This window comes from Ornithorhynchus anatinus, chromosome 15, assembly GCF_004115215.2.
Source record: "Ornithorhynchus anatinus isolate Pmale09 chromosome 15, mOrnAna1.pri.v4, whole genome shotgun sequence".
Lineage (NCBI taxonomy): Eukaryota > Metazoa > Chordata > Mammalia > Monotremata > Ornithorhynchidae > Ornithorhynchus > Ornithorhynchus anatinus.
Genome location: NC_041742.1, coordinates 9,933,669 through 10,070,674, shown reverse-complemented (window position 1 = coordinate 10,070,674; position 137,006 = coordinate 9,933,669). Strand labels below are relative to the sequence as shown.

General features: G+C 49.9%; 3 protein-coding genes across 5 annotated transcripts; all 3 read right to left on the bottom strand.

The window, feature by feature from the left end:
• Window positions 1-5,578: 5,578 nt before the first annotated feature.
• Window positions 5,579-17,219, bottom strand: TVP23B (trans-golgi network vesicle protein 23 homolog B). 2 transcript variants are annotated; one of them, NM_001281861.1, is given in 7 exon segments: window positions 5,579-6,704; window positions 8,402-8,530; window positions 9,709-9,840; window positions 10,935-11,024; window positions 13,392-13,536; window positions 13,805-13,887; window positions 17,166-17,177. In NM_001281861.1, coding segments are annotated over 7 exon segments (621 nt in total). In that variant the 3' UTR covers window positions 5,579-6,674.
• Window positions 17,220-21,772: 4,553 nt separating this feature from the next.
• On the bottom strand, window positions 21,773-40,530 carry CDRT1 (CMT1A duplicated region transcript 1). Its single transcript, XM_029079905.2, has 13 exons — window positions 39,431-40,530; window positions 37,718-37,912; window positions 35,713-35,931; window positions 35,422-35,549; window positions 34,763-34,885; window positions 33,622-33,731; window positions 30,720-30,923; window positions 29,997-30,118; window positions 28,177-28,325; window positions 26,754-26,896; window positions 25,682-25,840; window positions 23,858-24,147; window positions 21,773-22,926 (listed from the first exon to the last, which is right to left on the bottom strand). Exons 1-13 carry the CDS (start codon window positions 39,963-39,965, stop codon window positions 22,073-22,075), a joined length of 3,231 nt encoding a protein of 1,076 aa, XP_028935738.1. The 5' UTR covers window positions 39,966-40,530; the 3' UTR covers window positions 21,773-22,072.
• Window positions 40,531-45,220: 4,690 nt separating this feature from the next.
• Window positions 45,221-136,389, bottom strand: LOC103170075 (meteorin-like protein). 2 transcript variants are annotated; one of them, XM_029079782.2, is made up of 9 exons: window positions 136,154-136,389; window positions 127,710-128,098; window positions 61,645-61,733; window positions 60,117-60,332; window positions 52,377-52,472; window positions 50,815-51,048; window positions 49,596-49,764; window positions 47,634-47,729; window positions 45,221-46,000 (listed from the first exon to the last, which is right to left on the bottom strand). In XM_029079782.2, exons 1-9 carry the CDS (start codon window positions 136,312-136,314, stop codon window positions 45,399-45,401), a joined length of 2,052 nt encoding a protein of 683 aa, XP_028935615.1. In that variant the 5' UTR covers window positions 136,315-136,389; the 3' UTR covers window positions 45,221-45,398. The 2 variants fall into 2 exon arrangements, with proteins under 2 accessions (XP_028935615.1, XP_028935616.1); XM_029079783.2 differs by lacking the exons at window positions 45,221-46,000; window positions 47,634-47,729; window positions 49,596-49,764; ... (2 more) ...; window positions 60,117-60,332; window positions 61,645-61,733 and adding exons at window positions 113,998-114,916; window positions 115,697-115,756 and having other exon boundaries at window positions 136,154-136,371.
• Window positions 136,390-137,006: the final 617 nt, after the last annotated feature.

Here is a 137,006-nt window from a genome sequence, read left to right as displayed (position 1 = left end):
TCATGCCATTACCCGACGGCAAAAGCTTCCATCACCCTCTAATCCCAAGCATCTGAGTTACTGCAGGAGTGAGTCATCCCGGCAGATTTTTTACTCAGATTTTACACAACACCCGCACCACCACCCTCCGCCCCTCTTCCGCCCCGCGACGAGGGCTACTGCTGACTTTTCCTTGGACTCTGCTCACAAGGATGAACTGTCCCTGAAATGGTTCAGAGCCCGTCCCACCTCTTTTCCCTCTGGGTCACCTTAGGGCTACCCAAGAGGAATGTGTTTCGGCCCAGGGGATGGTTTCGGGAGAAAGCCACATTTCAGCCCCAGTGACCCGCCTAACGCTCAGCTCCAGACGAGCGTCCCGTGAGCTGTGGCCGCGGAGACGTAACAGAGAGACGCGCGTGCTCGGATGAGACGGGGGACGTTAAGCCGCCGAGCCGTACACGGGAAGAGCTTAGACTTCTTTCTCTCTCGGCCTTGTGGTTTGTGTGTTTGTAGACATGGTATTTCCAGCCGTGGTTCTTCCCCTCCGGCTGGCGCTTTCTTTTCTTCTCCACTCGTGGTTCCTTCCAGAACTTTCTCCCCACCTACTTGGCTTCTGCTCCGCTCCTCACCGCGTCCCCTCCTTCGACAATTTCTGGGCGGTCTGCTGCTTCGGTCGGCTTCGTCGGCCTCTCTCTGACCTCCTCGATTAGGCCTTTCCATTTCCGCTACGGTCGTTTGGCTGTGGCGGGGTTGGAAGAGCGACGAAGGGGGTGGGAAGAAGCCGGGATGGCTGTGTTCACGGGGGTAATTCTTCACCTATCGAGTCACCTATCGATGAGAAGCGCCGTGCGTTAGTGGTTAGAACAGGGGCCTGGCCGTCAGAAGGACCTGGGTTCTAATCCCGGCTCCGCCTTTGTCTGCCAATGTCCCTCTGGACTGTAAACTCACTCAATAAATGCGACTGAAAGAATGCATGAATGCTGGGTGACCTTGTGCAAGTCACTTCACGTCTCTGGGCCTCAGTTCCCTCATCTGTAAAATGGAGATTACTACTGCGAACCCCATACGGGACAGAGACCGAGTCCAAACCTGATTAACTTGCATCTTCCCCAGCGTTTAGAATAGTGCCCGGTACATCGTACGCCCTTAACAAATACCATTAGAAACAAAAATAAATCAATTTTAAAAAATAACAAGAGAGGCTCTCAGGGGCTGGATAGATTTTGGCCAATCTGAGCCCTGAATTGCTGCATTAACCTATCACGTTCAAGGGAGGAATTCCAAGTTTCTAGGCAACAAAGCAAACGAGGCCTGGGGCTTATGTAACCGGTTTCTCTGTGGTCTCACGCTGCCTTCTGGTGGCACTAAAACTGAATTACTCCGAGAACGAAGAGAGTCCAAGCCGTCAGAAATAAATAATAATAATAATCACGGTATTTGTTAAGTGCTTTCCAGGTGGCAGCCACCTTACTAAGCGCTGGGGTAGATACAAGCGAATCGGGTTGGACGCAGTCCCTGTCCCATGTGGGGCTCACAGTCTCAATCTCCATGCTGCGGATGAGGGAACCGAGGCACAGAGATGTAGAGCGACTTGCCCAAGGTCACCCAGCAGACAAGTGGCAGAGCCGAGATTAGAGCCCATGACCTTCTGACTCCCAGGGCCGTGCTCTAACCGCTACGCCACGCTGCTTCTAATAAATAAATTATCTGAGACTAAGGTAATGAAAATGAAAAGAGTATCTCTGGCCATTTGGATATTTCATTCATTCAGTCGTATTTATGGAGCGCTTACCATGTGCAGAGCACTGTACTAAGCGCTTGGGAAGTACAATTCACTATCTGCATTCCAGTACGGTCATCTCAGACGGGACCGCTCAAGCTGGCCTCGTCAAGAAATACTAAATCTGCTGTCCTAGCTTGCCGACGCTAAGCGTTTGATTAATTTTGCGTCTCCAAGAGGTCTTCCCAGACTAAGCCCTCATTTGCCTCTACTCCAGTCAATCAGTGGTATGTATTGAACGCTTACTATGTGCAGAGCTCTGTACTGAGCGTTTGGGAGAGCACAATAAAACAGAATTAGCAGACACAATCCCTGCTCATAAGGAGCTTACAGTCTAATGATAACAATAATCGTGGTACTCGTTAAGTGCTTCCAATGTGCCAGGCACTGTTCTAAGCGCTGGGGTAGATACGAGATAATCAGGTTGGACCCACTACCTGCCCCACCCAGGGCTCACAGTCTTAATCCCCATTTTACTGGTGAGGGAATTTAGACACAGGGAAGTTAAATGGCTGGACCAAAGTCACAGAGGAGACAAGTGGGAAAGCCGGAATTAGAACCCAGACCCTTGCTCTTTCCACTAGACTACGCTACCACTGATTGATAAAGGAATCTTTGGGAAATCAATGTTCCTTTTTTTTTTTTACTGGCATCTCTTAAGCGCTTACTAAGTGCCAGGCACTCTTCTAAGCTCTGGGGTAGACGCAAGCTAATCAGGTTGGACACAGTCCCTGTCCCACATGGGCCTCAGGGTCTTAATTCCCATTTTATAGATGAGGGAACTGAGCCACGGAGAGGTGAAGTGACTTGCCCGAAGTAACACAGCAGGAAAGGGGCGGAGAGCCAGAATTAGAACCCAGGTCTTTCAGACTCGCAGGCCTCTCTTGCAGGCTCTGGGATTGAGCCTGAATTTCTGATCAAAGAACAGGAAACCAACTGCACACAAGGGAAGTGCTAAGGAAATGGTTACAGTTCTAACCCCGGGATGACCAGCTGGGCGAATGCGTGGCACTTAACATATTCTGCCCGAGACGGAGCTGGCCTAATCTTCTGCCAGCTGAAGGAAGCGCTGCCCGAAGGGAAGACGGCTGCTCCAGATCAAACACGTTTGAAGAATTGCCCAGGAAGCCGGAGTGATTTGGAGGCAATATGGAAGCTCTAAAATAGGAAATGAGTTCCCCAAACCAGGAAAGAGCCACTCCGAATGCTAGAGAGACCAAACAGCTTCTATGCTAAACCTGCAGAAGCATCTTAGAGGTAAATTCGTGGAAACTTTACAAATATGCAATTGAGGGTCACTGAAATGTTTACGAAGGTTATGAAGTGATTGGATTTCTTTGGATGGATTACTGGGCGTAATGGAGATAAGTTAAACACGGGGCCAACTGGGCTGCTTGATAATAACTGTGGTATTTAAGCGCTTACTAGGTGCCAGGCACTGTACTAAGCACTGGGATGGATACAAGCAAATGGGGTTGGACACACCACACAGATTTATCTGTAGCAAGCAATCAATCAACGGGATTTATTGAACGCTTGCTGTGTGCAGAGCACTGTTTTAAGCACTTGAGAGAGGACAAAACAACCTAATTGGCAGAAACATTCCCTGCCCAGTGAGTTTATGTACTTACAGGGCAGAGGGGGAAACAGATATTATCATATATCTAGATAGATAAATAAATTATGGAACTGGACATAAGTGCAGTGGGGCTGAAAGTGGGATGCTACAAGCTAAGTAAAAAACCAACAAGTTGGTATGTAGATCCGAGGATCAAGAGGAATGTTGCCTTTCAGCCATGACCAATGTATGGAATATCTGAGGTGGGAATTCAGTTTTTCAGTGTTTCTAGGTAAATTAAAAATACCCAGCAAAGGAACTTTTCATATTTGAATTGCCTTAAAACGACTCGATGCTGATGCCCATCAGCTTCGCTATCCCAACGTTTGCAGAAGCTGGTCGCTGCACTGGAAAAGAAAAACAAAGTCCAGGTTTAGCCGTGTTATTAATCATTTAATCTCACACTGGCCACGGTCGATTCGTCTTGAGCTTGGAATTCATTCATTCATTCATTCAATCGTATTTATTGAGTGCTGTGTGCAGACCACTGTACTAAGCGCTTGGAAATGAAAAGGGATTTGGATCAGCCAAAAGCCAAACTGAGCTTCCAGATCCAAGCCCAGTACCTGGACTGTTTTTTTAAAATATCATTCATTCCGTGTCTCTACGCTCATTATTATTGATAATAATATTTGAAGAGTGCTTGCAATGAGCAAAAAACATTGTATTAATCCCTGAGATAGATACTATCAGGGATAATCAGGTAATAATAATAATAATGTTGGTATTTGTTAAGCGCTTACTATGTGCAGAGCACTGTTCTAAGCGCTGGGGTAGATACAGGGTAATACACAGTCAGACACAGTCCCAGCCTTCCAGGGGGCTCACAGTTTGAGTGTGGGGAAAACTGGTATTTCATCCCCATTTTACAGATGAGGAAAGTGAGGCAAAGAGAAACTGGGTGAGTTGCCCGTGGCCAGACAGCAGGACACACTTAGGACAGTGCTCTGCACACAGTAAGCACTCAATAAATATCACTGAATGAATAAATGAGACTTAGGCACTTAACTTTATCGTTTTTACTACCTATCGGGAATTTATCTCTGCCTCCCCTGCTAGATTGTAAGCAATTTAAGAGAGGGGATCCAGTCCGCTCTACTGTACTCTTCCGACCATTCAGTACAGTGTTCTGCAGATAGTAGGTGCTCAATGGATACTCTTCATTGGCTAAGTTCATAAAACCTCATAAATGTCCTATTTTGGGTGTCCCCAACAGCTCAGCTCTGCGCATACTTTTGCTAGATGTTTGTTTGTTTCCGTCTGCTCCACTCACACGAATATTTTTCCAGGCGGCAAACCCAACCCCCCTCACCGAACACAAGGAGGGTCTGACGAGAACCATCTGGAAAATCCTTTATTAGATGCCCTACTGGAATCCCAGGGCAACAGAGGAAAAAGCGAGAAATGAAAGCCGGAGTGTTAGCATCTCTAGGCCGCGCGAGGACACGGACCCGAGGCAGTCGTGACCGGCTGCCCAGATTCAAAAGCGCTCCGTGGCAGCCGGGCTTCGATCCTTCCCAGACCGGAAGTTCTGGGAGCCCGAGGAGACTCTATTTTACAGCGGGATCGATGGCGTCCCTACCGCGTGCGGATGGCCGGGTTTCACCGAGCTCTTCGATCAGAGGGAGGACAGGATCCGGCCTGAGATGTTTATAATCCAATAGATGCTCAGCCCCGGTCCCGGAGATGAATTTTTGGCTCACGGATGGCGGTGGTTGGGGGCGGACTTCCAATCGCTCGCGTAATCAGGGGGTTCGAAGTGAAACGACTGAAGCCCCGGTGATAGTGCACATCTGAGTTCAGCTTTCGCTAAACATCGGGCCCGGGCACGAGTCGGGGTCGGGGAAGGGAAGGGCATGGGGGCTCTCTGGTGTTTTGTCTACATTTTCTAATTGTCTAATTGACAAAGAGACAGCTTTCCCCACCCCTACAAACTCCAGAAGAACCACCACTCTGCCGACAGACACCTTCCTCCGCTCCCTGACCCCCACCCAAAATGCCAGGGTTCCTGATCCAGTGACCACCAGGTTGGGGTGATATTCTGTGAATCAAGAGGCTTGCTGACTTGTTGGCAGGAACCGTGTCTACCGACTCTACTGTACCCTGAGCACCTAGTACAGCGCCCTGCACCCCATAAGCGCTCAGTAAATACCGTCGGCTGCCTGATTCGTCGTCAGTTGCCACCGCTCTAATAAGGACAGTTTGTCTGATTAGACCAAGCTTAATTTTATTTATAAATATATTTACAAAAGGATCTATTGTTCCAAAGAATCCTAAAAATTTACAGTGCCAGAGCTTATAGGTCAAAACAGTGGACAGTTTAAATATATTGCTTTATTATAAGAAACACCTGAAACCCAAACCTGTGATTTACAAGTCCCCATCATTCTCACGAACAGAAAATATAATTAAAATAAGACACGCCCTCCAAGCGTCTCGTATGTCAGACATTTAAGGGTTCATCCCTTAACATAAATATAACACCCTCCTGAACGGTTTGGAGATTACAGGCCCTTGAGACAACCAAATCTTGATCGGCCCCTTGGAGGGTGAGACGAGGAACGCGCAACTGAACTTCCCGTGTCATTCGCGGCTTCCGCTAGATCCGCGGGTCGTCCCAAAAGAGGATCGATATAGATAGCGAGAATTTGTTTGGCGCCCATGGGGTCTGTGGAGACCTCCAACTGCATTTTCCAAACACACTGTTGTCTACAGCAAGAAGTACTTTCGTGGGGTACGTGCGGTATTCAACTCCCCCGCGAGTGGAAAACCGGTCAGCCAGCCTTTAACGCCAGTTCTGGGTATTTGAAGAAAATTCCCCTCCTCTAAAGGAACTGGGATTCAAGGTGTTCTCTTAAGCTGACGGCCTGAAAAGGTTCTTTTTTCTAAGGTTACTTTTCCATCAAAAGGCCTTCAGGGCATACAATTGTATGTGAGTGAGCATATATTGCACATGAACACACCCTAACGTGGGCACATGTGTGCATTTACACACACCCACCCCCCCACACACACACATTTAAAAAATTAGATCAAGCAAAATTTGAGTCATTTCTATACTTCCACCACTAGAGCTCTTAAAGTCCAAATTTTCCAAAAACTAAAAATCTGCCGTGAAAAACAACCGAGGCCAACGCGCCTGTAGTTCTTTAAAACAACTTAAACTGGGAAATGGGAAGAAATCATACCCCCCGTCCGCCAAAAAAGCCCCACTACAGCCACCCGTACAGGTCCAGAAGAATCGGGGCAATCCCTTCGTTGTCGGCCAAAAGCGGATCCGTGCGCTTCCCTCGGTCTTCAAGATGTCTCGCTGTCTTGAGTCGTCTGCTGGGGATATGAAGCAGCATTAGAGAGGAGCGACCCAGTTCATTCCCAGCCAGCACTCATCCCTTCGGTCGTATTTATTTAGCGCCTACTACGTGCAGAGTACTGTAATAAGCACGTGGGAAAGCACGATACAACAATAGTGGCAACCCCGCCCACAACGAGCTTATAGAAGGGGGGACGACGCGAGTAAATAAAATGAGAGAGATGTACATAAGCGTTGTGGGGCTGGGGGGGGGGGGAACAAAGGGAGCAATTCAGGGTGACGCAGAAGGGAGACGAGAAAAAGTGGGGCTCAGTCTGGGATGCGCCTTCAATCAGGCTTTGAAGGGGGGGAGAGTAATTGTCGGATTAGAGGAGGGAGGGCATTCCAGGCCAGAGGCAGGACATGGGCTGGGGGTCGGCGGCGAGACGGAGGCACACTGAGAAGGCTAGCACCAGAAGACTGAAGTGCCTGCGCTGGGTTGTAGGAAGAAGAGAAACGAGGTGAGGTAGGCGGGGGCAAGGCGATCGAGTGCTTTCGTGGTTGCCAACAAAGAGAACTAGCTCGCATGGCCTGTTTAGCTTCCCTCAATCCGGCGGTTACCGTTACAGTGGGAAAACCTAAGTTGCAGGCAGCCCTATCTACCCGCCACCGACTGCCTGCCTGCTGGATACGTGTTTGGCACTCTGTCCCAGGTGAATTTTCCCAGATGTTTGGACTCCCGGGCCTGGCAGTCAGAGGGATGTGGGTTCTGATCCCGGCTGCGCCACTTGTCTGTGTGATCCTGGGCAAGTCGGTTCACTTCTCTAGGCCTCAATTCCCTCATCTGTCAAATGGGGATTGAGACTGTGAGCCCCATGAGGGACGGGGACTGTGTTCTCTCCAAATATCTTCTATCAAAGCCAGTGCTTAGTACAGTGCTTGGCACACAGTAAAGCACTTAACAAAGACCGCAGTGATGATGATGATAAAGTGTCCGTGCTGGTTCTGAAGCTTGCTCCATTTCCCAAACAGGCAATGGAAAGAATTGGAAACCTCTCCCAAAAACGCTACCCCCACACAGAACCAAAACTGGGTTCGGAGCTAAATTTTCCCCTTCAGCAAATACGGTGAAAACCGGTTTTTGATACGTGCGGTTTGCCGTCTGGAGGAAGGCGCCCGGAGCAGGGAGCCAGAAGAGCTGGTTTTCGTCCTTCCTCTGCCTCCGTCCCGCTGTCCTTCCTTGGGCGAAGGCACCACCTCTCTGGGCCCCATTTTCTCACGTGAGAAAGGGGCATGACACCACCACCCTCCTCTTTTCTTCAGAAATATTGAGACAATAAAATAAACTGATGGATCTCCGAGTGCCCAGGGAAAATAAAAGTGCGGTACCAATTCAGGGTACTATTATGATGCACTTCTATAGTGCCAGGTTCTCCTCATACTATTATTTTTTTTTTTAAAGTGGCTTTTGTTAAGAACTTCCTACGTGCCAGGCGCTGTACTAACACTGGCGTAGATACAAATTAACCAAGTTGGAGAGTCCATGCCCCACACAGTCTCCATCCCCATTTTACAGATGAGGGAACTGAGGCTGAGAGGTACGAAACCTCACACCTACAGAATTCTACACTATCGGGGCACTAGGTGGGCACCATCGAGACACCGGACGGGCCGAACCGAGGGCGGGATTCTCCGCTTCCAACCAGGAAGCCCTTCTGGGCGGAAACCGTCTTACTTGTCTCAGGAACTGCTTTCCGAGGTAAGTGGTGGCCACGCTGGTCAGGTTCTTTTTGCTGCCCACTTTACACCTCATGTAGCCGTACAGGTTGGCTCCCTGGAGGACCACCCCCATCACCACCACGGCCTGAGGAGGAAAACCGCACATCACCACAAAGAAAGGCCAACTCATCGCTCCACTGCCCCGCTGCTCCAAACCGGGCGACGAGGCCGGGCCCGCGGAAGCCAGGGCAGAAGAGACGCCGCACGGGCTCCCGTGGTTCCCCCGGGAGACGGTCCTGGTTCGGGGGCCTGGATCCAGAGTGGGGCCAGGGGGCCGGACAGGCACGAGGGAGAGGAGCTGAGGGCTTAGATGGCAGAGCAGCCCAATCAATCCATCCATCACTGCTGTTTACTGAGCGCTGTGTGCGGAGTACTTTACCAAGTGCTTGGGAGGGTACAACAGAGCTGGCAGACCCGTTCCCTGCCCACAAGATAAGCTCAGAACCGGGAGTGCCGACTTATTTTGAGCACGGGGCTGGACAGGGATTTACGAGTGGGGGATGATGAGGCAGGGAAGGGACAGGTTTCAAAGAGATAACGGGCCAGAGAGTCAAGCCGGGGGGCTTTTCGGCCTTGACTGGAAACTCTGGGGTCGTCTTTTTTGTCAATTCGGTAATATTAACTGAGCGCTTACTGTGGGCAGAGCAGTGTACTGCTTGGGAGAGGACAATATAACAATAAACAGACACATTCCCTGCCCACAACGATCTTAAAGTCTAGAGGGTGGGGAGACGGACGTTAATATAAAGAAATTAATTAAATTACAGATAAGTAAATAAGTGCTGTGGGGCTTAGAGGCGGAGGAGAACAAAGGGAGCAAGTCAGAGTGATGCGGAAGGGAGCGGGGGAAGAAGAAAGGGGGCGCTTAGTCAAGCCTCTTGGAGGAGATGGGCCTTCGATAATGCTCTGAAGGCGGGGAGTGTAACTGCCTGTCAGATTTGCAGAGGGAGGGCGTTCTGGGCCAGAGGCAGGACGTGGGCGAGGGGTCGGCGGTGAAACAGACGAGACGGAGGTACAGTGAGAAGGTTGGCGTTAGAGGAGCCAAGTGTGCGCGCTGGGTCGGAGTAGCAGAGTAGCCAGGTGAGGTAGGAGGGGGCAAGAGGATGGACTGCTTTAAAGCCAATGGTGAGAGTGAGACTCGGGATGGGAAAATTCGAAATTCCGGCTCGAAAAAGGTGCGGGGGGGGCCCGCCGACCCAAGCACCCCCAGGAGAGGGCCCGAAGCCCACACCAAGTCCAACCCGTCACCGCGTCGAAGCTCACCAGCCATTTCACTTTGAAGGAGAACAGGGCGCTGAAGGCGAACACCACCCACATGATGGGACAGGTGATCAGCCCTAGCCAAAAGATCCGGGACTCCGCTTCTGAGGCCTTCTTTTTCCCTTGGGCAGACACCTAAAAGAGAACTGGAATTCAACACTCTGTCTGGTGATCGCATTGTTTCGTGGGGGGCGAGGAGCCGCCATCGGGATGCGAGTGCAGAACTTGATCCGCCCTCGGACCCAGGATCCGGGGAACCGCATCCGCTTGATATACTGTTTACTGGGAATCTTCCAATGGAAACAGAGAGGCAGCGTGGGCCAGTGGCTAGAAACGGACCTGGGAGTTCTAATCCCGGCTCCATCACTTGTCTGCTGGGTGACCACGGACAGGCCACTCGACCTCTCTGGGCCTCAGTTAACTCATCTGTAAAACGGGGATTAAAACCGTGAGCCCCATGTGGGACAGGGACCGTCTCCGACCTGACTAGCTACCCTAGTGCTTAGAACAGCGCCTGACACATAGTAAAATACCATTTAAAAAAAAGAGAAATGATCTGACCCAGATCTCCACGGGACAAAGCTAAAGCTCACCGGAGCAGGCTCTAATCCACGACTGATGGCTTGGGAGCCCTGGCCGCTAGCCCCTACCCGCAATTCCGTTTCCCCCGTTTGCAAATACCATCACGTCTTTCTCCCACATTAGATCATCAGCTCCTAGAGAGGCGGGAGTGTCTCTCTTACTTCTGCTAAACTCATGCGAGCGTTTAGAACAGTGCACTGCACACAGTGGACGCCCAGTAAGTCCCATTACTTCTATTAACTAGGTGGCGGGGACAATATGCTCCTCACCTGATGCTCAATTCCAGCTACGGAAACAATATGGTCCAGTAGAAAGAGCACAAGCCTGGGAGTCGGAGGACATGGGTTCTAAGCCAGGCTCCACTGCTTGCTGGCTGTGTGACCTTGGTCAAGTTGCTTACCTTCTCTGAGACTCAGTTTACTCAACTGTAAATTGAGAATTCAATACCTACTTTCCCTCCCCTTAGACTTTCCCCTGTAGGGCCTGAGTATCTTGCATTTGCCCCAGTGTTTAGTCCAGTGCTCGGCCTAGGTTGCCCAGCTCTCCTGAAAGGATTCAGGCCTCTAAACCTTTGAACCCTCCCGGCCCCCTGCAGACCCTCCTCGAGCTCGACCAGTTTTACGAGAGGTTGGCGGAGCAGCTTTTACCTTCCGGGCTTCAAAAACCCAGTGGCTCTTTCCGTCGTCATCAACCTGGTTCCACCACCGCAAGCCGACCATCAGCCTTCCTGTAACGTTCTGGCAGGGTGGTAACGATCGGAGAAAAAAAGAGAGAGAAATCATCTGAACCACCGTCGGCCCAAATCTCCGGGGAAATAATCCAACAACTACAAACTCCTCTCCTCCCTGCCTGCCCAGCAGATGGTTCCTGGATGGGGTTGTCCCGGGGAGGGGGAGAAGGATCCTGCCGGGGCACCCGAAGATATTAATCAGGGTTCCCCCAATTTTTTACCTTTCTTCTCCATCTTTTCTTCCACTTCTCTCCCTCTAGTATCCAGGCTTTTGCCCACGTTCTTTGGATGTGTTTCTTAGTTATCCTCCGCTCCAAACCTAGCGTCCCACGGGCCTTACGGCATCATCCCACCAGGAGCCGAGGGCTGACCTTGCCACACCAAGGACGGAGGCGGAGGCCGGGGCCTCCGAGCTCCGCTCTCGGGGCTGGAGAATGGATGGCCTCGAACCCGACTCCCCGGAGGGAAGGGAAGCCCCTGCCTGCCGGCCGTCAGGACAACCCTACCCTCCGCACGACCAGAGAGTGCACAGAAGCAGCTTCGTGCACAGAAGCAGCTTCCCTCACAGCCCAAGTCAGGATGAGCCTTACGGGGAGAACTTTTTCCTCCCTCCCGGTGGAAATGGGACTCAGAGTGCTGTTTCCCTGGAGCTAAGACTGTTCCTTTTTCTGTAGGCGGGCCCCCTTGATGGCGAGCCCCCCCGAGGCCAGGGACGGGCGGGTGAAGGAGACTTCGGGGACTAGTCTCCGTTGGCACCACCCGCCCCATTTCCTCGCACTCTAGACTTCGGAGGCCCGTTGTCGGAAGGACGTTCCTTAGGTTTCCGTGGCGAGCTGCCCAAAACGCCCAGGGGGATCTCCCGTTAGGGAAGAACTGAGTGTGCCGCACTTCACTTTTGGGCGGCGCTTACTAAAGGCCGGCGTTAAGAGCTCTCCGGCTCAGACCGGCCCCACCAACAGCCTCGCTGCAGGGATCAGTGGGAGGTGGGTCTTTGGGGGCACCGGCCGACCCACAGACGGGCCTCGGTTGGCATCCCGGTGGGGCGAGAGGGTAGCTCCTCGGGGCCAGCCCCACGGCTCTAACCCACGGCGCGTGCGCCTTTCCCCGCGATGCACGGCACCGCCGCGTGCTTACCTCGCTCCCCCAGCGCACCAACTCGGCTAGAGCGTTGGTTAATTTGGAGAGTTCCCTTGAGGACAAGATGCAGCTGGGAAGCAGCGAAGAGAGGGCCCGGGAGTCAGAAGACCTGAGTTCTAATCCCATCTCTGCCACTTGCCTGCTGTGTGACCCTGACAAGTCACTTCACTTCTCTGGGCCTCAGTTATCTCATCTATAAAATGGGGATTCAAGCCCTCTCCCTCCGACTTAGTCTGCGAGGCCCTGGCGGGACAGGGACTGGGTCCAATCTGATTACTTTACAACTATCCAGGGTTTATGACGGTGTTCGACACACGGTAAATGCTTAACAAATACCATAAGTATGGTTATTATTAGTAGCTTTAATAATTATTATTGGCCCCAACCTAACATCCTCTTCTGAAGCGCTATTTGTCAAACACTGTTCTGAGCGCTGGGGTAGATAAAAGTTAATTAAGTTGGACGCAGTCCCTGTCCCGCATGGGACTCGGATTAAGTCCAAGGGTGGACAGGAAATACGTAGCGAGTTGCCCCAAGTCACAGAGCAGATAAGTGGCGGAGTCAGGATTAGAACCCGTGTCCTCTGACTCCCAGGCCCGTGCTCCGTCCGCTAGGCCACACCGCTTGAGCTCCACAGCCTCCAGATGTACAAAGGCACCGAATATTTCTCCCGCCTCACTCACCCAGGCAAAGACAAAGTGCCAGAATTATTACTGGGATTGCTTCTCCCCAAGGAAGGCAAGAGGACTGCTTGGCCAAATATCAAAAACTCATTTCTTTATATTACCCTCCGTCTCTCTCCCTTTACTCTGCAAGCTCCTTGTGGACGGAGAACATTCCTACCCACTCTGAAGCATTATGCTCTCAAGCGCTGAGTACAGTGCTCTGGACTGTCTCTGTTACCGATATGTACATTCCAAGCGCTTAGTGCAGTGCTCTGCACATAGTAAGCGCTCAGTAAATACTATTGAATGAACGAATGCTCTGCACACAGTTAGGAATCAATCGACACCGCTGAAGATGGTGAAATGAATCCCCAAACCCTCTGAACGCTAAACGCACCTTAATAATCACTTAATAATAATAGTAAGCGCTCCACACACGCCGTAATGATGATCTGTCATTTATTCCTTTTATTTATTTCATTTATTCCTATCAAAAAAGCCCCCCCCGCCGGCCGGTCCTCCCGGTCTAGTCATTCTCAAATTTATTTAAAAACGCAAGCAGTTGGGCTTACCTTCACGGCCCAGAAGTCGAACGATAACAACAAGATGATCGTCACCATGCAGGCAATAAAGCTGCTGCTCAGCAGTTCGCACAGGAGATAAACAATGATGGCACTCACTCGGAAGAACAAATGGAAAAATGAAGCCACTGGATGTCTGGAGGCGAGAGCACAAATCGAACCATGAAATTGCAAAGAGGAGAAACCCGGGGCGCTTCGGGGGTGACGGGTAAAAAAGTCATTCCGTTCTTTTAAAGCAAGGCCGAGTTCTTGAAACAGAACGGCGAGTGATCGTTTGGGGGACTAAACCGGTTTTTCTATCATTTGTGATTTTCAGGAAAGCACATTATCTCTGGAAATGACCAAAGCGTCTGCCCGTCTGGGGCCGAGCCGACCCGGGCTCCCAAATCCGCTTACGTTCTTACCTGATCTTTGACTTCTTCGGCCGCCGGGCCGCATCGTCGTCGGCATCGAACAGGGACACGTCTTCTGTGTCTTCGTTGCTGTCCTGGACCAAGAGGGAGATTGATCCATCACCCGGAGTAATGATGATGATAATAATAATAATAATAGTGAGGATGGTATAGTAAGCAGCGTGGCTCAGTGGAAAGAGCCTGGGCTTGGGAGCCAGAGGTCATGGGTTCGAATCCCGGCTCTGCCGCTTGTCAGCTGTGTGACTGTGGGCAAGTCACTTCACTTCTCTGTGCCTCAGTTCCCTCATTGTAAAATGGGGATTTACTGTGAGCCTCACGTGGGACAACCCGATTACCCTGTATCTCTCCCAGCGCTTAGAACAGTGCTCTGCACATAGTAAGCGCTTAACAAATACCAACATTATTATTATTATTATTATTATTATTAAGCACTTCCTATGTGTCAAGCACCGTTCTAAGTGCAGAGGGTAGACACAAGTTACCCACAAGGGGCTCGCGGTCTTCATTCCCATTTTGCAGACGAGGTAGCCGAGGTGCAGAGGAGTTAAGTGACTTGTCCAAGGTCACGCAGCAAAGTGGGGGAGCCGGGATCAGAACCCAGGTCCGTCTGACTCCCAGGCCCGTGCTCCAGCCACTGGGTCGTGCTGCTTCCCCAAATGCGACTCGATGTCACCCCAAAGCAAATACCATCATTATTCTTATTATTACTCACTTCCCTGTGCCTCGGTTCCCTCATCTGTAAATGGGGGATGAAGCCTGTGAGCCCCATGTAGAACAACTGATGACCTTGTATCCCCCCAGCGCTTAGAACAGTGCTTGACCCATAGTAAGGGCTTAACAAATACCATCATTATTACTATTTTTATTACCCAGGCCATGGCCTGCGTCCAGCCCGATCTGCTTCTCTCCCACCCAGCGCTTAAAACAGTGTTTGGCCCATAGTAAGCCCTTAAGAAATGCCATCATGATTCATATTATTATTCACTTCTCTGGGCCTCAGTTCCATCCTCTGTATAATGGGGATGAAGCCTGTGAGCCCCACGTAGGACAACCTGATGATCTTGTAACCCCCCAGCATTCAGAACAGTGCTTGGCCCATTGTAAGGACTTAAGAAATGCCATTATTATCATCATCATCCAGGCCAGGGCCTGTGTCCAGCCTGATCTGCTTGTCTCCCAGCGCTTAGAACAGTGCTTGACCCATTGTAAGCGCTTAATACTATCATTATTATTATTATTACTAACTTCTCTGTGCCTCAGTTCCCTCTTCTGTAAAATGGGAATGAAGCCTGTGAGCCCCACGTGGGACAACCTGAAGACCTTGAATCCCCCCAGCGCTTGGAACAGTGCTTGGCCCATAGTAAGTGCTTAACAAATACCAATATTATTATTATTACTCAGGGGAGGGCCTGCATCCAGCCCAATCTGCTTCTCTCCACCCCAACGCTTAGAACAGTGTTGACCCATTGTAAGCGCTTGATACTATTATTATTATTACTAACTTCTCTGTGCCTCAGTTCCCTCCTCTGTAAAATGGGGATGAAGCCTGTGAGCCCCACGAGAGACAACCTGATGACCCTGTATCCCCCCAGCACTTAGAACAGTGCTTGGCCCATAGTAAGCGCTTAACAGATACCAATATTATTATTATTATTACCCAGGCCAGGGCCTACGTCCAGCTCGATCTGCTTCTCTCCACCCCAATGCTTAGAACAGTGCTTGGCCCATTGCAAGCGCTTAACTAATACTATCATTATTATTATTAACTTCTCTGTGCCTCAGTTCCCTCCTCTGTAAATGGGGGGTGAAGCCGGTGAGCTCCACGTGGGACAACCTGATGACCTTGTAGCCCCCCAGCGCTTAGAACAGTGCTCTGCACATAATAAGGGCTTACCAAATACCATCATTATTATTATTTTTATTACGCAGGCCAGGGCCTGCGTCCAGCCCGATCCGCTTGTCTCCCAGCGCTTAGAACAGTGCTTGGCCCATAGTAAGGGCTTAACAAATACCATCATCATTATTATTCCCCAGGCCAGGGCCTGCATCCAGCCCGATCTGCTTCTCTCCCAGAGCTTAGAACAGTGCTTGACCCACAGTAAGCGCTTAATAAATACTACTATTACTATTATTATTTCCCAGACCAGGGCCCACATCCAGCCCGATCTGCTTCTCTCCCAGCGCTTAGACCAGTGCATGACCCATAGTAAGCGCTTAACAAATACTACTGTAATTATTATTATTATTCCCCAGGCCAGAGCCTACGTCCAGCTCGATCTGCTTCTCCACCCCGGCGCTTAGACCAGTGCTAGACCCATAGTAGGCGATTAACAAAAACTATTATCATTATTATTATTCCCCAGGCCAGGTCCTGCATCCAGTCTGATCTGCTTCTCTCCCAGCGCTTTGACCAGTGCCTGACCCATAGTAAGCGCTTAACAAATACCAATATTATTATTATTATTCCCCAGACCAGGGCCCACATCCAGCCCGATCTGCTTCTCTCCCAGCGCTTTGACCAGTGCATGACCCATAGTAAGCGCTTAACAAATACTACTGTAATTATTATTATTCCTCAGGCCAGAGCCTACGTCCAGCTTGATCTGCTTCTCCACCCCAGCGCTTAGACCAGTGCTTGACCCATAGTAAGCGATTAACAAATACTACTGTAATTATTATTATTATTTTTATTCCTCAGGCCAGAGCCTACGTCCAGCTCGATCTGCTTCTCCACCCCGGCGCTTAGACCAGTGCTAGACCCATAGTAGGCGATTAACAAAAACTATTATCATTATTATTATTCCCCAGGCCAGGTCCTGCATCCAGTCTGATCTGCTTCTCTCCCAGCGCTTAGACCAGTGCCTAACCCATAGTAAGCGCTTAACAAATACCAACATTATTATTATTATTATTCCCCAGGCCAGGGCCCGCGTCCAGCCCCATCTACTTCTCTGCCAGCTCTTAGACCAGGGCATGACCCATAGTAAGCGTTTAACAAAAACTATTATTATTATTATTCCCCAGGCCAGGGCCTACGTCCAGCCCCCATCTGCTTCTCTCCCAGCGCTTAGCCCAGTGCATGACCCATAGCAAGCGCCTAACAAAAACTACTATTAGTATTTTTTTTATTATTTTTATTCCCCAGGCTAAGGCCTGCGCCCAGCCCCATCTGCTTCTCCGCCCCACCCCCAGCAGAGCGCTTGGCCCGGAGTAAGCGCCGCACAGACACCGTAATGATGCTCTGTCCTTTATTTCTTTCATTTCTTTCATTTATTCCTATCAAAAAAATCCCCCCGGCGGCCGGTGCTCCCGGACCCCCTGCTGCTGCCCCCCCCTCCGCCCCCCGGCTCACCTGCCGCAACATGGCCGCGCCCTGACCCTTTCACTTCCGGGTCTCGCCACTTCCGGGTCGCGCCACTTCCGGGTCGCCCCCTCCGCGGCCCCGCCCCCTGGGGTGACGTCACGGGCCGGCGCGTAATGAGAACCGGCGTAATAGGTGAGGGGCGGCCCCGCCTCAGCCCTTCCAGCCTGTTGGTAGAGCGCTCGCTATGGACAGCGCCCCCTGCTGCTGCTACTCCTGATGATGATCATCATCATAATAAAATAAAAATAGATAGTGGTGTTTGCTAAGCGCGTACTATGGGCAAAGCACTGTTCTAAGCCCTGGGGGATACAAGGTGATCAGGTGATAAGAGTATAATGTGATAATAATCGAATCTATTATAATATTATATATTAATATTAATAATATATGTTGCTATTGTAATATCTATACTATAATCTATTATAACACTCTACTTAAATCATATTATAATAGATTAGAATATATTACATTATATTATTATCACATGATGATGATGATGATGATGTTGGTATTTGTTAAGCGCTTACTACGTGCCGAGCACTGTTCTAAATGCTGGGGGAGATACAGGGTCATCAGGTTGTCCCACGAGAGGCTCACGGTTGATCCCCATTTTACAGATGAGGTCACTGAGGCACAGAGAAGTGAAGTGACTTGCCCAGTCACACAGCTGACCAGTGGCAGAGCCGGAAGTCGAACCCATGACCTCTGATTCCGAAGCCCAGGCTCTTTCTACTGAGCCACGTTATATTATTATCACCTGATTATTATAATATAATATAATATAATAAATTAGATTATATTATATCATGATCACATTGTATTATTATATCATTAATATAATATAATCTATTATGTTATATCTCATTATATTACGTTATATCATATAATCTTTTATATTGTATTATATTACAATAATATAATAATAATGTTGGTGTTTGTGAAGCCCTTATTATGTGCCGAGCACTGCTCTAAGCACTGGGGGATACAAGGTGATCAGGTGATAATAATATAATGTGATAATGTGATAATATTTATAATATAATATATAATAATATAATAGTATAATATAACATAATAATGCGGGTATTGGTTAAGCCCTTACTATGTGCCGAGCACTGCTCTAAGCACTGGAGTAGATACAGGCTAATCAGGTTGCCCCACATGGGCCTTCCAGTTTTAATCCCCATTTGACAGATGATGTCACTGAGGCCCAGAGAAGTTAAAGCGACTTGCCCAAGGTCACACAGCTGACTAGCTGCAGAACCGGAATTAGAACCCATGACCACTGACTCACAAGCCTGCACTCTTTCCACTGAGCCACGCTGCTTCAATGGTGCTGGTATTTCTTAAGCCCTTACTATGTGCCAAGCACTGCTCTAAGCGCTGGGGTAGATACCAGGCCGGTTGACCCACATGGGGCGCACAGGCTTCATCCCCATTTTACAGATGAGGGAACTGAGGCCCAGAGAAGTGAATAATAATAAAATAAATAAACGGTGGTATTTGTTAAGCGCTTACTAGGGGCCATGCACTGTTCTAAACACTGGGGGGTACAAGGTGATCAAGTAGTGCCACACGGGGCTCCCAGTTTTAAACCCCATTTGACAGATGAGGTAACTGAGACACAGAGAAGTGAAGTGACTTGCCCAAAGTCACACAGCTGGCAAGCGGCAGAACCGGGATTAGAACTCATGACCTCTGACTCCCAAGCCCAGGCTCTTTCCACTGAGCCACGCGGTGCCAGGAACTGTTCTGAGTGCTGGGGCAGATACAGGCTATTCAGGTTGTCCCACGTAGGGCTCGCAGGCTTCATCCCCATTTGACAGATGAGGGAACTGAGGCCCAGAGAAGTTGATAATAATAATAACGTTGGTATTTGTTAAGCGCTTACAATGTGCTGAGCACTGTTCTAAGCACTGGGGTAGATACAGGATAATCAGGTTGTCCCACGTGGGGCTCTCAGTCTTCATCTCCATGATGCAAGGTAATCGGGTTACCCTACGTAGGGCTCACAGTCTTCACCCCCATTTTACAGATGAGGGAACTGAGGCACCGAGCAGTTAAATAATAATGTTGGTATTTGGTATTTGTTAAGCGCTTACTATGTGCAGAGCACTGTTCTAAGCGCTGGGATGGATACAGGATCATCAGGTTGTCCCACGTGAGCCTCACAGTCTTAATCCCCATTTTACAGATGAGGTCACTGAGGCACAGGGAAGTGACTTGCTCAAAGTCACACAGCTGACAGGTGGCGGAGCCGGGATTGGAACCCATGACCTTTGACTCCTAAGCCCGTGTTCTTTCCATTGAGGAGAGGCCCACCCAGTAAAAAACACATTCCCTGCCCACAGCGAGCTCACGGTCTAGAGGGGAGCACTGGGATAGACAGAAGAAAATCAGGTTGGCCACAGCGCTTGTCTTACGTAGGGCTCACGCTCTTCATCCCCCTCTGACAGATGAGGTGACCGAGGCCCAGAGAATCAGAATCATAAGGCCGGTCTCCGTTAATAATAATAATAATCTTGATTCTATTTATTGCCGTTGTTTTTGTCTGTCCGTCTCCCCCGATTAGACCGTAAGCCCGTCAGTGGGCGGGGACCGTCTCTGTTACCGATTTGTCCATTCCAAGCCCTTAGTCCGGTGCTCTGCACATAGTAAGCGCTCAATAAATACTATTGAATGAATGAATTAATAATGTTGGTATTTGTTAAGCGCTTACTATGTGCAGAGCACTGTTCTAAGCACTGGGGGAGATACAGGGTCATCAGGTTGTCCCACCTGAGGCTCACAGTCTTAATCGCCATTTTACAGATGAGGTCACTGAGGCCCAGAGAAGTGACTTGCCCAAAGTCACACAGCTGACAAGTGGCAGAGCTGGGATTCATTCATTCATTCATTCATTCATTCAATAGATTTATTGAGCGCTTACTATGTGCAGAGCACTGTACTAAGCGCTTGGAATGAACAAGTCGGCAACAGATAGAGACGGTCCCTGCCGTTCGACGGGCTCACGGTCTGATCGGGGGAGACGGACAGACGAGAACGATGGCAGTAAATGGAGTCGAGGGGAAGAACGTCTCGTAAAAACAATGGCGACTAAATAGAATCGAGGCGATGTACATTTCATTAACAAAATAAATAGGGTGACGAAAATAAATACAGTCGAGCGGACGAGTACGGTGCCGAGGGGAGGGGAAGGGAGAGGGGGAGGAGCAGAGGGAGATGGGGGGAAAAGAGGGTTAAGCTGCGGAGAGGGGAGGGGGGGCGGTAGAGGGAGTAGAGGGAGAAGGGGAGCTCAGTCTGGGAAGGCCTCTCGGAGGAGGTGAGTTTTAAGTAGGGTTCTGAAGAGGGGAAGAGAATCAGTTTGGCGGAGGTGAGGAGGGAGGACGTTCCGGGACCGCGGGAGGACGTGGGCCAGGGGTCGACGGCGGGATAGGCTCCCATGACCTCTGACTCCTAAGCCCGGGCTACTGAGGCACGCTGTTAAGCACGTACTATGCACGGCCTCCCAGGAGGCCCCACCTCCATCTGCAGTCGTTCCGGTCGTGGATCCAGAGAGTTTTCTCCGGGAAAATCCAGAAAGGTTCTCCCACCGCCCTGGTGTTTTTTGAGGAGTTTCCACTGGTGGTTGGTGGCCTGCCACTCGCTAGCCGCTGGCCAAGCTGGGAATGGAATGGGTAAGCAGCGTCGCTCAGTGGAAAGAGCCCGGGCTTGGGAGTCAGAGGTCACGGGTTCGACTCCCGGATCTGCCACTTGTCAGCCGTGTGACCGTGGGCAAGTCACTTAACTTCTCTGTGTCTCCGTTCCCTCATCTGTAAAATGGGGATGAAGACTGTGAGCGTCACCTGGGACAACCTGATTATCCTGTATCTCCCCCAGTGCTTAGAACAGTGCTCTGCACATAGTAAGCGCATAACAAATACCAACATTATTATTATAAGTGTGGCTCAGTGGAAAGAGCCTGGGCTTGGGAGTCAGAGGTCACGGGTTCGACTCCCGGCTCTGCCACTTGTCAGCTGTGTGACCGTGGGCAAGTCGCTTCACTTCTCCGTGCCTCAGTTCCCTCATCTGTAAAATGGGGATTTACTGTGAGCCTCACGTGGGACAACCTGATGACCCTGTATCTCCCCCGGCGCTTAGAACAGTGCTCTGCACATAGTAAGTGCTTAACAAATACGAACATTATTAGGCAACTAGTTTTACCACTATAAGCACTATTTCAATTACTATTTGCAACTACTCTTTCTAAATATGAGTAAAATCACTATCACTCTCATAAATACCCTCAGTATTACTCGTTCACTGTCTACAACTAATAGAAGCAAGAGGGTCTCGTGGGAGTCAGACGGGCCTGAGTCCTGATCCCGGCTCCGCCACCTGCCTGCTGTGCGCGACCTCGGGCAAACCACTTCTCTGTTCCTCAGCTACCTCACCTGTAAAATGGGGATGAAAACTGTGAGTCCCATCTGGGACGGGGGGGCTCGTATCGACGCCAGCGCTCAGAACGGTGCCTGACCCGTAGCTTAATAGACACCATGATCATTTACGACGTCTGCTCCCGTCGAGTGCCCGGAGAGGTCGAGCGGAGACAAAGCGTCGGAGTCCTGAGCGTTTATTTCCGAGGGCGGCTGGATGGCATAGCCGCCTCTGAGAACGTGGGGACGGCCGCCTTCCTACGGCGGGGAAAGAGCCCTTTGTCAGCGTCGAACGTGGCTCCCGTCTCCAGCTACCGCCCGCGTGGCCAGAGCTGGCCCTCAGACTCTAAGACGCTCCTCCTCGGGGCTCAGGTGCGAGGGGGCACATCTGAGCGGCGGTCAGGCCTCCCCTTCCCTAGAAATAAAAACCCCTCTCCCGTGCCTGCGGTCCCCCCACGACGGGCCAGGGCCGCCCCTAATTCAGATGAACAGATTGCGGCCGAGCTCCGGGGCAGCCGTCTTCCCCTCCTTGGTGAATCCGTCGATCGGCAGGCCCTTGATCTTCCGGAGCCATGAGATTCGGCGGGCCCTGTCCGGGTCCGCCGGGCCCTTGGGCATCATGGCCTGGAAGCTGGCCAGCTGGGAATCCCGGAGCTCCTCCTTCTCCCTGACGGTGAGCAGACGGAAGCCGCCGTCGACGCGGTAGGGGTCGGGCACGGTGAAGCGCGGCCTCTCCTTGGGGAGCGGGGCCGTCCCCCACGGGGTCCCGATGACCATGTGCTCGGGCTGGATGGCCCGGAGGCCAATGAGGCGGCCGATCAGACGCGCCTCGCCGTCCCTGGGGATGCCGACCCGCCCGAGCGGGCTGGGCTCGGCTCTCCTGGGGACGTTCTTCAGGCTGCCGCAGGACCTGGACCTCACGAGCACGGGCTCGGGGATGTGAGAGCGAACGTCGGGGCCCTGCAGGGAGTGCTTCACGTCGGGTCGCAGCTTCTGGATCTCAAATGGCATCGTGATCTTCTTCAACCCCCAGGTGAGGCTGATGTCCTCGGCCCGGCCCTCCGGGTCCCGCGGCTCGGGGGGCGGCGGGCCCCTGAAGGACGGCACCTTCCCGGGTCGGCCCCGGGGGAGGACGGCCGGCTCCCAGGCGCTCCGGACGTGGTCTCGGCCCAGCGCCTGGCTCCTGGCCTCGCTGGCCCCGTGGGCCCGCTGCAGGGCGCCGACCGTCAGGAGGAGCTGGTCCGGAGACACGGGCGGCCACGGGCCCCGTGTCTTTCCTCGCCGGAGAATCGCCTCGGCCGCCTCCACCGCTGGAAAGCGATAGGCTTCCGAGCCTGGTTTTCAAAAGAAGAAGGAGAATCAGAGGGATTGGGGTATTCGTTCGGAGCTCCCTGTGTATCCGGCCTCGGGCTCGGCGCTGGAGTACGTGGATACGAGCCGATCGGGTCGGGACCCACACGGTCTAAGTAGGAGAACGTGTATCGAATCCCCCTGAGGGAACTGAGGCCCAGAGTTAAGCGACCCGCCCGAGGTCACGCAGTAGACGAGTGGCGGAGCTGGGACTAGAATTCAGGTCTACCGACTCACAGCCCCGTTCTCTTTCCGCTCTTTCCGAGTGAGGGGAAAGCAAAAATCTCCCAGGTGTCTACAAAACATACGTTATCGTCCACAGGGAGCGAATAGAGGCTGGACGCTCCTCCGCTCGGACAAGCCTTCCCGCCTTCTACCGAGCCCAAGTGAAGATAGATAAGTCATCCCCGGGATAAACCACTTACGGTCCTAGAACATTTCGGTCCCTGCTCTTTATATATTTATTTATTTGTTTGGCATTTCATGAGCACTCACTATACACCAGGCACTGTTCTAAGCACCGGGGTAGGGACGAAGGAATCAGGTTGGACACAGTCCACGTCCCACCTGGGGCTCCCAGGTTTAATCGCCGATTTACAGATGAGGGAACTGAGGCACAGAGAAGTGACTTGCCCAAGGTCACACAGCAGACGAGCGACAGAGCCGGGTTTAGAACCCGGGCCCTTCTGACTCCCAAGGCTGTACTCTATCCAGTAGGCCACGCCGCTTCTCTTCGGCTCATCAGCTCAACTCGGGCGAAAGGACGTATATACTGACCCTGTGGTACGGTACTCTCCCAAACGCTCGGTCGGGCGCTCTGCGCACAGTGAGGGCTCAATAAATGCCACCGATCGATTAATTGACGGATCGGTCAGAGGGACGGTTCTGAGAGCGGCCGGACTTTCTGAGGGGTACCTGCGGGAGGCGATCGGCTCCTTGAGGAGAGAGGCAGGTGCAGGAAGGGAGCGGAGCGCTTCCTGGGAAAGTACTTTGCCTTGACTTGAATTTCTTCCGAAACTCTGCGCGAGGTGGGCTTCGTCTGCTTTTGACTCGGAGCCCCCTCGGGAAGAGAAGCCTGCTTGGGGGAATTGAAGGTTTTGGGTTTCCCGCTCTTGGTCATGATTTTCTGTTGGTCATTAGTGTAATCCCATTGCATGTTCTCAAACTGGAACATCAGGATGTTGCTGTCCGTGTTGATCACCATCCTAAGGCCAAAGAAACCCTTCAAAGTCGCCCCGCCAGGCCAGCTCACCCCCACCCTAGGCCAGGCAAGCCTCTTCGCCGCTCAGGACGACCTCCCTCTAGGCTAGAAGCTCCTTGTGGGCAGGGAGTCTACCAAACTCGCTCGCCGTGGCCTCTCCCAATCAACCAATCGGTCGTAAGTACCGAGCGCTTACTATGTGCAGAACACTATACTCAGCACTTGGGAGAGTACGACATAATAATAATAATAACAATAAGCACCGTTCTAAGCGCTGCGATAGATACAAGGCAATCAGGTTGTCCCACGCGGGGCTCACAGTCTTAATCCCCGTTTTCCAGATGAGGTAACTGAGGCTCAGAGAAGCGAAGCGACTTTGGTAGCCAAAGTCACCCAGCTCATAGGTGGTGGAGCCGGGATTAGAACCCAAGACCTCTGACTCCCAAGTCGAGGCTCTTGCCACTAAACCATGCTCTGATCCAGAAGGGCTGGCGGCCAAAAGCGGACAAAGAGGGGGCAGAGAGAAGGGGAGAGAATGAAGATGGGGAGAGGGGGAGGGCAAAGAGCGGAGGGAAAAAGGAGACAAATCAGAGGAAGAGAATAAAACGGTGGCATTTGTTAAGCACTTACTGTGTGCAAAACACTGTTCTAAGCGCTGGGGGATACAAGGTGATCACGTTGTCCCACGTGGGGCTCACAGTTTTAATCCCCATTTTACAGATGAGGTAACTGAGGCACAGAGAAGTTAAGTGACTTGCCCCAAGTCGCACAACTGGCAAGCGGCGGAGCCGGGATTAGAACCCACAACCTCTGACTCCTAAGCCCTGGCCCTTTCCACTGAGCCACGCTGCTTCTAGAGAAGGAAAGAGTAAAGAAGGGGAAACCCTCCCAAGCGCTTGGTACAGTTCTCTGCACAGTTGTGCTCAACGAGAAAGGAAAGGGAGAGGTGGGAAAGGGGGAAGGAACAAGGTGGGAGAGGGGAAGGTAGGTCTGGAGAGAACTTAGAAGCGCCTCCGTCTTCTCACGCGCTGAGCCCCCCGCCCAGGCCCAAACTGGGGGGCTCCCTCCGGAGCAGAGGGGCTCCCAGACCTAGATTTTTGGGGCCCTGCTGACCCAGCCAGCACCGGTGGGAAAGGGCCCACGAGAAAGCGTCGAGGCGGAGGAAGACACGGGGCTCCCTTTCAGCCACCCAGCTGGAAATGGGGTTCCGTGAGCCCCAACAGAGGACTCCGGAGAGGGGGAGGGAAAACCAGTACCCCAAAATCCACGGCCCTTCAGGGTATAGTGGGACGTCCGGTCACATCCATCACGGGGACCCCATCTGGCCGTTATTCTTGTATTGACGCTCCGCCGTGCCCGCCCCCAAGCACCCCATCTGCAAAACCTGCCTCTTTCAGGGGGAGCGGGAAGTCACCGGGGTTCCGTCTCTGCCCGAGCGTGTGACCCCCTTGACCCCGGGGCCGACTCCGCGCACGAGGAGAACTGTCCCAAACGAAACGCCATTCCGGTCGGCCCCGCCGGCTCCGGCCCCCACCCACCTGTTGCCTTCGATGTAGAAGGAGTTGGCAGGGTCGCCCCGGCTGTTGACTCTCATGATCTTCAGGCAGGCTCCGGTCAAGAAGTTAAAAATACGGATTTTCCCATCGGCGCAGCCGCTGATGACCCGGAGGTAGAGGAAAGCCACGTGGAGCACCTCCCTGCATTCATTCAATAGTATTTATTGAGCGCTTACTATGTACAGAGCACTGTACTAAGCACCTGGAGTGTACAGTTGAGCAACAGAGAGAGACAATCCCGGCCCAGTAACGGATGCAGCGAGCACAGTGACGGCAGGAAATGACTCTCGCCCGGAAAGCGGCTATATCGCCTCCACGGAAAGTGCCCAGCTGAGATGCCGGCAGCCCCCATCCCAACCGACCCCTCCACCCCACCCCCACGCCACCAGACTCGGGGAGGCCACCCCCTGCCTGGGACCTGCCCGAAGCAGCGTGACCGAGTGGATAGATCACGGGCCGCACGTCAGAAGGACCTGGGTTCTAATCCCCGTCCACCCCCTGTCTGCTGAGAGACCTTGGGGAAGTCACTTCCCTCCTCTGCCCCTCGGCTACCTCATCTGTAATATGGGGATGGAGACTATGAGACCCACCTGGGACGTGGACTGTGTCCAACCCGATTACCGCATATCTACCCCAGCCTGGCACGTAGTGAGCGCTTTTCAAATAGCATAAAAAGAAAAAATATATATATATACGTTTTGACCCGAGCAAGGGTCTTGAGCCCAGGGTCCTCTCCCAAGCACTGGGAGAGAGACAGCCCAATGTTTGGCACATAGTAAGTGCTTAACGTTTATTACTTCGATGATTACTATGATTATAAACACTTCTGCCATCCCACAGCTCAGGTTTTCTCTTCACCCCACAGCCCAAAGAGGATTCCCATTCCAAGAGAGGGAATGGTTTGGCCACAGAACTGGGCCAATAGGGGTTTCTCCTATTCTCCATCTGGCTTGGGGGGGGGGGTGTGTCACCTCTATCCTGGGTCACCTGACCCACCCCCCCAGGGTCACCGGCCTGTCCCGCCGCCTTTGCCAAGGGCCCAGCCGCCACCCACCTTGGATGCTTGAAAGCCGTCAAGCATCGCTGGTGTTTTCCCACCATGCTCCACCCCAAAACGTAGCCGTCCATGCTTCCCGACAGGAGATGCCACCGGTCAAAGCAGAGGCACTTCACTGATCCTTCGTGACCGTTCAGAGTCTGGAAAATAAAACAGTCATGCTTCGTCCGCACTTCCCCTCCTCTTCTTTTTTCTTAAATGCGTTTTATCGCTTTATATTTATGTCTGCCTCCCCATTTCGACTGCAAGCTCGTTGTGAGGAGGGAACGTTTCTACCCGCTCCGTTGAATTGTACTCTCTCAAGGGCTTTAGTGCAGTGCTTTGCACACAGTGAGCGCTCAATAAATACGATTGAATGAACGAATGGATATCGCCTCCCACTTCCTCTATTTGCCCTTCCTTCTGCGTCGCCTCTTACTTGGCTCTGCACCCCTGAAGCACTTGGATATTTATCTCACTCCCAATCCAAAAGCGTTTCGGTACCTAACCTTATTCTCTGCTGCTTTCCCTACCTGTAATTTATTTTAATGTCTTTCTCCCCCTTTTGGCCATAAGTTCCTAGTGGAAGGGATCTTGCCTTCCATCCCTATTGTCCTGTATTCTCCCAAGCGTTCAGTTCGGTGCCCGGCACACAGTAAGCGCTCAATAAATACCATCGATTGATTGATTCGGAGCCAGTCTTTAACGGGACTTTGCCCAGAGCCTGACTGTATGAAGCCACCGGCTGCAACAATCAAATCGCTCACTGGCCATGATTTACGGACATGGAGGAGATTCCAGTTTTAGAGATCACCTACCCCGGGCAAATCGAATGAAACGAAGCCGTAGGGCTGGAAGGGCGCCGTGTCTGCGGATGTGACTCTGGCCTTGGAGAGGATCGTGTGTCTGCCCGACAGAGGGTATTTTGGTCCCAGGAGTTCTGACGTCCTTCCCCTCCCCTCCCTTGCCCTACCGGGGCTGCAGGGGCATCGGGGGGGCTGCTTAGACCTTCAGCACCCCAGTTCTGGGTTGCCCAAGCGGTCCCCAGATCTGGACTTGGCTTCGGGATCGGTAACGCTTCCTCTTCCTCCTCCAAGCCCGCAGCCGCCAGCGTATCCGAGGACCAAAGGTCTTTTAGACTGAGAGGTGGGACCAGAGGCCAGGAAGCCCACCCTTTGGGCCGCGGGTTGTTGGCGGGGGCGGGGGGTCTCCCATCCCTCGGGCCAGGGGTTGTGGGTGGGGGCGTTCTCCGCGGGAACAGGGGAGACAACATCTCCTAACTCCCGGATCCTTAGTGGAGAAGGGATGGGAATTCACAAATCCTCACTCGGAAGAGTACACTATAACGGAGTCGGTAGACAAATTCCCTGCAAGCCCGCGCCCTCGGACCCGGAGAAAGCCTCAGCCCAGACGTGGAGCCGGGGCCGTGTCTTGACGATACCTTGACCAGGGTGTCGGAGTCGAAGTGCCACACGCTGACCTGTCCCTGTTCGCCGCCGCTGACGATGTAGGTGTCGTTGATTCTGGTGCACAGAATGGGATCTTTGTGTTTGAAGGTTCTCAGGCACTTCCCGCTGATTATGTCCCACACTGAGGGGAGACGGAGGGGAAATCCAAGCTCAGGTCTGCCCCTTCCACTCTCTCCTCCTCTTCCATCCCGTGGAGAGCCCCCGCGGGGATCCACGGGGCACCAAAAAACTCCAGGGGAGAGGTGGCCTTCCCAGACTAAGCCCCCCTTTTCCTCAGATCCCCTTCCCCTCCCCATCGCCCCGACTCGCTCCCTTTGCTCTCCTCCACCGTCCCCGCCCCACAGCACTTGTGTATATATGTACATATCTATAATTCTATTGATTTCTATTAATGCCTATTTACTTATTTTGATGTGTCTATATCTATAATTTAATTTATTTATATTGATGCTATTGATGTCTGTTTACTCGTTTCAATGTCTTTCTCCCCCCTTCTGTACTGTGAGCCCCATATGGGCAGGGATTGCCTCTCTTTGTTGCTGAATTGTGCTTTCCAAGCACTTATTACAGTGCTCTGCACATAGTAAGCACTCAATAAATACCAATGAATGAATGAATGAATGAATGGCATTCATGGGCTGAGGCCAAACCGGTGACCGACGTCACTTCTTATTCCCACCCAGGCTTTTTCCTCAGGTCAATGCGCTGAGAGATTTAAAGCCCCTCACGGTACAGGATCTTGTATCTACCCCACACTTAGACTGTGAGCATATTGTGGACAGGGAATGTGACTGTTCATTGTTGCGTTGTACTCTCCCAAGCACTTAGTACAGTGCTCTGCACACAGTAATCACCCAATAAAGATGACTGAATGAACTTAACACAGTGCTTGGCACATATTATTATTCCTATTAATGTCTGTCTCCCCTCCAAGCTCCTTAAGGGCAGGGAACGTCTCTGCCAATTCTGTGGTATTGTACTCTCCCCGAGCACTTAGTACAGTGCTCGGCACATAGTAAGTGCTCAGTAAATAGGATGGCTTGATTGATTCATCCGTTCAATTGTATTTTTTGAGCATTTACCACGTTCAAAGCGCTGTACTAAGCTCTTATTGATAATAGGTTCTTCGTAAATACCACGATTATTTTTACTGTTATTATTAATGCCAACCATTATGATCAAGAAGTGCCAAGGGAGCAGCAAGGTGTAGCGGAAAGAGGACAGACCTGGAAGTCAGGGAACCTGGATTCTAATGCCACTTCTGACACTTTGCCGGCTGTGTAACCTTAAGCAAGTCACTTAACTTCTCTGGGCTTCGGTTTCCTCATCTGTAAAATGTGGACTCAATACCTCACCTCCCTCCTACTTAGTCTGTGAGCCCCATGTGGGACAGTGATGGAGAATAATTTTGATATTTATTCAGCACTCATTATGTGCCGGGCACTCTACTAAGTGCTGGAATGGTTACAAGCAAATCAGGTTAGACGCAGTCATTGTCCCACGTGGGGCTCGCGGTCTTAATCCCTATCTGACAGATGAGGTAACTGAGGCACAGGGAAGTGAGGCGACTTCCCCAAGGCCACACAGCAGACAAGCGGCAGAGCCGGGATGAGAACCCGTGATCTTCTACCTCCCAGGTCCGTGCTCTATCCACTACACCGTGCTGCTTCCCGCAGGGGGAGGGTGGCGGAACCGGGATCAGGACCCGGGCCTCCAGGCTTCCAGCCCTGTGCTCTGTCCATTAGGCCACCCTGCCTTCCCGCAGAAGAGGTCCGAGTTGTCATATCCTGACCTTTCACCTGGCAGTCCTTTGATCCCGAAGCCAGTCTGTTTTCGAATAAATCCAAGGAAGTGATGGTTCCCGTGTGACCGTTAAAGATTCTAGTACAGGAACCAGTGACCATACTCCAGCACCTGGAGAATTAAAACCAACAGAAAATATTACATCTGTGATGGTCAGTTCCTCGGACTACCAGTAACGAGTAATCGGCACCCGATAAGCGCTTAACAAATACCATTATTATTATTATTATCATAATTATTACTAAGAGCCGCTTGGAAATCAGCACTCCGGCCAAGGCTTCATTCATTCATTCAATCGTATCTAAAATGGGCTAAAATGTGTGCAGAACACTGTACTAGGCGCTTGGGAGAGTGCAATACAACAATGAACGGTCACATTCCCTGCCCACCACGATTTTATAGTCCAGAGGCGGGGAGAGACACATCAGTACACATATATAAAATTGCAGGTATAAGAAAGTTATAGATATGATAAATGCAATTGCAGATATAATAAATAAAGTGACAGATATAATAAGTGAAATTACAGATATAATAAATCACAGATACAGTGAAAAATTACAGCTTTAATAATAATAAAATTACAGGTATGGTCAATAAAATTAGAGACAATAAATAAAATTGCAGATATAATAAATTAAATTGCAGATATCATAATAAAGAATTACAGATGTATCAATCAAAGAAAAGTCCACATTACAGGTTCACTGACCTAATACTCAAGTCGTAACTCCCACTCAGGACAAATGAGTCCTTCTCGCTGAGGATGAGGGCTCTGATGCTACCGGCGTGGCCTCGGAACACGGGTGGCGTCTCCTTCATCTGGAAGACGTCCAGCAGCCTGATCTTCCGATCCGTGGACCCCAAGGCCACCAGCTCTCCGCCGCAGTAGTGAATCACCCTGTTCTGCTCCCACCTGAGGCATCGAGGTAGGAGCGTGAGACGGCCTGCCTGGTTCAAGTCGGTCGGTAAACCGTGATGACGGACAGGATATTAGAACAATACAACAGAAGACACGTCCCCCGCCCTCAACTAGCCGACGGTCCAGAGGGGAAGGCGGACGTTAATATAAGCAAATAAAATGACGGATAAGGACGTCAAGTGCCGTGGGGCCGGGAAGGGGGATGAATGAAGGGAGCATGTCAGGGAGGCGCAGAAGGGGTGGGGGAAGAGGAGAAGAGGGCTTAGTCAGAGAAGACCTCTTGGAGGAGACGGGCCTTGGATGAGGCTTTGAAGCTGCGCTGGGGCTTCTGGAACTTTTAGCCCTAGAAATAGAGGTTATGGATTGGGAAATCCCGACAGATTCAATGCGCACCCTTCAAGTTCTTAACCTGGGAGTCTAAGTGGTCCAGGAACACCACCGGACTCCATCCTTCAAGGTGGGGGCCCAGTCACTGATCCCTTGTGGGATCGAGCAAGCTCCCAGGTCCTCCAGGACCTATATTGATGGACCGATCGATCGGCAGCTTGGCCACACAAGTTGCCCGGTAATTTTGCACTCAGTTGGCCATCGTGCGTGTTTTCACTCTGCATTTTGGCTCCGGCATTTTGACACCATCATTGGCCTCATTAGTAGCTATGGAAATACTAGCAGCGTGGCTCAGTGGAAAGAGCCTGGGTTTCGGAGTCAGAGATCATGAGTTCTACTCCCAGCTCTGCCACTTGTCAGTTGTGAGACTGTGGGCAAGTCACTTCACTTCTCTGTGCCTCAGTTACCTCATCCTTAAAATGGGGATAAACTGTGAGCCTCACGTGGGACAACCTGATTACCCTGTATCTACCCCAGCACTTAGAACAGTGCTCTGCACATAGTAAGCGCTTAACAAATGCTAACGTTATTATTATTAAATACACAGGGAAAGTAACGGATAAAGCGCCTGCCCTCAAGGAACTTACGAAGGAGATGGGCAGATGCAAACGGCCAAATATATAATAAGTAGAGCCAGACTAGAAATGTCAAAATGAGGGAATGAGGGAACCTTCTTTCAGAGAAGGGAACCCACTGGGGAGATGGCACACTGCGAGATGGGAAGGAATGGTTGTGAGCAAGTGCTCGTCAAAGGAACGGGTGAGCACTACAGCACGAGTTTTTGTTAATATGCAAGAAGGTGACCCTCCGTGTTATAGTAGAAATAGACACTAAAGACAGATGTTGGCTGCTTTATCAGACACGCTCGAGGGAACGAGGGTATTCCTGGAGCTCTCTGCAAGGATCTGGTCCGATCTAGTTTGGATAATACTTGGGCTTTTTCTGGTTTTTCGGTAAAGTCGTTTACATATATATAAATGTCATCATGACCAGGGACTCAGAGGTATTTATTGAGCACTTACTGTGTCTAGAGCACTGTTTTAAGTGCTTGGCAGAGTAATAATAATAATAATGTGGGTATTTGTTAAGCGCTTACTATGTGCCGAGTACTGTTCTGAGCGCTGGGATAGATACAGGGTAATCAGGTTGTCCCACACGAGGCTCACAGTCTTCATCCCCATTTTACAGATGAAGGAACTGAAGCATCGAGAAGTAAAGTGCCTTGCCCAAAGCCACACAGCTGACTGGTGGTAGAGCCGAGTACAGTACAACAGAGTAGGTAAGTACATTTCCTGCCCACAACAAGCTTATGGTCTAGAGGGGGAGACAGACATTACTCATGCCTAAATAATGACAATCATTATTATAAATAATTTATGCTATGTGGTTTATAGATAGGGGCATAAATGTGTAGATTATATCAGATTAGAGTATGCAAAGTTTTAGCACTGAAAGGTGCTAGACACAGTCTGTCATTATCACAGTCTCTATCTATCTATAATAATAATATTGGTATTTGTTAAGCGCCTACTATGTGCAGAGCACTGTTCTAAGCACTGGAGTATACAGGGTAATCAGGTTGTCCCACATGAGGCTCACAGTCTTCATCCCCATTTTACAGATGAGGGAACTGAGGCACAGAAAAGTGAAGTGACTTGCCCACAGTCACACAGCTGACAAGTTGCAGATCCAGGATTAGAACCCATGACCTCTGACTCCCAAGTCCCTGCTCTTTCCACTGAGCCACGCTGCTTCCCATGCTTCCATATCTATCTAATGTATGTAAGCTCTTTGTGGGCCGGGAATGTCACTGTTCATTGTTGTACTATCCCAAGCGATTAGTACGGTCTTCTGCACACAGTAAGCGCTCAATATAAATACCACTGATTGATTGATTGATTGCCAGGGAGCAAAGGAGATGCTTATCATCCCTAATCTACTCTTCTCCCTCTGGGCAGTGTTGCTTCACAAAGTTGGCGATGAAAATGAGAGGGGGCCGGGGCGGTTACTGAGACACTCCCCGAAGCGCTTGCGGCAGACTTGGCTCCACTTCCCACCAGACTGAAATCCCTGCCAAGCTCCGGGGTCGGGGGACGGCGGGGGAGAGATTTGCAGAGCTCCTCCCCACCATCCCAACCCCTCCACCGTGGCCGGCCACGTTCGTCATGCCGGAGGGAGCAGAGAAGACCCGTGTTAGGATCAGGTCTGTGGCCTGGGAGCAGGCGGAGACCGGGCCAGTTAAACCGCGTGAGTTTCTGAAGGCCCGGAAGTCCCGGGGTCGACAGCGCCCAGAGGACGGACGTACACGTCGGTCAAGATGCGAACGTTGTACGTGCCACAGAAGACGTTCCTCTCTTCCATCGGGATCATTTCTGTCTCCTGCCCGTAATAGGCCGCCTCCAGACCGTACTCGTTCTAGAAAAGAAAACAGTGGGCATCGAGAAAAGGCTCCCGGGCTTCGTTTGACCCACCTAGCCAGAGCCCTTCCTGGGCAATTCGGAGGAGGCAGTGACCCGCCTTCAGTCCCACGGATGGGGCCCCGGGGAATGGAGTTGAGAGCAACATTTTGGAATCTGGAATGGATTTGGGATCTCCACGGTGGAGCCTCCCAGGATGCCGTGCTCTTCTTCGGCAGCACCTTCATTGGCCTCATTTTTAGTACGTATGGAGCACAGACTGCTGGAACGGGAGCTTGGAAATACACAACGAAAGTAAGAGATAAAGCGCCTGCCCTCCAGGAACTTCCGAGGCAGATGGGCAGACGCAAATGGCCAAGTATATAACAAGAAGAGCCAGACTAGATATGATTAAACAAAATCAAAGGGCAGCAATTAACCAAATGAATTATGAATGAGCAAACATATACGTGTGCTAAGATGACGGTGGGATGACCGGATTGGTGGGCTGGGGTTTAATCAAGGAATTGTCCCAGAGGAAGAGGCTTTTTAAGAGGATTTGCAGGTGGGAGGGGATGTGGCTTGGTGCATTTGCAGGGGAGGATCAACAGTTGGTAGAATCGCAGATGTGAAACCGTTAGGTTAAGGTAGAAGAATCACAGCCTGGCGAAAAGGGCACGGGCCTGGGCGTCAGAGGACCCAGGTTCTAATCCCGCTCTGCTGCATGTCTGGGGAAGTCGCTTCACTTCTCTGTGCCTCAGTTACCTCGTGTATAAAATGCAGATTAAGTCTGTGAGTCCCAAGTGGGATACGGATCGGGTCCAATCTGATTATCTTGTATCTGCCTTAGCACTTAGTACAGTGCCCAGCACATAGTAAGTGCTTGACAAATACCATAAACAATAAATTACAGTTTGTGAGGTGTGAGAGGGTGACTTGGGGAGGTGAGGGAGAAGAGAGAGGAGAGGAAAGGGTGAGGCAGCTGGTGGAGACTCTCGAAACCCACAAGTTAAGAGTTCTGAAGAGGTCTGAGACTCAAACAACACCCACCTTGGTTCGAAATTTCCATTTGTGACCTTTGAATTTGATGATCTCCCCATCTTCAGTGACCTTGGGCACCGGAATGAGGTGCCAGCTGGCATAGGATGGATTTATTCCCCGAGGATAGGATCCCTGCAGGCGGAAAACCAAAGAGTATGGGCCAGGGACTCAGAGGACGTGGGTTCTAATCCCAGCTCCTCCATAGTAATAATAATAACTGTAGTATTTATTAAATGCTTACTAAGTGCCAAGAACTGCTCTAAGCGCTGGGGTAGATTCAAGGTAATCAGGTTGTCCCGCGTGGGGCTCACGGTTGAGGTAACTGGGGCACAGAGAAGTCAAGTGACTCGCCCAAGGCCGCACAGCGGACAAGTGGCGGAGCCAACGTCAGAACCCATGACCTTCCGCCTCCCAGGCCCGTGCTCTAGCCTCTACGCCATGCTCCATCTGTCTGCCGTGTGTCCCAGGGCAAGTCACTTCACTTTTCTGTGCTTCAGTTACCTCATCTGTAAAATGGGGATCAAGACCGTATCTACCCCAGCGCTTAGAACAGTGCTTGGCACATAGTAAGTGCTTAACAAATACCATAATATTAATAATAGTGGGGGACTAAGCACCGCGGAGAGTACGGCCCGTAGGCATTTCATTTGCAGCAACTCTTCCAATACCTGCAGCATGACAATCAAATCCTGAAGGGACTTCTGGGTCACGTGGTCCCGTTTGACTTGTCTGGCCAGCATGGCCCAGTGGCGGCTAACGTAGAAACATTTATTCAAGGAGCTTGGGTCCAGAAGGCCTAAGCGAAGACAAAGCAAATCAACTCTCCCCAGAGAAGCTATATCTTCCCCAACGCTTAGAACGGAGCTCGACGCCCTAGTAAGCGCTTAACCGCTGTTGTTATCATTAGTATCATCATCGTTATCAGTATTATCTTTCCAAAAGCCCGGAGAGGTCCTTACCTAAGATGTACTTGGAGAGATGGATGGGCAGGTAGCGGATAAAATCCTTGTACCGGAAAAATCCGGTTGACGACCAGCGAGAGGCGGTTCTTTTGGTGAAAGCCGGAAGGACCTTGGTCTTGGTTGCCATTTCATTCTCCGACGGCAGAACGGGCTCCCCGCAGAGGACCTTCTCCTCATTTAACCTCGAACTCAGCGTCTCCACCCTGGACTGGGTTTCTGGAGTTTCGAAAGAGATATCGTGACCGGAGGCCCCCGGCATGGCTTTTTCCACGCCGAAGCCCATTTGCCAGTGATGTGATGCCCGTGGAGTAGAGGCAGGCCTGGCCTCAGACAGTAGGCTAGTGAGGCCATTGCCTGGGGGCCCGCCGAGGGGAATGGGCCGGGGCCGTGGGGTGGTTATAGTCGATAGATCACGGGCCTGGGTTCTAATCCCGGCTCCTCCGCGTGCCTGCTGTGTGACCTTAGGCAGGTCACTTCCCTTCTCTGGTCCTCAGAGCCCTCATCTGGAAAATGGGGATTAAGAGTGTGAGCCTCATGTGGGACAGGGACTGTGTCCAACCTGATTAGTTTATATCTGCCCCAGTGCTTAGAACAGTGCTTGGCATATAGCAAGCACTTAACAATTACTGTTATTATTAGTATTGGATTTGAGAGCTCCCAGTACCTTGAAATTGGTATCTGGTGACCGGGGAACTGCAAAGACACCGGAGCAAGGGGTCAGAGATTGGACCCCAGATTGAGGGCTCTCCAGATTGGACCCAATATGACTTCAATACATTCTTCCAGACTGTGAGCTCCTTATGGGCAGGGAACGGGCCTACCAACTCTGTGGGATTGTACTCTTCCAAGAGCTTAGTACAGTGCTCTGCACAGAGCGAGTGCTCAATCAATACCAATGATTGATTCTGATCGGGCAATGGGATGACATAATGACACCGTACGTAATGGCGGAGGGGACAGCGAATTATTTTCCCCGTGGCAGGGTACCAAAGATCGAAAGCCGACCTCCGGTAGAGGCGTTGGCGAGAAGGGAGGAAAGGAAAGGAGAGTTGGCTTTAGGAAGACAGTTTGGGATCTCCACGTTTACATACGTATCCTTATACTCTATTTCCCCTATCTCTGGCCTGGAATGCCCTCCCTCCTCACATCCACCAAACTAGCACACTTCCGCAGCTTCAAAGCCCTCCTGAAAGCTCACCTCCTCCAGGAGGCCTTCTCGGACTGAGCCCCCCTTTTCCTCCGCTCCTCCTCCCCTCCCCATCGCCCCGACTCCTTCCCTCTGCTCTACCCTCCTCCCCGCCCCACAGCACTGTGTATATATGTACATATTTATTATCCTATTTATTTTATTAATGATGCGTATATGCCTATAATTCTATTCATTTATATTGATGCTATTGATGCCTGTTTACTTGTTTTGATGTCTGTCTCCCCCTTTCTAGACTGTGAGACAGTTGTTGGGTAGCAGTTGTCTCCATTTGTTGCTGAATTGTACTTTCTAAGCACCTAGTACAGTGCTCTGCCCGCAATAAGCGCTCAATAAATACAATTGAATAAATGAATGAATAATTTATTTTAATGTCTGTCTCCCCTTCCTGTCTGTAATCTTTTTGTGGACAGGGACTTCCAAGTCTTCGAACTCTATCCCTTTCCATTTTCCCAAGCGCTTAGTGTGGAATAAGCACTCATTAAATAGAATAAGCGCTCAATAAATATCACTGACGGATGGATCGATCCACATCTCTGTTACCGAGTATCTTTCCGGGACTACACCGGGAATGGAGGAGCGTCTGAACGCCCGGCATAATTTGGGCAAAGAATCGGAGTGGAAATTCCCGAGCAGTCCCACAAGGGACTGGGATATTCCTTGTGTGACCTCCCAAGGTGGTGGATGAAGGAGCTGCTGCATATTACTCGTTTCAGTTCACACTAAGCATTTAACAATCATTATTATTGGTTATTATTATTATTATCATCATCGTTATCTTCATCGCCAACTTACCAGGGTGTTTTATATCCGCCTCTTGGAAGATGTACTGAAGGAATGCTTGCTTCTCAGGGGAGACGGCGGAAGGAATGATCTGGGTTTCGGGGAAGGAAACCGAAGAGCTACTGGAAGACGACAAATTCTTTCTTCTCTCGGGGATTAATTTAATCTCACGTTTGGAGGTGTCAACTGGTACGTCGGCTGTGCGCTCTGAAAGAATCGGAGAGCTGTCAAGGATAAGGCGATGACTGATGGTGATGAACGAACGGCCTGGTTAAATCGATCATTTTTAGCAGTTTATCCTTTTTCCGAAGCATGGAACCCTAGCGGAATCCTATCCCTAGCCTACCCTTAAGTCCTAACGCTGGCAATCAAACAATCAATAGTATTTATCAATCAATCAGTTGGTGGTATTCATTGAGTGCTTACCCTGTGCTGAATGCCTGGGAGAGTACAAATATTGAGCGCTTTACTCTGTGCAGAGGACCATACTAAGCGCTTGAGAAAGTACAATACAACAGGGTTAGCAGACGCAATATCTGCCCACAACGAGTTTACAGTCTTAAAAAATGCTGAACGAGAACCATTATTACTATTATTAATATATTAATAGTATATACATTTATATTATAATATAATATATGGTTTAATTAATATAGACACTAAGCTCATTTTGGGCAGGGAAAGTGCCTGCCTGCTAATTCTGTTGCGTTGTACTCTCCCAAGTGCTTAGTACAGTGCTCTGCACTTAGCAAGTGTTCAATAAACACGATTGATTGAATGTAATGAACTTGAACTGCCAGGAAAGGATCTACTTAGAGGTGACTCGGAGGCAGGAGGAAATGGGAGATTGCAGAGAAGGGAAGAGGTCGAGGCGAGCATTAGGGTTGATTTGGAAAAGAGTCGCATGAAGATGGTAGTGTAAACTCATTGTGGGAAAGGAACGAGTCTAGCACTCTCTTATATTGTACTTTCCCAAGCGCTTAGTACAGTGCTCTGCACACGGTAAACCCTTAATAATAATTGATTGACGGATTGGTACTTGACGACATGAGTTTTCCAAGGCAGGGAGTATAAAATGATCCGAACCCCAACTCTCCCTCTAAATCCAGCCTTCCCCGGGGACACTCGACTTAGAAATTTTTGCTGCTGGTCAGTTAGGAGAGCTTCCTCCCAGAAAACCTTGAGTGAGGCTGTACTCCTGTGTTTAAAGAGCAGCAATTAACAATAATAATTTGTTGTCAAGGAGCCCATTGTAAAATCTACTAGAGTTCAGAGAGGACAACTGAGCCATTGTTCGCCCTCAGAAAAGCCTAAATAAAGAGCAGACTGTTGCTTTAGCGTGGCCCCTATTTTAGGTTCCTTGTTTCACGAAGTAAGACCTTGGCAGAAAGTCGGACCTGGGAGTCAAAGGGGCTGCGTTCTAATCCCATGCTCTATCATTCATTCATTCATTCAATCGTATTTATTAAGCGCTTACTGTGTGCAGAGCACTGTACTAAGCGCTTGGCAAAGTACAATACAGCTGTAAACGGTGACATTCACTGTCGACAGTGAGCTCACCGGCTAGGCCACGCCGTTCTCAGCACGTAGTGTATCGTGCTTAGTAAAGCGCTCGGGGGACAAGGCCAAAGAGTGAGAGCCTCAAGACGATAGGGGCCCCGAAAGACTTCCACCGCCACGTAAAGGACATCGGACGCGAAGGCAGACGTCTCCTCCGGTCCCTACCTGCTCTTGCCTTCTGCTCCGGGTCCACCAGCCTGGCCTGGTCCCTCAGCAGAGAGGCAGCGAAATTCAAGAGAGCCGGGCCGCACATCTGCAGAAGACAGATGGTGAAGTTGGCTTTGGTCCAGTAGGACTGCCGAGCGAACCACTTCCAGGTCGCCAGCTTCACGACCTCCAGCTTCTCCTTCTTCGGCTCGTGGCCCAGCCGGGAGCCGCGGACCTCCTCCTCCAGCCTGGGGCCCAGGTAGGCCCGGGCGTGCAGGAAGTCCTTCCCCTGCGAGGGGCCCAGGAGCGTCCACAAGGAGGTCAGCAGCTCGGGGCTCTTCAGCCGTTGGAAGATGCCACTCAGGAACTTCCTCCGGTGCCCTTCGGAGGACCTCTGGAACCACTCCTGGGTGACGAAGACTTTCCGGGCCAGCACGCACGACTGGCACTTCTCGCACACGGGCACCAGGTCGGTTTTCTTTCCGCAACGGAGGCCCGGGGCCAGGCTGAGCCGGAATTCCAGTCTCTCCGTGTCCAGGAAGGGCTCTTTCATGGTCTCGAGCGGGGCCGGTGGCTCTCCCGGAAGGTGAACCCCTGGAAGCCAGAGCCGTAAAAGTCAACGCCGTGAGCGTGGTCGCCTCCGGGCCAGGTGGGACTCTGCCATCCGTGGCGGTAGCCGCTGGGTCTCCTCGGGGGCACCGGATGTAGAATCCTCTTTATTGTTCTGAGTTCCTAGGAGACCTGAGCCTACCGTAAAACTCTTAGAACCTACCTGCTGGTGGCTGCTGAATATCTCGGTATAGCCGCGCAGAAGGTTTGGCCAACCGGGGTTCTGACCCCGGCTCTGCCCGGGGCCTACCGTCCGACCGTGGGCAAGTCACTTTACTCCTGTGCCTCACTTGCCTCGTCTCTAAAATGGGGATTCGATGCCCGTACCCCGTGCCCCCAGTTTAGATCACAAGCCCTGGGTGGGACGGAGACTGTGACCGGCTTGAAGGTCTTTTATCTGCCCCACTGCTTAACATCAGGATTGGCAAGGAGGAACCCTTTACAAAGCACCTCTATTATTAGTAGCAATAGCAGTGGGCCTTATAATAATAATAATTATAGTATTGGTTAAGCGCTTACTAAGAGCCAGGCACTGTATTAAGCGCCGGGGTGGATACATTCACTCATTCAATTCATTCACTAGTATTTATTGAGTACTTACTGCGTGCAGAGCACTGGACTAAGAGCTTGGAAAGTATAATTCAGCAATAAAGAGAGACAACTCCTGCCCACAACAAGCTTACAGTCTAGAAGAGGGGAGACAGACATGAAAGCAAGTAAACAGGCATCAATCGCATCAATATAAATTAAGTAGAGTTATAGATATAGACGCATCAAAATAAGTAAACGGGCATTACTGTAAAGAAATAGAATTATAGATATGGATATATATTCACAAGTGCGGTGGGGTGGGGAAGGGGGTAGAGCAAAGGGAGAGAGTCGGGGAGATGGGGAGGGGAGGGGGAGCTGAGGAAAAGGTGGTTTTAGTCTGGGAAGGCCTCCTGGAGGAGGTGAGCCTTCAGTAGGGCTTCGAAGGGGGCGAATGTGATTGGTGGATTTGAGGAGGGAGGGCCTTCCAGGCCAGGGTAGGACCAGGTGGGCCAGGGGTCGACGGCGGGACAGGCGAGAAAGAGGCACAGTGAGAAGGTAAGCACCAGAGGAGCGGAGTGTGTGGGCTGGGATGTGGGACAGAAGGGAGGTGGAGTAGGAGGAGCCAAGGTGATGGAGAGCTTTGAAGCCACTAGTGAGGATACAAGCAAGTCAGGTTGAACTCCGTCCTTGTTTTATGTGGGGCTTCTCAATCTTCATTTTACAGATGAGATAACTGAGGCCCAGAAAAGTGAAGCGGCTTGTCCAAGGTGGAGCCCGTATTAGAAAGACACTGGCTTCCACCCCGGATCCATCATCATGAGGAATTCTGCCCCTACTGCGGAGATCAGATCTAGATCAAGGATCAGTAGCCCGTGACTCCGGAGCAGGGCTTTAAACTGAAAAGCCCCACTCCCAGCACAACCCTCACCCCACAGTTCTGCACCCAGAATAGGACTGAAGCCACGTCCTACCTGAAAGCTGGAGTAGATGCCTTGGGATCCCCTGGCACCATAAGGCCACCGGAACAGAGGCGCAGAGAAATGAAGTGACTCGCCCAACGTCACACAGCAGACAAGTGGCGGAGCCAGGATTAGATCTCATGACCTTCTGACTCCCAGGTCCTTCTTCTATCCACTACATCACGATCACATCTACCAACTCTGTTGTACGCCCTCCCAAGCGCTTCGTACAGTGCTCTGCACATGGTAAGTGCTCAGGAAGTACCACCGATTGACTAACTGATGTAAATCTGATGATCTATAGGTCTGTGCTATATCATTTTCTAATTTTAAATCAACCTTGGTCCTGAAGGTGCATTTACTGTCTTGGCACTGATAAATACCATCGATCGACAGATTGCTCCATTGGCCGGTCACCAAGGGCGGATTCACGAGGGGCGTGCCTGATCTGGGCGGCCTACACTGGCAATGCCTGTCTCTCCCATTCGACTGTTGGCACCGAAAGGACAGTAACTCTGTCTTTTCCTTCTGCTGTGGTTTTTGACCTCCTTGAGCAGTAGTCTGCATGTGGGAGGAGCTCAATAAATACCCCTGGATAAGTCACTGGTTTTTCCCATGGTAATTTCTTGGTAATTTTTTATGACTCCAGCAACAAAAATGTCTGGAAAACCCCGGGGTAAAGGACTGATGGTATCGACGCCTGCCTACTTTTTTGTTTTGTTCTGTTGTCTGTCTCCCCCTTCTAGACTATGAGCCCTTTGTTGGGTAGGGATTGTCTCTATCTGTTCCAAGCACTTAGTACAGTGCTCTGCACACAGTAAGCGCTCAGTAAATATGATTGAATGAATGAATGACTGCAATTTCAGGCTAATTCTTGGCACTGGTTTTAAGTCAGAAGCAAAGCCCAGTGACCTTTCTCTCAACAACAAGTCCAGCTAAAGGTCAGCCTGAGCTGGGCTGAGCTTCTCCCTAAGCACATCGCTTCACCTAATCCAAATGAGGCACTGCGTAGGAAAGAAAGGAATCTCCTGGATCGGCCTTCTGACTCAGGAGCCTCCGGGGGCCTAGTGGAAAGAGCTTTAATCTGGCAGCCAAAGGACCCGGGTTCTAATCCCCGTTCCGCCACTTGTCTGCTCTGTGTGACTTTAGACAAGTCATTTCACTTCTGTGTGCCTCATTTACCTTGTCTGTAAAATGGGTTTTAAATCCTTTCCCCCTCCCTCCACCCTCCTACTTAGACTGTGAGCTCCACGTGGAACAGGGATGGCATCCAACCTGATTGTCTTGTATTTTCCACAGTGCTTGGCACATAGTAAGCACCATAATTGTTATTATTATCTGGATCAGAAAGGGAAGCCAGCAGTTCCTGCTTCCCCTCATAGAAATCCCCAGTATTCTAGGATCTCAAAAATTCTATCCAGTGTTTTGGTAACTGGGAACTGTCCTGTATTGAGCCCATTCAAATGCCAGGTCGAAATCAGGAGAAGCAAACAAAGACTTGGGTAAAATCCATGCATTTGGGTTACAAGTTGGTAGATAATAATAATGTTAGCCTTATAATAATGTTAGCCTTTGTTAAGCGCTTACTATGTGCATAGCAATGTTCTAAGCGCTGGAGTAGACGCAGGGGAATCAGGTTATCCCACGTGGAGCTCACAGTCTTAATCCCCATTTTACAGATGAGGTAACTGAGACACAGAGAAGTTAAGTGACTTGCCCACAGTCACACAGCTGACAAGTGGCAGAGCCGGGATTCGAACCCATGACCGTAGATGTGCTCGTGCACTGCAACTGTTTAAGAGTCAGTTGGTCAATAGTATTTATTGAGCGCTAGTGGTTGGGAGAGTACAATAAAACAATAAATGGACACATTTCCTGCCCATAACCAGCTCACAGTCTAGAAGGGGGCCAGCCACACTAATCATCCCCAGCCGAACAAAGAAGGCCCCATTGTTTAAGACTGCAGTTTGAGCTTGAAAAAGACACAGGTAGAAACCAACATTTTTGCTCCTTCCTCCCTTCACAGGACAAAATTTACCTTTTCATTCATGTGTTCAATCGTATTTATTGAACACTTACTGTTTTCTTCTTCCCCGCCTTACACATACATGTCCACAAACATTCTTTTCTCTCTTTCTCTCTCCTTCCCTCTCTTCCTCTCCAGGGCCGTAGCTCTGGTTAACTCCCCTGGATCCTGAAGAGACTCTCCTGTCGTTCTCGACCGCCCCTTCTCCTCCCCCATCCGTTTCCCAGTTTCACTTCTCAGTCTTCCATCTTCCCCCTTTAATCCCTTTCTCGAGCAGCGGTGGCTCAGCAGACATCTCAGACCTGGTCCTCTGGTTCTTCCAGTGCCCTAGCCCGGCCTCAGACCATCATCCCGATCAAACCCACCGATCGGGTCCACTCCCCCACCGTGGTCTCCGTCAAAGATCGGGGCATTAGGGGACAGAGAGATGGTAGCTGGAGGACTGAGGGCCGCTCATCTGAGCGGGCTTCTCTGCGGTCGAGCCCGAGAGCCGGGGACCACCCCAGGCCCGCGGCTCTTGATTGGGCCAGCAGAAACGTAGAAGAGAGGAAGGCACGGAGCCCACCACAGACCACACTGGAGGCCCAGCAGAGAATAACAATTTATTGCCGCTTCAATTCAATAATTATTGATGATAATTATGGCATTTGTTAAACACTTACTATGTGCCAAGCACTGGGATAGATCAGTCCCTAACCCACACAGGTCTCAAAGCCCGAGACTGAGGGAGGGCGGGTGTCGAATGCCCATTGTAAAGATGAGGAAACTGAAGCACAGAGAAGTTACGTGACTTGCCCGACGTCACGCAGCCGGGAAAATGGCGGAGCCGGGATTAGAACTGCTCTGATCCTTCAAGCCCCCAAGGTCCCCGAAGGGCATTTTGAATCTTAATGATCACCAGATCCTGAAGAGGTAGATGAGGAGAGGGGCTGTAGTAGGCCCCAGAGACTCATGAGTGAATAGCGGGACAGCGGTGGGAGGGGGATGTGAGCTTGGGCCCCCATCCTGCCCCTCCCCAAAGTTAGCGGAGATTTAGAGCGATGAAACCCGAAGATCATTTTGCTGAGCCTGTATGCCCAGCCCCATAGCAATTTCGGGATCTTAAAAACCACCCGTGATCTATAATAGCAACTGCATTTGTGAAGCACTTATTATGTGCCGAGCACTGGGAGAGAAACAAGAAAGATCAGATGCAGCTCCTATACCACATGGGATCCCAACTTAAGAGGGAGGGAGTGCAGGTATTACGTCCCTATTTTACAGATGAGGAAAGCGAGGCCCAGAGAAGTGAAGTGAATTGCCCAAGGCCATCCAGCAAGTCGGCGGCAGAGCCAGGATTAGAACCCAGGTCCTCTGATTACCAGGCCCGTGCATTTGCCACTAGACTGCACTGCTTCCCTTCCCTGTCGCCTTCTTTTACTGAAGTCTGATATTTCTAGAAGATCACCCGCCGCCCTCCCCCCCTACACTTCCAAAGCCCTTGGGGCACCGCCCAAAAGATCTGCCCCGGGTTTGTCCCCGCTCCCCTGACTGGCCCAAGGGCAGGAGTTGGATCGCAGACCATTTTTGTGTGTGTGTGTGGTATTTGTTAAGTGCTTGCTATGTTTCAAGTCTGCTCTAAGCGCTGGGGTAGATACTAGATAATCAGGTCAGATGCTATCCCTGTCCCATATAGGACTCACAGTCTAAGAAGGAGGGAGGAGGATTCGATTCCCATTCTACAGATGAGGTAACTGAGGCCCAGAGAAGTGAAACGGCTTGCCCACAGTTACGTGCCAGGCGAATGGTGGATGCAAGATAAGAACTCAGATCCTCTGACTCCCAGGCCCCGGGCTCTACCCACCAGGCCACGCTGCTTCCCTTAACCGAGCTGATCCGAGGGGGAGGGAGGGGCCGGGGGAGAGGCCACGCTCTCCGGCCCGTCTGCGGTCGGCTCCACGATCCTGACCGAGTTCTCTTTCTTGGACAGCCAGAAGGCGGGGAAGACGGGCTCGGCGAACTTGCAGCTGAACCTGTGGAGGAGCGTCATGGAGTCGGACGAGACGCCGTAGAAGGAGAGGGTCTCCCCGGGATAGTTGAGGTAGACGCCGAGTCTGGGGAAGGGGCCGGCTTGCAGGGGCAGCTCCGCGTCGCTGTGCCAGGCGGAGAACTCTCGGCCGCCCCAGTGGAGGCTCCAGGAGAAGTTGTTCCCGGAGATGCAGCTGTTGCTCTCCGTCCCCTTACGGTCGATGCTGCGGTAGGTCACCCCCACGTAGGTGCCGGCCCCGGAAACCTCCACCTCGAAATAGTAGCGGTGCAGGTAGAGGCTCTGCTTGGCCAGCACCTGGCGCCAGTGCTCGAACCGGTCCGGGTGGTCGGGGTAAGCGTGCTCCCAGGGGGTCGTGTTGGTCACCCGGCGGTTCTCCTCCAGCAGCCGCAGGTACCGGTGGGCCGTGTCGGGGTCGAACGAGATCGAGTAGGCGTCTGGGGAGAGAGCGGGGGCAGGCGGGGATGGAGAGAGGGACGGCGGCTCGTGGCCCTGTCCTTGGTGGGCAGGAGGAGGGACAGTACGGGCGGAGGGGTGGCCCGTTGGCCAAATTGAAGGTCGCCCGCTTTCCGCACCAGCTCAGCTCAGAGTGGGCGGCCCTCAGTCCCCTGCTCTGGGCTCTCTTCTTCTGGGTTTCCTTCCTCTGGGCTTTCTTCCCGCCAGGCTTCCTTCCCTCAGGCTTCTTTCTTCCCAGACCTCCTTTCCCTGGCTTCTTTCCTTCAAGTTTCCTTGCTCCCGGGCTTCCATACCCCTGGGCTTCCTTCCTCCTGGACTCCTTTCCCCTGGGCTTCCTTCCCCCCGGCTTCCTTCCTCCTGGGCTTCCTTCCCCTGGCCTTCCTTCTCACTGAACTTCCTTTCCCCCGGGGCTTCCTTCCCCCATCTTTCTTCTCACTAAGTTTCCCCCGCCCCCCACCCCTTCTGGGGTTCCTTCCTCCTAGGTTTTCTTCCTCTTGGGTTTCCTTCCCCTCGCCTTCCTTCCTCTCAAGCTTCTTTATCCTCCCAGACTTCCTTTCCCTGGATTTCCATATTGTCATCATATTTGTTAACCACTTACCCTGTGTCAAACACTGTTCTAAGCCCCGATAAGTGAAGTGGCTTGCCCAGAGTTATCCAACAGGGAAGCGGAGGAGCTGGGAATAGAACCCAGGTCCTCTGAGGTGTCTGCTCTGTCCACCAGTTCACTCTGCTCCTTCTCCTACCCCTGAGTTCTCTTTCCCTTCAGGCTCGGGCCAGAGGCCTGACACGGCCCGACGAATACCCAAAGGGCCAGGCCTGGGAAAAGTAACCTTTTACAAGTTGAAGACTTTTCCCGCCCACTACCATGACCCTCTCAAGGCCTGGGGAGTTGACAGGGAACAGAGATGCTGTTTCTGGAGTTGGAGGCCCCTCTGACCCTTCATCCTTCCGTCCCTCAATTCCTCCGTCGCTAGGATGCAGTGGGCCGGGATCATGTAGGATAATAATAATAATCACGGTATTTGTTAGGCGCTTACTACGTGCCAGGTACTGTACTAAGTGCCGGGGTGGATCCAAGCAAATCAGACCACGTGGGGCTCGTGGTCTCGATCCCCATTTTACCGACGAGGTACCTGAGGTCCAGAGAAGTGAAGCGACTTGCCCAACGTCCCACAGCAGACAAGCGGGAGACCTGGGGTTAGAACCCGTGACCTTCTGACTCGCAGGCCCAAGCTCTATCCACTACACCATGCTGCTTCTCGAGATCGGAGAAGCAGCCAGACCCAAGTCTCCCCAGCCAGGAAGTTCCTCAGTGTTTGACACCTAGTAAGTGATTAACAAACCCTGCGACAATATGGAAGTCCAAGGAAAGGAAATCCGGGGGTAAGAAAGCTTGAGGGGAAGGTTCCTCACACCCCTCACACCACGGTTAAGCAGAGCGAGGCTGCAGCCGGAGCCCAGAGAGGGTCAGAAGGGGAGGCAGTTGGGGGCTGCCTCTGCCCACCTTAGAGGGGGACGTGGTTGGGGGTGGGGTCAGCGGGTGGGCCCTGGTCTCGCTCCGGAAGAGCCGACCCTGCCGGGGAGTGAGGGGTGGGTAGCCCAGCTTTTACTTACACTTGAGAAACTCCTGCCGACTGACAGGCTCCGGGTAGGAGACCCAGTATTTGCGGGGGACGAAGGCCGACACCTGGGTAGAGATCTCGTACTCCTCTGGGGAGACAAAGGCAGAGACACGGGGGTCAGAGGAGGGAGGCGGGTCTGAGCCCTCACCTTCAAGGCCCTCTCCCTGGGCTCCTGCTTCCCCCTCTACAACCCACCCCGCTTCGCTCCTCTAACGCCAACCTTCTCACTGTAACTCGGACTCATCTATCTTGCCGCCAATCTCTCTGCCTGGATGACCCTCCCTCTTCATGCTTCTCCACCCCCATTCTCAGTCACGCGCGTCACCCAGTCTCATCAGAACAACTGGCCACCTCTAAGTGCCTTGGCCCTCACTCCCGTTTGAGTACGGGTCAGTTTTCACTTTCGGCCCTGCCAATTCTCTGGGAGGGTTGAAACTCTATAGGCCCCAGTGCCCGGGGCTGTTTGGAGGCCTGCCAGGATGTCCTGGAATGCCCTTCCTCCTCACCTCCCCCAAACTAATTCTCTTCCCCTCTTCAAAGCCCTACTGAGAGCTCACCTCCTCTGAGAGGCCTTCCCAGACTGAGCTTCCCCTTGTCCCTCTGCTCCCTCTGCTGCCTCTCTGCCCCCCTTCACCTCCCCTCAGCTAAGCCCCCTTTGCCCCCCTTTCCCTTTCCTCCTCCCCCTCTCCCTTCCCCTCCCCTCAGCACTGTGCTCGTCCGCTCATTTGTATATATTTCTATTACCCTATTTATTTTGTTAATGAGATGTACCTCCCCTCGATTCTATTTATTGCTATTGTTCTTGTCTGTCTGTCTCTCCCGATTAGACTGTAAGCCCGTCAGTGGCCGGGATTGTCTCTATCTGTTGCCGAATTGTATATTCCAAGCGCTTAGTACAGTGCTCTGCACATAGTAAGCGCTCAATAAATACTATTGAATATCCAACAACGATCACTCTCTCCCCATTCAAATCCTTAGTGAGGGCACATTTCCTCCAAGAGGTCTTCCCCGACTAAGCCCTCCTTTCCACTTTCTCCACTCCTTTCTGCGTTGCCCTGACTTGCTCCCTTAATTCATGCCCCCTCCCAGCCCCACAGCATTTATGTACATATCTGAAATTTATTTATTTATATTAATGTCTGTCTCCCCTTCTGGACTGTAAGCTCATTCTGGGCAGGGAATGTGTCTGTTAGGTTGTTATATTGTACTCTCCCAAGTGCTTAGTACAGTGCTCTGCTCACAGTAAGTGCTCAATAAATACAATTGATTGATTAATAAGTACTGTGGGGCTGGGATGCATATCAAAGTGCTTAAGGGGTACACAGTACAGTACCTAGTCGACACAGAGGGGAGGGTGGATAGGAAAATCAAGGGCGTAGTCTGGGAAGGCCTCTAAGAGGAGATGGATGTTTAGGAGGGCTTAGAAGGTTGGGAGAGTGCTGGACTGTCAGAGATAATAATAATAATGTTGGTATTTGTTAAGCGCTTACTATGTGCCGAGCACTGTTCTAAGCGCTGGGGTAGACACAGGGTAATCAAGTTGTCCCACGTGGGGCTCACCGTCTTAATCCCCATTTTACAGATGAGGTCACTGAGGCACCGAGAAGTCAAGTGACTTGCCCAAAGTCACACAGCTGACGAGTGGCCGAGCCGGGATTCGAACCCATGACCTCTGACTCCCAAGCCCATGCTCTTTCCACTGAGCCACGCTGCTTCTCTAGAGGTGAAGGAGGAGGGAGTCCCGGGCTTGGGGGAGGACCGTCAGCAGTGGGATAGACTGAACCCCCAATCTCCAGGGTTCCCCCCGGCCCTAGCCCCGACTCACCTGCAACGATCCATTATCGGGACCTTCATCTCAAGGGGGAACGTGCAACTAACTGTACAACCTCATCCAAACACGTGTGCCCCAAAACACGCATACACAGAGCCACGCTGGGACAACCAAGCCTCTCACCCTCCTTTGCAAACTCCTGGAGTTTCCCCTTGTAGTTCTGCAGCTGCTGGACGAGCAGAGTGGTGGAGTCGGTGATGACCGTCCGGATGCCGGAAAGCTTGTCCTTCAAGCCAATGTAAACGCTTGGCACCGGGCTGTCTTCCACGCTCTTTTTGAACTTGCAGTATTCCTGCAGGAGGGAAACAGCAAAAAGAAACATCTGTCTAGCACCCACCACCACCCAATTCCCTCTCTCCAGGCCTCCTAGCCTCCCCTTATCCCCCTCACACACACCCCAATTTAATGTTTCCAAACTGTTCCTTGGTCATTATTATTATTATTTTATTATCCTTATCAATCAGTGGTATTTATTGAGCATTTAAGCACTAGGGAAGACACAAAATAATCAGGTCAGACTCAGTTCCTGTCCCACAATCAAGTAAGAGGGAGAACAGGTATTCAATCCCCATTTTCCAGGTGGGGGTAAATGAGACATAGAAAAGTTAAGAAAAGTTAAGTGATTGGTTCAAGGTCACACAGCAGGCAGAACGGAGATTAAAACTCAAGTCCCCTGACTCAATCAGTCAATCAGTAAGCCTTCTTGAAGTCACATCTCCTCCAAGCGGGGAAGAGACAGAGCATGGGAAGAGACGGATGTCAAAAATAGGAGAGAAGTCCAGCATCAAGAAGAAATGGAGAAGAGAAGAGAGTCAGACTCTGGTTGCTGCTGTCCCTGAAGTGGATGGAAAGATTAAGCGGGCGGGAGAATGACTGAGTAAAGACTCCTTAGAGTTTAAAATCAACTGAGAGGCCTGCGGTCAGATAAAAATAGGCAGAGGATAGGAGAACGGTCCGGGGAAAAGGAAAGATGCTTCTAGGAGTTTGTCTGATCACTCCTTCCCTTTCCCACCTCACCCTAAGCACAAGGAAACTTTCCAGAGAGATTCAGAGGTGCAGAAAGAGAGCAAGGGAGAGAGAGAGAAAAAACACACAGATTCTTGAGGCCACTAGAAGACATACAACTGCCTCAGGAAAACCACTTTCCAAAGTCCCGCAGTTTTAAAAAGCCCCCCACCCCCGAATGTAAATGCCAGCCTAGAATCTGAAACCGGTGATAGATCGACCTGTTTTCCTCTGCCACTCTCCTGCACTCCCCTGTCTGAGAGGAAGCCAGAACCGAGTGGTCCCGGGGCCCTGATGCCCTACCACCCACCCCCCTCTTCCCGCTCGTCTCCCATACCTCCAGGAAGAGGACGGAATTGGTGAGTCCGGCTATCCCTTCCAGCTGCCGCTGGCTCTGCCCCATCTGGGCACACTGGTTCTCCAGGTGAGTCCTGATGCCGTCGGCGTGGCTCACGGCGGCCCGCTCCTTCCCCTCCAGGAAGTCCAGGACCTCGGACTGGGCCTTCCGGACCGCCTCCATCAGCTCTCCAAACTGCTCTTCCGCCGCAGCCTTCACTTCGGAGACGGAGTTCTGGGACGGGGAGGTCAGAACTCAACTGCTGCTCAGTCTGAGATGGCCAGGCCCCATGCCCCTCTTTACCCTCCCTCCACCTTGTGACCTTACCCCCTTTAAGCCCCACCCCTGACCCTTTGAAAGTGACCTAGAATTCTGGCTGGATTAATGCTTGCAGATGGGAAAACTGAGGCACAGAGAGCTCTTTCCCCTGTACCGCTGAGATTCAGATTAGAATAAAGAGCAAGCAAGAGCTTGCCTCCTGGACCTGAAAGGTCCCACCGCCCACCCTCCGTGTCCATGATCCTCCAGGAGAATCACCATTTCCTTCAGTGACAACCCCAACCAGGACCACCAGACCTTGGGCCCTCCCTTTAGGCACACACCCATTCCCATATATTTATATGCCATTAACGTACATCCATATTTACACACACACCCTCACATATAAATTCACACACATTGTGATACCAAGACCCAGAGTACTCCTTTTTCAGGGTGAAGTTCAAGGAAAGGGACGGGAGCGTATGTAAATTGGCTCAGCTTTCCGGGACTATCCGTAATCTAGCCAATCCGTCAACTCCTGGGGGAAGGGCTCAGGAGTGAGGAACCAGTGGGGATTTGGGTCATAAGTCAATGGCAGAGGGTACACATGGAGGTTGAGAGGGCTCCAGAAGTCTCAAGGCAGAGGACTTGGGGATGGGTCCGGGCAGATGTCCGTTTATTGCTACATTGTACTCTCCCAAACACTTAGTACAGTGCTTTGCACACAATAAGTGCTCAATAAATCCGACTGAATGAATGAAAGAATGAGTGAACGACTGAAAGCTGCCAGGCGGGAAGCACAGAACAGATCGAGGGAAGGGCAAAGAGTTCCAGGGTCACCTGGACAGTGTCCCATAGGAGAGGTGGAGCATGATAGAACTGCCTTCCTTCTAATATAAGCACTCACCCCCTTAGACTGTAAGCTCTTTGAAGGCAGGGCAGGGGTCATAATGTTAATAGTTGTGATATTTGTTAAGTGTTTACTAAGCGCCAAACACTGTAAAAAGTGTTAGGATAGATTAAAAGACAGGTTAGTCAGAAAGTCACATGGGACTCACAGTCTAAAGGAGAGGGAGGGCAATTATAGACTCCCCATTTTACAGATGAGGAAACCAAGGTGCAGAGCAGAAGGTGACACAGAAGACAAGTGATGGAGCCAGGATTAGAATGGCATCGGGAGACCGGATTGGGGGCGGAAGCAGTTCTGTGGGGGACAGAATGGCACGGATGTCTTCCCGGGACAGGTACCCATCAGCTCAGGAGAATGGGGAAGCCGGGCAGGATCTCCCCATCGCTCTTACCACGATGGACTTGGTGTTGGCCTGTAGTCTGGCGATAGCATTCTCGGCCGTCGAGATCCTTCGTTCGAAGTCCAGTTGGGTGAGGCGAAGTTCATCCTTCGAGCAGGTAAAAGAAGAGAGGTGGAGGGTGAGAGGGGAAACGGAGTCTCGCTCAATTTACAGTTCAGCTGATCCGGTAGAGCGCTAATCAGATCAGAAGTCAGAACCAGATGCATCCCGCCTCCGGGGGCCCTGGTCCTAGGCTTTACCCGGGGCGCTGTGGCAAGCATGGGGTAGTCCCAAAGGCTGCCGGGAATTATATTCTCTCTTCCACTCTTGTATCTCAGGGAAGAATACTTGTTGGCCCAAGTGCACTTCCAGACTAGCCCAGTCTATTCCTCATATTCCTGCTGGCTGGGTTGGGCTAAGGCCCGGGGGCGTTGAAACCTGGCTCAACCCGGTCATTATCCCCCTTACACAGAGCCCTTAACTCCAAGCCTCCTGAGTTCCTTTTCCGACAGACAATTCCTCTCCCCCACTTCAAAGGCTTATTGCAGGCTCATCTCCTCCAACGGGTCTCCCCTGTCTAAGCCTTACTTTCCTCTTCTTCCCACTCTCTTCTGCGTCACCCTGACTTGCTCCCTTTATTCATCCCCCCTCCCAGCCCCACAGCACTTACGTACATGTCTGTAATTTATTTTTCCTATTAATGTCTATCTCTCCCTCTAGACAGTAAGCTCACTGTGGGTAGGGATTGTGTCTGTTTATTGTTATATTGTCCACTTCCAAGTGCTTAGTACAGTGCTCTGCACCCAGGTGAGCTCTCAATAAATACAGCTGACTGACTGACTTTCCCTTCTTTCCTTGGGGCAGGGAGATGAGTCCATTCCACCACATGTTCCTGTTGGCAAAGAGCCCAGATAGCTCCCGGGAGCCAAGGAGCCAGCCTGGAGCCCGATGGCTATCCTATCCCCTCTCCTCCTGGAGACTGGGACCCAACCGCCCCACTCCGGCCTCTTCCCGGCCTTCTCTTTCTGACTCACGGCTGCATGGAGAGAGAGCCGAGCTGAGCGATGAGAGCAGCTGGGAGTGGGAAAGGAAGAGCCCTGATTTTTCGGTCCCGTCAGCCCAGTGTGCAGGATACTTCCTGAGGAAGGGAGGGATTCCGGAGCAAAACAACAGGGACATTTAGGAGCCGGTATTTGCTGTGGGAGCTGGGTGTCCCCTTTTCTCTGTTGAACCTCCCGCTTGACTAACATCCCTCCCCCAACACTGGGGAAATTACCTTCGGGGCAAAACCCAATGGTACCTACAGGTGGGCTCCGGAATTTCAGAAGGCAGGGGAGAGGGACCAGGAGAGGAAGACCAGGACACCGTGATCTAGCAACAACCTTGTCCCCCTCACCGCACCGCAGGCTTTCAGTCCAGCACAAATAGGGCGTTGAATCACTCTCTCTCACCAACTCTCTCCACCCCCACCCTGACAGAACTGGTTAGGACCTGCTAGTGCCAACGTACAGGGAAGGGCATGAACACAGGAGAGGAATTCCACTGCAGGGAGGGAGCTGTGAGGGGGAAAAGGAGAATGGGGAAACAATCCCTGTCCTCAAGGAGCTCATATAGATAGTGAACTCCTTGAGAGTCAGGGACCTTGTCAATTTTCATCCTTTGTACTTTTTCCCCGGGCTTAGTACAGTGTTTGCTTTCAGAAGGAGCTTAATAAATGCTCTTACTAGTAATCTAGTCGGGGGGTGATTCATTCATTCATTCATTCAATAGTATTTACTGAGCGCTTACTATGTGCAGAGCACTGTACTAAGCGCTTGGGATGAACAAGTCGGCAACAGATAGAGACAGTCCCTGCCGTTTGACGGGCTTACAGTCTAATCGGGGGAGACGGACAGACAAGAACAATGGCACTAAACAGCGTCAAGGGGAAGAACATCTCGTAAAAACCGATGGCAACTAAATAGAATCGAGGCGATGTACAATTCATTAACAAAATAAATAGGGTAACGAAAATATATACAGTTGAGCGGACGAGTACAGTGCTGTGGGGATGGGAAGGGAGAGGTGGAGGAGCAGAGGGAAAAGGGGAAAATGAGGCTTTAGCTGCGGAGAGGTAAAGGGGGGGGGTGGCAGAGGGAGTAGAGGGGGAAGAGGAGCTCAGTCTGGGAACGCCTCTTGGAGGAGGTGATTTTTAAGTAAGGTTTTGAAGAGGGAAAGAGAATCAGTTTGGCGGAGGTGAGGAGGGAGGGCGTTCCAGGACCGCGGGAGGACGTGACCCGGGGGTCGACGGCGGGATAGGCGAGACCGAGGGACGGCGAGGAGGTGGGCGGCGGAGGAGCGGAGCGTGCGGGGTGGGCGGTAGAAAGAGAGAAGGGAGGAGAGGTAGGGAGGGGCAAGGTGACGGAGAGCCTCGAAGCCTAGAGTGAGGAGTTTTTGTTTGGAGCGGAGGTCGATAGGCAACCACTGGAGTTGTTTAAGAAAGGGAGTGACATGCCCAGATCGTTTCTGCAGGAAGATGAGCCGGCAGCGGAGTGAAGAATAGACCGGAGCGGGGCGAGAGAGGAGGAAGGGAGGTCAGAGAGAAGGCTGACACAGTATTCTAGCCGGGATATAACGAGAGCCCGTAATAGTAAGGTAGCCGTTTGGGTGGAGAGGAAAGGGCGGATCTTGGCGATATTGTAGAGGTGAAACCGGCAGGTCTTGGTAACGGATAGGATGTGTGGGGTGAACGAGAGGGACGAGTCAAGGATGACACCGAGATTGCGGGCCTGCGGGACGGGAAGGATGGTCGTGCCATCCACGGTGACGGAGAAGTCTGGGAGCGGACCGGGCTTGGGAGGGAAGATGAGGAGCTCAGTCTTGCTCATGTTGAGTTTTAGGTGGCGGGCCGACATCCAGGTGGAGACGTCCCGGAGGCAGGAGGAGATGCGAGCCTGAAGGGAGGGGGAGAGGACAGGGACGGAGATGTAGATCTGCGTATCATCTGCGTAGAGATGGTAGTCAAAGCCGTGAGAGCGGATGAGTTCACCGAGGGAGTGAGTGTAAATGGAGAACAGAAGAGGGCCAAGAACTGACCCTTGAGGAACTCCAACAGTTAAAGGATGGGAGGGGGAGGAGGCTCCAGCGTAGGAGACCGAGAATGATCGGCCAGAGAGGTAAGAGGAGAACCAGGAGAGGACAGAGTCCGTGAAGCCAAGGTGAGATAAGGTATGGAGGAGGAGGGGATGGTCGACAGTGTCAAAGGCAGCAGAGAGGTCAAGGAGGATCAGAATGGAGTAGGAGCCATTGGATTTGGCAAGAAGGAGGTCACGGGTGACCTTAGAGAGAGCAGTCTCGGTAGAGTGGAGGGGACGGAAGCCAGATTGGAGGGGGTCTAGGAGAGAATGGGAGTTAAGGAATTCTAGGCATCGATTGTAGACGACTCGTTCTAAGATTGCTTATCCACCTCCATTTCAAACAAAAATCCTCACTACTGGCTTTAAAGCTCTCCATCACCTTGTCCCTTCCCCAGCTCCCTTCTCTCCTTCTTTATCTCAGCCCGCACAGTCCGCTCCTCTGGTGCTAACTGTGCCTCCATTTCACCGGTCTCGCCGTTGGCTCCGGCCCACATCCTACCTCTGGCCCGGAACTCTCTCCCTCCTCAAATCTGCCAAAGAATCACTCTTCCCCCCTTCAAAGCCCTCCTGAAGGCGCACCTCCTCCAAGAGGCTTTCCCAGACTAAGGCTTTCCCAGACTAAGTCCCGCTTTGTCTCAGCTCCCCCTCTCTTCCACATCACCATTACTCACTCTCTTTGCTCTTCCCCTCCTCTCCCTGCCCCACAGCACTTATGTATATATGTATATATCTGTAATACTATTAATTTATATTGAGGCCTGTTTACTTGTTTTGATGTCCATCTCCCCCCATCTAGACTGTGAACCCGTTGCGGGCGGGGATTGTCTCTCTTTATTGCTATATTGTACTTTCCAAGCTCTTAGAACAGTGCTCTGCACATAGTAAGTGCTCAATAAATATGATTGAATGAATAAAATAAATTATAGGTAGGGGAAACAATGGAGTTCAAAGAGCTATCGGAGGGATGGGGAAAGGACCCAGCGGGGTTGGGAATAGTGAATGGAAAAAGGAGGTTAGTCAGGGCGGGTCCCTTCCTATATATATCTAATCCTCCCTGTTACTTTCTCCTTCATCAAGGTACCCTTTTAATAATAATAATAATAATAATGGTATTTGTTAAGCACTTACTATGTGCCAAGCACTGTTCTAACCTCTGGAGGAGCTCCAAGGAAATCAGATTGTCCCACATGAGGCTCCCAGTCTTAATCCTCATTTTACAGATGAAGGAACTGAGGCACAGAGAAGTTAAGTGACTTGCCCAAAGTCACTCAGCTGACAAGTGGTGGAGTCAGGATTGGAACCCACAACCTCTGACTTCCAAGCCTGTGATCTTTTAAGGGAGACTCCTCTAGCTGCTGCTTTGCCTTCTAAACTCTCACCCACAGCTCCTCTTCCCTCTGCCTCAGGAACTCAGGCCCTCCCCTCCCCTACCTCCAGCCTGGCAGACCCACCGCGGGCCTATCCTGCCTCCATCCCAGGACCCACCTGGAGTTTCACCTTTTGGATCTCCTTTCGGAGTGGTTTCACCCAGTTCGAGGACAGGCCCGGCCTCGCCTGCCCCGGGGGAGAGTTGGAAGCCGCTGACAGGCTGCATCAGACGGGGTTAGCAACGCCATGGTAAACCTTGACTCACCAGCTGGAAGACTAACTAGAAACCTAAGCTTCCCAGGCCAGCTCCCGACATCACGGACCACAAGACGCGGCTTGGGATCCAGGCGGGGAGGATGACCGATGCCATACGGCCAGAGGGAAGCTTCCTGCTTCCCCTCTCCCCACGCTGACCTGCGCTAGCCAGAACCGACTGGCCAGAGTTGAATGGATTCAAGTCGAGTCCCTGGAAGGCCCGGCCTGGGCAGGGTTGGCCAGCGGGCCTTCGGTTCTTTCCTTTCATAGAGAAAAGCGGTGAGGTGAGTCACTTTAGTGGTCAACCACCAGACCGTTCCTCTCCTGGCTCCAGGCTCTTCTCCACTCACCCCGGAAGAGTGTTCTATCCATGACCCTAAGCTACAGAGGAGAGAGGTAGTGAAAGCTACAGAGGAGAGAGGTAGTGAACCAAACAGGCCAGAAAAATTCTCTTGGCATTAGGACAAAACACCATTTCAGCCTTCCGGCATGGCAAACCAGTATCAGCTGGCTAAGGATTCCGGATCCGATTACTCTAAATGGAATTAAAGTCACTGAACCTTCCTCCTGGATAAGCCCCTCCCTACATTCTTTCTACCGTATCTGGCTTCCTCATCTCTCTCACGATGCTCGTTGTGAGCAGGGAAGGTGTTTACCAACTCCATTTTTAGTGTACTCTCCTGAGCACTTAGTACAGGGCTCTGCACAGGATTAGAGCTCAATATTTACCACTGATTGATTTAAGGCAGGAAGATTTCATACCGGGGGGACACGAGGGGCTTCAAAATACTTCCTCTGATTTCCTGGGCAAAGTTGGAGCAGGAGAGGGTTCTGTCCTGTGGCAGATGGAACCCAAACTAGATATGCAGCTTTAAAAGGGCTACGGAGGTGGACATGTGGACAAGATGCAGTCTTTCAGTGCTTAGTAAGGTGCCTGGCACATAGAAAGCGCTTAACAAATACCATCATCATCATCATTATTATTATGGGGAAAACTTTTATGATGCCCCAGTCTGGGTTTAATAATTACTGTTGTGGTATTTGTTAAGCTCTTATATGTGCTAAACTCCAGGGTAGATGGAAGATAATCAGGTCAGACGCTGACCCTGATCCCCTTAGATCAATCAGTCAGTGGTATTCATTGAGCACTAACTGTGTGCAGATCACTGTACTTGGGAAAGAAGAATATGACAGAGATGGTAGTTATATTCCCTTGTCCAAAGGGAGTTTACAGACCTAGAGAGGGGCAACAGACATTAATCTAAATAAATAAATAATAGATATGGACGTAAGGGCTGTGGATTTGAGGGTGAGGGCTGTAAGCCCGGTGTGGACAGAGATTGTCTCTCTTTATTGCTAAATTGTACTTTCCAAGCACTTGGTACAGCGTGTCTCACACAGTAAGCCCTCAATAAATACGACTGAATGAAAGAATGAAGGCTACAAATCCAGGTGGAAGGGCAATACAGAACAGAGGCTCACAGTCTTAAGTAGGAGAAAGGATAGATGTGGAACCCCCATTTTACAGATGAGAAAACTGAGGCACAGAGAAGTTAAGTCGAGGTCACGTAACGTGCAAGTGAGAGAGCCGGGCTCAGAACCCAGATCCTCTGAATCCCAGGCCCGGGCTCTTCCCATTACGCCTCTGTGCTTCTCTGATTCACTGCTTCCTGTGGCCCCCCCAGCATAAAGACCTCATCGTAGCCATACAAGGACAAGGTCTTAACCCTGACTTAACCCAGCGACACCCACAGATCTGATCGGATAGATTTACGATTGGGGAGAGAAGCCACCCGAAACAGGCAAATATAACCCCTGAGGCAGGTCTGGAGAACAGGGTGGAGAAGAGGAGGGCCATCTCAAAGATAACTCGAAAACGGTGTGGCCTAGTGGAAAGGGCAAGGGACTCGGTGTCGGGAGACCTGGGTCCCCATCCCAGCTCCATACTTGTCCACTGGGTGAGCTTGGGCAAATCACTTCACTTCTCTGTGCTTCAGTTATCTCCTCTGTAAAATGGGGATGGTCTTCCTTCTCCTTAGGCAGCGAGCCCCGTGTGAGACAGGGACTGTATTCAACATGATTACATTGTACCTACCCCATTGCTTAGCCGTGTGGCCTAGCGGACAGAGCCCGGTCCCGGGACTCAGAAAGACCTGGATTCTAATACCGGCTCTGCCATTCATCTGCTGTGTGGTCTTGGGGAAGTCACTTAACTCCTCTGAGCCTCGGTTAAGTCATCTGTAAAATGGGGGTGAAGACTGTGGGACAGGGACCGTGTCCTACCCGATGTGTTTGTAGCCACCCCAGCCTGGCACAGAGTAAGTGCTAAACAAACAAATACCACGGTTATCAGTTCAGAGCTTGGCACCTAGTCAGCTGTGAACAAATAATAATAATGTTGGTATTTGTTAAGCGCTTACTATGTGCAGAGCACTGTTCTAAGCGCTGGGGTAGACACAGGGGAATCAGGTTGTCCCACGTGGGGCTCACAGTCTTCATCCCCATTTTATAGATGAGGGAACTGAGGCACAGAGAAGTTAAGTGACTTGCCCACAGTCACACAGCTGACAAGTGGCAGAGCTGGGATTCGAACTCACGAGCCCTGACTCCAAAGCCCGTGCTCTTTCCACTGCGCCACGCTGCTTCTCAAATACCACGATTAACATTATAAGTCTAACTATTATTGCTACTAATAATAATGATAATAATAATCGAGACACACCCCCACACACACATAGAGCCTCTGCATTGAAGAAGGACCCATACTGGAATCTCGATTCTCTAAAGGCAGGTGAACTGGAGAGGCCTGAAGTCAGGCAGGGTCAGTGAGTGGACGGAGCCAGGATGAGATGACGACGGAATTCTCTTTCCCAGGAAGCTAAATGTGGGATCGGACCCGGAGGGGTCCCGAGCCCTCCCCCTCCCCCATCACATCCCTTGACCGCCGCCCACTCTCTCCCCCACCCAGGGCCCCCGATGAGCCCGGCTAGGAACCCCAGACGGGGAGGCTCACCTCCTTTTCCTTCCTCGCCCTCTCCAGGGGGTCGGCCCGGTGGCCGAGGTGGTCTTCCCTGCCGCACTCCAGGCAGATGCACTGCTGGTCCAGGTGGCAGAAGTGGGTCAGCTGGGCGTGGTGGGTGGCACAGGCCCGCACGCCCCTGTCCTTGGTGGGCTCCGCCAGGGGATGGTCGTGCAGCTTGCTGTTGAGCTGGTGGGGTCGCAGATGCTCCTGGCAATAGTTCACCATGCAGACCAGACAGGACTTGACCGCCTTCACCCTACCCTCCAGGCAGAAGTCACACAGGACCTCCCCCTCGTCCCCCGGAGCCCCCGCTTCCTCTTCTGCCCCCCTAGCCCCGGCCCCGACCTCCCCTCCGGCCGGGGAGCCGGGGCCCTCTCTCTGGGCCGGGCCGTCCGGGCCTGGCGGGATCGGGGCCTGCGGGCCCGGCCCGACCCAGAGGCCTGTGACGACGTCGGCCATTCGGGGAGGGACCCCGGTCGGGGATTATCCGTTCGGGGAGGCCGGGAGGCGTCCGTCTGCCGGGGAACCCAGGGCTCTGTTCGGCTCAGAGTGGAGTGAGGAGTGAGGCAGTGAGGAGGGAACCACGCCTTGGCTCGCCTCCACTGCTGCAGCTGCCTCAGGACTTTAACCGTTTCCTCTCTCTGCCTCCCCCGCATGACTCACTGCTCTGCTCCCCCGCCAAGGGCAGCCAGGAGCAGCCGTGGCCGGGCCCTTGAAGGCCAGAGTGGCCGGCTCTTTCCCGGCCCGTCCTTCTCCCTCTTCCTCCTCGGGGACGGCCGCCCTGGGCTGTGGCCCCCCTGCTCCCGTCGTCTCCGTCCCGCGTGTTCTGGAGCTCGAGGCACTCGTCGGGTGCCAGTCTCCCCAGTTGACCCAGCTCTGCCACCGGGCACACACCAGTTCCAACTGGCCTGTCTCCTCTATGCCTCCCTCATCACCATCATCATTTATTGTGGGCTTACAGACCGTTTGGGAGAGGACACTTGGGAGAGGACAGGACAACAGAGTTGGTAGACACGTTCCCTGCCCACAGTGAGCTTACAGTCTAGAGAAGCAGCGTGGCTCAGTGGAAAGAGCCCGGGCTTGGGAGTCAGAGTTCATGGGTTCGAATCCCAGCTCTGCCATTTGTCAGCTGTGGGACTGTGGGCAAGTCACTTCACTTCTCTGGGCCTCAGTTACCTCATCTGTAAAATGGGGATTAAGACTGTGAGCCTCAGGTGGGACAACCTGATTACTCTGTATCTACCCCAGCGCTTAGAACAGTGCTCGGGACATAGTAAGCGCTTAACAAATACCAACACTATTATTATTATTAGAGGGGGAGACATATTAATATCAAGAAATAATGCCAGGATGAGATGAAAATGGAATTCCCTTTCCCAGGAAGATCAGTGAGGGATCAGATCTGGAGGGGGTCCCGAGCCCTCAGCCTCCCCCATCACCCTCCTTGACCGCTGCCCACTGTCTCCCCACCCAGGGCCCCAGATGAGCCCGGCTAGGGACCCCAGACGGGGAGGCTCACCTCTTTTTCCTTCCTCGCCCTCTCCACGAGGTCGGCCGGGTGGCCGAGGTGGTCTTCCCCTCTACAGCTCTCCAGGGGCTGAGGCGATTCTAAGTAGGAGGGAGAACAGGTATGTAATTCCCATTTCACAGATGAGGAAACTGAGGAAAAGAGAATTTAAGTGACTTGGGGAATCAGCGTGGCCAGTGGATGAGCCTGGGAGCCTAGAGGACCTGAGTTCAAATACCGACTCCACCGCTTGCCTGCAGTGTGACCTTGAGCGAATCACTTAATTTTTCTGTGCCTCAGTTTTCTCAACTGCAAAATGGGGATTCAATACTTGTTCTCCTTCTGATTTTGACTGTCCCTTGTGGGATAGGGACTGTATCTGGCCTGATTAACTTGTATCTGCCCGGCACTTAGAACAGTGCTTGATACATAGTAAGCGCTAAACAGCTACCATAAAAAGTGACTTGCCCCAAATCTCACAGCAAACAAGTGGTGGAGTCGGAATTAAAACCCAGATCCTCTGACTCCAAGGCCTGTGTTCTTTCCATTAGGCCATACTCCTTGAGGGTGGGAATGCTGTCTATTACGGTATTTGTCAAGCGCTCGCTATGCGCCGGACCCTGTACTAAACTCTAGGATAGATCCAAGTTAATCAGGTTGGACACAGTCCATGTCTCACAAGGGGCTCAGCCTTAATCTATTTTACAGATGCAGCAACTGAGGCACGGTGAAGTTAAGGCCCTTGTCCCAGGTCACACAGCAAATAAGTGGCTGAGGCAGAATTAGAATTCAGGTCCTTCTGACTCCCAGGTCCCAGCTCTACCCTTGAGGCCACACCGCTTCTCCGTTATCTCTATTTTAGTCAGTCGATCACATTTATTGAGCTCCTACTATGTGCAGAGCACTGCGATAAGCATTTGGGAGAGTACAGCGTACCAGACATGTGCCCTGCCCACGGCAAGCTGGCAGTCTCGAGGGCTGAGGACGGCATTCTGCACAGAATAAGGATTCAATAAATTCTGTTCTCTGTCTGAGTGATGGATTGAAAGAGTCTAGGGTGTTTCCATCACCCTGCGCTCCAGGGTTGAATCTCAAAACGGAAAAGGATGGAGTCAGCCCGCCATCTGCTGGGAATTCAAGCCTCTGGATGGCAACCGGCAGCTGAAATCCCTTCAATCCCTCCATCGCTCACTCAGTGGTAGTTATTGAGCGCTTACTGTGTGCCAAGCACTGTACTAAATGCTTGGGAGAGTACCTTATGATGGCATTGGTAGGCATGATCCCTGCCCTCAGAGAGCTTATAAGAAGCAGCGTGGCTCAGTGGCAAGACCCCGGGCTTGGGAGTCCGAGGTCATGGGTTCGAATCCCAGCTCTGCCGCTTTTCATTCATTCAATAGTATTTATTGAGCGCTTACTATGTGCAGAGCACTGTACTAAGCGCTTGGGATAAACAAGTCGGCAACAGATAGAGACAGTCCCTGCCGTTTGACGGGCTTACGGTCTAATCAGGGGAGACGGACAGACAAGAACAATGGCAATAAACAGCGTCAAGGGGAAGAACATCTCGTAAAAACAATGGCAACTAAATAGAATCGAGGCGATGTACAATTCATTAACAAAATAAATAGGGTAACGAAAATATATACAGTTGAGCGGACGAGTACGGTGCTGTGGGGATGGGAAGGGAGAGGTGGAGGAGCAGAGGGAAAAGGGGAAAAAGAGGGCTTTTAGCTGCGGAGAGGTAAAGGGGGGGGTGGCAGAGGGAGTAGAGGGAGAAGAGGAGCTCAGTCCGGGAAGGCCTCTCGGAGGAGGTGAGTTTTAAGTAGGGTTTTGAAGAGGGGAAGAGAATCAGTTTGGCGGAGGTGAGGAGGGAGGGCGTTCCGGGACCGCGGGAGGACGTGGCCCAGGGGTCGACGGCGGGATAGGCGAGACCGAGGGACGGCGAGGAGGTGGGCAGCAGAGGAGCGGAGCGTGCGGGGTGGGTGGTAGAAAGAGAGAAGGGAGGAGAGGTGGGAAGGGGCAAGGTGACGGAGAGCCTCGAAGCCTAGAGTGAGGAGTTTTTGTTTGGAGCGGAGGTCGATAGGCAACCACCGGAGTTGTTTAAGAAGGGGAGTGACGTGCCCAGATCGTTTCTGCGGGAAGATGAGCCGGGCAGCGGAGTGAAGAATAGACCGGAGCGGGGCGAGAGAGGAGGAAGGGAGTTCAGAGAGAAGGCCGACACAGTAGTCTAGCCGGGATATAAGGAGAGCCCGTAGCGGTAAGGTAGCCGTTTGGGTGGAGAGGAAAGGGCGGATCTTGGCGATATCGTAGAGGTGAAACTGGCAGGTCTCGGTAACGGATAGGATGCGTGGGGTGAACGAGAGAGACGAGTCGAGGATGACACCGAGATCGCGGGCCCGAGAGACGGGAAGGATGGTCATGCCATCCACGGTGATAGAGAAGTCTGGGAGAGGACCGGGTTTGGGAGGGAAGATGAGGAGCTCGGTCTCGCTCATGTTGAGTTTTAGGTGGCGGGCCGACATCCAGGCGGAGACGTCCCAGAGGCGGGAGGAGATGCGAGCCCGAAGGGAGGGGGAGAGGACAGGGGCAGAGATGTAGATCTGCGTGTCATCTGTGTAGAGATGGTAGTCAAAGCCGTGAGAGCGGATGAGTTCACCGAGGGAGTGAGTGTAAATGGAGAACAGAAGAGGGCCAAGAACTGACCCTTGAGGAACTCCAACAGTTAAAGGATGGGAGGGGGAGGAGGCGCCAGTGAAGGAGACCGAGAATAACCGCCCAGAGAGGTGAGAGGAGAACCGGGAGAGGACGGAGTCCGTGAAGCTAAGGTGAGATAAGGTATGGAGGAGGAGGGGATGGTCGACAGTGTCAAAGGCAGCAGAGAGGTCAAGGAGGATCAGAATGGAGTAGGAGCCATTGGATTTGGCAAGAGGGAGGTCACGGGTGACCTTAGAGAGAGCAGTCTCGGTAGAGTGGAGGGGACGGAAGCCAGATCGGAGGGGGTCTAGGAGAGAATGGGAGTTAAGGAATTCTAAGCATCGATTGTAGACGACTCGTTCTAGGATTTTGGAAAGGAAGGGTAGTAGGGAGATAGGGCGATAACTGGAGGGAGAAGTGGGGTCAAGAGCGGGTTTTCAGCTGTGTGACTGTGGGCAAGTCACTTCACTTCTCCGGGCCTCAGTTATCTCATCTGTAAAATGGGGATTAACTGTGAGCCTCATAAGGGACAACCTGATCACATTGTATCTACCCCAGTGCTTAGAACAGTGCTCTGCACATAGTAAGCGATTAACAAATACCAACATCATTATTATTATTATTATTAATAACAATAGTATTTGTTAAATGCTTACTATGTTCCAAGCACTGTTCTAAGAGCTGGAGTGGATACAAGGTAATATTACGGCATTTGTGAAGCCAGGCACTGTACTAGACTCTGGGGTGGATACAAGCAAATCGGGTTGGACACAGACCCTTTCCCCCATGGGGCTCACAGTCTCAAGCCTCATTTTACAGATGGGGCACAGAGAAGTGAAGCGATTTGCCTAGGGTCACACAGCAGGCACAGGGCAGAGGCGGGATTAGAACCCATCACCTTACGACTTCCAGGCCCGTGCTCTATCCACGACACCATTCCCCAGTAGGAGAGGTGAGATGTTAGAGCACGGGCCTGGGAGTCAGAAGGTCATGGGTTCTAATCCTGGCTCCGCCACATGTCTGCTGTGTGACCTTCGGCAAGTCATTTTGCTTCTCGGGGCCTCAGTTACCTCATCTGTAAAATGACAGTGAAGAGTATGAGCCCTATGTGGGACAGGGACTGTGTCCAACCTAACTTAAATCTACCCCAGCGCTTAGAACAATGCTTGGCACATAGTAAGTGCTTAACAAGTAGCATAAGTATTGATTACTATATTAAAATTTAATACAGATGGGGGAAGGGGCATAATGTAAAAACATGGATATTCATTCACTCATACAATTGGGTTTATATTGTTGGTATTTGTTAAGCACTTACTATGTGCAGAGCACTGTTCTAAGCGCTGGGGTAGATACAGGGTAATCAGGTTGTCCCACGTGGGGCTCACGGTTTTAATCCCCCTTTTACAGATGAGGGAACTGAGGCACAGAGAAGTGAAGTGACTCGCCCAAAGTCACACAGCTAAGTGGCAGAGCTGGAATTAGAACCCACAACCTCTGACTCCCAAACCCGTGGTCTTTCCACTAAGCCACGCTGCTGTTTATTGTGAACAAAGCACTGTACTAAGCGCTTGGGAGAGTTTTTCAGATGAGGAAACTAAGGCACAGAGAAGTTAAGTTCAGTTTGTCTCGTTTTCAGCAGGGAGGCAGTGTGATGCTAAACTTGGTTTTATTGTGTCCTCGGAATGCTCCTTCTCTCCTCCTCGCCTTCATTTCCCAGAGACAGCTGACCACACAGCAGCTGTTCCTATTGCCTGCTCTCATCCATTTTCCTCATGCTAAGGTGGAGTTGAGGTAACTTTATAACTTCAGTGCCAGGAGACTGAGGCTGCCCTACCGCTTCTTTGTCTGGGACCCTGGCTAGACGTTGAGTGCGAAGTAAAACCCCCAAATGAGGCTGGTGGGATTATTTGGGCAAGTCCCTTCACTTCTCTGTGCCTCAGTTACCTCATCTGTAAAATGAGGATGAAGACTGTGAGTCCTCCGTGGGACAATCTGATTACCCTGTGTCTTCCCCAGGGCTTAGAACAGTGCTTGGCACATAGTAAGCGCTTAACAAATACCAATATTATAATTATTATTATTATTATTCAAGGAAGCGATGAAGCGTCTGGGGAGAGGCCGGGTCTCCCAGTTGAAGAGAAGGTTGGACAGCTCTGAGCGGCTCTGTGGATCTTTAGAAATCAGTCTTTTTATTCCTCAACAAGAAGGCTCGTTGAGGACAAAGTTGAAATGTTCAACTTTTTAGGATTCCCCCCTTCATTGGGATGATACTGGAGCCGTCATCATCATGATTTTCGTACTTTTTTATTTTTTAATGGTATTTGTTAAATGCTTACTACGTGCCAGGCACTGTTCTAAGAGCTGGGGTAGATGTAAGGTAATCAGGTTGGACATAGTCCCTGTCCCACACGGGGCTCACGGTCTTCATCCCCATTTTCCATATGAGGTAACTGAGGCACAGACAAGTCAAACGACTTGCCTGAGGTCACACAACAGACCAGGGTCGGAGCCAGGATTAGAATCCAGGCCCTTTCACTCCCAGGTCCATGCTTTCTCCGCTAGGCCAGGTTGCATCTCTAACTCGTTAAGCTCTTACTTTGAGCCAAGCACTCTTCTAAGCTTTAGGATAGATAGAAGTTAATCAGACCAAAGTCATACAGCAGATATGTGGCGGCGCCAGGATTAGAACCCAGGTCCTTCTGACTCCCCGGCCCCTGCTCTCTCCACCAGACCGCACTTTCTTCACTGTGTAAGACACTGTGATGAATAATCATCGATCAATCAGTGATACTTAATGAGAGCTTATATTGTGCCGAGCACTGTACTTAGCTCTTTTGAGAGTACAATACAACAGAAATGATAGACATTTCTCTGTCTACAATGAATTTACAGTCTAAGGCGGGGAACGGACATCAGTAAAAATAATTAAGTTATGAATAGGAAGTGCTGCGGGGATCACCACATACATCAGCGGGTGAATGACAAAGAATCTGACGCGTTGTTCGAGAGTTATCCCGAGAGGGTCCCATTGCCATATGGAGAACAAGAAAGAGGAATAATTCACAATTTCAATTTGTAATGATCCCGGTTCACAAAACTGAGGCACTCCTTTGGCTGCAAGGTAACTTGTACAAACTGATTTTTAAAACAGATCACGGTTTTACATTTCCGAAGCTTGGAAAGGGTAACGCAGAATCCGGTAGCCATTTCCCAGCAAGTTCAATCTTGGAATCAAGAGGACGGCACTTGACCTGCCCTCAAGAAGAGTAGCCAGAACCGTGAAGATGAAACTGGATCTAACTTGTGGCTGAAGAAGGCTTGCTCTTTGGTGGGACAGATGGCATAAACTGATGAATTTGGAATAGTCCCCAAGAGAGACTAGAAATCAGTCATTAATGCAGGGGGGTAACATCCATAACAAAGGAATCAGCATGATTTTATGAATCCTGAGGTGGTTGGTGGGGAGATACGACTAGAAAGGTTTGAGTACTAAATCAGGAAATGCCTCCTGGAGGAGGTGAGCTTAGAGGAGTGTTTTGAAGGAGAGTAGAATCGAGGTTTGGCAAAGTCGAATGGCGTGGGTGTTCTAGATAAAGGAAAGGATATAAAGCAGGAAGGGAGAGAATTCAGATTAAGTATGTCCGGGAAGGGACACTGCATTGGATTCTTGGGGAGATTGGGGAAGACTTGGTATTGAAAAACCTCCTAGAAGTCAAAACTCCTGGTTTCAGTTCAGGGACTTAGACTGGCTTCCCTCCCTCAAGCAGAGATGACCCAGGGCCCTCTGCATGGACTCTGGGCTCTCAGAAAGGCAAGAAAAAGCACGGTTCTCCTCCAGGGAAATCGATTTTGATCCTCACTGACCTCACCCAAATATCTTTCCCTCTTCTAAAATCTCTAGAGGGGAGAGGATTTGCAGAAAATGTACCATTTCCCCAAAGGAGGGTATATTCCACCTTTGAGGGCGACCCAGCCCCAGAAGAAAGCCTCTTTCTTACTATATGGTATTTTCAGAGGAATGAATGTCTCCCAGATCAATCCCAACTATCATCATCTCAGTCTTTCCAAAGTCAGACAATTCCCCGTGTTCTTCTACAGCCTTTTCCCATGAACCCAGAAAGGGAAACATATATGTTTCCCCCTCAGCTTCCACATCACCACGACTCACTCCCTTTGCTCTTCCCCCCTCTCCCCCCCCCCTTATGTATCTATGTATATATCTGTAATTCTATTTATTTACTTGTACTGTCTGTCTCCCCCACTCTAGACTGCAGAGATTGTCTCTATTGCTATATTGTACTTTCCAAGTGCTTATTACAGTGGTCTGCACACAGTAAGCACTCAATAAATGCAATTTGAATGAACGGGAATTTACTGGCCATTTTCCTTATCGGGCAGTAAAACTTTGGCACCAAAGCCAAAGATAATTCTGAGAGCAGAAACAGAGGCCTCGTTTGGAACCAATTAAAGTTCAGGCTCCAAAAAGGCTATTGTCTGCTCCCCTCAGCAGGGAATATGAGCGGGTTTATGGCTTGGCTGGTGAGACTCTCTAAAGGAGAGAGCGCCAAGATTATCACTGGTGAACCCTGGGGCCTCCCTTTACGATGATAATAATTGTGATTTTCTTTATATAAATGCTTACTAGGGGACAAACGCATCACTAAATGCTGAGGAAAATGCAAGTTTATTAGGTCAGTCACAATCCCTGTCCCTCAAGGGGCTCACAGCTTTAAGGGGGAGAGAGAGAACAGGTATGTAATCCCCAATTTACAGTCGAGAAAACCAAGGCACTTGCCCAAGGCCACAAAGCAGACAAATGGCAGATGTGGTCTGCTGTGGGACCTTGAGCAAGTCATTTCACTTCTCTGGGCCTCAGATCCCTCATCTGTAAAATGGGGAGAGAAACTGCGGGCCCCATGTAGGGCAGGGACTGTGTCCAATCGTATTTGCTTGTATCCACCCCAGTGTTTAGTATAGTGCCTGGCACATGGTAAGCGCTTAACAAATACCATGCTTATTTATGTTTGTCCACCCAGCCTAATTCTCGGTCAATCAATTGATCAGTGGTATTTATTGAGCACTTTCTGTGTGCAGAACACTGTACTAAGTGCTTTGGAGAGGACAATAAAACAACACGACAAGGTTGGTCTGCACGTTCCCTGCCCACAAAGAGCTTGCACTCCTAGAATTCAGTTGTGAGCAGACAGGTTATGACCCGCCCGAATCAGCTCTTCGTCTGCTCGTTTAAGATTCCTCCAATCCTCCTGAGAACCCAGGCTGCCCCACCATCCCGGAGTTGAGAAAACCTTTCACTTCTCCCTCCCCTCCAATGCCCGTGCTAGACAGAACAGAGGACCGGGACCCCCGCACACTTGGAGAAGCCGTGAGGCTTAGAGGATAGAGTACGGGCCTGGGAGCCAGAAGGACCCGGGTTCTAAATCCAGCTCGGCCACTTCATTCATTCATTCAAGAGTATTTATTGAGCGCTTACTATGTGCAGAGCACATAGAGACACAGATAAAGACAGTCACTGCCCACTGACCGGCTTACAGTCTAATCGGGGGAGACGGACCGACAAAAACAATAGCAATAAATAGAATCAAGGGGATGTACATCTCATTAAAACAATAGCAATAAATAGAATCAAGGTGATGTACATCTCATTAACAAAATAAATTGGGTAACAAAAAATATATACAATTGAGCAGAGGAGCACAGTGCTGAGGGGAGGGGAAGGGAGAGGGGGAGGAGCAGAGGGAAAGGGGGGGAAAAGGGGGCTTAGCTGAGGGGAGGTGAAAGGGGGGGCAGAGGGGCAGCAGAGGGAGCAGAGAGAAAAGGGGAAGCTCAGTGTGGGAAGGCCTCTTGGAGGAGGTGAGCTCTAAGTAGGGCTTTGAAGAGGGGAAGATAGTTTGGCGGAGGTGAGGAGGGAGGGGGCATTCCGGGACAGCGGGAGGACGTGACCCGGGGGTCGACGGCGGGACAGGAGAGAACGGGGGACGGTGAGGAGGTGGGCGGAGGAGGAGCGGAGCGTGCGGGGTGGGGAGTAGAAAGAGAGAAGGGAGGAGAGGTAGGAGGGGGCAAGGTGATGGAGAGCCTTGAAGCCTATTGTCTGCTGTGTGACCTTGGCCAAGTCACTTCACTTCCCTGGGCCTCAGGTACCTCATCTGTAAAATGGGGATGAATGTGAGCCCCATGAGGGACCTGATTAACTTGTATCTACCCCAGTGCTTAGAATAGGTGCTTGGCACATAGTAAGTGCTTAACAAATTCCATAATTATTACTATTATTGCTCATTATTTTTCCCTGGGCCCAGCAGATGGCAGTGAAGGATCAGACATGATGCATCTGTGCGTCCTTGAGTTAGCATCAAGTAAGCCATATTAAAGTCTACGTTGGCCTTCACGCTTCCAGCCTTGTGCCCATCTCTAGTCATCGCCCCCTCCTGCCCTTCCCTGCTTCGAGTGTTTTATAAAGTTGACCGACCCCGCCTCCGCCCACACCCTCTTCCCCCTTCAGTGCCCAGGCCAGCCTATCATTGGTGCCTCAGTTCCCCTAGACAAGGCACCCCAAGACCAGGGACAGAGGCCAATTTAATTAAACAAAGGGTTCAGGAGGAGAGGGGAAGAGCAGGGGGAGATGGCGGGAGTGTCGAGGTGAGAGGGCAGGGCAGCATATTGCTGACCCCGTGCCAGCTGACGGCAGTAGTGAGATGCTCGGAGGCCACTGGCCGCGGCCGCTAGCATAGAACCACGCTCTTATCCCCTATCAGTGGTGCTTATGAGGAGCTTACTTTGTGCAGAGCACTGTGACCACCCCATAGCTCAACTCTGCTTTTCTGAATGGTCTTGACTCCCTTCTCAACTTCTTTTTCTCTTCTCCTCATCTACACTGAACCCTAGGGACTTCTATGTCCGGGGGTTTCTGATGATCTACTAGCTGGTCATTTCCTCTCGCTCTCCTCCTCAAAGAGTCCCTGCTTCACCACCCCCCACACCCATACGCACACCCCAATTTCTATATTCATAGAATCTCATCACTAGTCACTTGAGCATTTCCACCCTGGCCAACCCTAATTACCGCTCTCAGACCACAACCACCTAGACTGCCATCTCAACCGCACACATCCTTCTGCCTCACCCTCCAAGGAGACCTCTGACATTTAGGCCCAGGTCAACATGTCCCACTTGGACTTCCTTCCAAGCCTCCCCCACACTTTATTTTTTTATGGTATTTGTTAAGCACTTTCTATGGGCCTTGTACTAAGCACTGGGGTAGATACAAGCTAATCAGCTTGGACAAAGCCCATGTCCCACATGGACCCCACAAACCTAATCCCCATTTTACAGGCAAGCTAACTGAGGCCCAGAGAAACAGAGTGACTTGCCCGAAGTCACACAGCAGACAGGTGACAGAGCCAGGATTAGAACCCAGGTCCTTCTGACTCCCAGGCCTATCCACACTAGGCCACGCTGCTTTTCCTACTGATGCCCAAATCCACGCCCTCAACAGATAATGGTGAAGGTGGGGATGATGGATTGATGATAGCCATGATGATAGTTGTAATGACGATGGTGAATATTTAGACTTCTAAGCTCACTATGGGCAGGGAACGTGTCTGCTGATTCTGTCGTACCGTACTCTCTCAAGTGCTTAGCACAGAGCCCTGTACATAGCAAGCACTGAAGAAATACCACTGATTGATTTATCGATGGATGATGGTGATGGCGATCGTGATGGTGACACTCAGAAATTGAACAGGACTTGGTCCCGAGCAGAAGCTTTGTGAGACGATAATGGTGGAGGTCTTCGGGTCCATATTGTTTCATTTTGGTCCCACGCCCCTTATTCCCCAATCTTTTCACATTCCACTAAGCAGTGTGGCTCAGTGGAAGGAGCACAGGCTTGGGAGTCAGAGGACGTGGGTTCTATTCCCGACTCTGCCACCTATCCGCTGTGTGACCTTGGGCAAGTCACTTCCATTCACTGTGCCTCAGTTACCTCATCTGTAAAATGGGGATGAAGACTGTGAGCCCCATGTGGGACAACCTGATTACCTTGTAACTCCCCCAGCGCTTAGAACAGACCTTGGTACATAGTAAGTGTTTAACAAACTATCATCATCATCATTATTATTATTATTATTAGAACAGTGCTTGACACATGGTAAGCAATTAACAACTACCGTAATCATTATTATTATTATTATACCCTCTCCCTGGCTAGGAACAGACCCTGCTCAGAACTGGCGTGAGTCATGTTCTCTTGGACCACCAACCTTCTCCCCTGCCCGCCAAGAGGTCATTGCCTCCTGCAGCCTCAGTTTCCCCAGTCCCACTCATCATCATGATGGAAACGACATCAAGCTACACCCAAGAGAGGTCCACCGCTACTCTGGTCATTCCATCAGGTCGTTACCGGGACCTGAGTTCTCTGCTCACAAAGCCCTGCCCTTCCAGCTTCTCTTTTCCCGTACCAAAGGATGAGTCGAATTCAGATGTTTCCTGTGACATGTACGGTAGGATCACATCCGCTTGGAGGGTTATTTTTATCAGATTTATGCAGTCGTGTTAGAAGGAAGAAATCACTCTCTGTTGCAAGCGGGCTTTGATCGTCTGGCCATCGGCCTTCTGCCAGAGAAAGCAGGAGAAGAAGTTGATCTGCGTCACGAGAGTCATGCGAAACGAGAAATCCGTAGCAATAGGAGGTCCGGAAAGTTCTGAGAGTGAGCCGAGTGACGGGCCCTGCCACCTATTTCCGCTGAATTTGGCTCACCGATCTGGAAACAAAGAGCACTTATGTATGCATCCATAATCTGTAACCATGGAATTATAATCAATAATGTATATATTCACATTAATGGCTGCATCCCGCTCAAGACTGGAAACTCCTCGTGGACAGGGATCAATCATATCTGTTAACTCTGCAGTACTGTATTCTCCCAAGCACTTGGTACAAGCCCACGAATAAGCGATCAATAAATACCATTGATGGAGCGATCGATTTTTTCAATCCCGCTGCCTCTGCACTCCAGGAGAGGTGGCTGCCCTCCCATCATCAACAGATCAACATCACCAATAACATTTACTTGGCCATTGGAAAGAAAGAAAAGAATTTAAAGAAATTAAAGAGGTTTTGGTGACTCCCCCAAGATTTCCTTCCATGAAGGTCTTTGTCATCGGAGTGAGCCATGGCTTACTCCCTAATGCTTCCTAGTGACTTCCTGGGTGTCAGATAACTTGGGTTCTAAATCCCGCTCCGCTGCCCGCCTGCTGTGTGACCTTGGCCAAGTCACTTACCTTCTCTTTGCCTCACTTTCTTCATCTGTAAAAGGGGGGTTAAACACTTCTTCTTCCTTCTTAGACTGTGCTCCCCATGAAGGACAGGGAAATATTATTACTATTATCAATCAGTGGTATTTATTGCACCCTTACAATGTGCAGAGCACTGTACTAAGTGCTTGGGGAGTATGACACAATTAGCAGACACATTACAGTCTAGAGGGGGAGAGAAACATTAATATAAATAAATAATTTATAGTATATAATATAAAGAAATGTACACTAGTGCTATGGGTGAATATCAAATGCCCAAAGGTCACAGATCTAAGTGCATTATAGTTATTGTTATCATTATTATCACTATTAGACCCTGCTGCCTCTCTGGAGCTGCTAAACTACGGAATCCAAGCCCACTGAGGGCTATGCTGGTCAACATAGCCTTCAACAAGACAGAGATCTCACGAATTAGTTCACCATCTTCTTACTCCCAGAAAGACTCTTAACCAAGTTACAGATGCTGAGCACTTATCTGGGAAGAACACTTAAGAAACCCTGAAAATCCCACAAAGACCAGTTTTCCTTAAGAGTTTCAAGAGATGACTTGAAACAGAAGCGTTTTCCTGGATTTTCCTCGCCATGCTGGTGAGCTTCCTTAGCCTCTGCTCTGAAAATCTGAAATGTCAAACCTAAATGTTTTTCTTTAATTTCCCCCTGAGGCTCTGCCTGCAAGAGAGAATTCTCCAAGCGGGGAAGAGGCAGTGGATGTTTTTGGTTCATCCCCGAGTCTCCTTCCCATTTAGACTGTGAGTCCTGAATGGCACAGGGACGGTCGTCCGATCCGCTTCCGATGCTTCTTCCTCAGTGCTTAGCACATAGTGGTTGGCGCTTAACAAGCACCACTACTGTTATTTTCGATTAGGAGCCGTCTGGTCTAGTGGAAAGAGAGGACCAGGGTTTTAATCCCAGCACTTGTTTAAGCACTTAAGTATAATAATAATAATTACTACAGAAGAGCAAACTCACAACTGACCAAGAAGCAGTGTTGCATAGTGGAAAGAGCCTGGGCCTGAGAGTCAGAAGGACCTGGGTTCTAATCCCAGCTCCGCCCCTTGTCTCTTGTGTGTGACCTTGGGTGAGTTACTTTACTTATTTATGCCTCAGTTACCTCATCTGCAAAATGGGGATTGAGACTATGTGGGACAGGGACTGAGTCCAACCCGATTTGCTCGTCTCATTCATTCATTCAATAGTATTTATTGAGCGCTTACTATGTGCGGAGCACTGTACTAAGCGCTTGGAATGAACAAGTCGGCAACAGATAGAGATAGTCCCTGCCCTTTGACGGGTCTCCACCCCAGCACTTAGTAAAGTGTCTGGCACATAGTAGGTGCTTAGCAAATACCATAATTATTATTATTATTCCTCCTCCTTGTCCACACTTGGGAGATGGGGAAAGACCAGGCCAGATAGAGGTAACAGGCAGCAGTTGGGCATATGAGTGTGTGTGTGTGTATTTGTATGTGAGAGAGAGAGAAAGAGAGAGATAGAGAAGGAGGGAGAAAGAATATTTGTGATTCGGACTTCGGGTCTAGTTGGTGGTAACAGGTGGTCTGTAATTCTTGTGTGAAGTCCTGGAAGGAATCCAAAGACTAGATGGAACTGGATGGAGTGGGAGAGGGAATCCTACAAAATCCACAGTAATCCTGAGGTGTTCTCCAGGATCTACAGCTGGCTCCAGGCCCATCAAGCTGCCCGCCTCCACAGGGAACGAACGTGTCTACCGACTCTGTGGTATTCTCCCAAGCGATCGGTACAGTGCTCCCAACACAGTAAGAGCACAGTAAATATCGTTGGTTGATTGACTCCTCACAGAACCCACTTGCTAGGAGGCAAATGGATATTGTCAAAGAATGAAGGTGGGCGGCTCAGCCAGAGAATTTGAAGTGGACAGGGCCGGGTATTGGCACAGAAACCCATCTTTTTAGAAAAAAAATAAAAACAGGGGACAGGAAAACCGGGGCGATGGAGAGGGAATAAAAGTGAGGGTGGGATTCAGGATTCAGATGGCTCAAAGATTCCTGTAACTTAGTTGGGCCACAAGCTGAACAAGTGCCTGTTCTTCCCTGTGCCTCAGTTTCTCCAGCTATAGAATAACTAGAACAAGCTCCATTCTCTCCTGGTGGAAATGTGGTAAGAATCCCTTGAAAAATGAGTGTGACCTCCACCCGTTTAGTTAACCAGTTGGGTGTGGGGGGTCTCAGAGGATTCATACCCACTCAGGTCTCAGTCTTATTTCCTTGGGGTCATTTTCTTCTAGAAACACAAGGAACAGAATTTGCCAGGGTCTCTCCCTGGAAGCTCTCACTGGAGGGAGACAGGGCTTGGCATTTTAAGGTGGTAGAGGGCAGTCAGTAGGTACATTGACAGTATAAGCTAAATGCCCCCACCTTAGCTATGACCGTGTGTCTACAAAGGAGGAATCAATCAGTACGGAGCAATTACCATGTACAGAGCACTGAACTAAATGCGTGGGAGAGCACAAAACAACAGACAAGACAGCTACACCCCCTGCCAACGAGAAGCTCACAGCCTAGCTGAGGAGACGGACGTTAAAATAAATAAATTACAGATGCGGACATAAGTGCTGTGGCACTGAAGGAGAGGTGAATAAAGGGTGCAAATCCAAGGGCGAGGGTGACACGAAAGGGAGAGGGAGTGGGGGAAACGGGGGTGTAGTCGGGGAAAGAGGGCTTGGTCGGAGAATGGCGCAATGAGTTGGTCTGGTCAGTTCCTCTGGGGAGCGGAAGTAAAACCAAAAGAAGCCGCTCTCGCCGGAAACGTCTCTGGGAAGGTAAGAGGTTCTAGGATTGAGAAAGGGGCTAGGTCTGGGGCAGGTTCGCATGACCCGGCTCAAGGTAGCCGGAGGAAACACAGGTCATTTCGGGTTTTGCCAGGGAATTACCCCCTGGGATTTGAGAGATCGCACTAGGGTCATTTGGATCGTGTCCAGGGAAAGGCGACCGGAGAGGCCATCTCCTCACCCCTCCTAACCTGACCTTTGTTCTGAGCTGGCCCTCTTTGACTCACTGTTCACCGTTTTCCCCCCTGCCTGAAATTCCACCTCTCCTCAAGTCCTTCGAAGATTTCCTCCAGTGCCAAACACCCCAGCCAATCTCCCCTGGCTGATTTTGCCCTCCTGGTATAATAATAACAATTCTATTACTACTGACAATAATAATATAGCAATAATAATAATTACTGCCATATTTGCTAATGATCTGTGTCCAGCACTGGGGGTAGAATAAAACACATTCAGTGTCCCACATGGGGCTCACAGTCTAAGGGGAAGTGAGAACTGGTAAGAATTTTTTTTTTAAGCACTTGCTATGGACCAAGCACTGTACTAAGCACTGGGATGAATACAAGATAATTGGGACCTACAAGGGGCTTACAATCCAAGTAGGAAGGAGAACAGGGATTGAATCCCCATTACATAGATGAGGGAACCGAGGGCCGGAGAAGTGAAGTGACTTGCCCAGAGTCACACAGCAGGTTCGTGGCAGAGATGGTATTAAACCCAGGTCCTCTGATTCCCAAGCCCTTGCTCTTTCCACTAGGCCATGCTGCAGATGAGGAAACTGAGGCCCAGAGAACTTAACTAACTTGCCCAAGGTCACACACAGAAGGCAGGAGGCAGAATTCAAACTGAGGTTTCCTGGCTTCCAGCCCATGATCTATCCACCAGACCACACTGTTTCCTCCAGCAGCAAGGTGGGGCCGGGTGTCTGCCAAACTTAGGCCTTCCAATCCCCCAGTCCAGCCTAGCCCTCGATTGATTGACCCCTCACAGAACCCACTTGCTAGGACTCTGTCCCAGGCAGGATTCTACTATCCCCATTTTCCAGGCGGTAAACTGAGGCCCCAAAAGGCTCAGACAACAGAGATGGCTGCTGTCCAATTTGCGCCTCGCTTCTCCGCCCTGACTGAAAAACGGCCCCAAGATTCAGCTTGGCATTTCCACCTCACCAGGGAGTAGAAGGATCTCTCCACTGACTCTGCCATCTGCCTGCCAGGTGGCTTGTACAATGAGAACTTTCCTGTCTGACATTTTAAGCCAAATGTCCGATATTTGGACATTCAGGGCCTTTCTCACCACTAACTCCAAATTACAAGTGGAAATTGTTTGCATTGGATGATAGATGGTAAACAGCTGTTATAATCGAGGCTTCACGGACCATAACGATTCCAAATCAGAAAAAAATGAGCCCGGCACAAAAGTGGAGCACCTCTAGTTTCCCGGAGGCCCTGGGTTTAGCCTCTTAAATGATCAGAGTAATAAGGGGCGTATTTGTTAAGCACTTACTGTGGGCCTAGCACTGTGCTGAGGACTGGGGTAAGAGATAGGATAAGCAGCAAGGAGTGGTGTGGTAGATAGAGCACAGGCCTGGGAGTCAGAAAGATCTGGCATCTAATTCTGACTCCTCCACGTCTGCCAAGTGACCTTGGCAAGTCACCTCTCTGTGCCCCAGTTCCCTCATCTGTAAAATGGGGATTAAAACCTTAAGCCTCACGTAGGACAACCTAATTACTTTGTATCTACTCCAGTGCTTAGAATGGCACTTGGCACATAGTAACCGATTAACAAACACCATAATTATTATTATTATTATACAAGCCTCTCGGGTTCTGCTTTTCCCGAAGGCGGAAGCTGGAGCGCTCCTCTTGTGAGGATCAGGCTGGGTTTCGTTGCCGTGCAGGAACCAGCTTCTGAGAAGAAAAACCAGTCGACCCTGGCAGGGCTGGGCCAGCGGTGGGTGCTGCCTAGTTGCCCGTGGGTGGTGAGGAGGTGGGAGGCTTTGGGGAGAGTGATGGAGAGAAGCCCAGCTTCTCGTGCAACCCAAGCCTCTCCCTTCGGCATCTCCTCCAGAATAAACACCACTGTCGTCTCCCAAGCACTCAGTACAGTGCTCTGTCCACTCAGAATGCTCAATAAGTAACACTGTGATGGTGATGATGAGATGATGATGATGATGATGGTGACGAGGAGGTTAGCAGCAGGCTGGGGCCTGAAGAAACGAGTAAGAGAAGCAAGGAATACAACCACTGCCCAGCCCTTTGGATAGTGATGTTCTAAGGTGCCATTCTGAAGTGAGCATGAAATCGCAAAGCAGCCCCACTCCAAGGGCAGACAAGAGAACCCAACCTGGGCAAGAGATTTCTATTTTCACCCGGCCTCTTTTGCAAGTCACCAATCACATCGCAGGGGCTGAAAGACAAAACACAATCGGTACCTGAACCCACAGTCAACGGCATTTATTGAGCGCCGACCATCTGCAGAGCTCTATATTGGGCACTTGAGGGAGTACAATATGATAGATTTGGTATTCATTCATTCAATTGTCTTTTTTGAGCACTTATTGTGTGCAGAACACTGTACTCAACACTTGGAAGAGTACACTAGAACAATAAACAGACACATTCTCAGCCACAAAACGAGCTAGAGATGCTAATCCTAATGATTTAGGTCCAGGTTGGGAATCAAAAATGGTTTATCAGAAAGTTATCAAGCACCATCTCCTCCATGTAAATCCTTTTAAATTATCCAAGGGGAACATTCATTTATTTTCCTGCAGCTGTAGTCTCTTTTAATATCTGTCTCCCTCTGTAGTCTATAAACTCCTCGTGGTCAGGGATCGTGTCCGATTCCTCTGTAATTTTTTTAACTGGTATTTGTTTAGCGTTCACTGTGGGCCAGGGACTGTACTAAGCGTTGGGGTAGATACAAGATAATCAGGTTGGACACAGTCCAGGTCCCACATGGGGCTCACGGTCTTAATCCCCATTTTGAGGAAACTGAGGCACAGAGAAGCTAAGCGACTTGCCTAAGGCCACACTAGAGACAAGCGGCAGACCCGGGATCAGAACCCTGGTCCTCTGAATTCCAGGCCGGGGAGCTTTCCATTGGGCCACACTGCTTGTTCTCTCCCAAACACTTAGTATATTGCTCTGCACACAGGAAGTGCTCAACCAATACCACTGATTGATCGAAAAACTGTCTGATGCATCACACTGAAAACTGGGGTTTCTAACGGTCACTGTTTCCCACTTGCTATGTGGCTGGTGAGAACTGGGAAATCTACCCCAAGGGGGTCAAAAGGTGATAGAGCAGACCTAGTTCCTGGTTTGAGTAGAGAAGCAGCATGGCGTAGTGGATAGAGCATGGGCCTGGGAGTCATAAGGTCATGGGTTCTAATCTCAGCACTTGTCTCCTCTGTGACCTTGGGTAAGTCACTTCACTTCTCCATGCCTCAGTTACTTAATCTGTAAAATGGAGATTGAGTTTGTGAACCCCGTGTGGGGCAGATGCTGTGTCCAACCTGATTTGCTTCTAGCCACAAGAAGGGGAGGGCTGTGACCCAAAGAGCCATTCTGGATTTCCAGGACAAGAGAAAGGGGTGAAACAACACCTGGTGAAGAAGCAGTACTTGGGAAACTGGATGATTCAGTTTCGTCTTCCTTTCTTATTTTGCAGTGCTCTGCACACAGTTAGTGTTCAGTAAATTTGCTGATCGACTGATTGATTGGTTGGTTTTTTAAATGGTATTTGTTAGGTACTTACTATGTGCACGTACTGTTCTAAGTGCTGGGATAGCTGTAAGGTAATCAGGTTGGACACAGTCCCTGTCCCTCATGGGACTCACAGTCTTCATCCCCATTTTGCAAGTGAGGTAACTGAGGCACCGAAAAGTAAAGTGATTTGCCCAAGGTCATACAGCAGACAAATGGAATCTTCTTCGATTCCAGATTTGGGTTTAGTGGTGTTTATGGGACGGTTACTGTGTACAGAGCACTGTACTAAGCACTTAGAAGAGTACAATAAAACAGAGTCAGCAGACCCATTCCCTGCCCATAATGAGTTTACATTCCAGAGGGGGAGACAGATATTAATATAAATAAATAATTTATAATGTATAATTCATTTACAGCTATGGGTGTGTCCCATATGACACTGTGCATATTCCATTTATAACTGTGTCTTGTTGTGCATTTGTGTGAATCTTGGGTAGGCAGGTGGACGCCCATGTAGCCGGTGTATATGCACGAGTGTTTGTAGCTTGGTGTGTTCCTGTGTGTGTGTGTTCATGTGTGTACCTATCCCTTGGAAGTGTTTACTGCTATTTCCCTAGTTTCTAGCAAGATAAACAACTCTGAGGTTTGCAGTCATATTGCGGAGAATCCCATCTTCATCAATTGAACTAAGGTCAGTAAACCTCTCCCTGAATCAGAGGGTGTTTCTAACGCCTCATGATGTTTGTGTATCTTTGGGCTTCTAAAAATATACAGCCACGCTTTTATAAATGGAAAATTCTTGCCTTTAAGCCAACAACTTTCAAGTTCCAGAAATATATTCTATTTTGTTTTTTCTCATTTTATTTTTTCCTGCTTGTAGGTCGGGCGAACTCAAGGAGGACAAGCGTAGCAGAAATGGAAAACATTTCACCCTGGGTGGCTATTCTGGAATTACTGGAAGTCAACAGGAACCGACTGAGGCTTCCCTGTGATGTTTCCTCTGATGTTCCGACCCAGAGCTCTCCATTAATTAATCAATCAATCAGTCAATCATATTTATTGCAAGCTCCTCCTCTAAACTGTAAGCTCTTTATGGGCAGGAAACATGACTCCCAACTCTGTTGCACTGAACCCTCCAAAACATTTAGTTCAGTGCTCTGCACACAGTAAACACTCAATAAATATCATCGATCAGTTGATAGATTGATATTTAGAAGGGACTGTGGGATGGAGAAAGGGATTTTTTAGTCAAATTTGAAGGCAGAAGGAGCCATTACAGAGCGAGAGGTTGAAGATGGCAGGGAGGGAGGGAAAGAGAGAAGCAATATGGCCTAGTGGAAAGAGTGTGAACCCGAGAGTCAGGAGACCTGGGTTCAAATCCCATCTCTGGCTTCTGTGTGAGCTTGGGAAAGTCACTTAATTTCTCCAAGCCTCATTTTCTCATCTGCAAAATGGGGTTTAAATATTTTGTCTCCTTCCTACTTAAACTCTGAGTCTCATGTGGGACAGAGACTGTGTCCAACCTGTTTATCGACCCCAGCACTTGACCCATAGTAAGCATTTAACAGGAGGTGACAGAGAATTGGGTGAGAGGACAGGAAGAGTGGGTGGATTTAGAAAGTGGGTGAAAGAGGTCCACTGGAGAAACAAGTGGAAGCAGGGGAAGACGTGGAAGGGTAAAGAGGTGAAGGAGAGGTTGGAGGAAGTTCACATCCAGCGGCTCCAATTTTACCGACAAAGTAGGTGGTGAGGTCATCACGATTTAGAGAGAGAGGAGGCAGGGGTCACTGGGAGCTTTAAGAGGGAGTTGAAGGTTTGGAAAAGAAGCACAGTGCCTGGCACATAGTAAGCACTTAACAAGCACCATTAAAAAAAAGTTGAAAGTTGTGGACATGAGCGTTAATAAGGGAGAAATAGAAGAGTTGGGAAGAACTGTGGCTTAGTAGAAAGAGCACAGGACTCCAAATCAGAAGATCAGGGTTGTAATCCCGGCTCTATTCTCTGCTGTGTGATCTTGGGCAAGTCATTTAACTTCTCTGGGCCTCAGTCTCCTCATTTGTAAAATGAGGATAAAAACTTTGGGGGAGGGGCAACCGGGGGTGGGATGTCAGAGGCAGTGCTTTGGCGGGATGAAGGGCGGGAAGGGAGTAAAGCGAAGGAGGGAAAGGAGAGGAAGAGGGAGAAAGAGGAAAGAAGAGGAAGGAGAGATAGGAAAAGGAGAGAAAGAGAGGAAAGAATGAAGCGGGGAGGAAGAGGAAGGGGTCTTTGGGGACTCGGGAGGCATTGGGGAAGCAGTGGGAAAACAGCGGAGGCAGTGGTGGAGGAAACCTTCTTGGAATTGACTTGTGTAAAATGTAGCCTGTGATGGCATACAAAATGAGAAGGGATGGGAATCCCCCCCTCCCCATTTCAGAGTCCGTCAGGGGATTTCAGGGGATAGGACTGACTTTCCCCAGAGGGGTTCAGAACCCCCAGAGGCTTGGTGGTCTAGTGGTTCTGGAAAGAGCCTTCAAGAAGTTCCAGGCCCTAAAATCCCCACCCACCCCAGGACTTTCCACGTAAGTTCCAGTCTGAGGGGGGTGAGGGGAGGCTGGAGGAGAGGAGTCTCTGAGGGTGCTGGAATCCCTTAAAATTTTTTACGGTGTCTGTTAAGCCCTTACTATGTGCCAGGTACTGTGTATTAAGCACAAGGGGGCAAATACATTTTTGTTCATTTAGAGTTTTATGGGGTTAATTGTTTTATAGGTGTGTTTTGGCTTATAATATAAGGTGAATTAATATAAAGATGTTTAATAATTTTTAATAGAAAAATGCCATAGATAGATGAAATTGTAAGTTAAATGGTCATGTAGATAGTCCCTGTCCCACGTGGAGCTCACGGTCTTTAATCCCCATTTTACAGTTGAAGTAACTGAGGCATCGAAAAATGAAGTCACTTGCCCAAGGCCACACAGCCCAAAAGTGGAGGGGGCAGGATTAGACTCCCAAACTACCAGGCCTGTGTTCTTAACAATAATAATAATAACTGTGGTATTTGTTAAGTGCTTACTCTGTGGCAAGCACTGTTCTAAGCACTGGGGTAGATACATGGTAATCAGATTGGACACAGTCCCCATCCCACGTGGGGCTCACAGTCTTAATCACCATTTTCCAGGTGAGGTAAGTGAGACACAGAGAAATTAAGTGACTCCCCCGAAGTCACACAGCAGAAATGTGGCCGAGTCAGGATTAGAATCCAGGTCCTTCTGACTCGCAGACATGCGCCCTGGCCACTACACCATGCTGTTTCACTTAATAAGTCAGTTTCTCTGGGCCTCAGTTTCCTCATCTGGAAAAGCGGGATTAAATCCTCCTCCCTCCAATTTAGACTGTGATTAGGCGCTCAGTAAATGCTATCGATCAATGGATTGATCCGGGAGTTGGTTTCGGCTTCCAATCCCTCCCAAACCCCATGACCCACCCCTGACTGCTTTAGGGCTCCTGCCCCTGTGACCTGTTCAAAGCCTAAAGATCCAAAGCTCCCCAGGGAATGGGCTTTAGTCCCAGCCCACGGAATCCTAGACCCAAGGCATCCGGAGGATTCTCTGGGGTTTGAAAGGAATACCACAATGAGACCGCGAAGCATCTCCCTCCTGTTTCCTCATTCTCATCAAAGACAGCCCCCCAGGGCCAGGTCATTTGGAATCAGACCCTTCCTCCAAACATTATCACGCTGGCACGGCCCCCATCACAGGAAAGTAGAAAATGAAGGCTATTGTCCACGGGCCGCGTTTGAAGCGGGACTAACATAGCCCTGAATGAGTTGCCTAGGGTCCTCGGAGCCATATCCCACCCTCCTGTCAGCCGGCAATTAGTCCCAGACTTGCCCGCTGTCTCTCCGGATGCTCTCATCAATCTTCTCGGGTTTCAAAGGGAGGAGCCAGATGTAAATGGCGGGCAACCGGGGCCTTCGAAAAGACTTTTAGAGGGTAGGCTTCTTTTCAGAGCAGTCTGGACAGTGGACCCACTCTGGAAAGACACAGAGGGAGGGGTATGGCTTACGAGGCAGAACTGTGGTGAGACCAGAGACCAGCAATTTTGTATTCTCCCAAGCGCTCAGTTCGGTGCTTGGCACTCTCTAAGCGCTCCCTAAGTACGAGTCAATGAATCAGTGAATCTTAGAGAAGATTTGTCAGGTTTATCAGTCCATTAGGTGCTGGGATGGGATGCACTGTTTCCAGCAGAGAGGGACATAAGAGAAAATGGTGGGGAGGGGGGTTATGGTGGGTTTCACACCCCATTCCTATCTTCCTCACCCCAGTCCGGCTCACCCCACCGGGCAAGTTCTGGGTGGCCTGCCAACTTGACGTTCTGAAGCCCGCCCCCTCCAACCCTCACCCTTTCCTTTTATTGACAGCGACAGCATGCGTCGAGCAAGCTTGGAATTTCGAATTCCCTCAGCAAACCAATTGTCTGAATGTTGTCAGACCACGCAGAATTTTTTAAAACAACCAGTGACTGATTTGTTGCTGTCTTTTAAATTGTGTCCAAGGCAGTGTCGGCTGCAAAACTTCTTGGCTACTGCAGAGGCTTTCGTTTTAAATTTGCAGCTACTTTTAGTTTGACTCACGTCCTCTTGACTCCTTCCGATCAATACTAATTAATAATAAATGCAGTATCTGTTAACCGTTCTCTCTATGCCAAATACAGAGCAATATACATTATAAGCAGAGTGGATACAGTCCCTGTCCCACATGGGACTCTAAGACTAAGGCGGAGGGAGAACTGGTTTCTTATCCCCATTTTATAGATGAGAAAACAGAGGCATGATGAAGTTATGGCTGTTTTGAGTCTCTTCTCGGAGCCCTCTAGTGTCGTACCTGAATCAGTATGTCCGAGTCAAACCTCCTCATCGCCCTCTCGGTTAACTTTCCTACGCAGAACCCACTGCTCCCGGCGTGGCACTGCCGGGATCCCTCTCGGCTTCACCAAATGGCAACCTCCCCCTCTTCCTAAGGCCGTCTAGAAAGCCGCCTCCTCCAGGATGACTTCCCTGATTAATTCTTCAAACTTCCTAGTTTCCCCCCAGGCACCCCAACACTCCATTCACTTTATGCAGACATCACATTTTTATATCGATCGTCTATCCCTCCCCGTATTTATCATCTTAATCCGTTCTCCTTGACAAGATCTCCTTCTTGCCAAATCCAATGGCCACTACTCCATCTTGATCCTCCTCGACCTCTTAGCTGTTTTTGACACTGTTGACCATCCCTTTCTCCTGGAAACATTATCTAACCCCAGTTTCACTGCAATTGTCCTCTCCTGGTTATCCTCCCATCTCTCTGGCCTCTCATTCTCTGTCTCTTTCATGGGCTCCTTCTCTGCCTCCCACCCCCTCATCATGGGAGTCCCTCAGGGCTCCATCTGGACCTATTTTTATTCTCCGTGTATACCCCTTCCCTTGGGAAACTCATTCGCTCCAATGGCTTCAACTACCACCGGTGCGTGGATGATTCCCAAATCTACACCTCCAGCCCTCATCTCTCTCTCCCTCCGCAACCTCTCATTTCCTCCTGCCTTCAAGACATCTCTACTTGAATGAATCTATTCAATCATATTTGATTGAACTTAACTGTGATTGGAGTTAACGTGTCCGACACAGGATTCCTCATCTTCCTACCCCTTGACTTTCCCATCTCTGACAAGAGCACTACTACCCTTCTCGTCTCAGGCCCTTAACGTCGCCTTTATCCTTGACTCCTCTCTCTCATTCAACCTATCTATTCAATCTATCGCTAAATTCTGTCGGTTCAGTACTCGTGACATCACTAAAATCCACGCTTTCATCTCCATGCAAACCGCTTTCACGTTAATCCAAGCACTTATCCTCTCCCGCCTGGATTACTGTATCAGCTTCCTTGCTGACCTCCCCAGGCCCCAGTCCATACTTCACTCAGCTGCCCGGGTCCTTTTTCTACAAAAACGTTCCCTCCACGTTTCCCCACTCTTCACGAACCTCCACTGTTTGCCCATCTACCTCCACATCAAACAGAAACTCCTTCCCATCAACTTTAAAGCTCTCAATCCCTTTGCCCCCTCTTACCTCACCTCACTGCTCTCCTACTCCAACCCAGCCCACACACTCCGCTCTTCTACTGCCAACCTACTCACTGTACCTCTATCTCGTCTATCTCCCCTCCAACCTCTCACCCACATCCTGCCTCTGGCCTGCAACGGCCTCCCTCTTCATATCCGACAGACAATTACGCTCCCCGCCTTCAAAGTCTCACTGAAGGCACATCCCCTCCAAGAGCTCTCCCCTTCTAAGCCTTCATTTCCCCTTCTCCTATTCCCTTCTGTGTCACCATGTTTGCTCCCTTTATTCACCCCTCCTTCAGCCCCATAGTTCTAACGTACATATCCGTAATTTATATATTTATGGTTAATGTTTGTCTCCCCCTCTGGACTGTGAGCATGTTGTGGTCAGGGAACGTGCCTACCAACTCTGTTATATTGTACTCTCCCAAATGCTTAGTACAGTGCTCTGCACACAGTAAGTGCTTAATAAATACGATTGATTGATTGACTGAAATCAGGTAGCTTGTTGTTATCTATCCTTATATAGATCTACCACTATCAAAGGCTAAATTGAAATAAACTCCGTTCACTCTATTCATCAGTCAAAACATTTCAAAGGTTGAGGAGGAGGGGTTGGTTTGGAGGGGTTTATGCCAAAATAAACTTTGCAGGAAACTGAGACAGTATTGTAAGAATTCAATAGCATTGAAGGGAAAGAGTGTTTAACCAAGACCCTTATAACCTCATATGGCTGAGTCTATAGGGTTTCCCTCTGAAGTTCCTTAATTTCCCTCCTTCCACTTCATTTCTGACCTCTTGTCTGTGAATTTATAAAATCTTTCTTCAACCCCTTGATATTTTTAGCTTCCATAGCTTCTTTGATAATCCGTTCCACACGTTCACCCCGACCACATAGTGAAGATATGCTGCTGACTTTTATTCGTTTTGAAGTACTCTCCCAAGCGCTTAATACAGTGCTCTGTACTCAGTAAGAGCTCCATAAATCAAATTGATTGATTGATTTGAAGCTACCATCTTTAAACTGTGAACCCGTGGGTGGCAAGTTTCCACTACTGTACAATTGAATAAGAGCTTTATGGGAGAAGCAGCGTGGCCTAATGGAAAGAACCCAGTGCTGGGAGTTGGGGAACGCTTACTGTGTGCAGAGCACTGTACTTAATTTCCCAGGAAAGTATAATACAGTAGAGTGGGTAGACGAGATCCCTGCGAACAAGAAGTTTACAGTCTACAGGGGGAGACAGGCATATAGGCAGATTAGGAATAAAAGAAATTGTGAGAGTATAAGAATATTTACATAAGTGCTGTAGGACTGGGTGAATATCAAAGTCTTTAAGGGATGCATGACCAAGTTTATACTACAGATTGATTGTTTCTAACTTACCTAGAAACAAACACAGAGTTTCAAGAGGCAAAGGAAATGTCGCTATGGAGCTCCTCTGGCATTTAAATTTTTTCATTGTGAGTGAGAAGCGGTGTGGTCTAGCAGAAAGAGCCTGGGAGTCAGAGAGTCAAGTTTAAATCCTGGCTCTGCCACTATCCTGCTGTGTGACCTTGGGCATGTCACTTAATGTCTCTGTTCCTCAGTGACCTCATCTGTAAAATGGGGATAAAATACCTCTTCTCCTTTCCCCTTAATCTGTGAGTCTCAAGTGAGTCAGGGATTTGGATCTGCTTATATTGCAAGCACTCCAATGTTTGGCCCATAGTAAACGCTAAACAAGTACCTCTATTACTCTCATTATTAGTCACGATCTATTTGTCATCATCGGTATTTACTGAGAACCTACTACGTGCAGAGTATTGAGTTAGGAGTTTGCGATAGTACAATAGAGTTGGAAGAATCAGTCCCTCTCCTCTAAGGGCTGACAGTCGAATGGGGGAGACTGACAAAGATTGTAATCAGACCACCCGCTGCAACTGGAATCGGCTAAAAACAAACCAAACATGAATAAATAAACTGGAACACACACAAGTGCTATGGGTGGTTGAAGGGGAGTGGAAGGAGGCGGGGGTATCTGTTGACAGGACAGTCAGAAATATCATCATGTCTCCTAAAATTCCACTGAGTTAGAAGGAAATTCAGTTTGAATTTCCAGCTTTCTCTCCCACCGGACTTCCCAAGCCAATGAGGAATAACGCAGCCGCCTCTCCTCAGTCGATCCCTGAAAAGTTAACATCTTCTGGCGGGAATCTGGACCCAGTCAGTGTAACCCAGTTTGATTGGTGGAAGCGGTGGGAATGGGAAATCCAAGGGAAGGGAGGACCAAGCAGCGGGAAGACTGCCAAATTCCATTTGACCTCTAACCTTCTAGTCCACACATTCCTCTTCTACCACCCAGGCAGCCGAGCCAAAAGAAAAGTCAAAGACAACAAGCCGGCCCAAAATAAACCCTGAAATGTTTGTTTAACTTTTTCTCTCTCCAGCCTGACTTCTGCCGAGGCTGGTCTCCTGGGCCCGCTCTCCTTTCTCATGTTCGAGGAGCATGGGGTTCAAGGTGCAAGGGGTACTGGGGACTTTGCAGGCTCCGGAAGTGGATTTGCAAGAATTCTTGCGCACAAGTAAGAGTGAATGATCCCCCTCGGAAACAAGAAGTCCCTTTGGAAAAACGGGTGGTGAAAACACCAAAGTCAGTCAATCGTATTTACTGAGCACTTACTGTGTGCACAACACTATCCTAAGCACTTGGTAGAGTACAACAGAAAAATATATAGACACATTCCCCGCCCTCAATGAGTTTACAGTTTCGTGCCTGCAAGCCAGACTGCTGGATCAGCTGAGCTATGCAGTCCCTGAGCACCCAGCCCGCCAACCCTTCTGCCCTGGAGATCCTCCCCACAGCCCACTGGCCCTCCCTGGGTCGTATTGGACGGGCTCTGATCCCACTGTACTAAGTGTTTTGGGGGGAAGAACAGCACTTGTGTATATCACAGCACTTATGCTCATATTTTGTTAATGAATTGTACATCGCCTTGATTCTATTTAGTTGCCATTGTTTTTACGAGATGTTCTTCCCCTTGACTCTATTTATTGCCATTGTTCTCGTCTGTCCGTCTCCCCCGATTAGACCGTAAGCCCGTCAAACGGCAGGGACTGTCTCTATCTGTTGCCGACTTGTTCATTCCAAGCGCTTAGTACAGTGCTCTGCACATAGTAAGTGCTCAATAAATACTATTGAATGAATTGAATGAATATCTGTAATTTTTTTTATATTAATGTCTGTCTCCCCCTCTAGATTGAAAGCTCATTATGGACAGGGAATGTGTCTGTTTATTGTTCTATTGTACCCTCCCAAATGCTTAGTTCAGTGCTCTGCAAACAGTAAGCACTCAATAAATACGACTGACTGACAGCCTGACTAACCAATGCCCGAGTCATAACATCCAGTTGTTTCAAAAGTCGCCCTTTAAATTGTCATATAATCTGATTTCTGAATTCACCTATCAATCAATCAATAACATTCATTGAGCATTTATTCTGCCTAGAACAAGAGCTTTGGAGAGCACTATGCCCACCTACTCACTGTACCTCCATCTCGTCTATCTCGCCGCCAACTACTTGCACACGTCCTGCTACTGGCCAGGAACATCCTCCCACTTTCTATCCACCAGACAATGACTCTCCCCTGCTTCAGAGCCTTACTGAAGGCCCATCTCCTCCAAGAGGCCTTCCCTAAGCCCTCCTTTCCTCTTCTCCCACTCCCTTCTGCATCGCTCTGAGTTGCTCCCTTTATTCATCCCCCCTCAGCTCACAGCACTTACGTACATATCCATAATATATTTATAATAATGTTGGTATTTAAGCGCTTACTATGTGCAGAGCACTGCTCTAAGCTCTGGGGTAGATACAGGGTAATCAGGTTGTCCCACGTGAGGCTACATTCTTAATCCCCATTTTACAGATGAGGTAACTGAGGCACAGAGAAGTTAAGTGACTTGCCCATAGTCACACAGCTGACAAGTGGCAGAGCCGGGAGTCAAACCCATGACTTCTGACTCCGAAGCCCAGGTTCTTTCCACTGAGCCACGCTGCTTCCCCATTTATGTATATTAATGCCTGTCTCCCCCTCTAGACTGTAAATTCATTGTGGGGAGGGAATATGTCTGCTATATTTTTACATTGTTTTCTCCCAAGGACTTAGTACAGTGCCCTGCACACAGTAAGCACTCCTCTTTCTCCCCACTCCGGTCCATACTTCAGTCTGCTGCATGGATCATTTTTCAACAAAACCGTTCAATCGATGTAGGTGAGAAATGTATCATTATGGGATTTGTTAAACATGTATTATGTATCAAGCACTGATCTAGGGCTTGGGTAGATATAAGTTAATCAGGTTGGGCACAGTTCCTGTCCCACATGGGGCTCAAAGACTAAGTAGGAGGGCACACAGGCATTATACTCCAATGTACAGATGAGGAAAGTGAGACAGAAAAGTTAAGTGACTTGGCTAAGGTCACACGGCAGACATCTGGCAGATCCAGGATTAGAACACAGCTCCTTGACTCCCAAACCTGGGCTCTTTCCGTTACACCAAGCTGTTTTCTCTTATATGTCTCTAATTTCTAGTGTAATTTCCCTTGTGCTTAGAAATTGCACTTAAGGGGTGTTCAATAAATATCACTGCTACTGGAACTACTGGACATTTACTATGGACAGGGCACGCTACTGGACACACCAACTTTGTGCAGAGCACTGTTTAAGGTGTTTGGGAGGGATACAGTACCTGTCCTCAACGTGCTTTCCATCTAATGGGGAAAACAGGCAGTCATAAATTCCTTAAAAAATAGTGGGAGTAGGAGGAAAATCAGAGGTACCACTTTTACCATTCTGGCAACAATGTGGCAAAATGAATAAATGAATTAATGTCTGCATCAATCGAGCAGTGATAGTTATTAAGCATTTACTATGACAGAGCCTGTACTAAGTGCTTGGGAGAGTACAATATACAAGAATTAACACGTACTTTCCCTGCTCACGGTGAGCTTGCGTATTTGCTCCTATTAATAGCTAGTTTCTGGGCAGAGACCATGCCTACCCACTCTGTTGTACTATATTCCCCCAACCGCTCAGTACAGAGCCTTACACACAGTAAGCACTGAATAAATGCCATTGACTGATTTCTAGTGGCATCTTTAAAGTCCTTCAGCATTTCCTCAGTGGTCTAGACCTTGAAAAAAATCTGGTGAAAGTACTTAAGCAGGGTCTCCTCTCCATGCTTTTAGATCTAGGCAGATATAAAATCTTGTACTTTGCCATTTTTCAGGCCTCTGACTCCTGCATATTGAATATTGGAAGCTTTGGTACATTCTACTCTCCCAAGTACTCAATACAGTGCTCGGCACATAATAAGCGCTCAATAAATACCACTGATGAGGTTGATGGCTTTGCAGGGAATTATCATTAGCGGTATTGAACTGTTCTTACGATCTCTTCAGGTTCTCTCTGTTTCTGATGAGGTTGGAGCCACCTTCATTCTTCAGTGGTGACATAACAGGATATATAATATCTTCAGCTGTGTGTAGAAGTTTTAGGTTTCATGACTGTCTGCCCAGCCCTTAATCTCTCCCATCACCCGTAACCCATGTTCTTTCATTTGAACTGAAGGTTGTAACACCGGTTTCTGCAAGTCTTTACTCCTCCTGCGAGGTCGTTCTGGCGCAATTGATGTTTTGCAGCAATCGTCTCTGTCGAACTAAACTTGGTGACTCCTCTTGGCCATGCCCAGTGACGCAACGGCTGCAAGGAATACCACCTCATGGAGAAATGCCCACGCACTGTGAGGGGTGTGGACTGTAGTTTCATTTTCTGGCTACAAAGTGACAGCGGTGATGTTGTTTCCAAGTTCCTTGAGGGTGTCTTCATTTTCTTTGGGTTTCAAGTTGCGTTGTTGTGGTAGTCTGGAGTTCAGCTGTGGGTTCAGTGACTCCGAGTTGAGCTTAGCGTGCACAAGACAAGAATCCCTCCAAAATCCTGCTCCACGTGCGGCTGCAGGGATCCAAACCTCTCTGAGTCCCTCTGCCACCCTGTGATGTAATCAGTAAGATGTTGACGTCTAGGTCCCAGAAGTTTTACTCTTGTTTGGCAGGCAGAAGATGGTGTTTGGGATCACAAGTTAGAGCTTGGCCCAATCTCTCAACAAGAGAAAGCTAATTCTCCTGGGCTTGGCGATCTCACTAAACCCAGTGATTTTCTTCCACATGTAATGATCACTTCCAACTCAGGCACTGGAAATCGCAGTTCACAGTTAATTTATCTAACCGTGCTACTCCAGCTGTAAATTGGATTAAATCTCTGTAGAAGCTTCCACCTTCTCCCAAAAGTTCTTGATGGTGACGAATCACTTTGGTTTCAGAGCAGGTGTAGTGACTGGGCAGGTGTGGAAGGCCCAGATTTAGTCACTGACTAATTGCCATCCCTAAACAGGTGTTCTGAAGAAGGATGACCTCTCCAAAAGAAGAGAAGCAGTAAGACCTAGTGGATAAAGCACTGGCCTGGAAGTCAGAAGACATGAGTTCTAATCGCAGCTCTGCCAAGTCTGCTGTGTGACCTTGGGCAAACTACTTCACTTCTCTGTGCCTCTATTACCTCAATGTAAAATGGGGATTAAGACTCCATGTGGGTCAGGGGCGGTGTCCAACCTGATTAGCTTGTATCTACTCCAGTGCTTAGTTCACAGTGCCTGGTACATAGCAAACTCTAACAAATACAGTTTAAAAAGAGTGAAAGTTTCTTCAAGCTGAGCTCCCCTCTGCTCTGTGGGCGTTTAAAGTACCAGCAGCTCTCATGGTAAACAGAAAGATAGAGGCAGGGAAACAGAGACAGAAAGGCAGAGAAAGAAATTTAGAGACACAAACAGTGGGCTGAGGTGGGGCGGGGAGTACGGGGGTTTAGAGAATGAAAGACACTTAGAGAAAGGCAGAGACTTTTAAGCTTTCCGAGAGATGGTTTTCTGACATAGAACTCTCCAGGCTGCAAAACAATGCTTCAAGCAAAAGGTTTGGCTGGTTCAGTTCAAACAGGAAATTTCAAAGCTCATATCTGGACTGGAGAACAGCCAATCTCGTCCACGACATGGTCAGTATCTCATCCGGAAGTGTTTGGGCCAATTCAGGCGATTTCCATCCGGAAGCCTGGTTTCAGTGGCGCCTGAATGAAGGCAGGGTCTTTGGTGGTGATCTACTCCCTGCAGAAAGGGGAAATGAGCCCATTCAGGCTTCTCACTGTTGGTTCCAAATTGGCCTTGGAACAGTTCATTCTCAGCCCACGGAGGTAGGGAAAGTTTCCTGTCAGGGAGTCTTAGGGGACCATTTCATCAGGGACCATGCGCGAGCCTGGATAGAAGAGAGAGGTGTGTGACTGTCCGTCTCTCTCACCTCTGACAACCCACCCCTTCTCCTATCTTTAAAAACCCAGGAAGCCCTCACAACTCAGCAGGTGGAGGAAAAGACATCCCTTCAGCCCCGGGAGCCATCCGGTCTCCCTTCCCAACCCTGAGGGTGGAGGTTTCTCTCCCCTCTCAGCCTTAATCACATGGACCATCCTATCGACTGGCCCCTGCCCTGAATGATCCCATCATCCCGAAGACTCACCCCAGCCCGGTGTCCCCCTTTAATAATAATAATAATAATAATGGTGGTATTTGTAAGGCGCTACTATGTGCCAGGCACTGAACTAAGTGCTGAGGTGGATACGAGGAAAACATGTTGGATGCAGTCCCTGTCCCACATGAGGCTCACAGTCTTAATCCCCATTTTACAGATGAGGGAACTGAGGCACAGAGAAATTAAGTGACTTGCCCAAAGTCACAGAGCTGACAAGTGGCAGAACCGGGATTAGAACTCCCAAGCCTGCGCTCTTTCCATTGAGCCACACTGCTTCTCTTGGCTCCTTGGTGTAAACTAAAGGGAGGAAAGGCCTGAGCCTCGGGACTCTAAAAGGGTTAGCCAGCAGTCAAGAACCTTTGGGGCAGGTGGGAAGAGAAAACCATCCCCTTTGGGCTCCATAGGCTCTTCAGTTTACCCAACTCTGAGACTTTCTTGAAAGGGCCTGGACACTCTATAACAATGTTGGTATTTGTTAAGCGCTTACTATGTGCCGAGCACTGTTCTAAGCACTGGGGTAGACATAGGGGAATCAGGTTGTCCCACGTGGGGCTCACAGTCTTAATCCCCATTTTACAGATGAGGGAACTGAGGCACAGAGAAGTTAAGTGACTTTCCCACAGTCACACAGCCGACAAGTGGCAGAGCTGGGATTTGAACTCATAAGCTCTGACTCCAAAGCCCGTGCTCTTTCCACTGAGCCACGCTACTTCTCTAGTAGTAAGCCAATGTGGGTGGGGAGCAGGTCTACCAACTCTGTTATATTGCACTCTCTCAAGGGCTTAGTGCAGTGCTCTGCACATAGTCAGCACTCAATAAATACCTCAGATTGATTGATAGTAGTGATAGTTCTGCACATAGTCAGCACTCAATAAATAGCTCCGATTGATTGATAGTAGTGATAGCTCTGCACATAGTCAGCACTCAATAAATACCTCCGATTGATTGATAGTAGTGATAGCGATAATATTTATTGAGCACTTTCTCTGTCCTGAGCTCTGGGTAAACATATGATAACCAGATCAGAACCAGTCCTTGATTCCCATGAGGTTTTCTAAATGGAGAGAACAGGTATTTTGTCCCTGTTTTACAGGTTTAATCCCATTTTACAGAGGAAGAAACTAAGGCACTGAAAATTGAAGGGACTTGACCAAGGTCATTCAGCAGATGAGTGGTGATGGACTAGAACCTAGGTCCCCTGATTCCTAGCCCTGGGTTGCCTCCATTAGGACACACTGCCTCCAGAATGTCAACTAATAAGAATAATAATAATAATAATTATGGTGCTTGTAAAGAGTGCTGTGTGCCAACCACTGTTCTAAGCACAAATTAATCAGGTTGGACACAGTCCCTGTCCCAAGTGGGGCTCACACTCTTAATCCCCATTTTACAGATGAGGGAACTGAGGCCCCAAGAAGTGAAGTGACCTGCTGTTTCCCAGCAGACAGGTGGCAGGGCTGGGCTTAGAATGCCAGACCTTCTGACTCCCAAGCCCGTGCTCTAACCACTAAGCCATGCTGCTTCTCAGGGGAGACCGGCAGAGAGCACTGTAAGGGAGCCCAACACAGAGCACTGCTGGGCCCCAGCTGGAGCAATATTTCTCAGTCAGGAGCCAGCCTGGTGGAGGGTAGCGACATGAAGCCTCGGAAGCCTCCTCCGGTGCCCCGGAAAACCTCCCTCCTCCTTGAATGCGTGTTCTGTGGACGCCTTTAGCCACGATTGAAGCCCCTCTGTCCGACGAGCTCCCACTGATTCATTCAATCGTATTTATTGAGCGCTTACTGTGTGCAGAGCACAAATCACAGGCCTTTGTAATTCATCGGGAGAGGGATCCGAGCTCTTCCCCAGAGACGTGGGCCCCTGGATGCGCTCCGTGAATCCAGCCACTGATGGAGATTCTTGACCGATCCTCTGGCTTCCAGCAGGCAGACACAGGCGAAGAAGGAAGGAGCTATCTATCAACCCCATGGACAGTGTGTACATAAAGGAGAGGGAATGATAGGGCGGGGTGGGGGGGAGGCCTTTGGCCCATAAGCCCAGTGTTTGTGGTGACCTCAAGAAGAAACACATCTGTTTTTTGGAATTCTCTGAATGTGCAGATTCCCAAGCCTTGCCCCCGCCCCCTCCCCAAGTTGGAAACCCATGAGAGTCGCTCGGGGAAGGGGAGGGGGCGCTTGAGGGGATCCCCTCTCAGCCATTGGTCTGTCACCCCGAATCAAACGCCAACGAGGCCAGGCGGCTTGACACCCAAGAGCGAGCCAGAGGAGGCTGGAACCGTTCCCGGGAGCTGGTCAGATAGAACGCCCGGTGCTAGCTTCGCAGAGGTGTCGGCTGGCGGGGCTCGTGTGAATGGGGGAACTGATGGAAAACAGCTGCTGGCTGGAAGCCTTGCCCCCTCCCTCCCCTCACAGCCACCGTGCTCGCCTCTACCACTGCCGCCCGGATCATGGGCAGATTGTCCAGGCCAGAAGTGGGGGGGCATGGGCAGGCATGGGGTTGGTCCTATCCGTGACCCCGCAGGTCGGAGACCTGAATCCGCCCCGACATCGTGCGGCACGGAGGTCTCCCCGGCTTTCCGAGGCTGGAAGGTGCCAAGCCCCACATAGCTTTGCCAGAAGACCCGGATGGGAGCCCGTAAGTGGGCACAGTTGGCACAGAGGGGCTTCACAGCCAGCGGTCCCGGGGCTCCACAGTCCTCAGAAACCCTCCAGCACTTTCTCATGTGTGGGGGAAGCAGCGTGGTCTAGTGGAAGGAGCCCAAGCCTGGGAGTCAGAGGACTTGGGTTCTAATCCCGGCTCTGCCACCTGCCTGCTGTGCGACCTTGGGCAAGTTCCTTCTGTGCCTCAGTTACCTCGTCTATAGAATGGAGATTAAGACTGTGAACCCTCTGTGGGGCAGAGATTGGTTCTAACCTGATTAGCTTATCCCAGTGCTTAGTACAGTGCCTGGCACATAGTAAGTGCTTAACGAATACCACAATTATTATTATGATGATGATAAACCCTCCCCAAATACCCTCAGCCCCCAGGGTTCGGCTGGTTGAAGATGTATGACCCTGGCAGCCACATAAAACCTGAAAGAAGGTCTAGGGGCCTTCATACTTTTCCCGTCTCACCAACCCCAACTCCCATTACGCCCCTCATCCTCCTCAACGTCCTCACCCTGAATCGAGAAAACTCCAGCCCAGTCCCATCCCTGTCTTCTCCTAAGGAAAATTGATGTTCATTCCCTTTAGCAACAAAACCCAGCCATTCATTCACTCATCCGCTCATGCCATCACATTTATGAAGCATTTACTGTGTACAGAGCACTGTGCCAAGCACTTGCGAGAGACTAATAAAACAGTAGAACAGACACATTCCTTGCCCACAAGGAGCTTACTCTCTAGAGGGGGAGACAGACATTAGTATAAATAAATAAATGACAGATATGTACATAAGTGCTGTGGGGCTGGGAGCGAGTAAGAATAAAGGGAGAAAGTCAGTGCTTCACAGAAGGGAGTGGAAGAAGAGGAAAGGAGGGCTTATGTACATATTCGTAATTTATTTATTTATAGTAATGTCCATCTCCCCCTCTACAATGTAAGCTTACTGCGGACAGGTAAAATGTCTGTTTTATTGCTGTACTGTTCTCTCCCAAGCACTTAGTACGATGCTCTGCACACAGTAAGTGCTCGATAAATACATCTGACAGACTGACTGACCTTTAGAGAAATATCTTCAGTTCGGAAGGCCTCAGTTACTTCCTCAAAACGACCCCCTATGTCATCATCACGTCATGCTGTGTGTCTGCTGTGGGGAAGGAGAATGCTTGTGACGTCAAGAGTGTCTCCCGGCCCAGTGTCAGTGAGAACCGATCGGTGATCAACCGAGACACGATCCTGATCTGGGAGCCACGAGGCTGGGTCCCTCTCTCTCTCTCTCTAACTTTCAGAAAATGGAGACTGCACAGGTGGCATACTCTCAGACGAAAGAACATAGCTCACTCTGGATCCTTGGTGAAAAATAAGCTCCTTAATGTATGATAAGCATTGATAAATTATTGCCGATTAATCACTGGTTAATCACGTATGCGAGTCCAATACGATACTCATTCAGTCGTATTTACCAAGCTTTTATGTGTGCAGAGCACTGTACTAAGCACTTGGAAGGTACAATACAGCAATAAAGAGAGACGATCCCTGCCCAAAACGGGCTTACAGTCTAGAGGGGAGTTTGCCGTCCAGTGTATTTAGTTTATTCATTAATCATTTTTATTATTGTTTATTAATCTAATGTCATTTGTTTAGTATGCAGGATTACATGCCATTATTATGCTATTTGTTCTTTGTTTATTGTTAATAAATGCTCAGCCGTGGATTCATAATCATAAACATTATCATTCGTCTTCATTAGCACAGCTTAGAGACAAGGCCCAGCCATGGTCAGACCCCCTGAGGGGTGGAAAGGGAAGTCTAACAAAGGGGTCTTTACAAATTCCCAGCGAGTTTAGTGATGTGAGGGCTAGGCTGGACTCGGCTGAGAGCTAATACATGCTTGTTAGGGAATCTGTTCCCAGAAATCGGGAGAGCAGCTGGAAAAGCTGGAAAAGCATGAAAAAAGGTCTTATGGTCTGAGGTCTTTAGTATCTTCGGGGCCCTCCTCCTGTCTCAGATCTAGCCAGCCGGTGACCAAATGGAGAGTGAGGGGAGGTGGTACATATACATATACATATATATATATATATATATATATATACACTGAATGAAAGACAATTTCATTCTCCCTGTCCATCCACCATGCTACCTCTCTGGAGAAGAAGCACCCCAGTGTGGGGAGAAGTCCACCACCAAGAGACTAGGGTGAAGGGCCAGAAACTGAAAAGAGCTTGGCCTAGTGGATAGAGCACGGACCTGGAAGTCAGAAGGACCTGGGTTCTAGTCCCGGTTCCACCACCTGTCTGCTGTGTGATCTCAGGCAAGTCACTTCACTTCTCTGTGCCTCATTACCTCAGCTGTAGCAGGAGGATTAAGACTGTGAGCCCCAGGCGGGACATAAGCTGTGTCCAACTTGAGGAAGTTATATCTACCCCAGCGCTTAGTACAGTGGCTGGCTCATAGTAAGTGCTTAACAAATACCATTTTAAGAAAGTGGAGGTAGTGCTTGGCACATAATGATAATGATAATGTTGGTATTTGTTAATGAATTGTACATCGTCTTGATTCTATTTAGTTGCCATTGTTTTTACGAGATGTTCTTCCCCTTGACGCTGTTTAGTGCCATTGTTCTTGTCTGTCCGTCTCCCCCGATTAGACTGTAAGCCCGTCAAACGGCAGGGACTGTCTCTATCTGTTGCCGACTTGTTCATCCCAAGCGCTTAGTACAGTGCTCTGCACATAGTAAGCGCTCAATAAATACTATTGAATGAATGAATGAATGAATGTTAAGCGCTTCCTATGTGCAGAGCACTGTTCTAAGCGCTGGGGTAGATACAGGGTAATCAGGTTGCCCCACGTGATGCTCATAGTTAATCCCCATTTTACAGATGAGGTAACTGAGGCACAGAGAAGTTAAGTGACTTGCCCACAGTCACACAGCTGACAAGCGGCAGAGCCACAATTCGAACCCATGACCTCTGACTCCCAAGCCCGGGCTCTTTCCACTGAGCCACGCTGCTTCTCTGTAAGTGCTTAACAAATATCATCATCATTATTATTATTAACTATTGAACTTGGCCTTAGGGAAGGAGGCCCGGGCCACCACAGGGCCAAGAATCTGATTGAAAGCAAGGGCGTGGATGAAAGGACGGTGAAACTGATAATAAGAGAATGATGACCTCTCCATTGTCAAAGATGATGAGGCTGATAATGAGGGGGATGCTCAATGAATAAATCCATCAATGATATTTCTTGAGCGCTTATTGGGTCCAGAGCACTGGACTAAACGCTTGGGAGAGAACAGTACAACAGAATTGATAGACGCGTTTCCTGCACACAACGAGTTACCAATCTGAGATAACAGCTTATTGACATACCTTTCTCCCCACCTCACTCCATGGTCAAGCTGGCCATCAGGACTTTGTCCAGATCTTTGCTAATAATAATAATAATGATGGCATATGTTATGCACTTACTGTGTACCAGGCACTGTACTAAGCACTGGTGTGGATACAAGCAAACCAGGTTGGATACAGTCCCTATCCCACAGGGGGTTCATAGTCTCAACCCCCATTTCCAGATGAGAGAACTACGGCCCAGAGAAAGTGACTTGCTCAGGGTCAGACAGCAGACAAGTGGAGAAGCCGGGATTAGAACCCATGACCTTCTGACTCCCTGGCCCAGGCTCTAGCCACTCTGCCATGCGGCTTCTCTGTTCATTTCCAAAAAAACAAGCCTCCCAGAGAGAATCATTTATAAGCATTTGATGCCAAAATGTGACTTTCTCCTTGGGTTCCAACACAAAAGCCCCTTTTTCCACATCCTCTCCACCCCTCCCCGCCAACGATTTCCCCTCCCCCATCAGATCTATAATTAAAATATTAAAAGGGAAATTCTCCAGAAAAGACAATTACTGAACCCACCCACACCCCCTGCCTCCTCCCACACTGCATGAAGACTTAGAAAAATTCCCATTAGAACAATTACTATTTTGGAGGTTTTTTTATAAAGTAGCTCCACAGACCAGCGTTGCATATGCCAGATAACAATCTCCCAGAAGAAGGATGGAGGGGGTAGGACTGGCATAATAAATCCAGTGTCAAGTCGCCAAATTCCTCACATTCTTTGACTTCCCATTATGTGTCAAATGTCAGGATTCTTGCAGCCGTAACGCAAGCAAGAAGCAGAGCGGAACGCAGCCCTCCCAGGGAATCGGAAAAGCTCGGGCTCAAATCTTGTGGCTTCCTAAGGAACTCGAAATCCTTCTTGCCGGCAGCCTCACAAGGGAGTTTCGGGGCAGTCGGGAGTCCGGTATGGAACCAGGCCTGGGGCATCGGGCTTCCCTTGCGTCTTCTGTTTCTGATCTTTTATTTCCTTCTGGCTTAGGTTCCCCAACCCCAGATTTAAAAAAAAAAACACCTTTATGTTTCCAGGCTGTGGTCCAGATTCCAAGGTGTTTGGAGAATTTTCCGCCCACCAGAGCTCAGGATATCCCTCTCCAGCCAACCCCATTTTGGCTAGGAAAGTCAGCCAGTTCCGGGCAAAGCCAGGCCATAGATGGACCTGGGGTAGCCTTGGTTTCAGGCTAAGGGCAGCATCTGGCTGGTGTCCATGCGGAGACAAGGCCAAGTGAGGGAACGACAGATCTTTTCTGATCTCTTGCATGTCCAAGATTCATTCAATAGTATTTCAATAGTATTTATTGAGCGCTTACTATGTGCAGAGCACTGTACTAAGCGCTTGGAATGAACAAGTCGGCAACAGATAGAGACAGTCCCTGCCTTTTGACGGGCTCACGGTCTAATCGGGGGAGACGGACGGACGAGAACAATGCCCCCTCCACAGCTGAGTGTCATCAAATATCAAGCAAAAACTCCCCAGATTCCATCTCAAAGCTCTTCACCACGTCAACCCGCCTAACCTTCCTACTGTTTTCACCTGCATCTCCACAACTCATGCTCTTCATTTCTCCCATACGTTTTTTTCTATGGTACTTGTTAAGCGCTCACTATGTGTCAAGCACTGTTCCAAACGCTGAGGTAGATACAAGTTAATCGGGTTGGACACAGTCCCCGTCCCCACGTGAGGCTCGCAGTCTAAGTAGGAGGGAATAGGATTTAATCCCCATTTTACAGGTGGAATTTAGGCCCAGAGAAGTGAAGTAATGTAACCAAGGTCACACAGCAGACAAGTTGTGGAGCCGAAATTAGAACTCAGGTCCTCTGACTGAGGCCACAGTGCTTCTCACTCTCTTTCTAACTGAACTTCGCTCTTACCTCTCCCATGTTACCCCTCTCACTCATTTGTTCATTCATTCAATCGTATTTACTGAGCACTTACTGAGCACTGTATTAAGAACAACATATAGGCACATTCTCTGCCCACAATGAGCTTACAGTCTGGGGGGAAGACAGACATTAATACAAATAAATAAAATGACAGATATGTACTTAAGTGCCGTGGAGCAGGGAGGGGGGGAGAACAAAGGGAGCAAGTCAGGCACAGAAGGGAGTGGGAGAAGAGGGAAGGAGGGGCGTAGTCCAGGAGGGCCTAATGAAGGAGATGTGCGTTTAATAAGGCTTTGAAGGGGGGAGAGTAATTTTCTGTCAGATTTGATGAGGGAGGGCATTCCAAGCCAGAGGTGGGACGTGGACAAAGGGTCGGTGGCGAGATAGACGATATATTGTTATATCGTATTCTCCCAAGCATGCTCGGCATGCAGTAAGCGCTCAATAAATATGATTGATTGTTTGATTGACATAAGCACTCATTAAATGCCATTCCTCGATTGCTTGATTGATCTCTAACTTTTCCCCTTCTATATGTGGGCTATCCAAAAATATGACACAGTTTTCTAAGTGCCAGTTAAAGGAAATGGCTCTTTATCAACCAATCCATAAATCAACTGTATTTATTAAGTCCTTATTGTATGCAAAGCACTGTCCTAAGCACTTGGGAGAGTACAATAGAGTTTGCAGACACCAACCCTGCCCTGGAGGAGTTTATAACCTAGAGAAGGTTTCAGAGGTGAAAATAAAATAAAGGTGGGGAAGCAAATCAAGCACAAAAATTCGTACATAAGCTGGGGAGGAGTTAGGGGATAAGGACCCAGTGCAAAGGTGACTCAATACTGGAAAAAAGATGAGAAAGTGAGAGATGAATCAGGGAAGGATTCCTAGAAGAAATGTGATTTTAGTAGAGCTTTGAAGATGGAAAGCACAGAAGTCTGCTAAATATGAAAAGAGAGGGAGTTCCAAGCAGGAGAGAAGGCATGTCCAAGAGGTCAAAGGGGAGAGAGAGGAGAGAGGGGTACAGTGAGTAGATTGGCTTTAGTGGAGTCAAGCATGTGAGCTGGATTGTAAGAAGAGAGGAATCAGATAGGTAGGGGGAGAGAGCTGTTTGAGTGGCTTCAAGTCAGTAGTGCAAAAAGGTGGTGGACAACCACACTGGATGCTTTTAAGAAGCGGGAAGTAATACAGAACATCACAGAATTAGGGCAAGGGAGCCTTTTGTGGAAATTACAAAGCAGGGCAGTGATGTATTTACGACTCAGGGGGCCAAAGGGAAGGTCCGTCACTTCGATTTTGCCTCTAGAAAACAGAGAAAGAGCAGGGGAGAAGATGGAAACAATTCGTCCCTCTCTGCATAGCAACTTGTCTCAGATCCCGCAGTCATTTAAATCACAGGCCTCAGGCTGACCTTTCGAGTTAATGATGGATATAAATCTCTGCTCCTTGCTGCTCTGTCCCCCCACTCTCCTTAGGAATTGAAATGTGATGAAACCCTCTTTCCATGGACTCGTTGGAGGCTGGAAGTTGAGGCTGGTTCTTCGCGCCCGACTATGGCAGGACAGGAAAATGATAGTGTGGTAGCCACTGGATCCTCTGTCAATATCAGTTATCAGCCTGCTTTGTGTAACCTTGGGCAAGTCACCTAACTTCTCCGTGCCTCAATTTCCCTATCTGAAAAATGGAGAGTCAGTACTTGTCCTCTGTCTGCTTCAGATAGAGACTTCCCTGTGTGATAGGAGGTTTGTGGGTTTTTTTGGCAGGGGGGTGGTGGGGAGGAGGTTACGGTGTTTTCACTCAGTTGTATTTATTGAGCTCTTACTGTGTGCAAAGCACTGTACTAAGAGTTTGGGAGAGTTCAATATAACGATTTGTTTGTATCCACCCCAGTGCTTAGTATAGTGCCTGGCACCTAGTAAGCACTTAACAAACGTTATTATTAATATTATTATTCTCCGGGCCTCAATTCCCTCATCTGTAAAATAGGGATTAAGACTGTGAGCCCTATATGGGATGTCCAACCTGGTTATCTTGTATCTATCCTGGTGTTTAGAACAGTGCCTGGCACATAGTAAGCGCTTAACAAATATTATTATTAAGCAAGACTCATGATCGGTTCCATTCAGAAGCTTATAATTTGATAGGGTGGACAACTGAGTGGGGAAACAGCATGGTCTAGTGGATAGAGCACAGGCCTGGGAGATAGAAGGACTCGAGTTCTAATCCCAGGTCTACCACTTCTCTGCTGTGCAACCTCGGGCAAGTCACTTCACTTCTCTGAACCTCAGTTACCTCACCTGCAAAATGTGACTGTGAGCCCCATATGGTACATGGACTGTGTCCAGCCGGATTAATTTGTATCTAACCCAGCACTTAGAATAGTGCCTTGTACTTACTAAGTGCTTAACAAATATGATTTAAAAAAGAGAGATCAAAATGATTAACAAAAACTAAGAGCAGGAAGAGGAACCGGGAACAGGAAATAGTAAAAATGTAACAGAATGAAAGAGCTAAATAACCGATTTTACAAATAGATATACCAATAAAAATAGACTCAGGTATATAAGTACTGATGATAAGAATCAAATACACAAAGTGCAAGGAAAGGGCTGAGTTGATGTACTGGGGTGTCGTGAATTAATGGGGGAAGGTTTGTCAGAGAAGACCTCGATAACGGTCTCTAAGGATGAGGAGACCCGTGGTCTGGTGAATTTTGGTGAGAGGAAGTTCTCCACCAGGTGAACAGTGAGAGGGAAGAGTTGGAGGTGAGAAAATTAAGAGTGAGGCACAGTAAAGCAGGGCAGGGTTAGTAAAAATCGACTCATACTAGAATCAGACAATGGATCGAAGGTATTTATTGAGCCTTTACTGCGTGCAGCACACTGTAGTAAGCGCTTGGGAGAGTAAAATCAATCATATTTACTGAGCGCTTACTGTGTGCAGAGCTTGGCACGAATCACCCTACTAAGTGCTTGAGAGAATACAATAGAAGCAGCATGTCCTAGTGGATAAAACCCGGGCGTGGGAGTCAGAAGGACCTGTGCTCTAACCATGGCTCTGCCACTGGTCTGCTGGATCACTTTGGCCAATACAGTAAAACAATATAGCAGCCACATTCCCTGCCCACAGTGATCTTACAGCCTAGAGAGGACAATATAATAGAGTTTGTAGGCATATTCTCTGCCTGCAAGGAGCTTATAGTCTAGAGAGGGAGGAAGACATTAAAATAAATTACAGATTTGAGCATATGTGCTATGGGGTTGATGGTGGAGTGAGTCGCTAGTGCTTAAAGGGAACATACAGATCCAAGTGTGTAAATGACGCAGAGGGTGAGGGAGAAGAGAAAATGAAGGTTTAGTTAGGGAAAGCCCTTAGTAAGAGATGTGATTTTAATAAGGTTTTTAAATGGGGAGAGTGGTGGTCTGTCGTATATGAAGGGAGAGGGAGTTCCAGGCCAGCGGGAGGATGTTGGCGAGGGTTGGGACAGATGATAGGCAAGATCGAGGTTGGCATCAGATGAATGAAGCGTGTGGGCTGGTTTGCGGTCCGAGATCAGTGAGGTGAGGTAACAGGGAGAGTTACCTGCTTGAGTGTTTTAAAACGGATGGTAAGGAGTTTCTGTTTGACTTGGAGGTGGATGGGCAACCCCTGGAGATTTGTGAGAAGTGAGAAGATGTGGACTGAATGGTTCTTTAGAAGACTGATTTGGAGAGCAGAGTGAAGCGTGGACTGGAACAGGGAGAGATAGGAGGCAGGTAGGTCAGTGAGGAGGGATAGGATAAGTACCTGGATCAGCATAGTAGCAGTCTGGAAGGAGAGCAAAGGGGGTATTTTAGAGTTGTCGTCAAGGTAGAACCAACAGATTTGGTGGCAAATTGAATCGTGGGTAGATGAGTAGAGATGAGATGAGTAGAGAATAATTCCAAGGTTACAGGCTTGCGTGACAGGGAGGATAGCGGTGTTGTCTACATTAATGGGAAAGAAGAGTCGGGGGACAGGGTTTGGGTAGGAAGATGAGGAATTATGTTTTGGACATGTTTAGTTTCAAGTCTTGGGGGGACATCCAAGTAGAGATGTCCTGAAGGAAGGAGGAAATGCGAGACTGAAGAGAAAGGAGAGAGATCAGGGCTGGAGATATAGATTTGGGAATCATAATAATATAATAATGTTGGCATTTGTTAAGTGCTTACTATGTGCAGAGCACTGTTCTAAGCGCTGGGGGAGATACAGGGTAATCAGGTTGTCCCATGTGAGGTTCAGTTAATCCCCATTTTACAGATGAGGTAACTGAGGCACAGAGAAGTTAAGTGACTTGCCCACAGTCACACAGCTGACAAGTGGCAGAGCCGGGAGTCGAACCCATGACCTCTGACTCCCAAGCCCGGACTCTTTCCACTGAGCCACGCTGCTTCCCATGTACATCATCCATGTAGAGTTGGTAGCTGAAGCCCTGGGAATGAATGAGTTCTCCAAGGGAGTGGGCGAGTGGGCGAGTCAAAAAGGCAAAAGTGAAAATAAAACTGGGCACTGCAAACAACAAACAAATCAGCAAGATAGAAGCCCATTTTTGTGTGTGACTCTGTCAGAACTATAGGTCCTGAAATGAGTCTTTTTAGACACTGTCAATCCCATTTGAGCACGTGCGTGTGTATAATAATAATTATAATGTTGGTATTTGTTAAGCGCTTACTATGTGCTGAGCACTGTTCTAAGCGCTGGGGTAGACATAGGGGAATCAGGTTGTCCCACGTTGGGCTCACAGTCTTAATCCTCATTTTACAGATGAGGGAACTGAGGCACAGAGAAGTTAAGTGACTTGCCCACAGTCACACAGCCAAGCGGCAGAGCTGGGATTCGAACTCATGAGCCCGGACTCCAAAGCCCGTGCTCTTTCCACTGAGTCACGTATGTGTGCGTGTATGCAAGGGTGCCCTGTCTTCCCCATTAATAATAATAATAATAATTTGGTACTTGTTTAAACACTTGCTATGTGCCAAGCACTATTCTAATCACTGGAGTAGATACAAGTGAATCAGGGTGGACACAATCCCTGTCCCACATTGGGTTTACACTCTTAATCCCCATTTATCACAGATGAGGGAACTGAGGCACAGAAGGTAAGTGACTTGCCCAAGGTCACACAACAGATGAGTGGTGGAGCCGGGATTAGAACCCATGACCTTCTGACTCCCAGGCCTTGCTCTATCAACTACACCATGCAGGGTGGCAGCCCCAAAAGGGCAGTGACCGTATCTCCTCCTCCCTTTGTCCCTCCCCCAGTGCCCAGCACAAGGTGTGTGTGTGCATTTGTGTGTTCTGTCTCCCCCATCAGACTGGCAGTTCCTCCCACCTCTTGTCCCTTCCCGAGTGCCCAGGTGCGTGTTTGTGTGAGAGTGTATGTGTTCCATCTCTCAATCAGTCAATCAATCAATCGTATTTATTGAGCCCTTACTGTGTGCAGAGCGCTATACTAAGCCCTTGGGGGAGTACAATATAACAAGGTAACAGTCACATTTCCTGCTCACAACAAGCTTACAGTCTAGGGGGGAGACAGACATTAACATAAATTAATAAACTACAGAGAGGTACATAAATGCCTTGGGGCAGGGGACAGGGTGAAAAGGAGCAAATCCCCCATCAGCCCCACCCCCATTCTTCCCAATCAATCAACCAATCAGTGATATTTTTTGAGCTCTGACTTTGTGCAGAGTTCTGTACTAAATGCAGTGTAATAAAACATGCTCCCTGTGGATGGAAAGAATATAGCCGAAAGGCTCCGTGGATTCTTTGGTTTAAAGATTCCCACATCCGAGTTGTTTCTGGCAACAGACTGGCTGCAATTTTGAGAAGTGCTGTGGTTTGGTGGATAGAGCACAGGCCTGGGAGTCAGAAGGACCTGGGTTCTAATCCCAGCTCTGCCACTTCATTCATTCAATAGTATTTATTGAGCTCTTACTGTGTGCAGAGCACTGTACTGAGCGCTTGGAATGTACAAATCGGTAACAGATAGAGACAGTCCCTGCCCTTTGACAGGCTTACAGTCTAATTGACTTGTCTGCTGCATGACCTAGGGCAGTCACCTCACTTCTCTAGGCCTTACTTACCTCATCTGTAAACTGGGGATTAAGACCGTGAGCCCCATGTGGGAAATGGATTGTGTCCAACCTGATTAGTTTGTATCTACCCCAGCACTTAGTACGATGCCTGGCACATGAGTTTCACAAATCCCACTGAAAAATAAATAAACATCGTGATTCACCAGTTGCCACAATGTGAGAAGAAACGTGGCTTGATAATCAAGATGGGTGGCTTCCATCAGAAACAAAACTAGCTCCAAGCAATCAGTCATTCAATCAATCAATCGTATTTATTGAGCGCTTACTGTGTGCAGAGCACTGTACTAAGCGCTTGGGAGAGTACAATACATCAAAGTTGGTAGTAACATTCCCTGCCCATAGCGAGCTTACAGTCTAGAGGTAGGAAATAGATTTCCATTTTGCAGACGGAGAACCAAGGGCAGGGTTAAATAGCCACTGTGCCCAACAGAGAAATGTAGATAGATGGATCTCTGCAGTTTGCAGGGCTAGGGCTCCTTTGGTATAACCTCAAAATGATTTGACCGAGTCAGGGATTCCAAATGAACACTCCAGGGGATAGTGCTGCCATTGGCTAGCGGTGTGACCTTGGGTAAGTCATTTGACCTATCTGGGCCTCAGTTCCTTCAGCTATAAATGCAGATGAATCAATCAGTGGTGATTATTGAGCACTTAATGTGTGGTGAGCACTGCACTAAGCAATTGGGAGAGTTCCCATCAGTTCCCCAGGCCTCCTCAGATGAAAATAGAGGGGGACTCTCACCCACTGGCAGCACCCGTTTAAAAGGGGAGCAGGGGATACATCAGGTGGTAGCTCAGAAAGGGGGACACGCATGGTAGGGAAGGGGAAGCTGCCTGAGCCCTCCTAAGAGACTGAGAGACACATGGGGCTGAGGGCGAGCTCAACATGGGGCAGAGGGTGAGTTCAGCAAGGGGCAGTGGGCAAGCTCAGTGTGGGGCAGAGGTCACGTTCAGGCGTGATGTCCCTAAAATCTCCCCTACTCCTCCCCAGTCCCTTCCCCCTCTTGCCCTTTCTTCAACTCTCCCATCCTTCCCAGAAGTATCTCAAGAGGAGATCTCCTGCCTTCTCTCAGAATCTACCCCTTCCACCTGCTCTTCCAACCCCATCCCCTCACACCTTATCAAAACACTTCTCCCTTCCATTCTTCCTTCTCTAATCATCTTCAACTGTTTGCTCTCCAATGGCTTCTTCCTCACTGCTTTCAAATATAGCCGTGTCTCCCCTACCCTAAAAAAATCCTCCCTTCTTTCCACGGCTCCCTCTGGTTATCACCTCATTTCCCCCGTACCGTTCCTCTCCAAACTCTTGGAGCGAGTTGCCTAAACCCACCGTCTCCATTTCCTCTCCTCCTACTGTCTCCTTGACCAGCTCCAATCTGGCTTCCGGCCCCTTCACTCCACAGAAACCGCCCTCTCAAAGGTCACCAGTGACCTCCTTCTTGCCAAATCCAACCGTCGCTACACCATCCTCATCCTCCTCATCCTCTCAGCTGCCTTTACACTCTCAACCATCCCCCCGACTCCTGGAAACATTATCCAATCTCAGCTTCACTGACACAGTCCTCTCCTGGTTCTCCTCCTATCTCTCTGGCTGCTCATTCTCAGTCTCTTCCACGGACTCCTCCTCTGCCTCCCACCCCCTAACCGTGGGGGTCCCTCAAGATTCAGTTTTGGGTTCCCTTCTATTCTCCATTTACACTCACTCCCTTGGAGAACTCATTCGCTCCCATGGCTTCAAACTACCACCTCTATGCAGATGATTCCCAAATCTACATCTCCAGCCCTGATCTCTCTACATCTCTGCAGTTTCATATTTCCTCCTGCCTTCAAGACATCTCTTACGTGGATGTCCCACCATCACCTTAAACTTAATGTGTCTAAAACAGAACTTCTTCTCTTCTCCCCTGTCCTTCCCTTGCCTTTCCCATCACTATAGATGGCAACACCATCCTTTCTGTCTCACAAGCCCATAATCTTGGCATTATCCTTGACTCCTCTTTCAACCCACATATTCAATCCAACCCTAAATTCTGCCAGTTTGACCTTCACAACATCACTCAAATCCACCTTCTTCTCTCCATCCAAACTGCTAGCACATTAATCCAATCATTTATCCTGTCCTGTGTTTCTTCCCACTCCAGTCCATACTTCACTCTGCTGCCCAGATCATTTTTCTACAGAAGAGTTCAGGCCATGTTTCCCCTCTCCTCAAGAAACTCCAGTGGTTGCCCATCTATCTCTGCATCCAAAAGAAACGTCTCACCATTGGCTTAAAAGCAGAAAATCACCTCACTTCCTCCTACCTCACCTTGCTACTCTCCTACTCCAACCCAGCCTGCACACTTTGCTCCTCTAAAACTAACCTTCTCACTGTACCTCAATCTCATCTATCTCACCACTGACCTCTCGCCCACATTCTGCTTCTGGCCTGGAACCCTCCCCCTCTTCATATCCAACAATTACTTTCCCCCACTTCAAAGCCTTATTGAAAGTAAATTTCCTCCAAGAGGGCTTCCCTAACTCTCTTTCTCTTCCACTCCCTTCTGTGTCACCCTGACTTGCTCCCTTTTTTCATCTCCCCTCCCAGCCACATAGCACTTATGTACACATCTGTAATTTATTTATGTGAATGTCCATCTCCCCCTGTAGACTGTAAGCTCGTTGTCGGGAGGGAATGTGTGTTATATTGTTCTCTCCCTAGTGCTTAGTACAGTGAACTGCACATAGTAAGCACTCTGTAAATTGACTGACAATATAGGGCAGGGGGTGAGCTCAATATAGAGATAGAGAGCAGAGGATAAGCTCAGTGTGGGACAGAGGGCAAACTCAGTGTGGGGCAGAGGTCAAGCTCAGCGTGAGGAGCAGGGTGAGTTCAGGGAGAGGCAGTTGGTGAATTCAGCGTGGGGTGGAGGGTGTAGAAGGGGCTCCTCCCTCAATGCAAGAGGAAGGGCTCTGCCTCAGTTATCCAACCCCACCCTTGCCCACTGGGCAGGGCCCGTGGCAGGCTGGCATCGCCTCCCCTGGCGGAGTGCCTGGGAGTCATGGGGCGGAGGTGGAAGATGCTGCCCCAGCCTGGACAGGTGGGACGTTGTGACCGACGTGCTCATGACTGAGACACTCCCCAGGCCTGGCCCCAGCCCCAGCCTCAGGATGGGGGTGGGGAGGACCAGTTACAAGGTATAATGAGAGGTCCCAAACCGGTTCCCTCTGATCTGGGGACCCCATTCTCCCCTACTTTGCCACGAACAAACCCTGCCCTACCAAAGCCTCCAAACTGGTCATTTGGACTTTATTTCCCCACTGGGTCTTGTGCCTTTCCAGTCAGTTTTGGAGCCCCTAAAATGAAGAGCGGGGTCCTGCGAGACCCCGTGGGGAATGGTACGGGGTAGCAACCCTCCTGCCCACATGCACGGATCCCAAATCCCCGGCTGCTACCGACCCCGTGCCAGGCCCCTGCCACCCGCCCAGCCGAGCATCCAGACTCAGACCATCTTGGGTGAAAGGAAGAGCCGCTGGGAAATCACCAACTCAACCACCCCATCAGAAATCTCCTAATCGCTTGCTACCACCATCCTCTGCCCGGATAGATTGCGTCCCCACAGTCTATCCATCAATCAGTGGAATTTATTGAGCGCTTACTCTGTGCAGAGCACTATACTAAGTACTCTGCTCCCACATCCCACAACCGACAGGTCCAGAAGTTACTCGGGAGAAACCAAGATCCCTCTGCCCCCAATCCCAGAATTGTGATCCTTCAAGCCTTCAAAAGGCATGGGCAACGTCTTTACAGTGCTCTAGACTGTAAGCTCATGGTGGGCAGGGAATGTGCCTGTTTATTGTTGTATCATACTCTCCTGAGCACTTAGTACAGTGGTCTGGACACAGTAAACACTCAATAAATACAATAGAATGAATCAAATATGACTGTATAAGATAACCTAGACAGTTAGCTCTCTGTGAGCAGAGAACATGTCTACCAACTCTTTTGGATTGTCCTCTCCCAAGGATTTGCTACAGTGCTCAGTACACACTAAGTGCTCAATAAATACCACTGATTGATTAATGCTATTACTCTATACGTACACACACACACCTGTCTACATAGCATATGTAGCTATAGATATGTAGGAAGAGATCCAGTACTGAATCTGAAGTCTCCCTTCATGTAGGTTATAGGAATTACAAGCAGCAAGATTAATAAGGCATCTGAAATCCTGGATTAAAACCACAGACTTGCCCTAATAATCACTGTGGTATTTTTTTCATACACTTGCTATGTATCAGGCACTGTTCTAAGGGCTGGAGTGGATACAAGTAAATTAGGTTGGACACAGTCCCTGTCCCATGTGGGGCTCAGTCTCAATCCCCATTTTACAGATCAAGTAAATGAGGTACAGAGAAATGAAGTGACTTGCCCAAGGTGTCACAGAAACCAAGTGAAAGAGCCAGGATTAGGACCCATGTCCTTCTGAGTCCCAGGCCGGTGCTCTATCCACTGTGCCATGCTGCTTCGTTAATCTACCACTTATCCTTTAATTTAGTCTGGACTTTCCAAATCCCCCAAATCCTGCTAGATTCCACTTTGCTGTTCTTCCAGGAGGCCAGGGCTGGGCCTTGGAGCTGCCTCTCAGAGTTATAGCTGGAGTCCACTGTTTTCAGTTAGGAGGCCAGGGCAAAGAGATATGGAAAGCCCAGACTTTTTTTTTTTAATAGCATTTTTTACCCGCTTATTCTGTATTAAACCCTGTACTAGATACAAGCTAATCAGGCTGGATACAGTCTATGTCACAGATGGGGCTCACAGTCTTAATCCCCATTTTACAGATGAAGGAACTGAGGCATAGAGAAATGAAGTGATTTGCCCAAGGTCACACAGAAGAGTGGTGGATCCAGGATTAGAACCCAGGTCGATTATTTTTATTACCATTGTTATTATTATTATTATTATACTTAAGTGCTTACTATGTGCCAAGCACTGTTCTAAAACCTGGGATAGATACAAATTAATCAGGTTGGACACAGTTCCTGTCTCACACTGGGCTCACAGTCTCAATCAGGATTTTACAGATGATGGTGCTATTTGCTAAGCGCTTACTATGAGCCAAGTACTGTTCTAAGTGCTGGGGTAGATATAAGATAATCAGGTTGTCCCACATGGGGGCTCACTGTCTTAATCTCCATTTCCCAGGTGAGGTAACTGAGGCCCAAAGAAGCGAAGTGAAATGCCCACGGTCACACAGCAGACAAGTGGCAGAGCCAAGACTAAAGCCCACGTCCTTCTGACTCCCGGTCCCATGCTCTATCCACTAAGCCACACTGCATTTTTAACCCTTAGCCCCAATTCCATCCTCCACTGTCATCAGCTGGCCGGCCCTTCCAAGACTTGGCAGGTCGTGTGAACAACCATCCCGAGGGGAGGGTCTGCAGGCTGAGGCACCCGCGGCTCAGATTTGGAAAGCTGGTGGTCCGGCTGGCAACCCATACTGCGCTTCCCCAGACAAACGTTGGAGCGCTGAGGTCCCGATGACCCCTTTCAGTCCCCAAATTCCTCCCGCGCCTCTGGCCTTGCCCTGGTGACTTAGGGTGAAAATGATGGCGGGTCAGAGGTGTAGACACTCACGCTCTGAGAATGTTTTAGAGTCCAGCCTAGAGGACCAGCCAGGCGCCGAAGAGGATCAGAGAGGCACACGGGGCTAACAATTATCTATCGTTATATTAGACTCTCCCAAGTGCTTAGTACCGAGCTCTGCACGCAGTAAGCACTTGATAAATGCCACTGACTGACTGAACAGGAGAGATGGCTCAAGTCCGTGTGTAATAATAATTGTGGTAACTGTTAAATGCTTACTATGTGCCAGGCACTGTACTAAGCACTGGGGAAGAAACAAATCGGGTTGGACACAGTCCCTGTTCCGCATGGGGCTCACAGCCTTCATCCCCATTTTACAGATGAGGTAACTGAGGCGCAGAGAAGCGAAGTGACTTGCCCAAGGCCACACAGCTAGTGGGTGGTTTCACCCATCTGGTCGAGGCGCAGGTGGCCGTAGCCAGGAAGGAGGGGTGGGTGGCGTGGGGGAGGGGACGGTTCTCAGACGGCAGTCAAATCCAAGGACCTTTATTGCTCTGGAATAATTTGCCAGCCTCAAACAGGCTGTAGGTGACACTCGTACATTCTTTTAAAAATCAAAAAAAAAAAAGGAAAAAAAAATAAAAGTGTTTGGCTCCATAAATTTCTGTCATAAGAAACAACTTCAAACTGTACACCTGCTTTTTTACAAAGCAACCCCTTGCAAGATTATCTGTGCCAATCCTGGTCGGGACAGTTTATGCAGGACCACACCAGATCTCATGCTACATCTTAAAGACTTTAAAAAAAATACCCACGAAATTAGTATTCAAAGGACACGGAAGGCAGGTCTTCCAGATGGGGGGAGTCCATCTCCCAGGTAAATCGCTAAAGACAACAAGAATAACTTAGTTTGCATCTTCCAAAGATTTCCGACAGGTTAGAGGCAAGTCGGCGGGCGTCCTGTCTCGTACCGCCAATTACCGCCCGGCTCGGGCTCCTCGGGGGGGCACGGGGGGGGCGAGGGGTGTTGCTCGCAGCGGGGTTCGTAACATCCACTATGACTGTGAATTCGTCGAGGCCTGAGGCGAATCGAGGGGCGAGAGGGGTCTCTCTCCGGGCCACATGGTGGCCTTCAGACTGAGCCTATTTCACAGGGATTTAGGCCCTTGTCCTCTGCGTCTCTGTACATCCTCTGGAAGTCTTTGAAGCGAGGGGCACAGCCCAATCTGGGCTCCCCAAAGCGGGAGCGCCCGGTAAAGAGGAAGTCTCCATCCCCGGGCTTCACCCCACATTCCAACGGAGTCTTGATCGGGCCCTGCCATCCGCCGCCGCCTGGCAAGGGTTGGAAGATTTTGCTCTTCTGCCGGTAGAGTTTGCTCACGTGGACGTAGATGACAGATTCCTGCTGCTCCGGGTCATTGGTCACATCCCGAATGGATCCTCGGACAACTGGCGAGAGGGACCGAGGGAGAGAGATGTTCAGAGACAGATGGCAACACTTCGTGACGTTTCACTGCGGTATTTGGTGAGAGCTTACTCGATGGATACAATTTGATAAGGTTGGATACCGTCCTTGCCCCACACGAGGCTCACAGTCTTAAGAGGGAGAGAACAGGTATTGAATCCCCAGTTTTACGGATGAGGAAACCGAGTCGGAGAAGATAGGTGACTTGCCCAAGATCATACAGCAGGCTAGTGTTAGAGCTGAGTCACTGTCCTAAGCGCTTGGGAGAGTGCAACAGAACCGAGTTGGTAGACACGTTCCCTGGCCACGAGGAGCTTACGGTCTAGAGGGGGAAGTAGACATTAATGATTGAGCGCTTACTGTTGGCAGAGCACTTAGGAGAGTACAATATAACAAGCATTAAACAGTAAACTCCTTGTGGTAAGGGAATGTGTCTGTTATATTGTTGTGTTGGACTCCCTCAAGCGCTTAATACAGCGCTCAGCATATAGTAAGGGTTCAATCGATTGAATGATTCGCTAGATTGTTAAGCGTGAGGGCTCAGATCTACTAGCTCTATTGTACTCTCCCAAGTGTGCTCTGCACCCAAAAGTGCTCGGGGAGTACCACTAATTTAGCGAGGCAGCCCAAAATCTCGCCGGTTATTTGCCTGCCTGTACACTGGGAATGGCGAATGGGGATCTATGGAGCACACTGGGAACTGTGACAGCTTCCTGCCAAAGGAGGATGATGAGATGGAAATAGAACCAAGGGATAAGACTCACCAAAATCACTAGTGCAGACAGCTAAGAGGACTTCTGTGTCACTGCAGGGTCGACAAGGGGCTGTGGGAGGAAAAAAGAGAGGAGTTAATGAGGGTCCGGGGATGGGGGACCCCTGGGCTGAGCGGGGATATTATTATTATCGTTACTATTATGGTATTTGTTCGCACTTCCTATGTTTTGGGGTAGAACACTCTTCGTCCCAAAGTGGATAGAGCACGGTCCCTGGAGTAAGAAGGGCCTTGGTTTTAATCTCGGCTTCGCCGCTTGTCTGCTGTGTGACCTTGGGCAAGTCCCTTCGCTTCTCTGTGCCTCATCTGTAAAATGGGGATTGACCGTGAGCCGCACATGAGAAAGGGACTGTGTCCGACCTGATTGGTTTGTATTTACTCCAGCTCTTAAGTACAGTGCCTGGCACAGAATAAGCACTTAACGGATACCATTTAAAAAAAAAAAGTAGAAGAACAAGGTATTGAATTTTGCAGATGAGGAAACTGAGGCCGGAGAGGCCAAGCGACTTGTCCAAAATCAGAGCAGGCAACTGGCAGATCTGGGATTAGAACCCAGGTCCTAAAGGGGGAAATCATGCTTCCAGCCTTCCCCAGTCTGACATTCAGGACTCTGCATCAAAGGGCAGGAATGGCATGACAGAGCTTGAAGATAGAAGAGAACATCAAAGACTTACAGTTGCTTGGAACTAAAGCTCCATTTCCTGGCCTAATCGAAGACAAAATCATTCAGTCTCCCAAGGAACTTCCCCTACCCCTAATCCACTTTAACGTTCGTCTTCCGCTATAGACTGTAAGCAACCTGTGGACAGGGATCATCACCCCCAGCAATTTTCTTGTGCTGTACAATGCTTAGTACAATACACTGCGTACTGTAAGCGCTCAACCTCTGATTGACCGATTGATCCAGGCAGGCAGGTTGGACTGGTGGGTAGAAAGTGGCGGTGGTTGGGTACTAAAGGGAACAGCGCATGTTGGGAAATGGGGCAAAGCATCATAGTTGCTGAATAAGTGACCCTACCAGGCTGACTCAGAAGCTGTATCATTTTACATCAAGGCTTGGCCATTATTTTGGCTGGTGGGGCTAATTTCCCAGTTTTCTAAGTGGCGGGGCAGTGAATGAGCTGGGGAATAATAATAATTATTATAATTATAATATTTGTTAAGTGCTTACTATGCACCAAACACTCTACTAAGCACCGGGGTTAAGACAAGTACATCGGACACAGTTCCTGTCCTGTATGGGCCTCGAAGAGGGAAGGAGAACAGGTATTTTATTCCCATTTTACATATGAGGAAACTGAGGCATGAAGAAGTTATAGCCTTTTGAGACTATGCGCCAAGCACTGTACTAAGTGCTGGGGTAGATATTAGATTATTAGGTTGGGCACAGTCCCTGCCCCACAAGGAACTCACGGTATAAGTCCAAAAGACAACACAACAGTCATTGGAATCCCCAACTTCGCAGATGAGATAACTGAAGCCCAGAGAAGTGACTTGACCAGAGTCACACAGCAGGCAAGTGGCAAACCCGGGATTAGAACCCACATCCTCCGACTATCCAGGCCTCACAGTACTTATGTCCATATCTTGAACTTGTTTATTTCTATTAATGTCTGTCTCCCCCTCTAGACTGTAAGCTCCTTGTGGGCAGGGAACGGGTCCGTTTATTGTTCTATTGGACTCTCCCAAGCGCTTAGTGGTGCTCTGCACATACTAAGCACTCAATAACTATGATTGAATGAACTGAATGAACGAATGAATGGGAGAGGTGCTTTGCTAACCAGGGGCAAGCGGAGGCAGAAGTAGAATCTGGGCAGAGCAGGATCCGGACAGCTCGGGGGAGGGATTGCCCAAGACCCAGGGCCCCCAGACCCTCCGGGCCCACAGGGCGCGCGTCAGGAGGTTGAGATGACTCAGCGACTCCCTCGCTGACTGAAACTTATCAGGAGAAAGACAAACCGTCCAACAGGATCAACCGGTCAAATTTCTTTTCAACTCCACGGCGGAGTCGGCCAGACTCCAACAAGAGGCAGCTTCCAGTGAGCGCCTAGAACTCGGCTCCCCGTGGCACAACTCCGGCCCCGTGTCCGCGGCTGCCCGCTGGCCCCTGGGGGCCCTTCCATGGTGGTGGATGGAAATGAATCACAGATAGCCTGGTGGAACTTGGATTTGGGGAGTGATTCGTATGGCGGGAGAGCTGGGTTCAGTCTGCCTGATGTGCACACAGTAAGCGCTCAATAAATAAGATTGAAGGAATGATGTTCAGGAGTTGGGGGAGGCTCATTCGAGCCAAGAGACCAGCATCAGTGAGAAGCAGCATGTCCTAGTGGAAAGAGCACGGGCCTGGGAGCCAGGACCTGGGTTCTAATTCTGCTCCATCACATGACTGCTGTGTGATCTTGGGCAAGTCACTTCACTTCTCTGTGCCTCAATTACTTATCTCTAAAATGGGGATTAAGACTGTGAGCCCCAAGTGGGACCTAGATTGGGTTTTACCAGATTAGCTTCTATCTACCCCAGCGCTTAGTACAGTGGCGGACATATTCCTTCATTCAATCATATTTATTGAGCATTTCCTGTGGGCAGAGCACTGTATTAAGCACAGGGGGGAAGTACAATACAGCAATAAAGAGTGACAATCCCTGCCCACAACGTGCTCCCAGGCTAGAGGACTGGCATGTGGTAAGCACTTAAGTAATTCATTTTTTAAAAAAGCATCCCAAATTAAGCATTTACTCATCATCAATGATAACTATTGAGCACTTACTGCATGCAGAGCACACAGCTGAGAACTCAGAGAGTAAAATACAACCAGTAGGCACGTTCCCTGGCCACAACGAGCTTAGCCTTGGGAAAGTACCGCAGACATATAAGAGATTTATCCTACTCACAAGGAGCTAACAGTCTTAGCAGTAGCTTGCATCTGAGAGGCTATTGCTTCCACAGATGGGCAAGCTACACGGCCCAGAGGAAATAGTCCAGTCCTGCGAGTCTGGGTACCTGGGATCTAATCCCGGCTCCGCCACTTGCCTGCTGAGCGACCTTGGACAAGTCACTTTGCTTCTCTGTGCTTCAGTTTCCTCAGCTGGAATATGGAGGTTCGATTCCTGTTCCCCTTCCTACTCAGACTGTGACTGCCCTGATTATCTTGTCTCTGCCGCTGAGCTTGGTACCTAGTAAGCGCTCAACAAATACTACCATAAATGTTTATTACAACTACTCTTAAGTCCATCGCGGCCAAGAAAGAGAGCTCTGGGCAAGACCAACTTAGTCAGCACCCCAGGAACGAGTTAGGAGGGGCAGATTGTGTCTCGATGAGCGGGTAGAAGTCTCCTCTCCTCCAGGAAGGTGGCCACGTCAGCTTCTAACCGAGGGCGGGGATTAGACTGTACGCCTCTGAGCCCCTGGGCTGTCACAAGAGGTCTGTCCTGTTTGGCCAGCTGGCTACAAGCCTTAAGGATGGCAGCGTGGACCAGCCCTTCGAGGCAGAAAGAGGAGGTGACTCCTAAGCAGGGAGACACAATTATGCAGGAGAAAAACTGGGTGGGGAGCTCAAGTGAGAAAAAAGACCTAAGAAATTGGGGACATCGGTAGAGGGTTAGGAACGGGCTGAAGAAGCAGAGGAGCAGCTCGCCTAGAGCGGAACAGGGAAATGGTTAGAGAGAAACTTGGGTGTGGATTTGGTTCTCCTGAAACCTATTATGGAGAGGCAGTGACAGAGACGGAAAGTCGACGGCATTGAAAACACAGCACCGGTTCCCTTCCTGTTTCTGCCACTCATCCCCAGCTGTTCGGCAAAATGATGCAAGAGGGAGGGAGAACCATTTCTTGGAAGATACGACTAAGCCCATCAGTGAAAAAATTATCCTCGTAGAGGATATGCCATTCATCTCCTTGACTGTGCTTCCTGTCTCTTCTTCATAATGATGATGATAATAATGTTGACGATGATGATGACTGTGGTTTTTGTTAAATGCTTGCCAGGGTTCAAGTACTGGACTCAACTTTGGGGTAGATTCACGATTGTCAGATTCAGGATCTCCATTTTACAAGGGGACCAATATCCTCGGTCACTCTCTTGACCAAGGAGACCCTGTGCATGATCCAAGGTACGAATGACCAGTGACGCACTTATCAATGAAGAGCTGCTGTCCCAGGGCCACCCACCTTAGGGAGAAGCTTCCAATGAAATTGGCCGTCAGCCTTGGGATAAGTTACCCACCATCTCCCCAATGAGGAAGTAGTATGGCCTAATGGAAAGAGCACAGGCCTGGAAGTCAGAGGACTTGGGTTCTAATCCTGGCTCCACCACCTGTCTGCTGTGTGACCTTGGGCAAGTCATTTCATTTCTCTGGGCCTCAGTTCCCTCATCTGTAAAATGGGGATTAAGATTGTGAGCCCTATGACGAGGACAAGGACTGTGACCAACCCCATTATCTGGTATCTACCCCACAGATTTGAACACTGCTTGGTGTTTAGTAAGCACTTAACACATATCACAATTATTATTATTATCACTAACGAGGCCATTTGCTACTTTTTATTCAGACATGAAACCCATAAGGCCCCTTTGAACATCCACAACCAACGTCTCCCTCTCTGCCCTTCCCACATAACCTAAAAGCCGGTCCGGTTTAGCCCCTTCCTTCCCTCCAACTGAAGGAAAGCAGAGCACCTGGGTTCTAATCCCAGCCCTGTCAATCGCTTACAGTGTGACCTCGGGTAAGTCACTTAAACTCTCCAGGTCTCAGTTTCTTCATCCTGTAAAATGGGGAATAAATCTTTCTCCCTCCACCATAGACTGAGGTGGAGCCTTACATGAGGGTCAGGAACTGTGCACAACCTAATTCATTCAATCATATTTATTTATTACTGTTTGCAAAGCATTGTATTAGCTCTTAGGAGAGGATAATGATACAACGATAGCAGACACATTCCCTGCCCACAATGAGCTTACTTGCATCTACCTCAGCACTTAGCACAGCACTTGACCCATAGCGCTTAGCAAATGCCATTAAAAAAAAGTGGGCCATGACTCGGGAGGATAAATTGACCAAGAGCTCGTTAGGGGGAAAGCAAGAAAGTGAAGCAGCAAGAACATCAAAGGCTAATAAGATGCCTTGTAAAACACAAGCAAACATAAAACAGAGGGGCAACTCTCTTATCCATTTCCAGGAAGCTGCATTTCCAAAAGTGCAGCCTGGGATATTTTATATATATATATATATAAGATTTATATATATATATATATATATATATATATATTCCTGCAGATATGGTGATACTACAGCCTCGAGGGATCCAGACTTAAAAATGCAAGTTGCTTTAAATTAGCTCTCCTTTTTTTATGGCATTTGTTCCACGCTTACTAAGCACTGGGATAGGTACAAACTAATCAGGTTGGATGCATTCCATATCCCACATGGGGCTCAAATTATTAATCCCCATTTTACAGATGAGGTATCTGTGGCCCAGAGAAATTAATCGACTTGCCCAAGGTCAAACAGCAGACAAGTAGTGGAGCCAGGATTGGAACCCAGAACTCAGAGATCAGCACTCTCCTGTGTTGCAATCCGCCTTCTTTAAGAACGCCTGCTTCAACCAGATCTCAGAGAAAACTCTAGGATCCATCTCAGGCTGAAGTCAGGTGGGTGGGAAGGAAAAAAAAAAACAATTTTCCTTCTCTTCTTCAGGCACTGCCTCAGGAATTAGCCAGCTAAGCAGTTTTGAAGAAGGCGGAGGAGGGAAGAGGAGGGTGGCGGGGAGGATCATTAAATCTGCGTGCTATCAAATCTGCGGGCTATGGTCTTTAGCTCAGCAGGCCTCAGAATGCACCTGATGGTTTACTGGTTCTAACTGACCGCTGGGAAGAGAAATGACTTATGCACGCGCACGAGAATAGCAGAGCAGAGTGAAGCCAGTCGCCCTCTCTACGGTTGGGTGCCTTGATCTGTTGTCAGCCTCTCGTTCCAGGAGTGCTTTCGTGGGGAGAACCTCCTCACCAAAGATGCCCCCGGTATTCCCCACAACTCCTCAGAGACGGAAGCCAAAGATGCAGAAATTCCACCAAAAACCGAAGTCCCTTCACTGAGTCACCCGTTTCTGAATTCCGGCCTCGGGGAAGAAGGGAGGTGTATCCTCACTGTCTTCCCTGTTACCTGACCTCAGTCCCTCAGAGTTGCTCTTTCTCTGAGTTTGCTCTGAGTTTGAGCGGCCCCCGCAAAGAGCTTTTTAAAGGCCCCCTTCCCTGCCTCCCCATCTTCCTTCCCCCAAAAAAACTCCCGGAAGATCTGCCTCAAACTGGATCTGAAAATCATCTCTTGACAGAGGCTGGAACAGAGGCTTCAACCCCAAAACCACACCCAAGAGAAGGGACTGATTTAGGGCAGAGCCACGGGCTGGGTGGAATAGGGTGTGTTTTGTTTGAGTTTTTTTTTTATTCCTCAGTTGCAGGAGCATCTGGGAGTGGTGGACGGTCTGGGAGTGGTGGAAGACCAGCCCTTTAGGGCCTTGCCAAGAAATGACGGGTTTTTCGAAACGTGAATGTGGGAGTGAAGAGAGGCAAGCGTGGACACATGTTCCAAACACACGCTCACCTAGGAAGACGTGTTGAAGATAAAGGAGACGACGTACCCTTTCCACCTCCTGCTTATAACAACTGTGGTATAATTTTAGCGATGATGCCAAGCACTATGCTAAGCGCTGGGGGTAGATTCAAGATCATCAGGTCAGACAATCCCTGTCCCATACGGGGCTCACAGCCTAAGGAGGTGAAAGAATCCATCAGTCGTATTGGTTGAGCTGTGTGTTCGCTTGGGAGAGGGCCGTGGAACAGAGCTGGTAGCCACGTTCCCTGCCCACAGCTAACTTACAGTCTAGAGGAAGGAAGTGAATCCCCATTTTGCAGATGGGGAAATGAGACCCAGAGAAATGCGGTGGCTTGCCAAACCCATTCAGAAGGCAAATGGCAGAGCCGGAATTAGAACCCAGTTCCCCTGTCTCCCGGGCACGTGCTCTTTCCATTAAGCCGCGCTGCCTCTGCGTTAATATTTTCCTTCTCCAGGAACCAGCCACTTCAGTCCACAGCTCAGGTCCAAGATGGCTGCCCCGCCTCCTCCCCTGACATCTGCCCTTGGAAACAGTCTGGTTTTCCTGCTGCGTGGGCACTGGGCATCTCTATTCTAAGAGGACGCCCATTGTGTAACTCAAACGAACCCAGGCTTGTGACACACGACAACATGTTCTCCCTTCTGTGCTGATTTAATGAGCAACAGGTTTTCTTCACTTCCAAGGACATCCCCCTCCACCCATCCACATGTAAATTTCTCTCAAACTTTCAGAGGAAAAACACTCCAGGGGCCACTGGCCTGAGACAGATTAACCAAAAGGCCAACGAGACCCAAGCCACCACCCCACACTCTCTTATGCAGAGGCATTAGTTTATTTAATATGGCATTTGTTAAGCATTTACTATGTGCCAAGGACTGTACTAAGCTCTGGAGTGGATACAAGCTATTCAGGTTGGACACAGTCCATGTCCCACGTGAGGCTCAGTTTGAACCTTCATTGTATAGACAAGGGAACTGAGACCCAGAGAAGTGACTTGCCCCATATCACACGGCAGACAAAAGGGCAGAGCCGGGAGTAGAACCCAGGTCCTCTGGCTCCCCAGCCCACGTTCTAACCACTAGGCCCTGCTGCTTCCCATGCTGCTTCAGTTTGTTCATTCATTAATTCAATCAACCAATCGTATTTATTGAGTGCTTACTGTGTGCAAAGCACTGTATTAAGCGCTTGGAAGAGCCCAGTATAAGAAAAAGAAGCATTCTCTACCCACAGTGAGCTTACATGGGACCGGCATCAAGAAGTCAAAGCTGACATTTCTAGGGGCCAGGTGGGCAGTCATAACTAGCCCAGCCCACCCCGCCCAGTAAGTAGGGAATGTGCCTGTTTATTGTTATGTTGTACTCTTAGCACAGAGCTCAGCACACGGTAAGCACTCAGTAAATACGACTGAATGGATAGAGCACCAAAGCGGAGCCCAGACATGGGCTCCATCTCCTGTTCCCTACTTGGCAGGATGCTCACCATGTCACCTCCAGAGACTCCTCTCCCGCCGGTCCAAGAATCCCTCTAGGATGAGCTGACCATCCATCTCACTCCCAGTAGGTCTGCTGGGGTCAAGGCGTTGGCAGACCAGCCAGTTCTGCAGGATCCCCCAGGGACTCGGGCCACTCCGACCCCTCACTTGGCGCCTGAGTTCCAACTTGGGCGGACCGGGGATAGGGTGAGGCCCCATGGAGCACCACCACTCTGCTGTGTGATGTTGGCCAAGTCACTTCACTTCTCTGGGCCTCAGTCACCTCATCTTTAAAATGGGGATTGAGACTGGGAGCCCCTACATGGGGCAGGGACTGTATCCAACCCGATTTGCTTGTTTCCACCCCAGCACTGTAGTAAGCACTTAATAAATATCACAGCTATTATTATCATTATTATTACAGAACCGGGGCCAGCCAGCCCAGTGGAGGCAGCAGAGGTGGAGCTGGAGAGGCCAGAAGGAAGACATGACTCTTCCCTTCCTCTCTCTACTCCCTTTCCCCTTCCCTCCCTAACTCCTCCTCCCACATTCCGAAGCTCCCTGCCACTTCACCCCCCAGGCTCAGAAGGAAAACTTGGTGGCACTTGATTCTGATGATTATAAAACATTCTCATAGCCTCACCCCAACAGCTTTCTCCCATCTTGCAATAAAATCTCTCACTGAGGAAAGGGAAGACAAGTCTAAAGTTTCAGAGAACAGGGAACCTGCCGCCCAGATATCTCCAAAGCGAATCGACTTTTCATTGGAAAACCAATCCCTAAATACCTCAACTTTTGCCTGCTCTCCTCTCCGGCTCCTCAAGACGGTGAGTTGCTCTAACCCATAGCCACTGCTCTATATTAGTTGACTGGATTTTTCCAGTTATTTCTCTGCTTAGCTTAAGTCTGGCATTAAATCCTACAGTCCCTTTAAGAACTTTTCAACCAGTCAGGCATTACATTTTTGAAAAGCCATAAAGCAGATCTGGGCCCTGGCTGTTGCCAGAGATTAAGATAAAAGGACATTTTAGTTAAAGTTTTATTTAGCATCTAAATTCAGCAAGTAGCCAGATGAGTTTGGTACTCAAGTTTTCCCCTCTTGAGTTCCTGAATCTGAGCCTCCTCAAAAAGAAAAGGAATCAAACAGGTCTCTTTTAGTTTCCAGTCCATCAACAGATGACCTGCAAAATAGCTCAGTTTGAAAGGAATTTAGTAGAGTTAAGCTTGGTTCAAAGATGAGAAAATCTTGAGTACTTGTGAAATACAAGTCTCCCCCCAACGGCCCCCCTGGCTCTTTTCCACTATGCCTTAGACGCTGCGAGAGTCAGTGAGGAGCACGCAGAGCTGCCTGACTCTCTCCCCCCAGGTCCCTGGCTAAGCTATTTCTACTCTGGACAAAAACACTCCCTTTCTGGACACTCTCCAGTTAACTCCTGTCTGGCATCCAGAGGCGGGGTGGGGGAAAGGGGGGGGATTTCATTAGCTGGTGGTTCATTAAAGACCAAAACCCTTGGGGCTATCTCAGGGGCAGAAGAATGCAGATCTCTTCATCGGGAGGCATTGGAATCCAGTGAGATGAAGAGAAACACACATGAATGATCAGGAAACAGTTAAATCCCAAACTGGGAAAATCTGAAGACTCTTTAGGGACTGAATTAAGCCTGCCTGAGATACACACACACATACACACACACACACACACAGCTGGTTCACTGCATTGCTTGCAAAACGTTGATTAAACTGGAAAAGCGCAATTGCAGACTCATAAAACCGTGGCTCGTCATATTAAGCCACTGGCGAGGCTCCAGCAAGAAACTGGTCGCTCTCCGTGTCGGGCTCCTGGGGCCCCAACAGTTCATTAAGCTCCTATCGTCAGCTGCATCGGCGCTAGGCCGCTGAGGAAGTCACACCAAACTGGAGGACAAGACGGTGACAACCTTGGCGGGAAGCGGCACCCGAACTCATCTCCCACCGGCTAGTTCTGCTGGTCAGCTGCCCGGCGGGGCGTTGGCCTTCCCCTGTGGGGAGAGGGGGAGGCCCAGACGGACAGGAAGAGCCGGCCGGCCGTCTAGTTCTCCTTGGAAGTCTTTCACGACCACCTCTCGCTCTCTCTGGAAGAGCGGGCCGATGAGCTCAGAGGATGTGAAAGTGAAAAAAGGCCGGCTCGGAGCCGATCTCGTTCAGGAAGCATGGTTGCTGCTTCCCTCCCAGCCACATCACCCCCATCATCCTGCGGGGTCTCGGGGCTGACCCAGGCCCCCGCCCCTGGCAGCAGCTCCAGGCCAGAGCCGGCTTTGAACAGGTGCTGCCAGTTTCCTGTTGCAACTGCTAAAAGCTCTGGGGTGAGATCAGAGCTCCCTAGGAAGGTCTTGAGGGGAGGAGCGGAATTTCAGAGCCCTCCTCGGTAACAAAAGCAAGCCAACTCTCTGATAAAGGCACCCTGGCTGAGCGACTGACGCTGTTCGTCCAACATTTGCGGTGGGCAGAGCACTGTACTAAATGCTTGGGGAAGTACAGTACAACAGAGTTTGTAGATGCAACCCCTGCCCACAAAGAGCTTACAGTCTACCGACCCAGCTCTGCTTCTCTCTGGCTCAGCCCAAACTGGGTCCCTCCGAGTTTGCAAAAGAACCGAAGAGAGGCGTTAGCTGCTTTCTCCTCCCAGAAAGCCAGTGCAAGCACATCTCGGCTACTTCTTCCCGCACGGTCACCTCCTTTCATTCATTCATTTATTCATTCAATCAATCGTATTTATCGATCCCTGACTGGATGCAAAACACCGTACTAGAGGCTTCTCTGGAAATGTCCCGTGAAGACACCCGCAACCGTGTCTGCCGTTGATCGGCTCAAGTTCTGAAAATTAGGGAACCTTGACAGCCCAGTCAGCTAGAAAATGGCTCTAGCATTAAAGTTCGCAAAAGAGAAGACCTTAGCGCTTAGTACAGTGTTTTGCACACAGTAAGCGCCCAATAAGTACCATTGAAAAGAGTCTTGAAAATCCCTATTCTAACCAGCTTGGGTTTGGTTGACGAATGCGCCACCTTTTGGCAAGTACAGGTACTTCGATCAATTGTACTGTGTGCAGGGCACTGTGCTAAGCGCTTGGGAGAGTACACTGTAACAATAGAACGGATACACTCCCTGCCCACAGCGAGTTTACAGTCTAGAGTTCTGCAGCAACCAAGGTGGCCTCCTTGATGCAGCTGACGTTGTTTCAAATCCATCAGTGGCAGTTATTGAGCACCTACTACATGCCCGGCACTGAACTAAGCGGTTGGGAGGGTGCCAAAAGAAGACACGATATTATTTGCTTTCGGCTGTGTCTGACAGTTCAAGAAGCAGAGAACGAGTCACTGATTATAGGACCTGAATTTTTGGTACTTGTAGAAGCAGCCCAGCCTAGGAGATGAGCATGCTATGTGTCAAGCACTGTTCAAAGCACTGGGTAGATAGAAGCGAATCAGGTTGGACACAGTCCCTGTCCCCCGTAAGGCTCACAGTCTTAATCCCCATTTTTCAGATGAGGTTAGTGAAGCACAGAGAAGTGACTTGCCCAAGGTCACACAGCAGACAAGTGGCAGAGCCGGGATTAGAACCCAGGTCCTTCCGACTCCCAGGCCCGTGCTCTTATCGACTAGGCCACGCTGCTTCTCTACACTACATAGTTCAAGCGCAGCTAAAACCTGCGATGCCTTTCTCCAACTAAGCGAAACTATGATGACGAAACCAAACATCCGCTCTTCCAAACGGTGGCACGGTCTGAACTCCAGTTTGTCCTCCCTCTGCCCTGAGATGCCACACGCCATACCCCGATTCTTCTAAAGGCCCCAAGGGGGGTTTGCTTTCTCTTTCCAGGCTCTGTCTTCCATCCCACCTCACCTCCTTTCCTGTCAGCGCGTGCGATGGCTGGAAGACCGCTACTCACCAGAAACTGTGTGCAAATCAGAGGCTGTTCTCTTGTCTATCAGTTCATACTGGAAGCGTGTGATCTTCCTGCTAATGTCCAGCTGAGGGGTGGCCTCCACAAACAGCCCCCCCTGCTCGAAGCCAAAGCACGATACCTTCTTGGGGCTGGACTCTCCATCCCGGATCAAGAGCTTCAGTTCTCCAGTTTTTTCCAAATAAATATTAGCTCCCGTGGAGTCCTTGAAGGGCTTTATGCAAACAGTCAAATGCTTGTTGGACGAGGACAGCGTGTTGGGGAGCAGGTTCACGATCAGCGCCCCGGTGGGGTACATCCACTCGATCGACCCTTCGGAGCAGCGGAGGTAAACTTGTTCGACGTCCTTCTTGTGCGACTCGTGGGTCAGCCCGCTATGGAGAGAGAGAGAAGGGACGCCTTAGGGGGAGGTTCAGTCCAGACAGCGGTCGGTTCGAGGGGACGGGGGAAGAATCAGGTCACTGAACCTGCCCGGTTTCCTCTGGGCTTGGGAGAGAGGGACGGCCGCCTTGGCTTGTCGGAAAGGAGCGTGGCCTCGCGGAAAGGAGGCGGGTCTGGGGGGTCGCGAGTCCCGGTTTCTGATCCCGGCTCCACCACCTGCCCGCTGGGTGACTTTGGACAAGTCGCTTTGCTTCTCTGTGCCTCAGTTACCTCATCTGTAAAATGGGGGCTGTGGTGAGCCCTATATAGGCGAAGGACCGTGTCCAACCTGATTAGCTTGTAGCTACCCCAGCGCTCAGTAGAGTGTCTGGCACAGAGTAAGTGCTGAACAAACACCACAAAACAAAGTTGCTTGTGGGTGACTTTTTGTGTCTCTTTTCCCTCATCTGTAAAATGGAGATTAAATTCTGGTTCTCAAAGGTATTTACTAAGTGCTTACTGTGTGCAGGGCACTATACTAAGACAGTGTAGGATCTAATTTTATTGCATCTACCCCACACTTAGTACAGTGCTTGGCATGTATAAAGCGCTGAACAAATACTGCAATTATTATAATTATCTCCTCCCTGCTTTTCGGTCTGACTTTTGAAAATAATAATAATTAGAGTAATAATTACTAATTTGGCTTATTATAGGCCAAACACTGTAATAAGTGCCAGGACAGGGACAAGATAATTAGGTCAACCACCGTCCCTATCCGACATGAGGCTCATAATCTAAGTAGGAAGGAGGTGTTTCATTCCCATTTCATGGATGTGGAAACCGAGGCTGAGAAACATGAAGTGACTTGCCCCAGGTCACCCAGCAGGCAAGTGGAGGAGGAGGAGGATGGAGAAGAGGAAGATGAGGAGGAGGCTGGGCACTGACAGCCTCCCAAGCGCTTAGTACAGTGTTCTCCACCCAGTAAGCACTTAATAAATATGATAGACTGGTTGACACAACTGCCTTTGCTTTGATAGTTCCCTACAGGAAAGGTAAAAGAAATTCACTTTCAGAAGAGGAGCGGTGTGGCCTAGTGAATAGAGTACAGGCCTGGGGGTCAGAAGGACCTGGATTCTAATCCCAGCTCTATCAGTCTGTATGTCTTTGGGCAAACCACTCACCTTCTCTGTGCCTCGGTGCCCTCATCTGTAAAGTGAGGACTGAGAATGTGAGCCCATGTGGAACATGTCCAACCTGATTAGCTTTTATCTACCCCAGCGCTTATTAAAGGGCCGGGCATAGAGAAAGCGCTTAACGAATACCATAAAGAAATACCATAAAGAAAATTGATCCTCCTGACAACTTTTGGCAAAACATTTTAGGGGAGGATTTCACTACCAAAGAAAATCCAAAAAGCAGGGTAGAAGACAAGAAGTGAGCCCCAAAATCCTTCTCCTCCATTACCCATAGGGTAGGGCACTGTACCCAGTGGGTACTCCCAGAAGCAGCGTGGCCTAGTGGATAGAGCCCGGGCCTGGGAGTCAGAAGTCATGGGTTCTAATCCCAGCGCCACCACATGTCTGCTCTGTGACCTTGGGCAAGTCACTTTGCTTCTCTGGACCTCAGTTACCTCATCTGTAAAATGGGGATTAAGAGCGTGAGCCCTATATGGGACAAGACTGTGTCCCAATTGACTACTGTGTATCCACCTCAGGGCTTAGAACAGTGCTTGACATATAGTAAGTGCTTAACAAGTACCATAATTACTATTTTTACTATTACTGCTACTGGTACTGTTGTAAAAACCCATTTTACCAGGTCCAAGAGAAGTTAAATCAGATTATTTTCATACCCGATAAACTATAATAATAAAAACTGTGGGGTTTTTATGGTATTTATTAAATGCTTATTATGTACCAGGTACTGAACTAAGCACTGGGATAGATACAAGATGATCGGGTCGGGCAGAGACGCTGTCCCACCCAGGGCTCCCTATTTTACAGATGAGGGAACTGAAGCACAGAGAAGTCATCCAAAGTCACACAGCAGACAAGTGACAGATCCGGGATTAGAACCCAGGTCCTTCCGACTCCCAAACCGAACCCGAATGGGGCAGCTACTACACCGCTGTCCTACATTGCTCATTAAACGCCACTGGTTGATTGGATACAAAGTTGCTGACCAAGAAAAATGGAGGAGTTCTGAATAAAAAATGTTCAGAAGCTAGCTGATTTCTCCTGCAAAGCTTTAAAAAGCTTGGCTGAGAGCGTGTAAGCCCCCTAGAATTCAAACTACTGGTTGTATCCTCGTGAAACCAAATTGCCCTATTGTCTTCAAAACATTTCTGGGCTTAAGCAGGTGAGAGGATTCCTTTTCTAAGGAAAGCAAACATAGGGTTTGCATCTGAACCTCAGAAAACTCACTTCTAACGGTTACACAGCTTGCAAGAGGAGAGGGAGGAGGGGTCAGATCCGACCACTCTGCAAACCACAGCAAGGATCTGGTGCAGTGGCTTCCTCTGCCCTTTCTCCGCTCGGTCAGAAACAAGACTAGGACGTCGCTGACCTCGGTGGTCCTAAACTGGCCCTCGGACCCAGAGGAGGGGCATCGGCTCGCACGACTTGGGGGGACTCGGGGGTCTCCAAATTCCTTGACTTAATGGGGAAGGGATGAGCTCTGTTGGGGAGAATTCTACTTCAGGGTTTATTTTCTTTCTGGACTGCCCACTCAAAACTAGGTGTTCACACCCATTCTGCTCTGCTCACTCATTCATCTCTTTAGAAGATTAAAGCCTTCAGTAATTTCAGTAAGTTTCAGTAATTCATATACAAGAAATCAACAAGGGGGCCCTAGCTCTGGCCTTTTCAGCACTTCCACGACTCCATCAGACTAACAATAATAATAATAATGGCTTTTGTACAATGCTCTGTACATAGTAAGCACACACTAAATACCATTAAACGCTTACTCTGTGTACTGGGGTACGTACAAGGCAATAGTAATAATTGAATTGTACTTTCCAAGCTTTTAGTACAGTGCTCTGCACACAGTAAGCGTTCAATAAATACGACTGAATGAATGAATGCATAATAATAAGACCATTTGTTAAGTGTTTACTATATGCCAGGCACTGTAGTAAGTGCTGGGGTAGATACAAGATAATCAGGCTGGACACAGTCCCCGTTCCACATAGGACTCACAGCCTAAGCAATCAGATCAGAACAATCTCTGTCCCCCAGAGGACACGCAATCCATCTTAACCCCATTCTGCAGCTGAGGAAACAGTCCCAGAGAGGTTAAGTCACTTGCCCAAGGTCAAACAGCAGGCTAGTTAGAGGCAGAACTTGGAGTAGAATCCAGATCACCTGACTTCCAAATCCATGTTCTTTCCATCAGCCACCTCTAGAACCCACAGGTTCCTTTTTGGTCTCAAAAATAAGCTTGCTCCACCAACCCACTGGCTCATTTTCTACTCCTGATAGTCAAGGATAATCTAAAAGTCACTGTTCTCACATCCTTGATTCATCCTCCCCTCCCAGGCCCACAGCACTTATGTACGTATCTGTCACTTATTTCTACCACTGTCTGTCCAAGCCCCAGACTGTGAGCTCCTTGTGGGCAGTGTCTATTTACCGTTCTATTGTACTCTCCCAAGTGCTTAGTACAGTGCTCTGCACTCAATAAGTGCTCAGTAGAGACGAATGACTGACAGACATCCAGTTTGCACCCTTGGCAGCAGCGGGAACGTCACGTCTTTATCGTCATCAAATACTAAACACTGTAAAGCTGACCCCCGTCCCCACTCCAAACCCTGCTCAGCAGTTTAATGGTTCGACCACAGAGAATCCCTTTTTCAGTGGTCAAAGCCAGACCCAGACTGGACACTTATCAAAGTCCCGAGTCTTCAAATGAGATGATCAGAAGTGTCCCTGGCCACCTGCTTTGGTAGTTCCCAACTTTTAATACGTTGCCTCTGGGCCTCGTTAAAAAAAAAAAAGGCCATAAAAACTTCCATGGCATTTAAGCTAGTAAAGACAAATCTGAAGTGATCAGAGGGTTACAGCCAGGAGCGTGTCGGCTCTTTTGTGATGCCGAGAAATGAGGCCGAGATTGGGGGGTGGGGGATGGGGCGGTGGCGGGGGCAGACTAGAGATACCCTGCCTGGACCCTAGATTCCCAACTGTCCTGGGAACCCCTCCGGCCTCTATCGTCGGCCCCGCGGAAGTGGCAAAAAAATCCAGTTAAGGAGTCGAAGAGCTCCTGCGGGGCCTTCTGGGAGCATAAAAAGCAGCTGGTAACCTCCTAAGAAGTAAAATTCCTTGGATTTCATTGACGGTGAGATTACAGGTGGAAATTCTGTCTCTTTTTTCTCTCTCTGGGCTGGGCCAGTCCAACTGGACTGTCTGCACCATCCATCTCCCATCCCTAGCAGGAAGGCCCCTCCATGCTGCCCCCCTGGCTTGAAGCTCTACTTCCTCCCCTCGTTCCTCCTACCTGCCCTCCTGCACATATCCCCCTCTTCTTTTGTCTTCATTCATCCATTCATTTATATTTAGTGAACACTTAACTGTGTTCAGAGCACTGTACTAAGTGCTTGGGAAAGTACGATACATCAATAAACAGACTCATTCCCTGCCCACAGTGAGCTTTCTTCTGTCTGTAAACTATTTTAGTGCCTCTCTCCTCTGCTAGACTGTAAGTTCCCTGGTGTCTATTTATTGCATTCTCCCGAAAGCTCGGTCCGGTCTCGGTCTGGTGCTCTTCATACAGTATGTGCTAAGTAAATACTACTGATTGATTGATTAAACTGACACCACAGCTCTGTGAAAAATCAAACATGCAAATAACCCAAACGGTTTGCATAGGCAAGCAACAGCCAGGATGCACACAGCTGAGGAAAGGAAGAATTCCCAGTTTGAAGAGCACAACTAACTCCTTTTTGAACAAATCCAGACATCCAACTTCTGCCGCCTTCTTCCCTCCCACAGGGAGGTGCTGGCCTCCCTTCAGAAGAACACGACTGCTCCGGACAATTCTACCTTTGGAGAAATTCGGGCTTCCTTTCTCCTCTCAGTGGGAGAGGGGTCTGGAAAGGGAGTCCACCTGTTTCAAGAGCAACATCAGGCTAGTCTGCCTCGGTTACATTCGAGCCTGCCTGTCCCCCTTTCCCCAGAACCATCCATCGATCGATCAGTGGTATTTACTGAGCCCTTACTACCATGACAACTCTTCTAGACCAGGATCACTTTGTAAGACGGGCTTTATAAAACCCAGAAATCTGCCCTTCCGCCTACTTTCAGTTTCTGCTCAAGAGTGGAATTGGTCAGTCATTTAAATACTGTAGAGTACCACACTAAAAATATCTCAGAGTCACCAAAGGGACCAGTCCAGTGGCTAAACGCAAACTCCTCACACAACCCCCTCACACAACCACTCTCCCTTCAGGAAACCAGTTGGTGACTTTTATTCTGAGATTTCCAGGAAAATTTCAAACTCTCCCCTAAAATATCCCCTCCCACGTATCCAAGTCGATCCAACACCGGATCTACACCGCCACGTTTTCTCAGCTCCCTGGTGTCGCAGAATGCAGCCTTCGATATTTGTCAGTTGTGAAGTCTTTTCAATCAGAGGCCGGGATCTGGGTTAAGAGTGGGGCAGTTACAGTCTGGACTTGACTGCTTTAAACTCAATCCATCCCCCTGCCCCACGGGGATTCCATGAAATAAAGTCATAGAATGAGAAGAAAAGTAGCCTAATGGAAAGATCACAGGCCTGGGAGTCAGAGGACCTGAGTTCTAATCCAAACTCCACCACGTGCCTGCTGGGTGACCTTGGTCAAGTCACTTCTCTGGGCCTCCATTTCCACTGCTGTAAAATGGGGATTCAAAACCTCTTCTCCCTCCTATTTGGATCAGGAGCCCCAGGTGTGATAGGATCCGGGTCTGACCAATTAACTTATGTTTATCCTAGTGCTTGGAACAGTGCTTGGCCCATAATGAGCACTTTAATACCATTTTTTAAAGAAAGCTTCTTTTAGCAAGGAAGGTTGTGGGCGAAGAGAGGAGGGGGACAGCCACATCTCTAACGAATCTTAATTTCAAATCCAAGGGCTGGATGGGGGGGAAGGAGAGAAGGTGGGGGTGGGGGGAAGAGAGTGGGGCAACGAATCTAGATGGGGGAGGCTGGTGGTTTCAGAAGTGGAGTCATTATAATACCTATCAAAACCACTCGACCTCTACCTCAGCTGCCACATCAGAGAGGGCTCAATAAAGTAGACAGTTCTATAAAGTGGGCGGGACGGCGCTGTAAAGAGGGGAGCAGGAGTTTCTTGGTGGCTTGCAGCCTGAAGTCTCGAGGCGGGGTGACTAAGTCGACAAGCTCGGAGGCCAGCTCGGAGGCCAGGTCCCGGGTCCGATCCTGCTGCCGCGGGCCGGGCTGCCCAAAAGTGTTATTTCCAAGCTGGGGGCTGCCAGATGTTTCAGGGGGGCCTGGCTCAGTGTTCATTCATTGATTCGGTGGGGTCTATTGAGTGCTTGACATGTGCAGAGCACTACACTAAGCACTTGGGAGAGAACACTAGAACAATACGCCGAGGCGCCTTCTCCTGGCATCCCCCTGCCCCTCAGGGATGGCAGACACCCCCCGAGATGTGAGAGGGTCCCCTGGGGCCACTGGGGCACATTTGCCCCTTCCCCCAGTTGGGCTGGTTGGGTGGGAGAGGGGCTGCACTGCAAGAAAAAGGGGGGACAGAAGATGGGGGGATGGAGATAGATGGGGAGAGGAGAAGAGGGGATGCATTGGGGAGGGAAAAGATGGGGGGACTGGGGGAGGGAGAAGATAGGGGGACTGGGGGAGGGAGAAGATGGGGGCACTGGGGGAAGGGGGAGATGGGATGCACTGGGGGGACGGAGGAGATTGGGGTCCTTGGATTGGGGGAGACAAGATGGGGAGAAGACAAGATAAGGGATTATCGGGGAGTGGGGGTAGTAGAGGACAGGCCACCAGGAGGGAGGAAGAACACAGGGTGTATGGGAGGGGCGGGAAGAGATGATAGGGGACACCGAGGGGGAGAATAATAATGACGATCGTATTTGTTAAGCGCTTACTATGTGCCAGGCAGCGTAGTAAGGGCTGGAGACAAGGACCGGTGGGGGCGGGAGGGGGGGTGGGGGATGTGGACATAGTGGTCAGAGCCGCCAGCTCAGTTTGGGAATTGTGCGTCCCAGGAGAGGAGGAGGAGGAGGAGGAGGAGGAGGAGGAGGAGGAGGGAAGGAGGAAAGGAGAAAAGGGGGGGGGAGGAGAAGGAAAGGAGGAAAGGAGAAAAAGGAGAGGAGAAAAGGAGGGAAAAAAGGAGGAGGAGGAGGAGGAAAGGAGAAGAGGAAAGGAGAGCAGGAGGAAAGGAGGAGCGGAAGAGAAGGAGAGGAGGAGGCAAGGAGGAGAGGAGGAAGAAAGAAAGAAGGAAAGGAGGAAAGGAAACGGAGCAAAGGAGGAGGAGGAGAGGAGGAAGGAGAAGGAAAGGAGGAAAGGAGAAGGAAAGGAGGAGAGGAGGAAAGGAGAAGGAAAGGAGGAGGAGAGAAGGAAAGCAGAAGGAAAGGAGAAGGAAAGGAGGAGGAGAGAAGGAAAGGAGGAGGAGAGGAGGAAAGGAGATGGAGGAGGAAAGGAGATGGAGAAGAGGAAAGGAGAAGGAGGAGGAGACCGTCGGGTCCTCACATGTCCGCGGGCTTGTTCCCCGAGCCCCGGAGTGTTTAACCCTGTTCTTTTGTCCGGGGGATGGGGAGGGGGATGGGAAGGGGGAGGGATGGAAGAGGGATGAGGAGGGGGCGCGGGTCCTGCGGGACCCTCCCGCATTGTGCTGGCCGCCCCCTCCCCCCGCCTGGCCCCCAGACCCGCCAAATGCCGGGGGGGAGGGAGGGGATAAGGGGGAGATCTGAAACCGAGGGAGGTTTGTCTGTCCCCTGGGAGCCCCCCCCCACCCCCGGACCCAGGAATGCCGAATTCCCGGCGGGGGGCGGGAGGGGAGGGGAGAGGAGAGGAGGGGAGGGGAGGGGAGGGGAAGGGGGTCTTACCTGCCCTTCCAGTTGCAGAGGTCGCTGGAGTACTGCGCCGCCGCGCCCCGGACCAAGAGCAGCAGCAACAGCTGCAGCAGATGCAGCAGATGCAGCAAATGCAGCAGCTGCGGCGGGGGGGGCGGCCCCGGGCCCGCAGACCCCCGCATTGCGCCCCTCATGCTCCCGGACCCGAGGCCGGGGAGAAATGCGCCCTGCCGGGACGAGGAGGAGGAGGAGGAGAAGAAGGAAGGGGAGGGGGGGAGGGGCTCCTCTACATCGTGGGGGGGAGGGGGGGGCACCCGCCCCGAGCCTTCAAGGCAGCCGGAGCTGCCCCCTCCCCATCCCGACCCCCGCTTCGGGGCGCCCCGGCCCCCCCCCTCCCGCTCTGCCGCTGTCTCTCCCCCCGCTCTGCGCTGCCTCCCCTTCGCTCTACGCTCTTTCCCCTCCTCGCCGAGCTGAGTCTCCCCGCTCCGCGCTGCGTCCCCCTCCCGCTCTACGCTGTGTCCTCTCCTCGCTCTGCGCTGTCCCCCCGCTCTACGCTGTTTCCCCTCCTCGCTCTGCGCTGCGTTTCCCCGCTCTGCGCTGTTTCCTCCCTCGCTCTGCGCTGCGTTGCGCTCCCTCCAGGCGTCTGCAGCCACTGGAGCTGCCCCAGTCCACACTCGCGTCTCCAGCTGAGGGGCGGGGACTGTCACCTCCTCCTGCTCCTCCTCCTCTTCTCCTCCTCCTCCTCCTTCCCCCTCCTCCCCCTGCCCCGGCAACCCCGCCTCCCGCAGCAGCAGACAAACCCGGAGCCCGGATCCCCCTTCCCCCTGAACGGGAGACGGCTGCAGGCCAAGAATAAAAATCAGAGTAATCATAAAACCTTGATTCT

Excerpts from the sequence above, each read along its gene's own strand:
- LOC103170075 (XM_029079782.2), bottom strand. The coding sequence starts at position 136,314 with ATGAGGGGCGCAATGCGGGGGTCTGCGGGCCCGGGGCCGCCCCCCCCG. Across the intron at positions 61,734-127,709 it reads TGATTTGCACACAGTTTCTG|AATCGCCTCAGCCCCTGGAG; the intron begins GTGAGTAGCGGT and ends CCTCCTACTTAG. Across the intron at positions 46,001-47,633 it reads TCGGCAGGAGTTTCTCAAGT|ACGCCTACTCGATCTCGTTC; the intron begins GTAAGTAAAAGC and ends CTCTCTCCCCAG.
- TVP23B (XM_039914136.1), bottom strand. Across the intron at positions 13,537-13,804 it reads CCGAAGAAGTCAAAGATCAG|ACATCCAGTGGCTTCATTTT; the intron begins GTAAGAACGTAA and ends TCTCGCCTCCAG. Across the intron at positions 8,531-9,708 it reads CCTTCAAAGTGAAATGGCTG|GCCGTGGTGGTGATGGGGGT; the intron begins GTGAGCTTCGAC and ends TTTCCTCCTCAG.
- CDRT1 (XM_029079905.2), bottom strand. The coding sequence starts at position 39,965 with ATGAAAGAGCCCTTCCTGGACACGGAGAGACTGGAATTCCGGCTCAGC. Across the intron at positions 37,913-39,430 it reads GGAGCAGAAGGCAAGAGCAG|AGCGCACAGCCGACGTACCA; the intron begins GTAGGGACCGGA and ends CGATTCTTTCAG. Across the intron at positions 33,732-34,762 it reads AATGGAAATTTCGAACCAAG|AACGAGTACGGTCTGGAGGC; the intron begins GTGGGTGTTGTT and ends TTTCTTTTCTAG.